Source organism: Tauraco erythrolophus, chromosome 11, assembly GCF_009769465.1.
Source record: "Tauraco erythrolophus isolate bTauEry1 chromosome 11, bTauEry1.pri, whole genome shotgun sequence".
Lineage (NCBI taxonomy): Eukaryota > Metazoa > Chordata > Aves > Musophagiformes > Musophagidae > Tauraco > Tauraco erythrolophus.
Window position 1 is genome coordinate 1,370,137 of NC_141475.1, and position 138,282 is coordinate 1,508,418.

Genomic DNA, 138,282 nt, shown 5'->3' on the forward strand with positions numbered 1-138,282 from the left:
TCAAGGTGTGAGTAAAAGCAGGTGATTCGGGGAGTGTGTGTGCGAGGGGGGATCAAAGAAAATCCTGGTTTTCAAATCCTGTCCCCCTTCTGAGTGCTCTGTGTGCAACTGAGATGGTTCTTACCAGCAGAATCGCCCTTTCATGGCTGTCCAGCTGTAGCTTCAGGATCCCTTGGGCATCTCTCTGCTGCTGCTGGAATTCAATGGAGAGCTCGCCTTGTGACATCGCCCACGACAGGTTGCAAGTGCTCTGACACTGGGCTCTTGTTTTCCCTGGCCTGTGCTGAATGATGGTGGCTGCGCCAGTGCTCCGGCCACCACCTCAGAGGCGTCACACGCTGCATCTGCTTGGGGGAAGGGAGGAATCGAAGAGAACAATCGCAGAGCCATTCGTTTAACCGCGTCAGCGGAGCAGGGCTGTGGAACCCGTAGCGTGACGCGCGTCTCCGAGTGGGATTTTTAATTCCCAGAGTTGAGTTGGCTCTTGTGCTCGCTGGCTCTCAGGTAGGTACGTAATTCTGCGTTGCAGTCTGACCCTTGGAACGGCAACATCCCGGGCTGCCTCTCAGCTCTGGCAGGTCTTTATTGCTCACGTTTATTTTTTTAACATGGGATAATACCAGTTGAAATGCTGGTGGATGAGAAGCTCACCATGAGCCGGCAATGTGCGCTGGCAGCCCAGAAAGCCAACCGTGTCCTGGGCTGCACCCAAAGCAGCGTGGGCAGCAGGGCGAGGGAGGGGATTCTGCCCCTCTGCTCTGCTCTCCTGAGACCCCCCCTGGAATACTGTGTTCAGCTCTGGGGCCCCCAACACAAGAAGGACATGGAGCTGCTGGAGTGGGTCCAGAGGAGGCCACAAAGATGATCCAAGGGCTGGAGCCCCTCTGCTCTGGAGACAGGCTGAGAGAGTTGGGGCTGTTCAGCCTGGAGAAGAGAAGGCTCCGGGGTGATCTTATTGCAGCCTTCCAGTACTTAAAGGGGCTACAAGAAAGCTGGAGAGGGGCTTTTTACAAGGGTGTGTAGTGACAGGACAAGGGGCAATGGCTTTAAACTGAAAGAGGGCAGATTTAGATTGGATCTAAGGAAGAAATTTTTCCCTCTGAGGGTGGTGAGGCACTGGCACAGGTTGCCCAGAGAAGTTGTAGATGCCCCATCCCTGGCAGTGTTCAAGGCCAAGTTGGATGAGGCTTTGGGCAACCTGGTGTAGTGGAAGGTGTCCCTGCCCATGGCAGGGGTGTTGGAACTGGATGATCTTTGAGGTCCCTTCCAACCCAAACCATTCTGTGATTCTATGATTCTATGAAAATCACCAGATGAATTCCTTAGCTAAAGCAAGCTGCCCGACATCATAACCTAGTGAAAGGAAATGGTCGTGTCCTTCGGGCAAACAAGAAAAAAGCATCAAAAATATGTAAGTGGATGATTTGGAAATCTGTACAAGTGAGGATGTGGGGATAGAAACCCACGTTGACGGTGAGATGCCGTAGGAGAAACTGAGGCAGGAGGACCTTAAATTACAGGGGACTTAGCACCAAACAAACAATTTAAATGTGCACTAATCAATCGGGTTGGCACGTGGCTCACTAAGTGTATCTCAATTCACCAAGATCTCACCAAAAAGCTTTTCAGCTGAACTCGAGTAGCGCTGATTCTGATTAACACCAAATATGAGACAAAACGCAGAACCTCTCAACGGATGTTTTTTGTTATGGCAAATAGCAAATACTTGCTGTTTCTTAAAGCCATAGCATTTGTATGGTAAATATAGTAGACAAGTTTTTCTTCAAAAGCTGTAAGTATGTCTAATAACTATCGTAATGTTAAGTACGAAGGAATTTGCCAGTTAAACTTCCTCTCCCATACCAGAAACTACTGTTGTTAGGCAAGCATTGCATTTAGCAGGCATGCCCTGACAGGGTGCCAGGCACAGCGGAACGCAGGTGCCAGCCCTACAGGGATCACTGGCGGATGCAGAGGATGAACCGTAAGGCAGTCTCTTTGGAAAAATTCTGGCAGCTTGGACGACAGAAACGAGGTGGCTATGAGCTCTTAGCAAGAGAACACGGATACAAGGGTCGGGCACAAACATATCCAGTATTAATGTGTGTGAGGACTGAATCAGAGCAATGAAAGAAAAGAGGGAGGGCAGGGGTGCTAAAGGCCGTGTTAGTTAGGAGTTAAGATTTTCTGAATCACAAATGAATGAGTGTAACTAAAAAAAAAAAAACCCAAACAAAACAAACCCTCCCAGTTTGTTTAAAAAGATGTGCCTGGGGAGGGGGGCAGAAGAATGTGAGGGGGTTAAGGATTCTGAAAAGGGTTTGGAGCAGGAGCTGAATGGTTTTAGGAGCACCAGGCTGAAGCAGCAAGGAGGTTACCTCATAAGGAAGGAAAGTAGAGCTGAGGGAAGCGTGAAATTCAGAAATCTGCTGTGGTTTCTTGAGAGGTACACACAGAGGTGAATGAAAAGCTTGATCCTGGGAAGATGAAACACAGAGTTGAGTCAGTGGGAGGGTGACAAAGTGACATGCAAAGAGAAGTGAAGACCATGGCCTTGCCCGCAGTAGGGACTAGACCAGAGCATTCCAGCAACCCCAGCAGGCTCACTTTGGAAGAACGGGGCTGAAATACGGCAGCTCTGTAGGGGCAAGTTTTCTGTGACCGGTGGCTCTGCTGTAAATCGACGGAGAGGAAGTGAGAAGATAGCCAGCAAGTGTTGGCTGAAAACAACAGAAGCTGGAATGTCTGATTTGCACTCTTTGTGCCCGGACCTGCGTGGAGGTTTGAGGCCATAGTGGGAGCCTGCTACTTTCCAAGACCAAGATATTTATGAAGAGGCGCTGCCTGATGTGTGTCCTTCTCCTTTGGAAGGAAAAATCAGATGTTGCTTCAAGACTGGACTGACAGAGGAGGTGAGGTCAAAGCTGCAGGGCAGGTGGATGTTTGGGGAAGTCACCTGGAAGATCAAATCACAGGAATGTGGGGGGAGAAGCCTTGAGGGCAAGTATGTTGCTTTCTCAGCTGTGTTACTAGTGTGTCTTTTGGAACCTGGGCGTCTGAGTAGTGGCTTAGGTCGCTCATGGTAGGAAAGGGCAACAGGAAAGCTTCTCTGTGTCCTGCTGCTGTAGCTAACACACACTGCTTCCACCAGTAACGCTGAACCTGGAGCTGCGTGGGCTCCTAGACCTGAGAAGGTGGTGAGAGAAGGGTTAATTTGTTGTCAGCTGTATTTATACCAATGAGCCCCTTCCAGCACCTTCTGGGCAAGAGGAAGAGTGAGCACAGCACAGAGGAGGAACATGAAGCATGGCCACCCTGATGCTCTCAAGACGCCCTTCCCAACCTCCTGGGATGGGTGCCCCCAGCCCCGTTACCTCGGTGAGCTGGGATGGACCGCTAAAACACCGCCTGAAGCCCCTGTGCTGTGCCAAACCCGTTTTCCTCACAAAATTCCAAAATTCCAATGCCAATAGACTGAAGTGAGGGGTCAAGAGTCAGTTTACAAGTAGTCTACCTCCGTCTTATTTTCCAGGGCGGTGGGCTTTCCCCCCCCGCAGCTGGCTGTAACCCACTGCCCTAGAAGATAATTATATATAAAAAATATGTATTTAAAAAATAACCAACAAAACCCTTCACCCTTCAGGGTGACGTGACCCGAAACCAGCGCTGCTGTGCCACAGGCGTGAGGGTGAAGAAGGAAGGAGGCCCCAAGCAGCGCTGCCCCAGAGCCTCTCCGCTCCCGCCGCAGCCAGGACCCTCCCCAGCCCTCGGGGATGAGGCGGGGCCGGTGCTTCCCGGCGCGGGGACGGGAAGAGGAACGGGAACGTCCCCGGTCCCGCCCCGGCACCGCGCTCCCCTCAGCGCAGCGCCGGGCGGACTACGCCTCCCATCATCCCCCGCGCGCCGCCGCCGCCGCTTCCCGCGCAGGCGCGGTGCCCGCCGGGAGTTGTAGTCGCTGGGGGCGGCGCCCCGCCCCCGCGGGCTGTGGCCACGCGCGGCGGTTCCGCTTCCCCCTCCGGCCGCCGCCGCCTCGGTGGGTCCCGCCGCCGCCATCGCAGAGGCGCCGTGTGGCGGTCGCGCCCCGCTCAGCCCGCCCGTCCCCTGCGGCGGCCCAGCCCGGTGAGTCCGTTCCCACCCCCCGTCCTTTGTGGGCTCCGCCGCGCCGCGCTAGGCCGGGCCTGCGGCGGGCGGCGAGCTCTCGGGGCGGCGGCGCCCCGCACGGCGCTTCCGGCAGCGCGGGGCCGGCAGGCACCGGGGGCCGCCGGGCCCAGAGCGCCTCGCCCGGGCTGGCCTCCGGGCGGCGGCGGAGCGGGACCGCAGCTCGGCCCCGGCTTCCTGCGGGCCTCGGTGGGCCCCGCCTCGGCCCCCGGCTCCCGGGAGCAGCCCCCCGAGGGGACATCGCCGCTCTGGGCGCCTTTTAATCCGCGCGGAATTGGGTAAAACCTCGTTAATCTCGCGGGGAGAACGTCGGTGCGGGTATTGCTGTTAGAAATCCGTAGGGAAAAATCGGTTTAAATACAGAAACGGAGCGCGGAGCCCTCCCCGGCCGGTGCAGGCGGCGCAGGAATCGAGGCAGGTTGTTAAATCCATCGGTTGTTATTAGATCCATCGGTTGTTATTAGATCCATCAGTTGTCTTTGCAGCCGCTGTCGTACCTGGATCGCCGTGAGCCCGCTGCTGCTCTTCGTGCGCCTCACCCGCTTGTTTTTTTCCTCCTCCCGGTGTTTTTTGCTTTATTTTTCTTCCCGCGTTTGGGATTTGTTCTGTCGGAGCCCCGCAGGACGACGGTTTGGTGGTTTGATGGTGAGCTGGTCGAGGAGCAAGGAGAATAAATAAAGTTGGGTTTAGCCCGGTGCGTGCGAGCGGCGGCCCAAAGGTTGGTTTGGGAGCGGAGAGCTCCTCAGGTGGCTTTCAAGGAGCAATATTGCACCTTGCTGGTGGCCACAGTGAACCGGTTCACATGCTGCTGTACGGTGAGTGAAGACGGTCCAGATACTAAAGTGTTTTAATCATCGTTATTTTGAAGGTCTTGCAATAATTATAGTGTTAGGTGCAGTTCGAACGTGGCATATTGTGGGTTTTTTTAACTTATTTCTTCCTTTCTCTGTTTTTATCTTTTTTCCGGAGTTTTTTATACTTAAAAAAGTGGACTACCTGATGTGAAAGTCTAGGATCTACTCTCCAGTACGGAGTGTCCTCACAATGTGAGCCCTGGAGTGGCACCTCCCTAAAAAACCGGGAACTAGCTACTTCGTAATTCCGTTTCTTTATTTGGGAGACAGAGGGAATTGAACTCGCAGAGATACTGTGGAGGCAGGTTAAGAAATATCCATGTGTAACCAAGTGAGCTGTTCCGGTTTTGTGTTGCCAGAGAACCGACAAATGAGTCATTTCATTATTACGGACTAAGAGACTGAAATTGAAGCAACATAGAAACGTAAAAACGCAAATCCGTTGTGTTAAAAGTTTTCGAGTAGAATCTTTAATAGCAACACTACAAAAAAAAATTCACTAGGTGATGTTTTAGAGGAAGGAAGTACCTTCCTGTAAAGTTCACTGGTTGGATCTTGCAGTTCTGGAGGCCGGAACAAAAACGCTTGGGAAGGCAGCACAGAAGATCTCGGTTACTCTAAGCTGCGCGTGGAATTTGACTCAGCTTTGTGCAGGTGTAGTTGTTAAAATAAAAATGTCAGGATGTTAAATGGGGACTAGGAATAGCGTGTCAGCCTCTGCTTGTGTCTCTGGAGCTTGTTAACACGGTGCAACGTGTTTCGGTGTATCAGAGGCGAGTGCAGCACCTTGTCAGAGACTGATTTACTGGAATGAAATTCGTACCAAGCAACAACTCGGACGTTTGGCCAGCTGGGGAAGTTTCCTTCCAGAGGCACCTGCTTGTGTTCCCGTTCTGGTGGGATGCTGGAGTGGATGGGTGAATGCTTTGACCGTGTATGGTGGGTCAAATCTTGGGCCTGTTTTAAAATGTAGCCTGTTAAAAAGTCGTGCATGCTTGCCTTTCGGTTATGTTCAGAAGAGAAAAATTGATTCAAGCACCTTTGGTTTCTGAATAACTTTAGGATAAGTGTCGGGGGTATTGATGCTGCAGATTTTGTTCTTGTGACCATATGAAAAGCCATAGAGACCTGAATCTACCTACATCTGTGTGTTTTACTGCTAAGAGATACTTCTGCTTTGGAGTTCTTGCATCAGTCTTGGTTTGGGTTTTTTTTTTGTTTTTTGTTTTTTTCCCCTTCTATCTGCTTTCTACATTAGGAGATTTCTGAGGCACTGAGAGCTTCCCCGCGAGTTTCGTGCCAGTATATTCCTGCTTCTTACAACACACGCGTTTATTGACACGTCTGTGCGGCAGCCACGACAAAGAAAAAGCTGTTTGTTCTGAAAACAGCCCCTAGTTACAGAGACACTGTTCTACATGGCAGAGCCCAGTGGCAACACGGGCAAAGATGCAAGTCCCGAGGTCAGGCACCGCGACGCAGGCAGAAGGCTTTGGGAACGAGTTGACTCACCGAAGCACCTGGGAGGAGAAGGTGGTGGAGACATGGTGATGGGAAGAGGAAGAGGATGGAGAGGTCTTCAGCAGACAGGCATCGTGCGTTGGCACGCATCCTAATGAGTGATATTTGTGCTGGTAGTAGGGAAAAGGCACAGCTGGGTTGCCAAAAGAAGGCAATTTTGGAGCTTTCCTTTCTTTTTCTAGAAATGCAGTTGCTGCGATCAGTTCTGCTCTGTTCTTGTCGCAGTGGAGGTGCTGTCTTGGACGAGGAGAGACGGTCAGAAAGGCTGCAGCAAGCTCAACATTGTAGTTTTCCAAGGAGGCACCTCCTTCCCAAATCTCAGTCAGACTTGACTGGCTGGCCTGAAACTTTGGGAGAGCTTTGTAATGGCACAATGTCGTTTTGGGGAGGTCTCTCTACCTGCTGTGGTAGTACTAGCAAGCGAACGGACCTTTTCCAGTCAAGCTGAACTTCCCAAACGACTTCCCCTGTTGAGTGCAGTGCTGCTAAAGATAACTAATCAGTCCAAGGGTGTGGGTGCCAGGCTGAGCTACCGGGTTGACCCTGAGGAAAAGGGCTTGGGAGTGCTCGATGATGAGAAGCTCACCATGAGCCAGCACCGTGCACTGGCAGCCCAGAAAGCCAACCGTGTCCTGGGCTGCATCCAAAGCAGCGTGGGCAGCAGGGCGAGGGAGGGGATTCTGCCCCTCTGCTCTGCTCTCCTGAGACCCCCCCTGCAGTGCTGTGTTCAGCTCTGGGGTCCCCAGCACAAGAAGGACATGGAGCTGTTGGAGCGAGTCCAGAGGAAGCCACCAAGATGATCCAAGGGCTGGAGCCCCTCTGCTCTGGAGACAGGCTGAGAGAGTTGGGGCTGTTCAGCCTGGAGAAGAGAAGGCTCCGGGGAGATCTTCCAGCACCTTCCAGTACTTAAAGGGGCTACAGGAAAGCTGGAGAGGGGCTTTGGACAAGGGTGTGTAGTGACAGGACACGGGGCAATGAATTTAAACTGAAAGAGGGGAGATTTCGATTAGATATGAGGAAGAAATTTTTCCCTCTGAGGGTGGTGAGGCACTGGAACAGGTTGCCCAGAGAAGCTGTGGCTGCCCCATCCCTGGAAGTGTTCAAGGCCAGGTTGGATGGGGCTTTGAGCAACACCAGGAGGGTGTCCCTGCCCATGGCAGGGGGGTCGGAACTGAATGATCTTTGAGGTCCCTTCCAACCCAAACCATTCCATGATTCTATGACTCTCAGGAATGACACGGTCCCCTTACAGCACCAGCCGAGCCCCCACCACGTTACTGATCCTGCATCTCGGCAAGGTCGGTTTGACCAGGGAAGTGCCGTGGAGCAGCTCTGGTCTCTGCTGCAGTGGGAGAGCAGCTGTGCTCGTGCAGGGGGGCAGTGGGCAGTAGGTGGGGAGGAGAAAAGGAGTCCAGGGCGCTCCTCTTGTGGCATTTGGCAAGAAACCCTTGGCAAGGCACCGGTTTTGAAGGCAGGATGATGTGGCTAATGATTTTTAGCAAGGAAATTGTTCCCTGAAGACCTAAGGATTCTTACTGTGCTTTGCTCTTTGGAATTAGAGTGTCTCGAGGTTGCTCTGTTGCAAGATTTATTTTTTTTTTTTAAAAAAAGCTCTTATTTACATTTAAATGCAGGTGGTAAGAGTTAGGGGATGTTTCCAGGTGAGGATGGGAGATCTAGTGACCTACCTAACCAGGGCCCAGGTCGTGAGGTGCAGATTAAGCTCACAGTTTATATTCAAGCCTTGCTTCACCGCTCAAGGTTTGTGAGGTCTCAGAGCATGATTTTGCCTAAAGTTGTGCCACATTTTCATTGGAAAATACACACTTTAGTGCTTGTGTTTTGACTGATGTAGTGGACAGTGTCTGTCACTGAGAGCTGGAGACGCTGATTTTGGTCCCAGTTCTGTATCTGACTTGACAGGTTTTTTTTAAATTGATCATTCTGTCTGTTTTCCCAGCTTCCTTCTGTTTTTCCCAGCTGGGAACAAGGATTAATCAGGCTTCGGAAATGCCTCACCTGGCAGGCAGGGATGTAAATGTTAGGAACATGCCTTAAAATTGTCAGGAGTTTCATTTCTGCTGTTAAGATGAATTTTGCTGATTAGACACACTATGTGTGAATTCAGGCTTCAGAAATCAGTGAGGCTTTTTTTCTTGAGGGAGGACGAGGGAATTTTGAAATTCTCAAACCAATGTAGCTAACTTCTGTTCATAAATTTCAAAATGCTTTTAAAAGTCTTTGCTTCAGCTGCTAATGAGGTACTGGTGCTTAAAGCGTTTTAATGAACCCACCTTATTAGGGAAACACAACATTTTTAAGATTCCTAGAAAGTATTAGGTGCTCTGTGCAAGAGGTTGTTGTTTCCCAAAATATCTAAGCCCAGCACTGGGCTGTTGTAGTAATGACAAGTTTGTTCAAAGCCGGATGCTCAAACAGGATGAGTTTGTTACTGGGATACTGGATGTTGCGTCCAGTTCTGGAGTCCCCAACATAAGAAGGACATGGACCAGTTGGAGAGGGTCCAGAGGAGGGCCACGAAGATGATAAGAGGGCTGGAGCACCTTTCCTATGAGGACAGGCTGAAAGAGTTGGGGCTGTTCAGCCTGGAGAAGAGGAGGCTCCGGGGTGACCTTATAGCGGTCTTCCAGTACCTCAAGGGGGCCTACAAGAAAGATGGGGAGAGGCTGTTCAGGAGGGCCAGTTGTGATAGGACAAGGGGTAATGGTTTTAAAATAGAGGGAGGTAGATTCAGGTTGGATATTAGGAAAAAATTTTTTACCATGAGAGTTGTAGAACACTGGAACAGGTTGCCCAGAGAGGTGGTGGATGCTCCATCCCTGGAGACGTTCAAGGCCCGGTTGGATGAGGCCCTGAGCAACCTGATCTAGTTGGAGATATCCCTGTTCCTTGCAGGGGGCTTGGACTAGATGACCTTTGAAGGTCCCTTCCAGCCCTAACGATTCTATGATTCTATGATTCTATGTTGTCCTGGAAGATACGTGGTTACTTGTGCCGACAACTGTGCTGTATTGGAATCTTTGACCAGGGTTGTTCTTTTTACCAATGAGCAAAACTTATTTCCTGTCTTAAAAGGAGTTATTTTGCTAAGATAAGTTCAATTCTTTTGCATTCTGTAGTTTCATTTCAGACAAACGCAGGGGTAGGAAGGAGCCAGTGTGTTAGGGCAAGAGAGAGTGGGGTTCAGAAGCGGTGTGCCGTGTTGAGAAAGGGATTTAGTGTAATGTGAACCGCAACGATGCAGCTGGCAGGTGTGTGAACGGATGGAAATACACTACAAAGTCTTTGCGATTCAACTGGTACTTTTTTTTTTTTTCTTTTTTCTGCTTCCTGTTGAGGTGCTGGGTGTTTGACTCGGTGTGTACCCACAGGAGTTTGTAATTGTCAGCTTTTCCCAGAGCTTCTTTAATGACCGAAGTTAAGAGTTTTGTCCAGTAGTGTGGTGTTTATTTTAGAATCATGGAATGGTTTGGGTTGGAAGGGACCTCAAAGATCATCTAGTTCCAAGCCCCCTGCCATGGGCAGGGACACCCTCCACTACACCAGGTTGCCCAAAGCCTCATCCAACCTGGCCTTGAACACTGCCAGGGATGGGGCAGCCACAGCTTCTCTGGGCAACCTGGTCCAGTGCCTCACTACCCTCAGGCGGAAGAATTTCTTCCTTCTGTCTAATCTAAATCTCCCCTCTTCCAGTTTAAAGCCATTGCCCCGTGTCCTGTCACTCCACACCCTTGTCCAAAGCCCCTCTCCAGCTTTCCTGTAGCCCCTTTAAGTACTGGAAGGCTGCAATAAGATCACGCTGGAGCCTTCTCTTCTCCAGGCTGAACAGCCCCAACTCTCCCAGCCTGTCTCCAGAGCAGAGGTGCTCCAGCCCTTGGATCATCTTTGTGGCCTCATCTGGACCCGCTTCAACAGCTCCATGTCCTTCTTGTGTTTGGGACCCCAGAGCTGAATGCAGTATTCCAGGTGGGGTCTCAGCAGAGCAGAGGGGCAGAATCCCCTCCCTCGCCCTGCTGCCCACACTGCTCTGGGTGCAGCCCAGGACACAGTTGGCTTTCTGGGCTGCTGAAACAGATGTAATACTTTCTACTCAAAGTTGTATCTGCTCTTCATTTACAATCTTTCTGGAACAGCTTTAACTAACATGGGTATCTCCTGGACAAGAGAGAGAAAAGGCTGTTTCTGGAAGATGCTTTTTAAAATCACCTTCGAATGTTTAAGCCCTTTCCTCTTGAAAAGGTCTCCGACAAAATGAGAACGTGGAGGAGTGAAAATTAAGACTTACCCCTAAGCCTGTCTAGTGCAAGAGGCCACCCTCTTGTAAAGAGGTCTTCTGGGGATTTGGGCTTCGCGTATCTGGAGGGCAGACAGAACGTGGCTGGGCAGTTTCTTGTGGAAGTAGCTCATGGTGAGAGGCTGGGTTGAAAGCACGCTTCATCGTGTTTATTACCTGCTTTAGGGTGTTAAAAAATCCCACCTGTTTAATGAGCTTTCTTAAAGTGAGCAACTTTTAAAATTCCAAAACGTTGCTTAAAAGAAGAAGAAACGTTGACAGCTTTTTCCTCTGTTTTAAACTGTTTGACCAATCAGGAATTCATAAGACAAGGAATTAAACATTCTTGACCTTTTCTCCAGGATTCAGGATACCAGAATTGAATAACAATTTTTCTGGCCCAGTTCCAGGTGCTGCTGCAAAGGGCCCCTTTGGAATTTCGGAGGTGACGGAAGGGGTCTCCTCCTGCTATGGGCAGGTCACATCTAGTCCCACAGCCCAAAGGCTGCCTAAAACACCAGCAGCAAACACTCCCTGAAGGTGCTGGAGGAGAAGGGACCAAAGGGTGCGAGCAGCCATCCGAACAGAGTCCCAGCCATGTAAGCATTTTTTTGCCGATTCACACGGAAACTGCTAAGGCTGTTTTCCCACTGCTGCTTCCTAGTTCAACAGCAGCTACTTGGTGGCATGAAAAGGGGGGTCCTGGTGGACAGCAGGATGACCATGAGCCAGCAATGTGCCCTTGTGGCCAAGCAGGCCAATGGCATCCTGGGGTGTATGAGAAGGGGTGTGCTGAGTAGGTCGAGAGAGGTTCTCCTCCCCCTCTACTCTGCCCTGGTGAGGCCACATCTGGAATATTGTGTCCAGTTCTGGGCCCCTCAGTTCAAGAAGGACAAGGAACTGCTGGAGAGAGTCCAGCACAGGGCCACAAAGATGATGAAGGGAGTGGAGCATCTCCCTGATGAGGAAAGGCTGAGGGAGCTGGGTCTCTTTAGCTTGGAGAAGAGGAGACTGAGGGGGGGGCCTCATTAATGTTTATAAGTATGGAAAAGGTGACTGTCATGAGGATGGAGCCAGGCTCTTCTCAGTGGCATCTAATGATAGGACAAAGGGAAATGGATATAAGCTGGAACATAGGAGGTTCCGCTTAAACCTGAGGAAGAACTTCTTCCCAGTAAGGGTACCAGAACGCTGGAACAGGCTGCCCAGAGAGGTTGTGGAGTCTCCTTCTCTGGAGATGTTCCAAACCCGCCTGGACGCGTTCTTGAGTGATCTGATCTAAGTGGTCCTGCTCCGGCAGGGGGATTGGACTAGATGATCCTTTGAGGTCTCTTCCGATCCCTAACATTCTGTGATTCTGTGAAAAGATGTGGTTTCAGTTTTGCAGCTCGTGTAGTTTGGGCATACGGAACGTAGCAACGAAGTTAGCAGTCAGCTTGGGCAGCTTCAGAGCCTCTGGATCTTCATTGAGTCTTTTTCTGAACCTGGCTGATTTCCGGCGTGTTCCCGGATGGCTGTTACCGTGTTTGCTTGCTTTGGGCCAACAGGGTGATTGCAGTTCGTTAAATACTCGATGTTCTGTATTGGTGGTAAATATGCCGAGCCTTGAGATTTTGACCAGGCTGTTAAGCCCACCTGCTGCGATTGTTTTAGACTGGGAATACGCCACTGTCAAGGTGCTGCTTGATTTTACACGTAAGGAAACATGACAGTGTTTACGGGGCAATCCCAATCCCAAGCACAGGCTGGGCGGAGAATGGATGGAGAGCAGCCCTGAGGAGAAGGACTTGGGGGTGCTGGTGGATGAGAAGCTCAACATGAGCCGGCACCGTGCGCTGGCAGCCCAGAAAGCCAACCGTGTCCTGGGCTGCATCCAAAGCAGCGTGGGCAGCAGGGCGAGGGAGGGGATTCTGCCCCCTGCTCTGCTCTCCTGAGACCCTACCTGGAATACTGCGTTCAGCTCTGGGGTCCCCAACATCAGAAGGACATGGAGCTGTTGGAGTGAGTCCAGAGGAGGCCACAAAGATGATCCGAGGGCTGGAGCACCTCTGCTCTGGAGACAGGCTGAGAGAGTCGGGGCTGTTCAGCCTGGAGAAGAGAAGACTCCAGGGAGACCTTCTAGCAGCCTCCCAGTACTTAAAGGGGGCCTACAGGAAAGCTGGAGAGGGGCTTCGGACAAGGGCATGTAGTGACAGGACAAGGGGCAATGGATTTAAACTGGAAGAGGGGAGATTTAGATTGGATCTAAGGAAGAAATTTTTCACTCTGAGGGTGGTGAGGCACTGGCACAGGTTGCCCAGAGAAGCTGTGGCTGCCCCATCCCTGGCAGTGTTCAAGGCCAGGTTGGATGAGGCTTTGGGCAACCTGGTGTAGTGGAGGGTGTCCCTGCCCATGGCAGGGGGGTTGGAACTAGATGGTCTTTGAGTTCTCTTCCAACCCAAACCATTCTAGGATTCTTCCCACTCTGACGAGCTGGTGCTGTGGCATCCCTGATTCGGCCGTGATCTGCGTCAGGGCACGGAGCTGATGGAAAAGGAATCACTGACATTAAACTTGTGAATTCTGCTCGGCGATCTGACACTGGTGGCCCAGTTTGCAGTAGCTGGAGAGCTGTGTGGCTGGCTTTCTGCTCCGCCTGCCTTTTCCACGTGTGTTTCTGAGCTTTTGGGAGTGTTACTTCAGATCAAGCACGGAATGAAGAAGTGGGTGTTTATTCACAAAATCCTAGCATCATGAATTGCGTGAAATGTTTAATTTTCAGAGTTGGGATGTTATCACCAAGTGTGGAATTCTTAGTAGAATCTTTCGTGCTCGTTTCCTTGCTTTTCCCCTCCAAAAATGTGTAGCAACCAGAACAGTGAATTCTCACCTGGTGCTGAGGCTCTCTGATACCAGTGGCCGAGCTTATGGAGTAATTTTTTGTGGAGAAGAGAGCCTGGACAGCCCCAGTCAGGAAATTCATGCAGGAACCTCCAGAGTTTTTTCTTTTTTTTTTTTTTTTTTTTTTCTGGCGTGTTGCGAAGTCCATGACGGAGCGGTGGGATGAGGACTACTTGGCAGTAATCAGAGCGTGTGTTGGCAGTGCTGGTGACTCATTGCTTTTGTCAATGCTGCTTTTTCTTTCCAGCTCTTCTGGACTTGTTTGCAGGGATTTTACATGTGGTATAGTACTGATTATTTTTTTTTTTGTTGAGGTTTGGGGTTCTTTTTCCTTTTTTTTTTGAGCTGTTGAGATTTTTTTACATGTAAGATGATTTTTTCCAGGTAGCTGGTGGAAAATAAAAAGTAAGAATAATTCATTACAGCTGATTTGGATGCTTCCTTCACAAACAGAGCTGTGAGTTTTAGTATGTGGTTGTCATGTCTTTTATTTATTGACTTATTTATTAATAATTATTCCATTGTAAAATATTTTACTTCTGAGAGGCATAATTCTCTTTCTCCTTGGCTTGTTGTGCGTACGCTGGAAAGTCTTACAGTCTTTTTGCAGCACAAGCAAAGGTACTCCTGCTTGGTAAAACTGGATTGACTATTGTTTGTGGAAGAAGTTGGGACTACTGGTAAACCTACGTGATAGCACATCCACAGCAATGTTACTAGAGCTTGAAGCATCTAACGTAAGTTTTAGCGTCTTAAAAAAAAAATAAATGAGAAAGAAGACTTGGGGAATAAACAAAAAGAATGAAGGATAAGTGAAAATACCAAGAGGACATGATTTTAAATTTGATTTAATCCATGGTAGTGATGATTTTGCTACTCCAGCAAAGCAAAATTCATATTAACACTACAGGACTTAAATGATTTTTTCCGTTCCCTTGTTGCTGCTAAGGGTCAGACACGTGGCTGGCACTGACTTTTATCTCATAACGTGTTAAGCATGACTCATTGGGGATTCTCCTCGCCCTGGTATTGAAAATCTTTGGGAGTTAGTCTTTGGCAGTACTTCCCTACCAGGTCCTACTCGACTAGGGGACTGGTGATGGTTGTCCTTTGCTTCCGTAGCCCTTCCAAAGCCCCCGGGCCAAAGTGAGGTGCCAGCTTTCTGAATCTAAAACTGTATCTCGACTGAAGAAATCTCTTTGTTTCAAGGATCTTGGTCAAGATTGAAAATAGATGTAAGTGTTGTTCCATGTCACTATGATTAACGAGAGGGATCGTGTTTCCTATGCTGTTGAAACAGCTTTCTCTCCATAACCTTTAACGTTTTTGTCATTTTGTCAAATAACTCGTCAGGAATCCTCAACGTTTAGGGCCTTAATTGTCCCTTTCTCTTGTTTAGGTTTTTGATTTCTTAACCGAGGTAGGAGTATCATCAGTGCTTTCTTTTGGGCTTCACATCTTCTGCCTATGTGCTCGTACATACCTGGTCAACGCTGGATGATGGGCTGTGTGCCAGTGAGCCGTGTCGTGATAGACTGATGGCAAGGGCCTGCTCAAACTGATATTTTGTGGGCTCTCTCTTTGTTGCCAAGTTTAATAAGAGACCTTTATCTCCGTTTTACTCATTTGAAACCACTTACTGAAATGCACTTCCTGTTTTCTTAGCAGAATTGAAAGGACCTTTAAAAATTTTCCTTTAGATGACAAGCTCTTGGGAAGTTGACCACTTCTAAAAGTATTATATTAGGGTTAACTTTTATTCCACAGTTACAATAAATATTATGAGAGGATAATAGTGGTGGGCTTTTTTTAATTAAAAAAGTGTGTGTTCGAATTTTCATAATCACGGAATTTGTAAGCCTTCAGTGCTCATTTGTTGCAACAAAAATATTTTATGCCCTCGTTCTTATGTTCAGATTCACTGGTAGCAGCTAAGAGTATTGTAAATTAAAAAGAGGAAGACTTGGAAGGCGTAAAGTTGTTGTGCTGGGTCAGGCCATCGATGTGTCTCGCCCAAGGTACTGACAGCAGCCTTTTCTTGATGGACATGGGCTTCAGTGTAAGGACTCTCTTAAATGGCTTTTTGGAGCTGGGATCTGGGATGTGGCCTGGGATTTGCTTCAGCTGCTGTCTGCAGTACTCTGCTTTTGCAGTACCTCCGGATGAATCATAGACAGGGGTGTTGGGGTCACTTGGAGCTTAGCTGCTGAGAAACATGGGACTCACAAGTTACACACTTTGCCAGACTTTGTTTTTGCAATATATCCTTACAGTTCCAGCACCACATAATCGTAGAATGGTTAGGGTTGGAAGGAACCTCAAAGATCATCTAGTTCCAACCCCCCTGCCATGGACAGGGAAATCCTCCACTACACCAGGTTGCCCAAAGTCTCATCCAGCCTGGCCTTGAGCACCTCCAGGGATGGGGCATCCAAAACTTCTCTGGGCAAGCTGTTCCAGTACCTCACCACCCTCAATGTAAAGAATTTCTTTCTTCTATCTAACCTAAATCTGCCCTCTTTCAGTTTAAAGCCATTGCCCCTTGTCCTATCACTACACACTCTTGTAAAAAGTCCCTCTCCAGCTTTCCTGTAGGCCCCCTTAAGTACTGGGAGGCTGCTACCCTTCTCTTCTCCAGGCTGAAGAGCCCCAGCTCTCAGCCTGTCTCCATAGCAGAGGTGCTCCAGCCCTCGGATCATCTCCGTGGCCTCCTCTGGACCCGCTCCAACAGCTCCATGTCCTTCTGATGTTGGGGACCCCAGAGCTGAACGCAGCACTGCAGGGGGGGTCTCAGGAGAGCAGAGCAGAGGGGCAGAATCCCCTCCCTCGCCCTGCTGCCCACGCTGCTTTGGATGCAACTCAGGCCACGGTTGGCTTTCTGGGCTGCCAGCGCACAGTGCCAGCTCATGTTGAGGTTCTCATCATCGAGCACTCCCAAGTCCTTCTCCTCAGGGCTGCTCTCAATCCATTCTCTGTCCAGCTTGTACTTGTGCTTGGGCTTGCCCCAACCCACGTGCAGGACCTTGCACTTGGCCTTGTTGAACTCCATGAGGTTCTCACAGGCCCACCTCTCCTGCCTGTCAAGGTCCCTCTGGATGGCATTCCTTCCCTCCAGCGTGTCCACAACACCACACAACTTGGTGTCATCTGCAAATTTGCTGAGGGTGCACTCGATCCCACTGTCCATGTCACCAACATGTTAAACAGCACTGGCCCCAGTACTGACCCCTGAGGAACACCACTCGTCACAGGCCTCCACTTGGACATTGAACCATTGACCACAACTCTTTGAGAGCGACCATCCAGCCAGTTCCTTATCCACTGAGTGGTCCATCCATCAAAACCATGTCTTTCCAGTTTAGAGACAAGGATGTCATGTGGGACAGTGTCAAATGCTTTGGATAAGTCCAGGTAGACGATGTCAGTCGCTCTTCCCGTATCCTTCATCTTCCTGTGACTTAGGGCTCAGCTCAAGATTAAGGTAATGCTGTAACACAAGTCTTCAGTTCTTGTGTTGATGGCACAGCATGAGCAATGTCTGTCGTCTTGTTTTTTCATAGATTATTAACTTGCATCCCTTGCAATGGAACTGGAGCCCCTCAGACAAGTGGGGCAGCTCTTATTTCTCTTAGACTCAGCAGCTTTGATTTTTTTATTGGAGTGGTATGGATGTATGAGAGGACCTCATGGATGGAAGCCTCCGTTTCATGGATGGTTTTTGTGTTTTGTGGGTGATGGTCTTCGAGGTCTGTTTGACGTGAGTTCAGCCTCATCCTCACAGACATCTTCAACTGCTTTGTAATTGCACAACTCTTCTCAGAGGCAAGATAACAAGGTAGAACTAGGTTCGAGAACTGCATCCTTTTCGTATGTAGATGCCTAAGCCTCACAAAAAGGCATTTTCTGAAGCTTTACTCTGTAATATTTTACTGAAACCTTATCATTCTGCCCGTAAGAATTTCACTTGCTCTTTATTGAACAGGTATATAGTTAGAGTGTGTGGAGCTGGAAGGGCTACTGAATTTTAAACTTCTCCAAGTGCTACTTAATTTTCCAAGTTCTGTCTTGCCTGGACAGCCCTTACAGCTTAGTCGTGATAGCTGCAATAGTTGTGATATTAAAAATACTAATAGTATAAAACCCCCTAAAGAAACACTTTGAATGATAAGTTCAGAAGGATCACAGTTAAAGTTGCTCAACATCTTGTGTAAATGAAGCAACCTGATAGAGGGATGCCCAAAAAGACAACCTGTCACCAGTGATAAGAGACTTTTCACGCGATGTTTGCTCTCTTACATATGCTTCTGTGTTAAACTCCTGCCATAATTTGTTTATAAGTAGGTTTTTAAAGTCTTTTGCAGCTTTCTAAGTTCAATATTATGTTTTGACAACTGTTTAAATATTATTTCAACTTGACAGCTTCCTTTGGAAACTTTTCTGCTTCACAGTGCTGGTTATCCTGTGTTGTAATTTTCACAGTCCTTTTCTCTGTTCAGTTGGTAACTGTGTTCTTCATTTTGTATTTTTATTTTTCAAAGAGTGTGTCATTCTTGAGCTGTAAAATCTGTTTTTTGCACTCCTGGTGCTGCAGCATCCTATATAAAGAGTCATAGAGGTAATTTGTGTCTAGTTCTCCATCACTAAAGCAGGGATAAAATAGAAAATTCCGTGAAGTGTGCTGCCATGAAATGGTTGGGTGTGTTACATCGCTTGGAAAATGTGCTAAATCTGTTTGACTACTCACAATTGGTATTTAAACCACTGCACGTTTACTTGCATACGTGTATGTTTAGGATATTTTTATCATGTATTTGATTTGTGAACTGCAAAAAGCCTATGTTGTAGTAATAATATACAGAAGAGGTGGGATTTTTAACCTTTTTTAAATTTTTTTTTCTCCCTCCTGCTTACTGGCTTCTATAGTTGTCTTATCAGCTTGCCAAAAATTAGTTTCCACATCAGTATTTGAGGAATAAAAATAAACTGGTTTTGAATTATGATATGATTTTAAGCTTTCTTGGGTTGCTTTTTAGAATATATTTTGATTTGTAGCTTGTGCACCCAGTTCCAGTTGGTTTGGATTGGTTTCTTCAGCGTTTTAGATAAAAACCTGTTTATGAGTAAGAGCAGTGAGAGGAGTAGTTTTACTAGCAACGACTTAAAAAAGAAAAAAGTTTAAAAAAGTCATTCTGCCATCCATTTTTTTCAATGTAGATTGTTATTTCCAGGTTCTAAACGAGCGCTTTGGCTCCCTGAAAGACATAGAAGGAATGTTTGCTGAAATTCCAAGGATTTGCTGCGTTAAACCATAGGTTAATACGTGCCTTGTATGTGTGTGAGTAATTTTTGAGTAGAAAACCTCTAACAGCATGTAAGGCAAACCGGGGCAGCGTCACAAAAAGAGTAGTGGAGTGGGAACATGCCTCACTCGCTTTTTCCTGGAATGTTTTAGGTATTAGTTGGCTGGTTTTCTGCTGATGAACGGAGGTCTTCACATCCAGAGTTTTATGCGCGTAGAGATCTTGGGAATTCGTGTCGATTTGAGTTGTGACAGCTACAGCTCGTGCTTTTTGTAACATTTATTGCCGGGGAAAGATCTGCCAAGAGTGCAGAATTGGGTTGCATGCCCCATCTAGGCATCTTTGTCTGTGCTAATTAGAGTTAACTGTGCCAGGGGAGAATAGGTTCACTGCTCATCACTTGTCTCTTTGTATAAAAAGTGTAAAACTTTAAACTTCAGCAAAGTAGTGAAGTTCTTTGAACATGGTGGTCTGAAACACTCGCACGAGCTCGCTGCAGGCAGAAGTAGCGTTAGCGAGGTTTCCTTGCTGAGCTCTGGGCAGTGTTTTATCAAGATCTGGTGCCATCCTACAGTCCTGAGCTGCTGCTGGTAGAGCAATATTGGGATGACCCTTCCTGGTGCCATCCTACAGTCCTGAGCTGCTGCTGGTAGAGCAATATTGGGATGACCCTTCCTGGTGCCATCCTACAGTCCTGAGCTGCTGCTGGTAGAGCAGTATTGGGGCAACCCTTCCTGGTGCCATCCTACAGTCCTGAGCTGCTGCTGGTAGAGCAGTATTGGGGCGACCCTTCCTGGTGCCATCCTACAGTCCTGAGCTGCTGCTGGTAGAGGAGTATTGGGATGATCCTTCCTGATGCCATCCTACAGTCCTGAGCTGCTGTTGATAGAGCAATATTGGGGTGATCCTTCCTGAGCATGTTACTTTCTCATTCATTTTTTGTTTTTTTGTTTGTTTTAATAAATTGACAGCTTTGTTCCCAAACTTACAGGATAGTCCACTTCCCCATCAAGATCCGTGGCAGACTGTTGCTCGCTGTTTGCAGGGAAACTGGTTTGCTGTTGTCTCCCTGTTCCCAGCTTTCCTTCAAGTCACTGCAGCAATAAACCCTGCATTGTACTTTCCCAGTTACCAAACACAGTCTGGCTGTGTGATTGGGGGGGTTACTGGTTTTGTTGCTGTGAGCAAGACCCTGGTTAGGGGCAGGAGCGCCGGACCTTGGCGAAATCCTTAGTGACAGCAGTGCTACCTTGGACACAACTGCGTTGACTCCCGTTTGTAGGTTATTCTGGTGACACTGGAAGCTACGTGCGTTTCTAAGAGGGCTGAGGCTTGTACAATTTGTGCATGGTAGCCAAGAATGGCTTTCCCAGCTAACGGCCTGGTGCAGAAGTGGGATGCTGCGGGGATCTCCTCTCGTGCAGAAGTTTGAGCGTTTGTAGAAGTCATTGTACTCGTCTGTCGTGGCACCGGTGGAATATAATTCTCCCAGAAGAAAACGATCTCTGGTTTTCTGTATGGTGCTGCTAGAATATCCTTGGAAAATGAGTTATGTCCACCCGAGGCATCTCTGTTTGTTTACTTATTTATTTTGAAAGGCCTGCTGCCACGCTCAAGTGCTTTTTGTGTTTACAGGTCCTACATTGGATTTCTTGTAGGCTTTGCTGGTTTTGGATTAATTTAATTCCATGTGGGGATGAAGAAGTAAATGGCCTCAAGTTACGCCAGGGGAAATTTAGGTTGGATATCAGGAGAAATTTCTTTCCAGAGAGGGTTGTGAAGTATTGGAGCAGGCTGCCCAGGGAGGTGGTGGAGTCCCCATCCCTGGAGGTGTTTAAAAACCGTGTGGATTTGGTGTTGAGGAACATGGTTTAGGGACCCTGACAGTGCAGGGTGAATGGTTGGACTTGATGATCTTGAGGGTCTCTTCCAACCAGATGGTTCTATGTTCTGGGCTTAATTCCCCCCACGCAGGGGTTTTGGCGAACCGTTCCAAGTGGTTTGGTTGTCTGGGTGGCAGGGCTGTGCTGGTGTCCACTGGTGCACACCGTGGCTGGGAAAACCAACTCGGAAGAGGCAGAACTTCCCACTGTGGCGCGTTGTGCCGGGCTGGCACCATTTTACAGCACCGCTAGAAGAGTCGAGGGTTTGGCCCTTGGGGCTGTTGGGCTGAGCTGAAGTTCCCAATATCCACCAGTAATAACCACAGTTGAAGCAAGCCCTGGGCAGGAACAGAGCTCTATCCCAAGTGTACAGGAGGACAGCTTTTCTGCGGGGAGCTATTTCTCTCTTCTTTACCCTTATTATCTCTTTTTTTCCATAGCTGATGTTTGACAGCTCTATCACCTAGCGTGATGAAGGAGTGGTGGATCCATATCCCTTAATCTTGAATTCTTCCTTGGTTTTTTTTTTTTTTTTTGCCATTCTGGTACACACTGTGTGTTTCCTTTTATCTCTCCAGTTAATCCTGGACCTCTAATATGGATGGGTAAGCCATGGCCTTGTCTTACTGTTGCCCAATAATATTTCCAGAGGTTAAAAAAAGCCTGTTAGAGCTACTGGTGATCTTTCTGCACAGTAGCTGGACATTTTTAGAGCTGTATCAGTGCTCTGTTTAGTGGTGATTGTGTAGGTCAAACATGTAAATGTTGGAAATGTAAAAGTGCACGGAGCCGTACAGGTACCTCGGGCAGGATACCCTTTAGTCAAATAACTTTTGCTCTGGAATGTGTGATCCCTCCCAGCTTTAATTAAGAGACAATCTCAACGCCGAGATGCAGACTTCAGGTTGGGTTTGTTTTTTTTTTTTCTTTCTTGTAAACTTTCCCTACTCGCCCTTTTCCCCATTCTCCTTTGATCTTTGGAAAACCTCAGCCCGTGAAAAGAACGGCTCGAAAGTGTCTTCCAGTTAGTGAAATGGGAGGAAGCACAACCACCTCGAATCCCGGATTTGCTCTGCGGAGCTGCCTCTCGGAGCGAGGTGGGAATGGGAACCCGCGGCCGCCCGCCTCGTTTCTCCGCGCTGCTGTCATCAATAACGACGTCGAGCGAGTTTTCCTGCCAAACTGAGGGGAAATGGGAAAGAAAAGGCGTTTGAGCTGTTTCGGAGGCGATAAAGCAGAGAAGAGGCTTCTGGCTGACCGAGGGTGAAGGATGCCCCCGTAGTTGAGCAGTGCCAAGTTTATTTTGTGCAGCAGAAGGGAGGATCCAGGCGGGAGTTGATTGCTATGCATGCTTTAATGGGAGAAAGTGGAGATTAATCACAACACTCACAGGTGGCTGCAGGTCAAGTATCATTAATTTGCTTAAATTTTCTCCGCACTAATGGAATTTACCAGGACTCTTGCACATCTCGTCTCTAGTCCATGCCACTTCTGATTTTTTTTTTTTTCCTATCGATACCTTTTTCAGTCCCAAGACATCGTTGACAATTAAGAAATTATCCCCCCTCTCCAATTCAAGGAAGCGAACATTTGGGAGAAAAATTTGGTTTTAATAATAACAGGTTTCTGTTATTGCTGTGTCATTATTTTTTATTTTTTTTTCTGTATATATGGATTTGGTGAACCTGATGTGCCAGTTTGGAAGGCTGCCAGGATCTTGAAGGGCATAATCTTTTTCACTTCTCTTTATCAATGATTAGATGAAAGTTGCACTTGATCGTGCCCGCACCGCGGGGTGAGGATGACTTAGCCATAAGCACTGCGTGACGAAGTACTGGCTGAAATATGCTCTCTGAGGGGTGAGAAGGTGATGTCTACCTCTGGTCTCTTCTTAGAAGACTGGGATCTGGTTTTATTTCTGAAATGACTCGTTTTCATGCAAGACTTTGCACATCTGCTAAGTGCCTTAAGGAGTAAATAGTTGAATAGCTTTAGATTGTGATGCACTTTGGCAATGGGTTTGAAAAATATTTTTCTTTAGGAAGCCTTAGTAACCCTTTCAGATACCCCGTGAAGAGGTTATTTGTCTTCTGGAACTTGGTGCGTGGAAAGCACATCTCATTACAGTTTTAGAGAGACTATTCCTTCTTCTGAACAAAAGGTAGTTTCCTTTTTTATTTCCTTTTTTTTTTATTTCTTCTGTTTGGCCGTGCTTTTTTTTCCTTCTTTTTTTCCCCCAACACTCTTCTTCACTTGGCAATTAAACAAGAGTGAATTTTCCTCTGTGACTCAGCAAAAATCATAAGGATATTGCGAGGCTGGAAAAAGACAAAATGGAAAGAATTTAGCTGGGTATGTTGTATGTCATCCAGTCCGATTTTTGCCAAAGACTGAGGTCCTCCTGTGCTATCGTTAGTCGAGTATTGTGCATTGCCACTGTCACACGTAGCAGGAAAGGGAAGATGGCAAGAAAGGACCTGTTGATAACACTTCATGGCTGTGGCCTTGCTGGTTGAAGGAGGCAAACGGTGCTTGTGGTGGTTAATTTTGCAAACGAGACGCTGGCAATTTATCGTCTCTGTTAGTGGGTCGGCCTTGCTGAGCAGTCTGGTTAACACGTGTCCTTCCGTAAATCTTAATGAAAAATTTAGGCTTGACGGGCTCCGATGTTTTTTATTTCTGTTTTTTTTTTTTTAGCTGTTTTGTCAACTGTATCGTTTGAAGGAGGTGTCTTGCTTGTTCGTGCTTGTAAGTTAGGGAGATCTGTGCTTGTTGGGAGTATGTTAGGTTAGCCTGGTTTCCTAAATAAAAATAACTGTTAGCTTTCACAGGTATGTTGTTTGGCATTGACCAAATACTTTTATCTGAGACCCCCCAGAGCTGGAAAGAGGTGTTTCAACAAGTCCCGTGGAGTTTGGTGCCTGCCTTTTTAGAGGTGGGAAGGCTTTGGGAGCTGCACATCGTTATTAGAGCATCTGCATGTGTTTTTAATAACCGTAGGTGGAACAGATTATCCTTGCTGGCTCTTACTGGTCATTATCAAGGTTCCTCTTTTGTCTTGCTTTTGCACCAGTCCTCTTTTGGCAGGCAGAAGATCTGAGACTGTGTTTGCCAAGTCTGTGAGAAAGTAATTCTTTGTCTGCCACTGCTGATTTTTTTGCACAACTTTTCTGACTCGAAATGAAGAGATAAGTATTTTCAGTCTCTGAAGGTAGTCTCATACTGTTCCAAAAACCTCCTTTTTAGATCTGATTAAATAAATCTTGTGGATCCAAATGCTTCAAGTTGGAAAGCAAAACATCCAAAATTATTTGTTTTACTTTTCGTCAAGGAGACAATCTGAGGTTTGCTGGTTCTGTGCTTTTTATTTTTCTTTTTTCTACAGTGGCAAAATAAATCAATCATTGAAATTGATGAGCTGCTGAACTCAGAGGCTGTTAGAGACTGGGCAGGAAGTGAGCTGTGGCTAGGTAGCAGCATCTGAATACAAACTTGTCAGAAAGCTGCTTTCAGCTAATCCCTGGGAGGAAGTGAGCTATAATCAGTACAAGTGAGCTAATCACAGGAAATCTATTGCTCAACAGGAGCCTTTGAAAAAAAAAAAAAAAGAAGAAAAGACGAGGGGGGTAGAGGAGGGGAGGAAAGAGGGAAAGAAAAATACCCATGTAGACATTTCATTCTCCAAAAATCTGTTTGGTCAAAGAAAAGGGAGTATCTGATGAAATGAGCAGCCCGTTGATCTCCACTTCAAAACTGCACGGAGTGTATGTCTGTTTGCCCTCTTTTCCAGAATAACGAAGCATCAAGTCTCATCTCCTCCAGTAAAGTGCTTTTTCAGGTATTAAAAGGTGGTGATGTGGGGATGCTGAAGATCAGCTGGCTCCCGAAACCGCTGGAGGCTTGGGGTTGGTGTCCTGGGAATGAGCCTCCTGACGTTTTCAACAAGGATTTCTGTAATATAAACCAGGAGTAGGACATGACTATCTTAACTCTGTCCTGTTACACCGGTCTTTTCTTGGAGCATCGCGCTCTAAGCTCCTTTATTGTGTTATTTTTAATTACTCTGTGCTTTTGTTTTGGTTTTCACTTGACATCTGCCTTGGAGCTTTGTTTGCGAGACATCTCTTTTGGTATTTTCCTCTGCTCGGGACCTGGCTGTCCCGGATGCCGCGCTCTGTGCGTGACAAAACGTTGCCAGCAGCACCCTATAAGGCTCTACAGGAAGACAGCAAAGGACAACCACCGCCGCCGCGCAGATTGCTGTAAGGATAACTTTCTTTTCTCAACCCTCGTGCCCTCTGCTAGGGCAGGGACAGAAAGTTCACTTTTGGATCTCTTTTCTCCTTCCATTCCTTCTCTCGGACAACGGATGCTTTGGCTGTGGTGCTTTCAGGCCGTCTGTGTCCGTGGCCCAAACGCTCCATGGTTCTCCTTGCAGCAGTTCAGGTGGTGTCCCAGTAAGGTCCTGCAGCCGCAGTGGCACGTCGAGGATTGTGATTTCAAAAGCGAAGTGGTTATGTTTCTTAACGCGTTGTTAGCCTGAAATCCGTCACTTCTGCTTTTTGGTCAGCCCTGCAAAATGGGCTGAAGTTTGACATTTGTGCTGCTCCTTCTGTGTTATGTTGCCGATAGTAAACGAGTTGAGTAGTTTTTGCCTGCAGCAAACGGAACTGGTTTCAGTTTGCAGCTCCGTGAGCCTCTGTCGTGGGTTATGTTGAACCACCCCACACACAGCCGGTCACTCCCCCTCCCCCACCCCCAGGAATGAGGGAGAGAATTAAAGGATAAACGTGAAACCCGTGGGTTGAGATAAGAATGATTTAATACAGATGATTTAATACAATGTAGGTGCTCACCACCCCTCGTATGCGAAGCCCGTCTCGTCCCGAAAACTGCAAATCCCGGACGAACGCGAGGCCCCGAAATAGAGAGGGGCAGAGAGGGAGAGAGAGAGAGAGAGAGAGAAAGAAAAAAAAACAGCAGAGCAACAGCGCAGCAAGCGCAAAAGAGCAAAAGTGCAAAAAAAGAGCAAAAGCGCAAAAGCCCTTCTTCCCGGCTGACCCTCGCTTTTATACTGGGCATGACGCTGCATGATATGGAATACTAATTGGCCAGTTTGGCCCTCAGTCTTAAGTTCCACACAAATGACAAGGGGAATCGTGTCCCCCTTGTCCCAGCTATGCTCCCCCCTTATCCTGCCGTGTTTCTGTACTCCGCACACTGAAAAGTCCTTGGAGTTTCACTTCCAACCACAAACATCAGCTTGCTATCAACATTCTTCTCAGAGTGAGCCTCTGAGTGAAACCAAAACAGGGAGCTCTTCTGGCTGTTAAAAAAAACTCTGTCCCAGCTAAAACTGGGACAGCCTCCTGTCGAGGTGTGTACATACAGAAGATTGGATTTACGTCACCCATTTAGTTCTGGCTCTCTGGAGATCTGTCACTTAAGTGGCAGTGTAAAGCAAGGGTGTTGTGTGCCAGGAGTAGGAATCTGTGTACGTGTTATCAAACAGCTCTGAGCTTGATGTGTTTTGTGTTTGGTTTTGTTTGGTTTTTTTTTCTTTTGACACTTTTGCGTCGAATCCCAGGCAGTGAAGTACAGAGGCAGCCAAGACTCCTCAAATACATTAATCTGAACATCTTCAGGAGACAAATTCAACTCATGACTTGAAAACTTTCTACACCAGCTGTTTTGTTTGATGCCTGGTACCATCTCCTTACCCTTGCCTGGGGCCATAAAATCCTACACTGTAGGACCGAGGTGTATACACACATAATGCATATTTAAAACTTAATCTGCTCAAGTCCAAGTGCAGCAGGAAAAACGTGACTGTGCGCTGTAGCAGGTAGGAAAAGGCTTGTCTTCGATTTCATTTTATTCCCCTTTGGTCATTCTGCAAAAAAGTTTGAGAGGGAAAAAATATTTGTCCTTTTTTTAGCAGTTAGAGGAGGTAAACAGCAGCCCCGTGGTGGAGTGGGGTCTCCGTGGTGGAGCCTGCTCCGGACAAGCTCGCCGCTTCGGCTGGGCGTGCGTGTCAGCCTCGACACCCATCACGAGGGAGGCCAAGGGAGCCGGCACCGGCACAAGAGCTGTACTTAGGAAGTTCTTCAGGAAGCAGCCCTGCTTTACACTCACACAAGGGGGAATTGAGGAGGAAAAAAAAAAAAAACCACAACACAACACCAAAAAAAAAATTCAAAGCCAGAGCGTTCAGCCTGATGTGCTGCAGCAGTGCGTGTTCATCAGCTTTCTGAAAACACCGTGCGATTCTCGCTTTACTTTCCGGCTTTTACTGGCTGTCGGGGTTGTTTCTGGGTGTTTTCCCATCAGTGGCAGGAACTGCTGTCTCTCTGCTGTGACCTGGATATGTTGTAGGTTTTTGGGCTTTTTTTTCTTCCCCAAAAGGAATAAAGCTGCTGAGCAGCAGAACTGACTCCTGTACCATCGCCGTAAAAATGAAACCCTGAACGCACATGCAGACTGGTCACTGCAGGTCTCTTCAGGGGCTGGGAGGAAGAGGATGGCTTAAGCTACCCGAGGAGCTTCCCTGTGCTTGCCTTGCTTCGGCCTCACCTGGCAGAGGTGGAAAGAGAGGAGTTGTGCTTCTGGCTGCGGGTCTCCCACTGTTGGTGGGATGGCACAGACCGAGATGCCAGAGCAGAGAGCACGTTGGCTCTTCAGCTGCTGCACGTGGTCTTCTGGTGGTGTCTGAGGCTGCCGAGGATGAAGAGTGCTGCGTTTTTGCTGCTTCAGTGCAGGACAAGAAACCTTTGTCAAAAGGAGGGGGTAGCTCTTGGGTGTAGAGTCTGGAGATAAGGACTGAGAATCGGAGCCTTGTGATCACCAGCGCTGATCCCTGTGAGTATGTTTTGTGGAGTAAAGCAGAACTGTTGGGAGCAAAGCTTTTAGCTCCTTTTGTGTCTCCTTTTTTTCTTTTTTTTTTGTGGAGAGTGTAATGGGTTGCAGCACTGTGCCATGGTGGGAATGAATCCATCCAAAGTCTGTAGTTAAGTATCTTTTGCAGCTTCACAGCTCGTCTCTGTGGTTCTTTCCATTGCTTTCTAGTTCTTGTAACTAAACTAGTGTGAGTAGTGATGGTCGGGGAGTCACCCATGTGCTTGAATACGTTGTTATTACTGGTGTTATCTTCACTGGCAAAGATGAAAGTGAATCCTTTCCCCCTGACTATATCCTCTTCCCTATGTTCTTCCATCATCTTTCTCCCAGATTCAGCATACTTTCACCAGGTTGCTCAAACTTTTAGTTAACCATTTTAGTAAACATCTTTCAACTAAGCTAAAAAACCCCACCATTAATTGTGTTGTCAAAAAACCATGAACCTGACGGCCCCTCTGCTGATATACAGACTTCTGGCAGGCACTGGAGGAAAAAAAAAAAGGAGGAAAATTCCCCTGGTCCTCACAATTCCCTGCGCAAGCCATGATTCAGCAAGGCGGCCACGTGGGTGATGGTGCAAGAGCTGCTGTGAAACCAACAGGCTCCTTTTCCTCTTGGAGGGAGTGAGAGAGCAGAAAAGGAGCTTCAGTGTGTTTTTGCACAACTCTTATTTTTTTAATTTTTTTTTTTAAATCCCTCCTCCAGTCATTGCTTGTAATGCCAAACCTCCGCAGCAATTTCAAAAGTACTTCCTGACGCCGTGGAAACTTTCCCTGCGTGATGAAGACAGGGTGAGGATAAAGGAGAAGGGAACTGCTCTTTTCTTCTGCACTCGGCTGTCAGAAAGGGACTTACTGTTTGCATTTCAACCTGAACCAAGTGACTGATTTTTTTTTTCACTTCCGATGATGACTGGTGGATCAGACTTCTGCTCCCTGAAGCCATCTGTTGTGAGTGGAGCCGTTGTAATTTCTTTAAACTATGAATTCAAAGCTGCTGTGCATTGAAATGGTCCTTTGTGCAAAATACTTTTAGTTCATTTAATGAAGTTATGCTACTTTGTGTCGTTAAATAAATCACATCTCTCAGTTTTTTTCCAAAAGCTGAGCTTCTACTAAACCACAGATTTAACAAGCTTGAAGGATTTAGTTTAACTGCAAATGACGGAGCCAGATCCTCAGGTGGGAAGCCGATGCCTGAGATTTTTCTGCCACTCCAGCCTGCTCTGCCAGCCCTGCAGCTTGTTTTCCCCTGCAGCTCCTCCTGGGCCCGACTTCGAGCAAGGTCAAGGCTGTTTCTGAACACTTTGAACATGAAACACTGATCAGAGCCGCAGCTCTGAGCCTTCTGCACAGATGCTGTTACGCCAGTTTCTTGAAGCGCCTCATTTTCTTATCGAGTAGGTGGGTTTTGGATGTCCATGTACTTCCTTTCCAACTTGCTGCTGGAGAGTTTCTTCTCTTGAACACACAAGGCACTAAGGGATAATTCGTTTCAGATCAAGAAGCTGTGAAATAAATATGTGCTGAGCTGACTTGCACTGAAAATTGAGAATTTCACTGAAAATTGAGAATTACTACTATAGTGAGAATTTTATTTTAAAATATGCAAACAAAAGCGCAGTAATTTTTTTTTTTTTTTTTTTAATTTGCAACCTGGATGCCACATTACAGCATTGTTAATTCGGTGGCTGGGCTCTCCGAGGGAGCGTGCAGGGAATTAGTATGGGCTTGGAGGGCCAAGTCTGTTCTTGTCCAGTTTCAGATGCAGGTTAGTTGTTTATCCTTACATCCCGCTCTTGCTAATACCAGACAGCTCAGAGAAGTGCACAGATGGAGGGAATAAAAGGGTTTACTTGAGAAAAATACTTTCTCCACATTGTGTATAGTGTTGGTGTTAAAGTTATGTGATATGCTTCTTTATCTACTGTGATTTATTTAGCTGTTTCTTTGTTCAAAAGAAGGAGTGCTTTCTTTTAAATGTCAATAGGTGAGGACCCTATATCCTACTCTTTTCCAAGCTTTGATTATCATAAGGGAAATGGATTATGGTCCCCTGTACGGCCGTCATTCCAAGCCCAACTTCAGTAGGACTCTGGAATACCCTGTGTCTGGTTTGGTGGTTCAGACCAGAAATCTGATGGTACTTTGTGCAAACAATATGTATTGTTAGGGAAGCGTTTGGAATTAAAATCCCTGTGGGCAGGTTGCTCAGACCTGCTGTTAGATTGCAGGGTTCTTAATTTTTTCCCCATATTGCAGTGTAGGTACTGGAAAACGCAGAAGATCCTGCAGATAACTTGCACCATCTGAAAGAGCAATCAGTAAAGGAGCCTGGAGGGCTGTTGGAGGATGGGAATGGCAGTCTGAGTCACAGCTGCATCCCTGCAGACATGCTCAGGTGTTGCAGGTCTATTTATCACTCCTCCATCAGGCAAAGGGCTCCAAGGTTTGTCTAGGTGGATGTCATGGAGCTTTGACCCCTGTTCCCCATCAGTGTCCAAGGAGATGGGGCAACCAGCACGTGTCCAGTTTTGACTTGCACTGCCTGAACTTTGCTTTTACTGCTGCTTGTGCCTCTGAAGGGTGTTTGTGCAGAAATGATATGCTTTCCTGGGCGTTTATGGTGAGAATTCATTTTCATCTCTCTTGAGCTTCACGACATAAACCAGTATGTGCTTGTGCTGCATGAATTCAGGCTGTTAGCCTGCTTTGTTTTCCTTTGTTTGGATCTGGCAGTGTTCACCCAGGACAATGACAGGGAACAGCAGTTCACCTGTTTTCACTTCTTCTGCCAAGATCATGTTGCACAAGGTGTGTGTGTTGTACAGTGACGTCGTAGGGCACGATATTTATACCTTGGAAATAAGGTGTGATAATTGAGGGTGGACTGCACTGTCTTATCCTGACGTTTTGGAATGATGCTGCTAATGTTTGCCCCAGTGGTGTGGCTGGGACCGAGCCACGCTTTGGGACTGTGATGGGCAGCTGGTGGACACCGGTAGGCCATGCATTTCCCAAACTGTCATGAGAGGAGGAGGAGGAGGAGGAAGTCAACACGGGGATGTGTTTGCTCCTGTTCCAAAGAGTCAGCTCATTATTTGAGCATATGAAGGAATGAGGGGCATATTTGTTATTCAGCTGTCATCGAGAGGTAATTTCTGTAAATCTTTTTTTGTGCTATTCACTCTGTAGCAGAGAGGCTGCCTGTTTCTTGGTGATCAGAGAAAAATCTCCAGGATATTATGGGGAGGGAGTAAAGACTAGTGCAGATTTTCCTGAATGTGGGATGTGTCATGCAGATGCTTTATTGTGCCGTGTTTTTAGCTTTAGCAGCTATTTGTTCGTGATCTCACTCACGTTTTTGTTAAGGACTCGAGGAGGATTGAGGTGGTAGCATGTTTTCTTTTTTACAAATGGAGAAAGTGTGGCACAAAGTGCTGAAGCAATGCAAGGCCTCATTCGGAAGCGGAATGCATCCAGTGAATCTTAGTCCCATGCTCTTTAATGCAGGCTGCGTAATTTGGGTAGAGATATTCTTAATGCAACGTAATGTGGACAGTGTCCTGAATTATGACTTGTAAGCTATTCTTTTCTCCCCGAGATCTTGTCTGATAAATGACAAGAAGGAAAGCATCTAAGGCTTTTAAAGGTGTTTGACTCTGGAGGATGGACTAGAGCTGCCCCTGAAAGAAGCTGTAGTTACGCCCCTGCGAGTACCGTGCCTTTTCACGTACGCAACCTTTACGTGAACAGATAGTGAACCAGATCTGGGAATTGGTTCACTGTTCTTTTGACTGGGTTGGTTTTATCCCTGGAAAAATTCCTCACTCCATCCCACAAATGCTGCTCCTGGCCCAAATGAACGGGTGGCCCAGAAACGGGAGCGAGGAAGGGATCCGCTTCCCTTGGCAGAGACATGGGTGTCTGCCAGCGCGGTGCCTACCGAGCTCCTCAGCATTGAATTCACACCTCCGTTCCCTGTTGGCCAACAGGAGAGATGCTACAGTTGTGTATTCTAGGCTCTGCTTCCTGTGTTAAACCAAATATTTCTATTTCAGTGCTTTCACTAGCTGTTGAGAACCATGTCTGACAACGGAGAACTGGAAGACAAGCCACCAGCTCCTCCCGTCCGGATGAGCAGTGCTATCTTCAGTTCAGGGGGCAAAGACCAGTTGTCTGCCAACCACAGCTTGAAACCCCTGCCCTCTGTACCAGAAGAGAGAAAACCTAGGAATAAAATCATCTCCATATTCTCTAGCACTGAAAAAGGTAAGGTGCCTCTATTTCCTGAGGTTACTACGTTTATGCCTTTACTCTTCCTGTAAGTTTTTGTAGTGCTTTCTGTTTGTGCTGGGATGTTTAAAGATGAAATGCTAAGTAAGAAAAATTCAATATCTCACTGAGGAAAACCACCACCTATTGCTTCTAATCTTTGCTGCCCAGTTTGTAGTAATGCTTTTCCAAGCAATCCTAATAAATGTTTGTGATTCCTGGGCATCGTATTACTTACCATTTTGCTGTGCTAAATGCAGGTTTCTAGTTTAAACGGAGCTTCCAGCTGTTTGGGAAGGTACTGCATGTTGATGCCCGTTTATGCGGTACCTTGAGGAGAGAAAAAGGTGGTAAAGAAGTAGTGGGGAGGGTGCAGTGTGCATGAAGGAGAACTGAGAAAAATAATTTCCTTCTGTCTGCGTAACTGCACCGTTAGGATTAATTACTAGTGAGGGAAAAATCCAGATTGCTGTTATTGCAGCCTTCCAGTACTTAAAGGGGCTACAGGAAAGCTGGAAAGGGGCTTTTTACAAGGGTGTGTAGTGACAGGACAAGGGGCAATGGCTTTAAACTGAAAGAGGGGAGATTTCCATTAGATCTAAGGAAGAAATTCTTCCCTCTGAGGATGGTGAGGCGCTGGAGCAGGTTGCCCAGAGAAGTTGTAGATGCCTGTTGTGGTTTTATAATAAAAGGAACTGAGGGTCGAGACAAGAACTGAGAGGGAGCACCCACCAACCATGGTCCCGGGGAAAACTTGACTCAGGCTTTTTCTTAAAACAAAACAATTTATTAACAGTTGCTTAAACAAAGACAAAAGGAAACAAAACCAGTTACTTGAGAGGATAAAGAGTAAACAAGGCCAGATCTTAAAACAACACCTCCCCACCCCGTTTCCTTTCGTTCCCGCCTCTGCCTCCTCCCGCCAGCGGCACAGGGGGACAAGGAATGGGGGGGGTGCAGGTCAGTTCATCCATGCTGTTACTGCCGCTCCTTTCTTAAAGGAGGAGGAGTCTTTACACCATTTTTCCTTGCTCCAGTGGATCCCCTACTCACTAGAAAAATCCACAAACTTCTCTCAGGCTGAGTCCTACCCGCAGGATACAATCCTTCCCCATTGGATTACTTCAATGTGGGCTTCACCAGTCTTGGATTCTTAGGGAGCTGCTGCCACTCGCGTCGGCGTGGATCGTCCCACGGACTCTAGATGCTTCATGACCTTGTTGTGCATCCCATGCCTCATTGTTAACAGTACCTGGTCGTGCATCCCCTGCTCCACGACCTCTCCTGGGCTCAGGCATCTCTTTCCCCGATGTGGCTTCTCCACGGGCTGCAAGTGGGTCTCTGCTCCGCTGAGTCTATCTTGGTTGCAGGGGGGCCGCCTGCCAGCTCACCACCGACTGCAAGGGAAACCTCAGCTCCAGCACTGACCTGGTGTCGGTGTGGCTGTTTCTCTCAGATCTCAGTCCTCTCTGGGTGAGCTCGGCCCGGCGGGCACCCCGGGAGCGGAGTGTTTCCCGAGTCCCCCATGCGGCCCTGCCGGCGCCATCTTGAGCACATGGTGCCAGCCCGGCCCAGGCAGCCATCTAGCCGGGAGCGGGGGCAGCGCCCTCCGCCCCTCTCCTCCCTCCTGGGCAAAAGACCTTTTCCCGTCCCTTTGTCTCAACTTAAATAGGGCCATTCGCAGAGGTGCTGATTTGGCTCAACCCCCCGAGGGGGATGGGACTCAGATCTGGTGGCACAGGGAGCAAATCCCCTCTCCTGCCACCAGAACACCCCCCCACACATCAAACTATCACAATGCCCCATCCCTGGAAGTGTTCAAGGCCAGGCTGGATGAGGCTTTGGGCAACCTGGTGTAGTGGAGGGTGTCCCTGCCCATGGCAGGGGAGTTGGAACTGGATGATCTTTGAGGTCCCTTCCAACCCAAACCATTCTGTGATTCTGTGATTTCTGAGCAAAAAATGGCTGTAATGAAACCAGACTGCATTTGTGCTTTGTTTCTGTCCTCTCTTCTTAATGAGGAATGTTCGTGCAGCACTGGAGCCCTGACCTGGTTCTCCAGGGTGTCTGTATCCGTGTAGGACAAACAGTGCAGGGAACCGCGCAGGGATTTACAAGCCTGACCTGACACTGCTATGCATTTTGTTAATCTCGACCTGTTAGCATTTTTGTGATTGCACATTTTGTTAAGATGCACAAGGGGAAGACCCTGCTGCTCTGAACGTCTTCCAGTTCTGCTCTTGGCCTCCTGCGCCTCGTTGCTGGTGTGCCGGGCAGGACTGGTTCAGTCATGCCCACACTGGTTTGATTGTTTCGAGAGACTTTGCTCCTCCAGTTATTTATTCACTGGGCTAAGTATTTACCCCAGGGCTGGTTTTTACTCGTGCTCAGCTGTGTGAGCAGTCCTTCTGCAGCCGTTCCTCACCCTGGAGACAAACACTAGAGGCAGACTTCCCTGGATTCAGAAGATCTGGCTTTCCACGATCTGGCAGAGGTTCTGCTCTGATCGGTGGGTGTGTTTTCCTTTTTGGAGGATGGAAAGATTTGGCCAGTGTAGCTTTTGGAAGCAGAATAGTTCTTTCACAGGGTCACTTATTGTGAAATGTCTGTGGCTGGATTGCAGCAACAGAAGTGGTGGTCTTTTTTACTGACATTGGTAAAGAGGTAAGTCTAGAAGACTGTCAGTCTTTTTTTTTATTGACATGCCTTAAAGAGGTAAGTCTAGAAGGAGAGTGTGAGCAGCTACTACAGGTTGGTGGCAGCACCCTAAGAGGGGCTCCAGGCCCCTGAGGTTGGTGAAGGTGGTGAATCTGGGTGCTGCCAGAGTAGTTGTGGTGCCACGTGTCTGGAGCAGGTTCTGCCTTGGCCCTTCAATACTGCAGAAACTGGTGTGTTACCATTATATCGTTGGTCATGGGAGGAAATGCTTAGAAATTGTTGCGGTGAGTGCTGCAAAAAAATCTGGTGGAAGGATCACATCTGTCCATCTTCAGCTTGGGAGAACGGTTTAAGAGCTGGGATGGCACTTGTCATTCTGCTGTTGCATTGATTGTTCCGCAGAGCGTTTGTGGCCCTCTTTTGCAGACAGGGGTGTAGTGAAGTGGGACGTAAACCCTGTGCAAAGGAAGGTTTTTCCTTGCTCTGAGTTTATTATTACTGTGTAAGACTTGCTCGTGTTGTGAAACGAATTGTGAGCGCGGGGCGGCTGGAGAGCTCCGTGACCTTTTACAGCGCCTTCACTTCTCCTTGGATGTTTCCTCTTTCCATCTTGACGGTGGGTTTGCTCGTTCCTGAAATGGCTGGGGAGGTGGTTGAAGACTTGTCTAAAGTTGTATTGGCTCAGCTGAAATCGCTTTGGAATCCCATTCCTTAGGCTCATTCAGACCGCTCCGTAAATCCTGATGTGTACCAAAATTAGGGAAATTAATCTGCATACTTGTTTAGCGTGTGTCTGTATACCCACTGGCTTGTAGTGATGCAAACGGGAAATGGAAGAAAGAGTTTCTGCTGAGAAAAGTACATTTTGGAGAACACAGTGTTAGTTTATCTTTTCTAGATGTTAAAAAGTAATGTCCTTCTGAAAAAAAGCAGAAGGTTTTACTGCTTGGCAAGATAATGTGGTTAGGAAAAATGGTAATTGAATTACCTAGCTTAAAGAAACTGTCTGGAAGTTTTATTTTTTTTAAATTTGGAAAAAAACTTACCGATTGGATGACCTGCAGCAAGGACGATGTAAACATCCAAAGAAATGTTTTCAGCCCTCAGGACTGCAAAACTGACTGTCAAATGTAAGCAGAACAGAAATGGACACGGTGACTTTCTGGCACTAAAACACTGGTCAGATGTTAGCTCTTTTGTTCATTAGCACGGTTAAGGTGCACCCTCACCAGAAATGTCCATTTAAATATATATATATATTTTAAATTCTACTGCTGAGAAGCTTTACCGAAATATTAACTTCCTGCTTGAATTTTAAAAATATATTGGTACTATATGCAAAATAATCTCTCAACCTGTGGTAGAAATTTTTTCATGGGAAAATTTTCTCCAGCCAATGCCAGAGTTCGTATGATTTTGCAAGGTCCCTCCTGGCCAGCTTTATGGTATCTGTTGCCACAGCTCTGCCCCCCTCCCCGAATTCTCTCTAGGGGGGTTCCTCTGGCTTAGGAGATGGCGTTGGGGAGGTGCTGTGCTTTGGGGGACCCACTGCAGATGGTGAGGTTTGGCAAATGCAGAGTTTCTGCCCCAAGTCTGAGCTAGTTCTGTGCTGAAATAATCGTAAGAGTTTGAAGGGGTTATTTAATGACCTAGTCATGGAGATTTTTTTCCCTAGTTTAGGATAAATGAAGTGCTAGTCGTCTTTGTACTAGAGTACTTAATTGCCATCAATTCCCTGGGACAGACTTCTGAAGTCAAGTGAACCTGCGTGGTTTTGGAAAGCTTTAAAATAGTCCCCTAAACCAAGAAGTGTTTGTCTTGGAGCAGAACAGGTTTTGGTGTGGTGTCAGCTGCGGCTCGGTAGCTCAACACGTATCATCTGGAGTCATCTACCTGCCACGACCAGGATGTTGGGGAAGAGAAGAGCCCAGCTATTTGAGGCACTTTCTTGAGCGATTCTCCAGTTCACCGAATCCTGAAGGACCTGCGTCTTAACCATCTAAGGAACCTGAAGGTGCCCAAGTCCCTGGGACCTGATGAGGTGCATCCTGAGGGAAGCGCCGGATGAAGTTGCTAAACCATTAGTCATCATGTTTGAGAAGTGGTGGCAGTCCGGTGAAGTTCCCGCTAACTGGAAAAGGGGAAACATAGCCCTCATCTTTAAAAAGGGAAAAAAAGAAGACCTGGGGAATGACGGGCCAGTCAGTCTCACCTCTGTACCTGGCAAGATCATGGAGCAGATCCTCCTGGCGACTATGCTAAGGCACATGGGAAATAAGGAGGTGATTGGTGACAGCCAGCATGGCTTCACTAAGGGCAAATCCTGCCTGACTAATTTTGTGGCCTTCTATAATGGGGTTACAGTGTTGGTGGATAAGGGAAGAGCAACTGACATCATCTGCCTGGACTTGTCCAGAGCATTTGACACTGTACCGCACTACATCCTTGTCTCTAAACTGAAGAGCCACGGATTTGATGGATGGACCACTCAGTGGATAAGGAATTTGGCTGGACGGTCGCACTCAGAGTTGCAGTCTCTCCGGGGAGACCTTCCAGCAGCCTCCCAGTACCTAAAGGGGCTACAAGAAAGCTGGAGAGGGGCTTTGGACAAGGCTGTGTAGTGACAGGACAAGGGGCAATGGCTTTAAACTGGAAGAGGGAAGATTTCCATTAGATCTAAGGAAGAAATTCTTCCCTCTGAGGATGGTGAGGCACTGGAGCAGGTTGCCCAGAGAAGCTGTGGCTGCCCTATCCCTGGAAGTGTTCCAGGCCAGGTTGGATGAGGCTTTGGGCAACCTGGTGTAGTGGAGGGTGTCCCTGCCCATGGCAGGGGGGTTGGAACTAGGTGATCTCTGAAGTCTCTTCCAACCCAAACCATTCCATGATTCTGTGGTTCTATGATGTCCTGCCAGCGCCTGACTCCCAGCTCTCGCCTCTCCGCTGCAGCCCTTTGTTGGAAGTGCTGCTCCGATCTGCTGTTCCTGTGGGCAGAGGAGTGATTTATTTTATTTTTTTTTCAGTCTCCTTGCCCAGCCTGCTTAATAAAATGTGTGCATTTTTTGGAAGGAACGGATTTATTTGCACAGCACGTGCTGGAGGGTTTGAACACCAGCTCCCGTTCCCGAGACGTCAAGTGCTCCTGAACAGGCGCCTTCCTGAGAAACAGAATTGACTTTTTTCTTCCTCCCCCTCCACCTGGCTTTCACACAAACAACTGCAAGAGATTGGGAAGAAACGGTACTTTCCTTAAATTCTTTCACGTAAGCAAGTTTCTCCTGTCCTGCACGTGAACGATGTTAATGAGAACGTTTGACAGTCCGTTTGCTTTTTGGCTCCGACCTCTGCAGCCATATTCAAGATATCCTGTTTATAACAGCCGTGTCTTTCCACTGCATTGTTCAGCTGGAGGCGGCCCACATGGCTTTTCGTTTGGAAGTATTGTCCTCGGCTCCCCGTCCTTCCTCTCCCGCCGGCGTGCGGGGATTTCGGACGGATTCTCTGGCTCTGAGCAGCACAATCCACGCTCGCCCCGCGTTCCGTAACTTTCTGCCACGTAGCAATGAAGAGGGTGCTGGTTTGGTCACTCTTTTTCTGTACCGAAACGGCACGATTTTGATTTTTAAGGTGAATTTACTTTTTTTTTGTTTGATACACAGGCATAAAATGGTAATCAAGTCAGATTGCAACATGGGGTGCTGCTTTCCTTGGTGGTTATGGCGTATGGGATGGGCAGGGAGGAAAAACAGGGCTTGGGCTTTTTTGGCAAGGACAAGAAAACAGGTTCCTGAAACCTTCCAACTTAACTCTTTTTCTGAGTAAAGGGAACAGAATGGTGTATTTTATATTTAGAGGTAACTACAAATGGTCTTCCATTTTTATTTATTTTCTCTTCATCGGAAAAAAAAAAAAAACAAACCAAGTCTTAGGTGTTATAAATTTAATTGAATCTAGATTGGATTGGGCACAGGTCCTTCTCATTATCTGTTTCTACCTCTGGTACTTATTATGCTTGCTTTCCGTTTTGTATTTTTTTTCCCCTTTTAATGTAAATTAGGTAATTGCTCTGAGGCTATAAACTCTTATCTTCATCCCAGGAAGTCCTAATTTGCATTAATTACCTTGAATTGAAGCGGTGAGGCAACTGAGTTTTAACTGTCCTTAGGGTGAACCTGAGGTTGAGCTGAAGCTGTCTTCGGGGTTGTTCTTAATCCACATTAAAATGTCCTTTTTTTTTGCGTTGTAAACATTTCAGATGTTTAAATTCTGCGTGCTCAGCAGAGCTCCTTGCACTCTGGTGCTCTTAATCTCTTATTTGATTGCTACCATAGTATGAATGATTTGAGCAGAACGAGTTGTTGATTCCTACGGGAAGTTTACGCCAACTTGAAAATATCAAATCACTTTGCTGCGTACGCAAACACCTCCATCCAGCAAGCAGACTGATGGTTACATTCATCCTATGTAACAACATTTGGATTGGTTGTATTAAATTCAGGAGTCCCCAACATAAGAAGGACATGGACCAGTTGGAGAGGGTCCAGAGGAGGGCCACGAAGATGATAAGAGGGCTGGAGCACCTTTCCTATGAGGACAGGCTGAAAGAGTTGGGGCTGTTCAGCCTGGAGAAGAGGAGGCTCCGGGGTGACCTTATAGCGGTCTTCCAGTACCTGAAGGGGGCCTACAGGAAAGATGGGGAGAGGCTGTTCAGGAGGGCCAGTTATGATAGGACAAGGGGTAATGGTTTTAAAATAGAGGGAGGTAGGTTCAGGTTGGATATTAGGAAAAAATTTTTTACTATGAGAGTGGTAGAACACTGGAACAGGTTGCCCAGAGAGGTGGTGGATGCTCCATCCCTGGAGACGTTCAAGGCCAGGTTGGACGAGGCCCTGAGCAACCTGATCTAGTTGGAGATATCCCTGTTCCTTGCAGGGGGGTTGGACTAGATGACCTTTGAAGGTCCCTTCCAGCCCTAACCATTCTATGATTCTATGATTCTAAATGGAGACAATAGGACTTTAAATCTTTGCTCAGTAGATCTTTGAATGTCCTTTTTTCAGGAAGCAAGAAGAAGGAGAAGGAAAGGCCAGAAATCTCCCCACCGTCAGATTTTGAGCACACCATCCACGTTGGCTTCGATGCTGTTACCGGAGAGTTCACTGTAAGTACACCTGCCTTGAAGCTGCTCAGCAAACAGCCGTGGGTCTGCTGGAGTGAAGCTGTTGGGGTGTTTTGGAATAAAGCACGAGTTAGTCTGTGCGTTTTGATGGAAGAAATAATTTTACTGTGTGTTTGTACAGCATGGTGAGGCTGTGACCTGTTTGTACTTCTGCAGTGTAAACGTCAGATCTGATGCTTTGTGTCACTTGGGAGAGCCTTCCCTGGGAAACCCTCTTCAGTTTACTTTCGTTAGTGGGTAACACTGGTTCTGTTGGGCGCTGTCGTATTCCCATTCCTCACATCTGGCTTAAGACACCTGCAAGAGGTGGTGTCATGTTGGCACAGTGATTTATGTTGTGTCACCTATGGACGTACAGCTCCCCGTTAAAACCCCATCCTGCTTGTTCGTGTGTTCAAGGCTGTACGTGTTATGCTTTTTATAGAGGAAAGAAACTTGTTCTGCTTTTAAAAAACCTTTAAAATAGAATCATAGAATCGTCTGGTTGGAAGAGACCTTCAAGATCATCGAGTCCAACCGTTCATCCTGCACTGTCAGGGTCCCTAAACCATGTTCCTCAACACCAAATCCACATGGTTTTTCAACACCTCCAGGGATGGGGGCTCCACCACCTCCCTGGGCAGCCTGTTCCAATACTTCACAACCCTCTCTGGAAAGAATTTCTAGAAGGATGCTTAAAATAGCCTGGTTTTCTTTTCAGGGAATGCCAGAGCAATGGGCTCGGTTGCTTCAGACCTCAAATATCACGAAGCTAGAACAGAAGAAGAACCCCCAGGCGGTACTAGATGTGCTGAAATTCTATGACTCCAAAGACACAGCAAAACAGAAGTATCTGAGTTTTTCTGCTCCAGGTGAGATCCAAGTGTGTGCAAGACATATCGAGGAGGAGTTGGGTATTTGGAACAGTCTCTTCCTCTCTTTCAAAATAATAAATCCCGTTCAAACACGGAAAGAGCAAGCTGCTTTTCAATGAGGAACAAATATTTCGAAGGTGGATTTAAAACTTACTGGAAACTGGCGTTGTCCAGTTAATTTCCTGTTTGAAGTGGAGAGGGGAAGAAATGGAACTGGATAATTCAAAATAGCAGCCAAAATTAACTTTGACGGGCTGTGTTTATGAAGCTGGGGCTCTGAGACTGTGATGAATTGGTTTCGTGCTGGAGACCTGGCTTCTCCTGTCCGTGGCCAAAACAGCGATTTGTGAACTCGATGTCACCATGTGGTGACTGAATCAAAGATGCAAAGTACGTTGTGGCTCCCAGGTCAGGAGTGGGGTGCTGAGAGAATGACTGTGCTACAAACACATGCAGTTTTACCTAATTTTCTTCCAAATTATTTATGAAAACAGCTTAGCAATCGGACTTTGTAATAATCTCGATTCACGACACCACTAAGGGAACAGAAATATCCACTAGATCTTGAGTCCACATCTCAGCAAGAACACGAAAGTGTGACGAGCAGTGCCCAGTTTGGAAAACTGTGCGTGGGGACGGAAGTGAGGTGGAGACCAAGTTGGGAAATGAGTGGGTTTGCCTACCCTTAGGGGAGGATTTTAGAAACTTGCAGCTTCCTTCTGCGTGGTCTTACAGCGCAATGCTCGTTTCTCTCATTCGTGACCATGAAATTTTGCTTTCTGAGAGATGAAAAAAACAATAATCTCCAAAGCAGCTGTGTTCTTTGCTCTGTAAAGTTCACTTTTTATTATTTTTCTGATGATTTTATGTATTCTGCTATTTGTCCTATTTAGAAAAAGATGGTTTCCCTTCAGGAACACCAACGGTGAGTGTGTTTACTATTCTTTGTATCTTCTTAGGCACATACAAGTTCAAGTCTTCTGTGTTTGTTATATACTGAATCTTGAAATATAAAACAGAATGAGAGTTTTTTGTGGAGTAAAAATGTAAATTGGGAGGGTCAACAGAGCGTATTTCACCAAAGCAATAATATTTTAGTCTTGTAATGAAATGTAATAGGGTACTTAAACCACTTAACCTATTTTTTCTTTTGACATCAGTGAGAATTCTTTTATCTTAATGTGGGAAAAAAAATTAGAAAATGTCTTTAACACTGTGGGGAAAACAATTTTGTTTATTTTGTTTGTTTGTTTTTTAACCTGGGTAAAAATGTAGACCAATGCCAAAGGTTCAGAGCCATCAACGGCTGTGGCAGATGATGATGAGGATGATGAAGAAGCTCCTCCTCCTGCTGTTGCTCCACGGCCGGATCACACAAAATCGGTGAGCAGGTGTAAAATTTACAGCGCAGACCTGCATTTCACAGTATTGCAGAACGTTTTCTACTTCTGTTTTCTAGCAAATTGTTTTAGTTATGAAATGAGCGGTTGTAAATTTTTAGGGAAAAGTTCTGTTTCTTCAAGCTTGCTAAGAAAATGCCTGATTTCTGGAGATCAGTTGCATCAGAAATCCTGAAGTTAATGTGCATTTGTGTCTTGGCTTGTGTTAAAGATACCCAGCGATGCTTATCCTTCAACCCAGCATGCGAGGAGGATGCTTGCTAATCCTGAAAAAATACAGCTATTTTCTATAACTTTACACACTATGGTGGTACAAGTGTAGTGCATTTGATTTTTCTCTACTTTATTTGATGGCAGTGTGATAGTCTCACCAAATATACTGCCTAAACCCAAACCAATTCACATTTAAAAGTTGAAAGCTTATTTCACTCACAAAGTCGTCAGCATTGCGTGGAAAGTTAAGTGCTTTGCTACACACCTCATTAATAACATGCCAGGGATCCCACTTATTCCAGCTCCTTCTTTTGACCGTGGAAGGTGTCTGTTTTGCTGCTCTGCCCACTTATTTTTGCTTCAGGAGCAGGGAACAGAAATATCCATTAGATCAACTGTGAATTGTGTGTTTTGTCAAATGATACTGCTTTATAATTGTCCTCTCTGGGTGCGTGAATGTATAAAACGTGACAGGTTTGATATTTGTAGGGTGACTGTGTGTGTTTGTGAACTGCTCAGGAGGAAATTAAATAAAGCTCCAAGCAAATCTCCAAAACTGGGGGCAGCTGGGAAATTCCGGGAGTCTCACACTTCCTTTCATGGGGAAGCATGACTCTTTTTTTCCTTTTGATCGTAGTTGACCTTGTTATTAAATAGTGATTTCTGGTCTGTGAAACTGGGAAGTTGCAGAAATGAAGTAAATAAATGAAACCTGTTAACCTAGCATGGGGTATAAAGAATAAACAGGTAGAAAACCCACAAAAAAGCTGTCTGTGGGAGTTAGAGTTAATCTCCTGGCATCTGCTCTGTTCAGGAAGCGCCAGGGTCTTTGTTTCAGGGGTCATTAAGGTTGCCAGTGTCTTGACTTACCAGACTTTAATGTTTCTTTAATGTTTCTGCCTCCAACCTGTTGTGTAAAATGGTGCTTAGGGATCTTTGAAAACTGTGATGGTTTTCAGCTGAAGGTCAGTGGTTGCCAAGAAGGCGCTCAGGTGAATGGTATCTCTTAACAGATTTATACCCGGTCTGTAATTGACCCCATCCCTGCACCAGCCAGCGACACGTCTGTGGACAGCGCGACGAAGTCGGGTGATAAGCAGAAAAAGAAGGCTAAAATGTCGGATGAAGAGATCATGGAAAAACTACGTAGGTGTTTTTTAGTTCAGATAAACAAAGGCCTTAGGGCTGGGGGGAGGAGTATTAAGCTTTTGCCCTCATCCTTACTTTTGTGCAAGGGTTGTATGAAGACAGCCTTTGCTGAAGTTGAGAACTGACTAGTTTCTGGACTAGGCTAAGCTAGTGGATTTGTCATAACCTCACACGGGGTTTTGCTACACTGAAGAGTATCATTAAATGGAGATAACTGGGGGAAATAGCATGTTCTGTCTCATTAAGAGTAGAACCAAGCATAATGGTTGTCTGAAGTTGGGCCATTTGCAACTGGAACTGCATCAGGAAGCTTTGGCTGTTCATGCATCAGCCTTTACTACTTGAGCAGACCCACTCGTGGAGGTATCTTCACCAGGCCAGCCCTACTAAAGGGAGACAACAGGACTGACTTTTTTTGTTGGTTTTTTTTTTAGGCACTATTGTGAGCATAGGAGATCCCAAGAAAAAATACACCAGATATGAAAAAATCGGGCAGGGGTAAGTGTTGACCCCAACTTTTATTCCTAGTGAGGCAGTGCTAAAAGTGGTGTACTGTTCTCTGTCTGATGCTGTCATGTAGCCACCACTTACTGAAGCAGGCAGAAACGTTGGCTGTATTAAGCAGTGATGAACAAATGGGAAAGGCTTTACGCGCTGGTGGAAATTTTGAATTGTGTCTTTTAATGCGAAAGCGCCACTCTGGTGTATCTAGTCCTTTCCACTGTCGGTAAGATGCGTTTATCTGTTTTGGAATATGACTGCTGAGTAGCCGTGAGGGCACGTCAGAAGGCTTTCTGAGTGCTAAGGTAACAGTACTGCCTTGACTAAGCTGTTCTTCTTGTGGTCCTCTGAATTCTTCCAAGAAAAAAGTATATACAAGTTCTAGCTTTTCCAGCTTTGATTATATCCTAGAATCATGGAATGGTTTGGGTTGGAAGGGACCTCAAAGATCACCTAGTTCCAACCCCCCTGCCATGGGCAGGGACACCTTCCACAACACCAGGTTGCTGAAAGCCTCATCCAGCCTGGCCTTGAACAGTTCCAGGGATGGGGCAGCCACAGCTTCTCTGGGCAACCTGTTCCAGTGCCTCACCACCCTCAGCGTGAAGAATTTCTTCCTTAGATCTAATGGAAATCTCCCCTCTTTCAGTTTAAATCCATCACCCCTTGTCCTGTCACTCCACGCCCTTGTAAAAAGCCCCTTTCCAGCTTTCTTGTAGCCCCTTTAGGTACTGGAAGGCTGCTGTAAGATCTGCCTATATATACCTAACTCCTACTGCATACTTCCCAAATAGGTCTGTGTGTGTTTGTGGGTGGGCATCCCCCAAGGGAAAGTGAAAAGTCACACCTTCTACAGAAAGGGCTGCCCAGCTTATCTGAACTTAGGAAGCAGCAGAAGCTCTGGGGGCTTAGACATCCTGAATGTAGGAGGCACAGCTGGTGTCAGAAGAGAGAACAGTTGCGATGAGTTTGTTTTGTGTGAACTGACTGGCATTTCTGTGATACCACTTGCTTTTAATAGCCTCCTTTTTCATAAAGCTCTTGCAACAGCGAAAGCTGGCACAATGTTGTGTTTGTGGTTTGTCTGTTCGTGTGCATGTTTGTGGCACAGAGAGATGCAACTGGCTGTAACGTTTCTCATTTTCTTCACAGGGCTTCAGGTACAGTTTTCACAGCTATCGATGTGGCAACGGGGCAGGAGGTAAGATTTCTGTGCTCGTTGCAATGAAAATACCGTTTCTGTATAAACGTTCTTCCGTAGGTGGCCGAAATGATTTGACTGGATTTCTTTCTGTGGCTCCCGTCTCGGCCATCACCTCTCAGAAGAATGTTTGTCATAGTCATTTGTAACAGTGCATGCCTTGTTCTGTAGTAATCAGATGATGAAAGCTAAAAATAGAGTTTTGTCTCTCCAGTGAAAAGCAGAGGGAGTGAGGTGTTCCAGAAATGGGTTTTGAAAACAGTTTTATCTTTCAAGAATCGTGGGCAACGGTGTCCTGCATTTTTAGAAATAAAACTTTGTTTAGTCTTTGCACACTTCTTCTCTAGTCCCGTCACAGTAGAGGTGATGGATGCACCGATCTGTATGGAAACAGCTCGCCCTGTATGATTCTTTGTTGTAGTCAGAATGCCTTCTCTTCATCCTGCTCTTTGCTTTTACTCCTTGGGGTCTCCAAACCCACCTGGTGAACCCTAGAATCACAGAATGGTTTGGGTTGGAAGGGACCTCAAAGATTATCTAGTTCCAACCCCCCTGCCATGGGCAGGGACACCCTCCACTACACCAGGTTGCTCAAAGCCCCATCCAACCTGGCCTTGAACACTTCCAGGGATGGGGCAGCCACAGCTTCTCTGGGCAGCCTGTGCCAGTGCCTCACCACCCTCTGAGTGAAAAATTTCTTCCTTATATCCAATCTAAATCTCCCCTCTTTCAGTTTAAAGCCATTGCCCCTTGTCCTGTCACTCCACACCCTTGTCCAAAGCCCCTCTCCAGCTTTCCTGTAGCCCCTCTAGGTACTGGAAGGTGCTGGAAGGTCTCCCCGGAGCCTTCTCTTCTCCAGGCTGAACAGCCCCAACTCTCTCAGCCTGTCTCCATAGCAGAGGTGCTCCAGCACTTGGATCATCTTTGTGGCCTGCTCTGGACTCGTTCCAGTAGCTCCATGTCCTTCTTGTGTTGGGGACCCCAGAGCTGAAGGCAGCACTGCAGGGGGGTCTCAGGAGAGCAGAGCAGAGGGGCAGAATCCCCTCCCTCGCCCTGCTGCCCACACTGCTCTGGATGCAGCCCAGGACACTGTTGACTTTCTGGGCTGCCAGCGCACGGTGCCCGCTCATGTTGAGTTTCTCATTGACCAGCAAGCCCAAGTCCTTCTCCTCAGGGCTACTCTCGGTTAAATCTGAATCCAATGCTGAAGCTGACAACATCAGCAATATTCTGCATGCATGTCATCCAGTGGTCGCCTCTAATTCCAAGGACTAAAATTTTAGGAATTATTTGCTTCTCTTTAAATTCAGATTTCCTTACTTTTCCTTTAAATATCCGCAAGGAGCCTTTCCTTAGGTCACTGATAAGTAATCGCCCTTTCAGCAGTAACCACCTTTACTGGTACAGTAGTGGAGCACCGCATCTTGAGAAAATGCAAGCCTTGCAATCATCTCGATGTGTGGTCTCTTATTTTGCTTTCTGCGTGCTGCAGTACTTCGTGTCCTCTTCCTGACTGCCGAGTAAATTTTGTAGTCCAACTCCTTCCTTAAAATCTCCTCTGTGTGGTGTCAGGGCTACGAGCTGATTGCTTGCGTTCATGCGTTAAATGGATGCAGTGCTCTGGCTTCTTCAGAGCTTCATGTCTGAGCATAGAGTCAGGTCTGTTCAGCAGGGAGAAGGCCAAAGAAGGATTTTACTGCTAATTCCAACTCCCTAATGGGAAGGTGTAGATAATATGGAGCTAGACTCCTCTTACACCTACACAATGACAGCACGAGAGGTGACAAACAAAAATTGCCATCAGGGAAATTCTGGTTAGATTTTAGAAATTTTTTTCCCTCACATTCGGGATGATCAAACATGGAACAGGAGCCCAGAGAGATTGTGGAATATCTGCTCCTTGAGATCTCCATTCAAAACTCAGTTGCACAAGACCCTCAGCAACCTGCTCCACGTTGGCTGTACTTTGAGCAAGGGATTGGGCCGGATGGCTTCCAGAAGTCCTCTCCAGTCTTAGTTATTTTGTGATTCTGTGCCACGAGTTCTCTTCTTTTAATGTCCTTGGCAATATGATAATGATAATTTCTACAAGATTATATTGGTTCTGGTGTTTGGGTTTGGACTCATGGGTAGGTTATCTTGTCAAACTCCGAACTGCCTCCTCGAAGTGGTGTAGCTAACATAAATTCCGCGTCCTCGGCTGCATCAAGAGGAGCGTGGCCAGCAGGTCGAGGGAGGTTATTCTCCCCCTCTACTCTGCCCTCGTGAGACCTCACTTGGAGTACTGCGTCCAGTTCTGGAGTCCCCAACATAAGAAGGACATGGACCAGTTGGAGAGGGTCCAGAGGAGGGCCACGAAGATGATAAGAGGGCTGGAGCACCTTTCCTATGAGGACAGGCTGAAAGAGTTGGGGCTGTTCAGCCTGGAGAAGAGGAGGCTCCGGGGTGACCTTATAGCGGTCTTCCAGTACCTCAAGGGGGCCTACAGGAAAGATGGGGAGAGGCTGTTCAGGAGGGCCAGTTATGATAGGACAAGGGGTAATGGTTTTAAAATAGAGGGAGGTAGGTTCAGGTTGGATATTAGGAAAAAATTTTTTACCATGAGAGTGGTAGAACACTGGAACAGGTTGCCCAGAGAGGTGGTGGATGCTCCATCCCTGGAGACGTTCAAGGCCAGGTTGGACAAGGCCCTGAGCAACCTGATCTAGTTGGAGATATCCCTGTTCCTTGCAGGGGGGTTGGACTAGATGACCTTTGAAGGTCCCTTCCAGCCCTAACCATTCTATGATTCTATGATTCTAAATGGGACAATTCTTCTCCATTTTAAAGTCTGGAATACTTATCCTGATTAGCCTATTTCCTGGAGAAAATATAGGTCTTTATCTTCCCTTCTGTCTCTGAGATAGTTCATTGGCTTAATTGCTTTGAGAGTAATTCCTCCTGCCTCCCAGAATTCCTTATACCCAAACACTAATTTGGCTGGAACGTAGAAAACCGAATTACCTTGCCTTGCTTACGCTCTCTCTTAGCTGCTACACGATTCTCTTCTGCTTTAGGCCTGTTGATACGAAATTGGGCGAGTGTCTTTTCATCTCCTGAATGTTTCCTTTACTGTCTGTCCTGGCCTTTGTTATTGTTTGTGGATCTTTACAGCAGCCAGAAGATGATGTTGGCTCTGAGCACGGGTTGTATGCTCATCAGGTTGCACTCTTTTAAGTTGTGTGCTAAGAAATGAATAACTTGCCAGCTGCAAGTTGTGCTAAACTCCTTTAATCCTGTTGCAGAATTTCTTCTGGCTTTTCACTGTGTTAAGAATGACCGAACAGTTTTGATACTCAAGTTTGAGTGATTACTGGTTTATTTTGTTTTATTCAGGTTGCTATTAAACAGATAAACCTGCAGAAGCAGCCCAAGAAGGAGCTGATTATTAATGAGATCTTGGTAATGAAGGAGCTGAAGAACCCCAACATAGTCAACTTCCTGGACAGGTAAATGCAAACAGCTCGCTGATTCTTTCATCCCCAAGGATTTTGAGAGGTTTTAACTTGATACTCTTACCATTTTTCAGTTCTTGTTCTCTTGAAGGCAAACGAGCATGTTTTTCATTTTCTGTTTGTAGTTACCTCGTAGGAGATGAGTTGTTTGTGGTGATGGAGTACCTAGCTGGAGGCTCGCTAACAGATGTGGTCACAGAAACATGTATGGATGAAGCACAGATTGCTGCTGTTTGCAGAGAGGTGAGTCTTGCAGCTGATCGATAGAGGAATGAAGGTTGAGGAATGAAGGAATGAATTCCTTGAGGAATGAAGGTGCATTCTATTCCCTTAGGTTTTACGGTACGCTAATTGCAACAATTGCTGTTGGAACCCTTGAGTTACGAAGAATGGATGGCACTGAGAGCAGAAATCAATATGAAAATTACAGAAAATAACAAAATGAGTTTAACTTGGAAAATTGGGGATTTGCAATGAGAGCTGTGGCAGTTTGGAGCTGGATGTTTGGGAACGTTAGGCGATGGAGCAAATAAAGATTTCGTTTCTGGTACTTGGGTTACCTAGTTCTGGTGACAGTGTTAACAGAAAGATGATAATAATGCGGACTCAAGTTCAAGGAAGAGCAATGAATCATAGAATCATGGAATGGTTTGGGTTGGAAGGGACCTCAAAGATCATCTAGTTCCAACCCCCCTGCCATGGGCAGGGAAATCCTCCACTACACCAGGTTGCCCAAAGCCCCATCCAACCTGGCCTTGAACACTGCCAGGGATGAGGCAGCCACAGCTTCTCTGGGCAACCTGTGCCAGTGCCTCACCACCCTCTATGTAAAGAATTTCTTTCTTATATCTGATCTAAATCTGCCCTCTTCCAGTTTAAATCCATTGCCCCTTGTCCTATCACTACACACCCTTGTCCAAAGTCCCTCTCCAGCTTTCCTGTAGCCCCTTTAGGTACTGGAAGGCTGCTATAAGATCACCCCGGAGCCTTCTCTTCTCCAGGCTGAACAGCCCCAACTCTCTCAGCCTGTCTTCATATCAGAGTTGCTCCAGCCCTCGGATCATCTTCGTGGCCTCCTCTGGAAGTTTAGCAGCTGGAAAGAACATCTAACTTTGGCTAGTGGAGAATATTCAAAGGCACCAAAAAGAAAACTGAGTGTATATAGGTAACGTAGAAAGCAGAGATGTGAACATATTTTTAAAAAAAAATAAGCCTGGAGGCTTCTGAGCGTTTTCCAGAAGGAAGAAGGGTGACTGTGTTTCCTTAGAGTGTGAAAGTGGATCTGATGAAACAGGAAGAGTTTAAGAAACGTAATACTAAAATGAAGATGAACTTAATGCAGACTATCTCATTTTAATAGTTTTTGTGGTGTGTGAAATCCGTAGTTCTGTGACAATTAAGTTTCTTGATGGATTGCTCACAGGAGTAATTCTCCAGAAGATCGTGAGTGAAATAACTTTGATTGCAGTTAAGATTTCAAATGGAAGAGTTAAAAATAGCTGATGTCACAACTTATCAGTGGTTTCTGCCCTGAGTCAGAGTGCTGGTGTCCAGCTGAGGCTTGATTTATTATGGCAGAAGGAGAGATAATTGTATTATCTGCTGTACAGCAGAGCCTTTTAAAAACCCTGTTGACTACATCAACGTGACATCTGCTTTTGATGACTCACCCTAAGGGGAGGGGATGGAAAACAAACTTGTACATCAACGTGTATGGACAGGTAATGGTTTCCTGAGAAACCAGAGCTGGAAGCAGAGAACTGAAAGTAACGATGTACTGTAACAATAATTAACTTTCCTGAGGGAAAATCTAATACTGAACTATGATACTTCTTCAAAGTTCTGCTGCTCAGTATGTTGGATATGCTTCATTCTGCAAATCAGTGTCACTTTTTGCTAAAGCATGTGAAAAAAAAAGACACAAAAAACTCAACTAGGAATTACATCCATGCCAACTTGCAAACGGTAAATGTTCTGTTTGTATTAAAAGAGAAGAATCTTACCTTTTTTTGCCTTTTATTCTCAAATAGCAAAAGTAAATTTCATTATGGTTTTGGGCAGAAACTTAGCGTGGAAGGTTTTAATCTAAAACCAGTGCAACTACCAGTATTAGTGACTTTCATAATGGAGGTGTTTTACAGCCCTCACTGGAGGAGAAGTTGCATGCGTATAAGAATGAAGTCTCACCAATTCCTGTTGGTGAGACTTCAGGCTAAAAAGCTGTCACCTAATCCCTTAAGGTTCCTCTAGAATTTGTGGGATGTACCAGAGCTAACATGGGATTTTTGGAAGCATCTCAGGTGGTGACTGGGTGATGAGGAGTTTAATTTATGGATTTTATGAATATTGAAGGCTCCAGGGTGATCTTATAGCAGCCTTCCAGTACCTAAAGGGGGCCTACAGGAAAGCTGGAGATGGGCTTTGGACAAGGGTGTGTAGTGATAAGACAAGGGGCAATGGCTTTAAACTGAAAGAGGGGAGATTTAGATTGAATATAAGGAAGAAATTTTTTCACTCAGAGGGTGGTGAGGCACTGGCACAGGTTGCCCAGAGAAGTTGTAGATGCCCCATCCCTGGAAGTGCTCAAGGCCAGGCTGGATGAGGCTTTGGGCAACCTGGTGTAGTGGAGGGTGTCCCTGCCCATGGCAGGGGGGTTGGAACTGGATGATCTTTGAGGTCCCTTCCAACCCAAACCATTTTGATTCCATGATTTGTTAAGATAGCAGAGCAACTCCATGGTTAAATGATTTTTGACCTCATGAGATCCAGAGGGTATTTTTTTAGCACAAGAGCTTCCTCTACTGGTTATTTTAAATAATACCTGTTATGTTTGTGCGCTCAGCACTGGCTGAGGGTGTAAACATTGCTTTTGAGAATTATGTTTCCATATGCTGAATATTTTGTTTTCCCTCCCATCCAGTGCTTGCAAGCCCTTGAATTCCTACATGCCAACCAGGTCATCCACAGGGACATTAAGAGTGACAACGTGCTGTTAGGAATGGATGGATCAGTTAAACTAAGTGAGTACCAGATATTTGTTTCAACGTTGTGTTTTCTCTTTCCCAGTAAACTTTGACTTGGAGAGTGTAAATTGCTAGAAGGTGAGTTGGCAGGGAATTTTGAGGTGAATTTTTATGGGATATGAGTAATCGAAATTCGCTCTGTGTTATAAAATGTATAACTCACAGGTAGCAGGTATTGAAATTGTGAGGGCCTAAGACTAAAGCTGTGAACCTGTCAGATGGGCAGGATGTTGAAGCAAATCTGTTGCCACATGAAGACGTTGGTAAAGATGAAGTAACCAGCGCCATACAGCGAAGCAAAGATGGGAATGATTGCAAGAGGAAGGTTGCAGCTAGCTGCAGTTGCTTCATTGGTCTCTTCAGGTTATCATGCCTTGCTTTTAATGTTTTGTGTAACACCCTTTCAGTAACATAATGATCGGGAAATGACAAAAGAAACTACTTGCTTTTCAGGCAGTTGTCGTGCATGCATGGGCTGGTGTCCAGTAAGTTAGTTTCTGGTGTATGCAATAAAAAAATGTGAAACCACTTGAAGAAGCTGTCAGGCCTATTGAGAGAGAGATGAATTATCTGACTTGGTATGTAGGAATGTGCAAAGCGTGAAGCGACCAAAGAGTTAAGGGATGGTGTTTTTACAGTCAGGTAGGAATTTGAAATGTCATGAGAACAGATCTCAGCAATATTGCTCAGTCTAGATGGTTTGCAGTCTCATTTGGTTGTGAGATGGAGTGTGAAGAAGGATCACGAGCAACCTGCTTTGCTCACCAGCGTTGTTGGATGCACTGCTTGCTTGCATTGCTTGAAGTGTTTGTGCACAAACTGTGTGGATTCAGAGGCTGAAAATAAGTGAATAGTTACAGTAGAGGATGTGTCCGAGGAGAGGAGGCTCAAAAATGTAAGAGCTGTTAAAGCAAAGCAGAGTGGCAAAAGGACAGGGACATAGGACATACAGCCTGTGTAAAGAAGCATTGGCCTCAGGAGGTTGGAGGAAGATGAGGAGGAAGGAGAGAGAGGAGAAAACAGGAGTCAGCTGTAAAAATGTCGTATATGAAAGGGACATACTGTCATCAGCGTCGAGCCCTTACTTGGCTGTGTCATTACAGAGCTTCTAGCAGTTGTTTAGGGTGGAGGATGGAAGAAGTTGCACCTTCCTTTCAGGCTCTTCCCCTTCTCTGGGGGAGTCTGTGCTTTTGGGAGACTGGTAACAGGAGAAGTAAGAGATACCAGTCTGCCTGTCACCACTACATACCTACACACACTCCTGAGTGGTGTGTACATCTTGCCTGTCTTTCCTTGCTATGGGCATGGTGCTGAAGGCCTCCTTGGTAGGTCAGGAGACATACCCCCCTGCTGCTTCTCTGGTGTGTTCATTGAAATAAGCTGTGCTTATTGCTCAACTCAATAAGTTGAGTGTGACACGTTGATAAAGGCCAGGAAGGGCTGGTGAGGAACTCACTGGTTGCTATAGGCTTGATTCTTTTTTTTTTTTCCTTTTCTTTTTGTTTTTTCTTCCCTTGACAATGGGGCTGGGGGCAGTTCTTTGTTCACTTGTCCTCTTGGTAAAACTTAGCACTTTTCATGACTGTAGCTCTTTTGTCCGCACTGCGTGGCATAACACTTTCACAATTGACTTGAAATTTTAAATTCTCTCTTTCTCTCTCTTTCTCTTTCTCTCTCTCAAACTTAGTGTCAATGATAAGGTAAAAATCTGTCTCCTGCCTTAGCTGTGTTCTTATTGATGCTTTACATGCCTGGGAAGTGGGAGTGCTGCAGCTGGATAAAGTAACATGATGGAACATGCATTGCTGCTGCACCCGAAGGCTATAGGAATAGGTGACTTTTCTCGTTTTCTTGAGTGTGGTTGTTCTCTTTGGTAGTTACCTTGTGGAAAGGTTTGTTTGTCCAGGTTCCTTCTGCTGAGTGGGGTAGCACTTCGCTTACCTGAAGCCTTGTTTCCATGTCTCTATCAGCTGCAGAACCTCTATTTGATGGCCAAATTGCTGTGAAGCGTTGAACTCGATAGGTGCACAAATTAAAATCTGTTTAGCAGGGCAGAAGCTGTGGTTTGTGGATTCGTGTTTTCTAGATCGGATAACATGCCATGCACAGAACACTTGCCTTCTGTGTTCTGCTTGATTACTTGGTTTTGGCTCTTACCAGTCTAGGAATCTTGAAGACTGGGCAAAATACCATTCTCCTACAGGGTAATACTTGTGTCACTTTTCCAGAGGACAAAAAGCCTTATCTTCATTCCACGGAAGTCTGTCCTGCTTAAACACCTTCAGGTTTTGTATCTGTCTTGCACGTTGGATTTTGTAGTATGGTGAATACCGTGGGGGAAAGAAAAAAAAAAAAAAAGGAGACACCCCCCAAGCCCCTCAAGTGTGGAGGGGTAAAATACACATGTAGTAATAGAGAAGTCTTCTAGGAAACCCACTTACTTGGGGTGCACCAGTTTAACTTTTGAAAATTCTGTTATCCTACAGCCGACTTTGGTTTCTGTGCTCAGATCACCCCCGAGCAGAGCAAGCGCAGCACTATGGTTGGAACTCCTTACTGGATGGCTCCTGAAGTGGTCACGCGGAAAGCTTACGGCCCGAAAGTGGATATCTGGTCTCTGGGCATCATGGCCATTGAGATGGTGGAAGGAGAACCCCCGTACCTCAACGAAAACCCCCTGAGGGTAAGAAGCCCAGATGTGGCTTGAACTGTTTGCGGGCGTTTACCATGTGAACGTTTTTAGTAATTGTTCATTCATAGTTTCTACATTAAAAAGAAAATTAAATGAAAAAAAAAAAACAACAAGCTTCAGCAGCACAAGAAAATTCCTCCAAAAGGAAAACGGCTCTCTTGAACTTGCTGTCAGCCCTTCCCTGAATTTTTCTGTTTAGAAGATGAGTACCTGCTTGCAACTAAAGCACTTTGAATTCAGTCTTCTGTGCTAGTTTAGGGAAAGTAAATCCATTAGGTTATGAAAAATGCTGCTTGTGTCAAAATCTGATATTTTCTTTGCCAAGGTGAGTAGGTGTTTGGATATTATTTTACCACTAGCAAGAATAGGTCATGACTGCCTGTAATTGTGGAGTTTTTACAGTTTTTCATCTCATCAGGGGGAGGAGAAGTAGCCTGCGGAGCCCTTTCTCGTCGAGACTCAGGGATCGCCGCTAGGCTGGTCAGTTTGACATCTTTTAAAGATTTGGCTTGATTATACGATATCCCTCGATTTACAGGCGTTATATTTGATAGCAACTAATGGCACACCAGAGCTGCAGAACCCCGAGAAACTGTCCCCGATATTCCGGGATTTCTTGAACCGATGTTTGGAGATGGATGTAGAGAAAAGAGGATCAGCCAAAGAATTGCTACAGGTAAGAACCAGCTGCTTTTTGCAGTCTGAGGGACAGAAGCCGTGAGCAAGGTCAGCCTGATAAACTGCACCGTAGGCTGGCACCCTCTTCTGTCCTGCTTTTTCTCCTGAGGACTCGAGTGGAGAGTAGTTGGTAGGAACCACAGTCATCAAAGATTGTAGTAGGCACTCCGAAATCTTTCCATCAGTGATCCGTGCCTTCGTTCTGACACTGCTAAAGCATCCAAGGATTTACAAACTTACTGTGACAGAGCCTTGAAGTCAGCAGAATGGGACTGAGAGAAGATGTTTGAGCAGGAAACCTCTTTGTAGTGAGTTGTTGCGAAAGGAAAAGCCTCGGCTCTTCTGGGATGAGTAGGAATGATCATCAGGCTTGAGGTGCTCTGGATGTGTCCCTTCAGGAGCTGGGTGTCGATAGCGTTTGCATTGCTTTTCAAACGTCGGGGTGAAAAGGGCTGTAGATACATGGGTTTTACTGGCTTGTTTAATCCATGCCTTTCCCTAATTTACTGTTTCTCTCTTCCTGGCAGCATCCCTTCTTGAAACTGGCCAAACCTCTGTCTAGCTTGACGCCACTGATCTTGGCAGCCAAAGAAGCAATGAAGAGTAACCGCTAACATTACTGCCACAGCCTTCATCCTTTTTTTTTTTTTTTTGTTTGTATTTTACAAATCTTTATAATATATGGAATTGTTACACTTTTAGGGGGAGGGGAGGGATTTTGTGGGGACGGGGAAAACGTCTGCAAAAGGGAAGAAACTCTCATCCAGAAGACACCCAAAGTAAATAGTGGTGACTCTAGCGATCCCTGTCTGGGGTCCAGAAGGAATTGAGGACTGAATTACTGGCCTTTTTTTTAAATTTTTTTTTTTTTTTAAATTTTTTGCAGACAGCCCAGAAATGCCACTTACTGTGCCCGGGGTTTTAAGGGTTTTTAACGACTTTGCTGTAACAGCTCCCATTCATTGTACCCTTCTGGGTACTTTCAATACTTGAATGACAGATTCAAGCTTTCGGAGAGCAGTACTAATGTTACCTGCTGATCTCTTTCACTCTCCTCTTCCTCCCCTCTACCAGTTTACTTTTAAATCACTCTAGTAAGCTCCCATATGACTAGGTCACAGCACGTGGGACAAATGTGAAGGTACATCTTGCCCCTTGTTTCTTTTATGGTTTAGCTCTTACTGTACTGTAGAATTGACAACTTGGCTACTTAAGAAATCGTAATGTATTGAGTTGTTTTTTGCTTTTGAAGATGAATATGGAGAGAGGGGGAAGAGAAGTATTCAGCTGTTTCTCATATGCTCTGTGGACTTTTAATCAAAGATGTGGCCTCTTTGTAGAAACTTAATGATAGGCCAAGTCTTTGGATGTCAGTTTAGGGATATGTCGGTAGGGGTCAGATACTTTATTTATGATCAAGTGATCAGCTATAGTCAGGGCAAGAAAAAAAACTTCCAGCTGTCTTCCTGTCTGCTCTGTTTTTTCCCCATTAGACTTGCTGGCCAGAAGCTTAAGGGGTTAATGTGCTTGGTGAGGTGGGTGGGTCAAAAACATGTATTGTATCTGTGCTCTGACTTGGGCTTTGGAAGTTATGCTGGTGCCTTTGACTTTTTTTATGTTACGTTTTCCCTTCTTTGTATCAAATACATTTTTGTATATGTTGTAATTTTTTTTCCCCGAGCAAATAATGCATCAGCCTATGGAGTTGTCAGAGTTTAAGCATCAAAGCTATTTTTTTCCTATTTTGTATGTGCTCCATTTGTACTAACGAAATCAGAAGAGCAAATAATCAGATCTGAGGACACTGAAGATACAAGCTTTTTAAAAATACGATTCAGACAGAAGATTATGAACACCTGGAAATGCCAAAGCACTGTTCTGAGAAGACAGAAGCTGAGAGGGGAGAACAGTGCCTTCAGATGTCCGTGGGGCCTATTTGACCAGCTAACTTGAGGCTGAGGAGATGTGATGTGTCACACCAATCCCTTCCTCGCTAAAGACGTTGTGCCAGCTAGAGTGCCTGACATCAAACATTCGGTGCAAGAAAAAGTGCCTCCCTCTGAAGGACAGTGAGCAACTTGAATTCTTGGGGTGTTACCAGGGGCAAGTGTAGAAGAGCCTGTGCCCCGGCTTCTTCTAGTGCTACAGTCTATGCATTTCAACCTCCCCAGCAGTTTAACGACGAGCCAACTCTAGTTACGATGTGCCAAACGATTCTGTTCATTTAGTGGGATTTCATTGCATTCCCAGCGGGGCAGGACCTGGGACGGGTAGGGTTATGCTTGGGTATGGACGGAGGACCCTGAATAAAAATTGTTTTGCACACTTTTACAAAGATTGCTGGCAGAAGATAGAAGTCATTTTCAGATAATTTTGGTGTTTGCGTAGCGATAGAGATAACGATGTTTTGGGGACTGGTAGCCGAGGTATGACAAAACCCAACTTCCAGCTGAGAGCAGCCGGCCGGAACAGCGGAGGCTGTTTGTGTTGGCGATGGAGGGGAAGCAGGGTGAGGGTCTCGCAGCGTCTACTGTGACCCACTAGCTTCGAGGAGACAGCGTGGTGCCAACAAGGTGCCTTGTTGTGCAGGGCGCTGCGGCGTCGCGGCGCAGCTCGCGTTCTGCTCTTCCGTGGCAGGAAAAATTTACATCGGATAACTTAACGTTAACTGCTCCATCGAAGGAATAAATCCCTCGAGCTGTAAGTGGAAGGATAGTGATGGTTTGAAATTCGAGGAGGTGTCTCATTCCGGGCAAGTGAATGGAGGTGCGTTTCCCAGGCAAAACGTGTCATGAGCCGTGGACGCCGTAATTAACGGCGATGCCCCCGGTTGGAGTGCGTCTGGCTCCCTGGTGGAATGAAGTAGCGAGGAGGCTTGGCTGAGAATAAAACCACCTGTTGTCCCGATGATTCCCTCTTTGTCCGTTGCTGGCAATGGACTTTGTGAAACTCCTTGTGCCAAGGTTAAACCGGGAGCTCTTATTTCCTTCTTTCTTCTTTATTTTCTTTTTTTTTTTTTTTTGATGGCACAATCTAGACAGTAAGATAACTTGTGATAAATTTAGGTTTCTTTAAATAGAAAAAAGCAAGAAATCATAAGGAATTTTAACTTATTAGTTCACTTTTATTGATGAATGAGGATTGTTTAAAACATACATCACAAAATTTATCCGATTTAGTCTACTTAGGAGATGATTTCCAAACTTCCAGCCATCTCGGCGCACAAAACTTGGCCCAATCCAGAAGTTACCAAAACATATCTCCGCGCTGTGTGACCTGCAGCGGTGTTTAGCTCTGAAGCTGAGACGTGCCCACATCTCCCCTTCCCCACGCAGCAGCTTTATTGTTGCATGATGAGGTTTCTTACCTCCTGCTGCCAGAAATCGGGGCCAGAGACGGAGCTGGCGGAAGAGAAGAGCCACGAGAAGGTCGCTGTGTCTTAGTTGGTTGGACATCCCTTATCTAATGATGTCAGCTGGATGTGTCTGCAAGATTAAAAAATGAGAGCTGTGTTTTTTCCCCCTAAGGAGAGCAGATTAGTGTCCTTAAGCCGTGCTGTGGGGCTCTTCCACTCTGCTGTATCGCCAGGGCGGGCAGAGGCCAGGCAGAGTTTGGGCAGGTGATGATAAGGGAAGGAATGTGTCTGGAAGCGCTGAAATTCCTGCTCCTCTCCGGGATGCCAGCGTAAGATCCCGAGTCGGATTCTCATCAGATCCGCGTGTGATGCCTACGGAGTGGAACGTACAGCGGTGCGGTTCATCGGGTGCGTGGAGCTGGGCAGCTCATGGCTGAGACGCAAGTGTGCAGGGAATGGGTGACTCCTGGGATTTGTCTCGTTAGCGTAGAATAAACCAGAGTTTTCATTAAAAGCAGCCGCGGTGCCGGGAATGTGCACTTTGACCTGCCTTAGGTGTTAAGAGGGCTAATTGTGGGCTCCCCCCAGCTCTCCGGTGCGGGGAGGTGCAAAAGGTGCGGCTAGAGAGATGGGTCCCCTCCTCAGGGGATGGTGGGTGGGCTGGGGAGGGAGCGAGGAGGTCGTTGAGGGTCTCTCCAGCTGCAGTTGAATGAATAAATGTCCCTGGTCCAGTTTTTCCCTCTGTTCCTCACGCTGTCGATGGAAATGGAAGGAGGTGCAAGCTTTCTTTTTATTTTTTGAACTGTCTTCAGATTTTAATGTTGCCTTGTGTGTAATTTAATCCCATTATGTTATTTAATTGTTACTGCAATATTAACTACTGTATTTGTTGACTTTGTTTAATAACTGTTCTTTCAGGGCTAGAAATAAACTTTTAAAAAACATTTGGGTTTTTCCCCCCCCCCCTTCCCTTATACCTTCCAAGACAAGAGTAGCTGAAAAGAGGACATGTTTGGATGTCTTAATGAGATTAACGGAATGTATTTGTTTGCAATTAAGCTTCTTACGAGTGCTTCAATTACGGTGGGTATCATTATATGCTATACCAGCCTGTCCTGTTTCTTTCAAAATTTTATTACTCACCAGTGCCTGTACCAACCTCGTGACAACTGCAAGCTCTCCTTGCCGCCACGCAAGACTGTTTTGCCTCCCGCAAAACGCTCCGGATCGCTGCTGGGCGGAGAGCAGCTCGGAAACACCCTTACACCCGCCGTGGAAGAGAGATCCTTTGCTCTTCTTGCGAAGGAAGCAAAGCAAAGACCAGCCTAATCCATCACAGCCACATCTTCCACCGTTCGTTTGCTGTAAGGTAGCCTTCTGGTAGTGACTGGTGTGGCACTGGTGGGCCAGTAAACTGCCATCGTGGCGATACGATGATGTCTCAGTAACTATTCCGACCAAAACTGCTTTATTTTGCACCGTGAACATCATCCAGTATCCTGCATATAAATATTATGGCACAGGAGCCACGGAGGAACGAGCTGACCCAATTCCTGCTTGGCAGACGCAGCTCCTGGTTCTGCGCCGTCCCCGCTGATCCGTGTTTCACCGATGGAGCCGGGTGGCGCCAGCTCGCCGAGGACTCGGGATGAGGTCGATGGTGCCTGTCGGTAGGAGACTCGCTCGTGGTTTTCATCCAAACTACAGAAACGCTGCGGCGTGCTGGTGTGGCTGCCCAGCTGAAGAAAAGGACATCTAAACGGGATCTGCTTTGGGGTTGAGAACGGTTCAGTTGCAATCCGGGTGAAGTTTCTGTCTCGGTTGTGAATGTCAAGGACTCATCGTGTCGTGCGTTTCCCGTGTGTCGTTGGGGAAATCGTCTCTTCCCCTTTCGTGCATGTTGTACGAGCTTTGCTCATACCACTGACAAAGGGAAATGAAGAAACCGCTCGTCTTCAGAAGCCTTTTCAACCAGACATGAGAATGTTGTTTTGCACAAAGCACTGTCTCTTCAGGTTAATTAATTTGTTGTAGTCTCTTTGTCTTTATATATAATTGACCCTTTATGCATTTAAACTGTTGTTCTCTAACTCTGCATTTAAGTGATTTGGCATTTAATTTATGGGGGGAAACGTTGACAGGAGGAGAGAGAAGGTCCTTAGTGGAACTTGCTCGTATATTGGTGCTTGTGCTGGTTGAAGGAGAGCAGGGTTTTGGCTGAATGTGGCTTGCACAAGTTAAAAGTTACTAGTCCTTGCTTGATAAATGCTATTAAGTCTTGTGTGAAGTTGCTCATCCCATGCCTAGACTAAAAGCAAGAGCAGCCCCATCTTTTTGGATCCCTTTTTTTCAAAGTTGGGTGTTTAAAACATTGTTCTTCAAGACAGTAAAGTTGGGGGCAACCATTTCTCTCTTTCAGGGCTGCTCTTTGGTTGCAGCATCACGTCGCAAAGCTGAGCACAATTATTCGGACTGCACCAGCGACACACTGGTTAACACCAGGATGACTGGAAACTGAAAATCAGCATCTTCATTTCTAGGTGGCGTTTTTGCAGTGGTGCCTGGAGAAAAGCGTCGGGTTTTGGTGCAATTCATGTGGCTCGTGTGTGAGCCTGCTCCCAGGGATGCAAGTTTGTCCTGTTTTCATAACTTGCATTTTGCTCTGAAGATTGTTTTTGATAAAAATAGCCATCCTCAGTCGTGTGACAAAGGGACGTGATGCTGCTGAGCTCAGCTAAATTCTGCATCTTGCTCTCCAGTTGTGTGGGGGAAGCAGGTTCTCCCAAGACCTTTTTTCCCTACTTTGAACTCCAGCCTAAGGAAGGATTTTTAAAATTTTTTTTTCTCTTGAGGCGGGGGGAAAAACCCAAACACAAGTGAGAACAGTGACTTTCTGACTGTAATTTCTCCGTGTACAGTCTGTTAGGGTAGTGCTGATGCAGCTTCTCATGCTGTTGTTCCCTCACTGCAGTAGGGATACTGCTTATTCCCGTTCCTGTCCACCAGCCAGTATCTGCAGGGGGAATATCTTCCAGCACATCGTAACTTCATTTCAAATCCTCTTTACCTGTTGACCTGATTATTGACATTTGAAGGGATTTGCCCACTGGGAAGTTAATGGTTGCTCCTTCTCTTTAGGACTCTAAAAGGCCACCAAGACTTCTGCTTTGGAGAAGATGTTTTGGGTCAGTAGAGAGGAGGATGGGACCGGAATAGCAGCCAGCGTATCTCAATGCACAGATACGTCTCAGTGCAGAGACTCGAGCTTCTGGTGTTCTCTGAAGGGCTTGTGAATAAGGAACCTGACTCACTGTGACTGCAGATGGACGGGGAGGACGCTGGTGTGCTCAGGCCATCACCACGGGATGTTCTGGAGGGGGAACAGTCAGATGCTCTTTTCCCATACTGGGTACAAGGGTGACCTTCCTAGGGACAGATGTCTCCCTTGAATTTGAGGTTTCTAGAGCCAAGGACGATCCCTCTTTGTTGTTTCTTCCTCCCAGCAAATGCTTGTTCTAAGGATGTGGATCTTTTCACGCCGCCCAATTAACTCGTGACTCTATTTGAGCCTTTTTCATCTGTCTGCCTGTGGGAGGAAACCGGCTGGCAGGTTTCTGCAACCAGCTGATAACAGGTGGCTGCTCTTGGAAAGCCCTTACCCAACCCCCTGCCCAGTCAAACTCTCCTCAAATAACCTTGCAGCTGCCTTCAGCTGTAGCTGTTACCTCTTTGTGGGCACAAATAGCGTGGTGGGGGATGGCTTGTTGGGTCATAACAGCTTTTGCTGCCCTGCAGTGTTTTTGGAGAGTGTTCATGTCACTTAACTGTGGAAATGCCAGCTTGTTCCCATCCCACGGCTGAAAAAAAAACCCAAACATTGAAAATATCTGCGTTTGGAGCTGTTGTAGTTCTTGACAGCCCTGAAAGCAAATTTGGTTTAGAAAAGGCACTGATGGTCCAGCCGCAGAAAAGCGGTTTTCAGTGGGAGTATCTGGATTTTTAGATTTGGAAACAGCCTCGTTTCTAGAAGAGCAGCTGTGCAAAACCACATGGACTCTTGAAGGAGCTTTGCCTTTGCAGTGACCTGAAGATGTTCTCCGGTGTGGAGCTTGCAGCGTGTCCCCTTCCGCTCTCGGCACTGACGGGAGTTAGGAAACGAGCCGCTGGCACCTGTCACTGGCCTTATTTCATCCCATAATTATCCTCACAACCAACAGCTTCCAGCTCCTCTCTCCGGCCTGGGTTCAGTGTCCCACAATTACAGGATGTGCCGTGGGCACATGGACGGGAAATAGGTTTTTAAAGGCTTCTGAACGCGCTTTTAAAACACTGGCAAAGGCGAAGGGGAAGATCGGTTCCAGTGGGAGGGAAGAGATGTTGGGATTTTATTATTTTTTCCCCAGTTTTACCATGGGTGTCACAGTGTTTTCCATGTCACAGCTGTGTTTGGAGGAAGGGAACGAGAACGCGCTTGCCTTGTAGGCATTAGAACGTACGCGGCAGCTTTCTCTCGTGAGAGGAGGTAGAAAAATTAGCGTAAGGGGGATGCGTTGACCTCCTTTTTTGTGTTGATCTGGATGGGTTCTGTTCAACGGCTGAGATGGTCTCCAGAGGGCACCTGTCCCAAAGCTCTCACCTGCTCTATCAAAACCCTCTGTTGAAACCAAGGTTCAAATGCTGGTAGGAGGGATTGAGACGAGGGACGGGAGGATCTGTGATGTTCCTGCGTCCCGTGAGCCACCGGTGCTCTCCCAGGGGCTTGGTTTGGGCCGGTGTCGCTGGGTCCTCGTGAAGTTTTGGGTTGGAAGATGCGAGTTTGAGAAAGGCCAAAGTAGGGTGAGATGGAAGGAAACTGGTTGGGTCGTGATGTTGGTTTTGTGGTGGTCCAGGTGATGAGCAGCTTCGTCTGACCGACGCGTTGCCACTGCCAGAAGTGAGTTTTCATGAGGTCAAAAATACTATTTTTCTGAGTCTTCTAAAGTGTGTTTCATCTTCCGTTATCCACGGAAGGTCGTTTGCTCATTTGAGGCAGAAGATGCACGCTCCTCTTGCCTTCTGGAGAGAGAAACGGGTTAAAAATGGTAAAATTGTGGTAGGTTTTGAGGCAGGCCAGCCAAAACAGGGCAGTTCTGGTGGGGAGGAGGAGAGGGCTTGGGCGATGGGCTGTTGGCAGCGTGATCCCTCTCCCTGTTCGGGCTGGGCAAGGTTTCTAAAGCAAGTGCTGTGGTCACCGACGACCAGGTACATTCCCAAAACCACCCTCGGGTGGGCACTTGGTGATGGCAACGACTGCAGGAACGAAGCTGAAAGGAAGGAGAGTGTTAGAGGAGGAGATGGTGAGGCTGGCCGTGACCTTCACAAACATCTCCAGAATGCCCTACCAAAATATCGCGTTTCTTTTCCACTGTGCCAAGGGCTATAGGGAGAGAGGCCGAGTGGCTCCGACCCCTTCCAAGCGTACGCTCCTGGTTTCCATGGGTTGGTCTGTGTTGCTGTAGCCAGCTTGAACTCTAAGTGCCTCATCCCCAGCTCAAGCATGCTCCAAACCCGTGTCTCCTGGCAATTTCTGTTATAAATGACTGGGGGGGGGGAGGAGGGAATAAAATGGCATTAATAAAAGCTGTTGGCTCCTCACAGGTGCCTGAAGCTGCTGACGGGGCGGTGAGAGGAGCCCGTGTTGCCCACCGGCACTGCCTGCGCAAGGGTGTGGGACCGGGCTTTGCCCTGGGCATGGAGAACCAGGCAGGGCAGCCCTGATGCCCAGCGGCTGTTTCATGTTACGTCCCACTGCTTGTTCCCATGATAGCAGGGCACGGTCTGGGCACGTGTGTTGTTGCAGCATGCTGGTGATGAAGGAGATGCTGTTCCAACTCCAGTGATGGGAAGTGTGGGTTCAAGGTGGTGTAATTGCTGCTACAGAGCAGGGAAGTGACCTAGAAGACATAAAATCATGGAATGGTTTGGGTTGGAAGGGACCTCAAAGATCATCTAGTTCCAACCCCCCTGCCATGGGCAGGGACACCTTCCACTACACCAGGTTGCCCAAAGCCTCATCCAACCTGGCCTTGAACACTACCAGGGATGGGGCAGCCACAGCTTCTCTGGGCAACCTGTGCCAGTGCCTCACCACCCTCTGAGTGAAAAATTTCTTCCTTAGATCTAGTGGGAATCTCCCCTCTTTCAGTTTAAAGCCATTGCCCCATGTCCTGTCACTACAGGCCCTTGCCCAAAGCCCCTCTCCAGCTTTCCTGTAGCCCCTTTAGGTACTGGGAGGTGCTGGAAGGTCTCCCCGGAGCCTTCTCTTCTCCAGGCTGAACAGCCCCAACTCTCTCAGCCTGTCTCCAGAGCAGAGGTGCTCCAGCCCTTGGATCATCTTTGTGGCCTCCTCTGGACCTGCTCCAGCAGCTCCATGTCCTGATGTTGGGGACCCCAGAGCTGAACGCAGCACTGCAGGGGGGTCTCAGGAGAGCAGAGCAGAGGGGCAGAATCCCCTCCCTCGCCCTGCTGCCCACGCTGCTTTGGATGCAGCCCAGGACACAGTTGGCTTTCTGGGCTGCCAGCGCACGGTGCCGGCTCATGTTGAACTTCTCATCCACCAGCACCCCCAAGTCCTTCTCCTCAGGGCTGCTCTCCATCCATTCTCCGCCCAGCCTGTGCTTGGGATTGCCCCAACCCATCCGGAGGGTGAATTTTTTATGCTCTCTTAACCATGAGTCCCTGGTAGCAGGACATTATCCACCCCAATCCACCCTTCCTGCCATGGCCTGCACTCCTCCTGCGCTTTCCATTGCTCACCATCCCCTTTATTCCTGCAGGCCCTCAGTGGTGGGAGGCCGAGGGTCCCCAGTGACCTGGAGGGGCTGGGGCAGAGGATGCAATTGATGGAGCTGACGAGGCTGTTGACTTCATCGTGTATTCAAAGGTGTAACCTGAATGCATTTAGATGGTGTGGCTTTCACAAGTCAGGTGATGACAACACCATGGGGTGGTTTTGGGGGAACTGGGAAAGATCCTGTCCCTGATACATGTGTTACCAGCAGGAGCTGAAATGTCACTGATGCTAAAATGCCACCTGCAGACCAATGGCACGTGCAATTGGTGCCACCAACAAACGAGGTGAGGTCTTACTCAAGCCAAGGTTAGGAAGCAGTGAGCAAGCTGGGCTTTCAAATTGGCCAAAGATGGACTTTGCTGTGGCTTAGAGTGGCTCTGCCCTGGAGGAACGTGAACGCCCTGCGTGGGTTGCTGGCTTTCTGAGTCCCCTCATGTCCCAGGCTTTGGGGTTGGGGGAGTGAGTTACATTTTATGGGGCCAAGTAGAAACAAAATGAAGGTGTCCTGGTTTCAGCTGGGACAGAAGAAGGTTTTTGCTCCTCTGGGAGACCTGAGCAGCTGCGGGAAGCTGCTGCAGGCTCTCAGATGTGAATGCTGGGGGTTGAGCCGTGGAGATAACAGCGGGACCTGCTTGCTGGGAAAACCAACTTGTCGGCTGATGCAGCTGCAGGTGAGTCCATCGGCTCCCCGTGGCAGCAGGCGTCGCTCCGCAGAGGAGAGGGCAACACGTGCGGCGTTTCCCAAGCCTGTCGGGCTGTGCCACGTCTGCTTACCTGTGGCTTCATAAAGAGGAGGTGCAGAAGCTCTCCCTGCTCCTTCCCAGGGTTCACTCTCGTCTTTCCTGACAGCACAGCCTTTGCTATGGCTGGCCTGAACGTCTCCATTGCTTTCTTTTTCCTGGTTATTGGGGTGTGCCAGGCCCTCAGGTGGCTTTCCAAGAGGCTTCTGTCTCCTGGAGCATACGTCTGCCTTGCCAGAGAACTTGCTGGCTCGCTGCAGTTGTGCACGAGCTGCCTTGAGCTGAGGATGCTGGCGGAGATCGGCATGTGGGGCGGTGGCTTTGGCCCAGACGTGGTCCTGACTCTGCTCTTCCTCCTCTTCGTGCTTCACGGCGCTTCTTTCGATGGAGCATCCGCCAACCCGACCGTCTCTCTCCAGGAGTTCCTGCTCCTCGAGTCCAACCTCGCAGCCACTGCTGCCAAGCTGCTGGCCCAGGGTGCGGGCACAGGGATGGGCTGGGCTGTCACCAAGCTCTACTGGTCCTGGGAGCTGACTCATTTCCACCTCATCCAGAACCTGATAGCGTCAGAGTGCAGCTCCTCCATCCACACGTCTCTGCACCACGCCACCTTTGTGGAAGGCACCTGCTCTTTTCTTCTCCACCTTGTCCTTCTCAAGTTGCGACAGAGTTGCCCAATGTACCAGGTCCCTGCCCTGGCTGCGACTGTCACCTTCCTGACCTACACAGGTGAGCAACACCTGCCCTTTTCTAAGTCATTTAGAAAAAAAACTGATTTGGGAGGAGAAACGGTCCCTTATTCATCATCCAGGACTTGAGAGATGATTACCAAAATGTTTGTTTTCCACTTGTTTTTGGGGGAATGTTCATTTTGGGATGAAGATGGCAGTTTAGGATACTTAGGCAGCAGGTGAAATGTCAGTATGTGAGAAGCTATAGCTTGCCCCAAGACTGGGAGCCCTGTCGTTGAACGTCCCCTCGGTCCTGCACTGAGCTCTTCTGCTTCCCGTAAAGCTCAGGGCAACAAGGGTGGGATTTCCCCATGGGCTACTATTACACAGTCCAAAGATGTAGCTGCTGGAGCTGGGCAGCAGAGATGCTCCCAGATCCTCCTGGCAGGCAGGAGGGATCGTGGGTCTCCTGGTCCAGCTCTTTGTTGGTCTTCCAAAGGAGCCAAGCAAGACTGATGGCCATGCTTCTCTTCCCACACAGCCGAACAGTTCACGGGGGCCTTCTTCAACCCTGCTCTGGCCATGGCCACCACCTTCCGCTGCTCGGGGAACAGCTTTTGGGATTACATCCAGGTTTACTGGCTGGGGCCCCTCGCAGGTGAGATCTGCCCGGGAGGTACCGAGGGGCAGGAGTTGGGATGGGGGAGATGGGCGAGGCAGAAACGCTGGGGATAACACCAGCTGCTCCTGGAAAAGGGCTGAACTTGGGTCTGGCCGGTGACAAGTGTCCTGTTCTGTCCCCTTTCCCTGTCACTCAAGTCATTCCTTTGCTCTTCATTGTTTTTAACCCAATTTCTACATGAGATAGAGGTAAAACTCTCCCCCAAGCCAAAGTTTGGGGGAGATGAGACATAAATGTTCTAAGGCAATGATGGGCTGAGCTACTATTGAGGTTGTCCACAGCTTCAGGATGACCATGGAGAACTGGATATGTGCCACCTGGAATGCAGAGAGCGGGAAAAGGACATTGCTGGTGTGATTTATGGCCCTTTTGGGTCAAAACAAGCCGCACTACTATACTAAGGACACAATGGTTAAATTTGCTTTAAAGTAATTCAGCGAGGGGCTTTTGGATGCTGTCAGTGGGGACTTCAGTGGTGCTGAGCTGCGGTTTGGTCGTGGTCGTGGCAAGGGCCTGAAGATCACGGCTCAGCCGTGGAGATGCCCGCTGCAGCACATGGAAGGGGTCCGTGCTCTCATTTCAGGGATGCTCGCTGCCCTCCTGCTGTACCAAGGCAACATCCCACGGCTCTTCTGCAAAAACCTCCTCTACAGCCAGAAGAGCAAATACAAGATACCCAAGGCAAGGGTGGTGGCACACGTGGAGGGCGAGGAACCGCGGCGGAAGAGGAAAGGGGAGAAGAACGACTCTGAGCCTCATGCCTGAGCCACGGGTGGGGGCCAAGGGGGTCCCTGCAGCCCCTCTCCTGGGAGCGGGTTTCCGACGCGGAGGATCCCGCTGCTCATCCCGTTCGGTCCCTACCACAGGGTGAGATTTTATTGGAAAGCGTTGCAAAGGCATCGGCCAAGCTGGCCTTGCAGGACACCTGAATCCCTGAGCTCCTTTGGGAATTAGCTTTGAAAATCTCCCTGGAGAGCCTGAGATGTTTCAAGCCTGCATCGCTCGCTCGGTGGCGGGGGGCAAAAAACTTACACTTTTGCATGAATTGCTGGTTGTTTTGTACTGCCAGGAAGCTTACAGAAAGTCAGGACCATTCCGTGGGTGGGCTTGAGCAACTCCAAGGTTATTGCACCGTGCAACGCTTGAAATAACGGGACTGGGTCTCTTGCAGCCGTAAAAACAAAGCATAAAGCGGTAACAGCCTTGGAAACTTGGGATGAGGAGGAAGCAAGCTTTGATCTTTTGAGTTACTAAATGGGTACTGGTCCAAAATTGGTGGTTTTTGAGTTAAACTGAGGTCCTTGAATTGCACAGGCTGAACTTGGCAGTTCTTGGAGAGGAATTAAAAATGCTCCAGGGCGAGGGAGGTCGCTGGCCACGGGAGCCCCTGCTCCTCTGTGGTCACGGTGCTTGACCTGGGTTCCATGTGCTTGTAAAGCATCAAGAAATGGTGCACAAAGTGTCTGTGGCTAAAAAACGAGACCCAGGCAGCTGGCACGCAGCCGGTGCGGGCGAGCGAGTGCATCCCTGGGCTCATACCCGTGTCTACGTGAAATATTTCTAAAGATAAAATTGCTGTTTGCAGAAATAATAATAAAAACAAATGGTGTGATTGGTGTTTAGGCGAGTGATGTCATTCCTGTGAGCTCTGCGGGAGGAGGTCGGCTCATCTGATTCCCTAAAAATGGGAGGCACCATGGAGATCATAGAATCATAGAATGGTCATGGCTGGAAGGGACCTTCAAAGGCCATCTAGTCCAACCCCCCTGCAAGGAACAGGGATATCTCCAACTAGATCAGGTTGCTCAGGGCCTCGTCCAACCTGGCCTTGAACGTCTCCAGGGATGGAGCATCCACCACCTCTCTAGGCAACCTGTTCCGGTGTTCTACAACTCTCATGGTAAAAAATTTTTTCCTAATATCCAACCTGAATCTACCTCCCTCTATTTTAAAACCATTACCCCTTGTCCTATCACAACAGGCCCTCCTGAACAGCCTCTCCCCATCTTTCTTGTAGGCCCCCTTGAGGTACTGGAAGACCGCTATAAGGTCACCCCGGAGCCTCCTCTTCTCCAGGCTGAACAGCCCCAACTCTTTCAGCCTGTCCTCATAGGAAAGGTGCTCCAGCCCTCTTATCATATTCGTGGCCCTCCTCTGGACCCTCTCCAACTGGTCCATGTCCTTCTTATGTTGGGGACTCCAGAACTGGATGCAATACTCCAGGTGAGGTCTCACGAGGGCAGAGTAGAGGGAGAGAATCACCTCCCTCGACCTGCTGGCCACGCTCCTCTTGATGCAGCCCAGGATGTGGTTGGCCTTCTGGGCCGCAAGAGCACATTGCCGGCTCATATTGAGCTTCTCGTCCACCAAGATGTCCAAACTGACTCTGCCCTGCCTGCCGCTTGCTCTGGAAGGGGGATAATTTGGGTGGAAACGCCTGCTTAGGAAAACGGGGTTCCCTCCAGGCAATGGTGGGGCCAGGGCACCCCACGGGTGCTGTACTGTGGGGGTATCTCCATGGGGAAGAGCAGGGGCTGGGGCAATCCCATGAGCAGCATCCCTGGAGCAGGACCGCTGGGCACGGCTGGAGTCTGAGACCCAGAGGTCTCTCCTGCCCCTGCCAAAAATGGCATTTTGCAGAAAATAGTCAGTTTTTCAGGACCTCTCTGGGCAGAAAAATCCTGAGTTGACTATATTCTTGGTGCACCACGGCTTTTTGGAGCAATCAACGGTGCGTGCCCTGGGATGGGCTGGGCTTTTTGTGCGAGTGGGCGCGGGGGCACGCGGTGCTTTGGTTGTACCAGTGTCCCCTACCCCAGGCCACCATGGGAAGAGCTCGAGCAGGGAAGATCTGCTCCCATTTACTGAGCTGCAAACAGTGAGTAAGTGGCACCTGATGAAAATCGGGAGCGAAGGTGTCAGATGCAGGTTTGGTACCCGGATACGCAGTGTTCCCTGCCCCGGGTGCCACCCCTGCTCCTCCCTGCACCCCCAGCTGTGTCCCCTGTGGGTTTTTTGGGGGTGACGGTGGCTATGCTGCCCATGGGCTGCCCAGCACCCTTGGTCCCATGTGGGATTGTCCTCTGGGGTGAGCTGGAGACCACCCAGGAACCCAGAGTGGAGCTGGACCTCTGCAAACCGTGAGCCTGCAGCACATCCCAAGAGGAGAAACGAGGGAAGGGACCGACGCAGCGATACACGAACGTGCCTCGGAGATGAAACTTTATGGAACAAACAATACCCCAAAAACTGTGCAGCAAATGCCCCAAAAACGATGCCCCCATATCATGCCTGGCCAGATGCTCAGCACTGCCCAGTCCCTTCCAGGGAATGCACTCTGGTTTTCATCCCAGTTAAACTGGCTGCTCTCGGACACGCGGGTATTTAACGCGGGGTATGACACCGCGGTATCGGTGCCCGCTCCGGGGTAGGATGCCAATCCTGTACACGCAGCATACGAGTGCAGCAGCTGAAGGCAACACCTAACTGCAGAGTTAGGGAAAAAAAAACAGTTTTTTTTAAAAATTTTTCCCTTTTTTTTTTTTTCTTTCCCCCAGGACATTTTCAAATGTTCGAGGTTTGGGTCTTGGGCTGCTGGGGAGATTGTCTATGGGCAGACCGGTGTAATTACGGGGGACTTAATGGGAGTGACGGCGAATATTGCTGGTTTTAATGAACAGGCTGCTTTTCCAGCACCCTGGCACGAGGGTGGAGTGGAGGAGAGCCCCAGCTGGACAGACTCCCTCCTTCCCAAGCTGTAAATCAAGCCCCACCGCTCTGATTTACACCTTGGCCCCGCGCCGTCGTGGTCTCCGGCTGGTGGGAGCCCCGGGTGGAGGGCAGCAATGCTGTTCCCAGCTGGAACCATCCCCTGTGCCCCCGCGCTCCCCAGCGCGGTGCTGAGGACTCGGGCTGTCCTCCTGGTTCTGCTCCTCGCTGCTGCAGTCGGTGCTACGCAGCGCAAAGCCCTGGATCGCCTCCCCCGAGGCTTTGCCCTGTTTGCTCCTCAGGACCTCCCCTGGAAGGGTCGTGTCTTGTTGAGCCCCCAGGACCCTCCGTTGCAGCCCGTCCTGCTCCGCAGCGACAGCAGCGTGTAGCACCAAAGAGCTCGTGTGCGGTCCTGCACGGAGGTGGCCCGGGGCTTTGGTGGGCACGAGCAGCCCCCAAGCCCAGGAGCTGGGCACCTCGCTGTCCTCAGTAAAGGCAGCTGGAGAAGGATGGCTGGAGGTGGTCAGTTTTGGGTGCCCTCCAGCCTGTGCCGCAGGACGTTGCCCTTCCAAGAGGGAGAGGGCTGGTGGGTCTTGGGGGGCTTCGGGGGAAACTGCTTCTTGTAGAGAGTGCTGCTGTACTGCAGCTCCGGGGTCACCAGCCGCCGGCACATGCGTTCCGTCTCCTTATCCAAGCCCTGCTTGATGTTATAGCCCAAGATCTTGGCGTTGCCATGCTGCAGTGGCCGCAGGGAAGAGTCCTTGATGTCCTTCGGGGCCACGCTGCCCATGCCTTGCAGGCAGGTCCTCGCCAGCTCTGCCCGCCTCTCCCGAAGCGCCTGTACTTCCCGCCGCATGCGCTCCCTGCCAATGTCTCGGTTGATCCTTTCCCAGAAGGTCCTGTTGAAGTGGGTGTATATTTCCCAGTCCAGCCTGTTCCAGTCCTTGATCTTCTTCACGATGGAGTCGGAGAGGTGGGACTTGGTGCTGCTGTCCCTGATGTTGAGCGGGAAGGAGACGATGCTGTCCAGGTCCCAGCACAGCATCTCCTTCAGCAGCACCATGGACTCATCGAAGTACTCAGAGATGAGGAGCAGGTCGAAGGACGCTTCGATGGCCTTCAGCATGAGTTGCACCCGCTCGGCTGAGAACTCTCCGTCGGGATTGAAGCCAAAGTCAAACGTCATGAGGTTCCTGGCATAGTGGCTGTCGCCGGCGGCAGGGTTGTAGTAATGGTAGGGCTGGCTGAGGAACTCCTCCAGGCTGCGGGCGTGGGAGAAAGCTGACGTGCCCTTGTAGTATGAGAAGGAGGACTCCATGAGCTGCACGGGGTTCCTCAGGATGGAGAAGTAGACAGCTGAGCTGGACACCACTTTCTCCACCTGCGGAGGAGAAAAAGGAGGTTCTAAAAGTGGGGTAGGGAGAAGGGACCTGCCTGCTTGCAATCCTGCGCTCTGCTGGACAGCAGAAATGCTCCCTGGGGTTGGAGTTGGTGGGTGCTGGGGAGGGTTTCAGGGTGCAGCTCATCAAAGGAGCATTTGTGTCAGCTGTGGGGAGCCCCAGAAGAGGTACGTGGGGAGAGCAGTGACCAAAGCTCCCTGCCCCATGCTGCTACAGCTGGGTGGCCTGACTGGGCTTGAGATACATCCTGTCTCCTTGCCGTTGACTGACCTGAGCTGACACACTTAAGACGTTCTCCTCTTGCAGCTGGTACTCTCTAGGCCTGTCCAGGGAGCAAGACGTCTCCACGGGCCCACCAGACAAGAACGAGATGATAGTTCCTGACTGCTGCAGATGCTGTCCCCTGGCTTGTCTCAGGTCACAGCACAATGATTCATTAAACCTGTTTACAGAAGCTCTCAGGAGATGCCCGTAACACGCAAGGCACCTGGGGGCAAACCTGTCACTCTTCAGCTTCATCCCTGAAGAGTTTATGTGCACTATGGGTGTCCCACCTTGCTCCCCACAAGCCCCTCTCCCCCTCCCAAGGCGTCGCGGCTTTGCCCGTACCTCCGGCTGCAGGAACCGCATGTGGTGGCAGAGGATGTTGAACCGCCGAGGGTTCCTGGAGGAAAAGCCCTGCACGAACCTCGCCAAGAAGTGGTGCGGGTAGAAGAGCTGGTTGCCACCCCCGATGGGGAAGGCGAAGGTGAGGTTGTGCATCTCGCCGAAGCGGAAGAGGATGTTCATGACGGTGCTGCTGGCGCTCTTGTGGACTTTGAGAAAAACAATGTCAGTCTTGGGCTCGCACGTCTCCCCTGGAGAGGAGACCCCTCTGGCCTGCTGGCCTTCTCCAGGAGTCCCCTCCTCAGCCTTAGAGACTTCTGTCCAGCTTGGGAAAAATCCTCTCTCCAGGTTTGTCTGGTAAAAGCCCTCTGCTTGCGGAGGTTGAGCTGAATTTGGCAAGGGGTGTTCAAGCAAGCTGCCCCACCGATGGTGCGGGGAACTCGTGGCTTGAGGCTGAGACTGGCTCTGTACCACCACCTGTCTCGTTCCTGGTGGTGATGTTCTCCCGTGCTCCTCTGTGGTCATCCTGTTTGCAAAGGTTATGAGCTTGCTGGTGACAGCATCAGCTTCTCCCAAAACTGCGGAGATCCTCCCAGGAAAACTTGGAGAAGGACCTTCTCTGGTTGTTTTTCTCAGGCTGGGAAGCTGGGATGTCAGCCTCATGGATGAAGGATGGGCTTTCACCATCTTGCTGTCCTCCACAGGTAGCTGCGTCCAGGGCTCCTCCTGGCTGCCTGGGCTGCTTTCCAGTGGGGTCTCCTGGCTGAAGTACAGATGCATCGGAAAAATGTCCTGCAGGCTCTCAGTCGAAGCGAGGTCCAGCATGGCTTCTCCCTGCCAGTGCAGGGAGTCTTCCTGCCGCAGCGGGTCAGGGGTCTGGAGGGCATAGCTGAGCCTCTTCTGGCCGTGGTCCACGGTCGGCTGCAGGGCACGCTCCAGCTCGCACCGGCAGCTTCTGCAACAGGGAGGACGTGAGGCTCAGCTGCAATCGGGCAGAGGACAGAAGGAGCATGCAAAGAGGGCAGCTCCTCTGCAGCTCAACCAACCCCCCCCTGCGGACACCCCAAAGCGCGTTCCCCCAGCTTCCTTGGGGTGGGTGGGCGTTACTGGTGCGTGTAGCACTTGGCCACTGCCCTGGGAGGTTGGGGTGGGTGTGAGAAGAGAAGGATGGGTCAGCAGTGATGCACTAATGCCCCTGTCCCCCTGGAGCACCGTGGGCTGGTGGAAAGGGGCAAAGCAAGAGAAGGCAAGGAGAGAGAAGAGCAGGTGGCCTGGAGAAGCTGGAGGAAAGCTTGCAGATGATCCCAGACTGGGAGGACTGGGAGGATGCCCAAGGGCTGTACAGTTTTGAGGCCAGCCAGGAAGAAGCCCAGAGCAGCTTGGTCTGGACCCAGAGCGGGCTCAGCTCTGGCCAGGGTGATGTGAGAGCCCCAGAGGGGTCCTCTCCCACCTGACCCTTCCTCCCTGTCTAAAGAAGACGCTGTTGGGTGGTTTTCAGGAGGATGGTTTCGAGCCCACCTGGGCGGGCGGTGGAAGGCTGGAGGATGAGGAGCAGGATTTGCAATCCTGCTTGGGACCTACCTGGGAGGCTGCAGCTTCTCCACGACTTGAAGCGTGACCAAGAGGAAGATGAGGAGGCTGAAGAAGACCCAGAGCCGACCTGGCTGGCACCTGTATATTGCTTTCAACTTCCTACAAGGAAAGCAGACGTTTCAGACCATTAGTAGGTAGAAGAAACGCGTGTGTGAGGCAGGGGGGAAAGAGGCCTTGAGACCTTTTTTTTTATGTTTTTTTAGGTTTTTTTGAAGATAAGGTCATGTTTTCGCATGCGGAAGAGGCGCAGAGGCAGCGATAACCGACGAAGCTCAGAGGGCTGTCCTCCAGCACTGTAGCCCGGTGGAAATTTCCACCTGGGACACACGTATATCGCACCGAAAGGTAAACAGCGATAACCACGAAAGTCCCTCGGCTGCTCAGGAACGCCGTACAGGCACAGCCCGAGCTCCCACCTCGGCAGCTGGAGCTGGCACCGCTTGCGTTTGCCCTGCCCTGCCTGGCCTAGGAATATCGGGAATATCCCGTCTTTATAAACAAATTCCATAAGACTTTGTTTTCCCCGCTCTCCCCTTCTCCCGATGCTGCCGTTGGAGGCGGTTGCCACCCGCGCGGGCTCCGGCAAACCCTCATGGAGCTTGATCATAGTCTTAATCTTAGTCTTAATCTTAAGCAGAGCAGCTGGGGGACTAAGCTTCCTGGAAAAAAAGGATTAGCCTGCATTTCATTTCTGTTGGTTTCTACCCAGGGAACTTGTTGCCTGGCAGGAGATGATTTGTACCAAGAACCTGGTCAAATCCTCTGTCGTGGGCTCCTCCTTGGGTGGGAGACCAGCCCAGGAGCCCCAGGTGTCTGCTCTCCCCCCCCAGAGGGAGGGAGCAGGCACAGGCTGCTTGGCTGAGCACGGAACGGAGGGATCTAAATAGGAGGAATGAATGAGAGCAGAAGTTTGGGCAGAGCCTGCTTGGAAGCCACATCCCAACAGCTACTCTGTGTTCGTTGGTTTGGCCGCTTCCTTCAGTGGTCAGTTTTGGACCAAGAGCGTGGGCCTGGGACCACACCGACCTTCTTGTCCCAGAGTTTCTTTATCTCCATGGTGCTTTATCTCCTACTCTGGGTAGTCCTGTGACACGTGGGAGAAGTACTAGCTTGATGAGCTAGCAATGAGGCAAACACGGGCTGTCAGAAGCAGTCACATGGATCCTGTTGGTACCGGTGAGGAATTTGGGTTTGCTATTGAAAAAAATTTTGGATTTGCTCCAGAAAAACCGTTGACCGAGCATTACAACCAACTGTAGTTTGCTTTCTACAGCACTGCTTCCAGTGGTTGCGTGTCGGTTGGGACACTCGTGGGTACGGTTCTGCCCTGCTCTCGGTAACGTCACTCGATGAGTCGAAACACTAAGCTCCTCCTGCGAGACTTTCCATGTCTACAGTACTTGGGACTGGGAGGCTGGGAGGTCTTTAGGTCATGCTGATGCTGCTGAGAATTCAAAAGGCACGTAACTCCTAGCAGGGTGAACACCCCAGTGGTCAGCAGCACAGCATCCCCAGAACCTGACGGCAACCTGGAGGTACCCGTGCTCGTTTTCCGCTGGAGGAGCAGACTGCCAAGCTTGGTCGGGAGACAGGCAGCTGGTGAACGTGCGCATGGCTCGCTGCCTGGCCACGCAAGCGGCACAAGGAGAGCCTCGTGCTGTCGAAGATGAACGGGTGTGACAAGCAACGGATCAGAAAAACTCCAAATGCTTAAACAGTGCTTAAAATGATGAGAGATGTTCTAGGGAGAAGGTTGCCGCAGAGACTCAAGGCTGCCCCAGAGCTGCTGCAAGGTGAGGCTTGCTGTGATGTGGAAGGTCACCGATGGACAGAGAGACCAAAGAGGGAGAAGGCAGTGAAGGAGGAGTTGCTCCAGGATGAAGCGATGCTGCTGGACACGTCTTGCTGGAGGCTTAATCCAACTCTCCGATCACTCGAGGTGCAGCTGATACCGAGTTTGTCTGCCTGGCCAGTCTCAGAAAAGCGGCAAGGAGGGGATGAAGAGCTAACTGACCGTGGTATTTAGCGATATGCCCAAACTCCCTCTTTGGGGAGACCTGCACGAGCAACCAGTACCAAAGGCAGAATGATGCAACGCTTCCCCGGCAAGCGGTGCTGAGGTAGGCGGCACCCTCTGCTACTCTGGTATCTGTATTTTGTGGAGATATAATTCTAGACTCGCTTCCACAGAAGTCCCTGGTCAGTACTGAGCTTTCAACCTGTAGAGAATCGGTGAAAGATCCAGGTCCTTTTGCCGCTCGCCTGCTGCCTCTTTTGAGATGACCATTGCGCTGCTTGAACAACCAGTTGAGAACATGCAACGTGTTGCTGGCTGTTTGGGTCTGATCCAGCCAGCATAAAGCCAGAGCCCTTCCTCCAGGCTGGCTCTGGTGGGACGCACATGTGCCGAGAAAGGAAGAGCTTTGGCAGCACCGAAGTTTGCACCAAAGATGCCAAGAAGCTGCACTGAAGGCAGCAAAACCAGGATAAAACGACACGTGTGGCATAGAGAAGCCTTTATCTCGGAGGCTGGAGCAGCTGGATGATTTGCAGCTGGACAACGAGGCTCAACTGCTTTCCATGGGTAACTCCTTCACAGCCTTCTCTCCGTGGAAATGCCTCCGGCTGCGGGCAGGCTATAGCTGCAGAACCCCCGCGGATCAGAGCCCGTGTGCTGTCACCTCCAGCTGTGACAAAGCGGGGTGCAGAGATGGATGCAGCACCCCAAAGATGCCTTTGGCTGCCGGAGCCACAGCATCTGACTCCTCCTACGCTGGCTCAATGGATTTAATCCAAACCCAATCTGTTGGCCATTTATTTCCGAGGGATGATGGCCCCCAGCCATGCCTCACTGCCTGCTCCTGGCAGAGGAGGGGGTCCCAAGGTGCTGCTTGGAAGTGGGCACTGCAGATCTCCCCTCCCTTTTTCCCCTCTCTGCTTGAAGCAGAGAAGAGGACCTGCCTCCCTCCGACCTGTGCCCCTTCCTTGTCCAACATAAAAATATGTCGGGATGGGTCCGTGGTCGGACGGTGCTCGCTGAGCTTTGCAGGGTCTCAGCCGACCACCGGGCGCTGCGGGAGGTGGCCGAGGCCGAGTTCACCAGGCAGAGAGGTGGCAGAAAATGACTTTTTTTGATTTTCTGTGGCTAGAGACCCTCCAGGCAGCGAGCGACGTTGCACGGGGAATGAACGCACACGGCAGGTACACCGGCAGCAGCCCGCTTCCTTCCTTACGTCCCAATAAATGGGAAAACGGGGACAGCGGTCCGTCGGGACGCGCAGGAGAAGATAAGGTAGCACAGCGAGGGCACGGAGGCACCTCCTGCCTGCGTCGGTGCCCAACCTCTCCCTGAAAAACCTGGATTTGGAAAGTCCCCAGGTCCCCTGCACCATGGCGTGGGGGGCAACACCCCAGATGCTGCAGGTGCATGGGGAAAGGCTGTCCTGCCCTGAAATGCCCTGCCCCGGCAAGAAGGCACTGCCATGAAGTCAAGCCTTGCTCTTCCCTGCTCCTCTCCGAAACAGAGGCTGTGGAAGAGGGCACCTCACCCTAGATGCATTCATTGGGTTGGCCATGCCAGCCTTGCGCGGGGCCACCTTTCTGCACGCGGAGCTGGGAGCGGTGTGCCCTCACCCAGGACCCTACTCGCCCCACCAAGGTCTTTGCCGTTCTTCTTCCTTACAAAAGATGCTGTTTTCCTGCCTAGCACGCCAGGAAGAGGTGCTGCCCTTGGAACTTTGCTAGAAGAGGAAGCTCCACCAACTCAGACCTCCCTGCATTTATGCGGAGCAGAAGCGCTCCTCTGCCCGTTCCCATCACCTCTTCGATCTCCAGCCATTTCTCAACGCGGAGGGACCTACAAGGGCACGACCTCTGGGTAGGATGGAAATAGGATTTTTACTTAAGGAAACGGTATTTTACTTAAATAAATAAAAAAAAAATCCACTTACGTGATCAAATACCTTCTGAATTTTAGCATGGTGAGCTGGAGCCTTGGCCGGGGAGCGAGTGGTTATCGTCGGACTGGGAGAATGGAAAGCAAACACCCGGAGCCTGACTTGTGTGCCTGCGGCCGGTGGCCCCTCCCCAGGGGGGTGCGCCTGGGACGGGGAGCCCGCCGGCGGACCTTCCCACCGGTGTCCTGCTCTCCAGTGCCTGCCCCAGGGAGTGACTCCGGTGAGCGGCACGCTTAGGTGGCCACGGCCTCCAGGGCTGCTGGCAGCAGGCTGCCTTCTGCAAGCTGCTGCCACGTCATGCAGAGGGATGGGCAGGCTGTCCAGGCGCTCACGGATGCTACGGGGGTGGCCGTGCCACCCATGCTTGTGTCCCTGCTTTACTGCTTGGTTTCACCCATGGCTGTTGATGTTCTGCTTTGACCCGTCGTGTCCTCCTGCTCTGCGATTTGTGATTGATCTTCGTCCCTTCTTTTCCCTTCTTGTGTCCTGCTTTTATTTCTTGACAAAGCTGGGGACAGAGATGGTTTGGTCATGCGTGTTTAGCTCTTGGTAATCGTTGTGTTGATAAAGACTTGGGGTCTGTGCTGCTGAGTCCCTGTGCAGGCTGGGTTGTACCTGCATGGCATGGAGCTGATCCTCTCCAACACCCACTGGTTCCATCCGCCCTGGGCTGGGGTTATGGCAATTCCCAGCTCCCTCCTTTGCTTCCCCTTGCCATAGTCGCCATTCCAGGGAGAGCGTTTAACCACCTGCTGCTCCAGACACATTGAAATCTTGCATCTGCCATCTTCAGACTGGCCTCCCATGTTCCTCCAAGCCAGCAATGTCCTCAGCCCCCCATGCTGGGACTGTGCTCTGCCAGGATGACCAGCAACAGCACAGCCCTGCTAGGAAGCCAACTGTTGCCCAGTAGAAAATGGTCACTGGGTCTGCTTCTTGCTGGCTGGTGGGCAACGTAAGACAACTCAAAGGAGGACTGGGAGGCTGCCCTCCGTGATGGAGGTCCACAGCCGCTTCTTTGCTAGGGGTCTCCTCCCTCTTCATTAGCTTTTCCTCCACACCCTTCCCCTTCCAGGCTCATCCCAGCATCCTGCACAGCATCAGCAAGACACAGCCCAGCCGTGTGTGACCAGGGGCCCTAAGCCCAGGTAGTGGGACCACGTGCTTCGCATATCTGGGTGCCAGACACCTGGGGCGGTGCTGGAGATGGAGGATACGTGTCTGCGACATGTGCCACGAGGACCGGCTGCTCAGGCTGTGCAACATCTGTTCTGCAGGACCCGGCTCCCCACGTGCCTCCTGGCACCAGCGGAGAGGACCCTGGCCGTGCCCTGTTTCCCTTCACCAGTGTCCGTGGGTCTCAGGAAACGCATACCAGACAGATGAGCCACTTCCAGCCCAGACCTTGGCTTTCTGGAGGAACAAAAGGGCCCAGCTTCCTCCCTCCCCCTGGCAGGTGGGAGGGCAGCCGTTCCCCTCGCCCTGGCACAGGCAGGCGCTGCCTTTCCCCTTCCACCTCATCGAAACCGCAAGTTTACTGTGGGGCTGTTGCGTTTCTCCACCCATCCTGCTCTCCTGCTATCTACCCAGGCTGGCAGCTTATCTTGGAGCCTGGGGCTGGGTGAGAGCCACAGGCCAGCTCACTGTTTGCAGGGATCAAACCCCTTTCTGCTGTTGGGAGGCTTGGACGGAAGAGTTGGTGCTTCTCCCCTCTCCTTCCCTCTGCACAACCATGCCCCGTGCAACCTGAGATGGATAAGCCCACTTGGGGGGCCACGGTGATGTGGGGTAGGTGGCTGAGGGGGTCCATGAGCATCCCCCAGGCAGGACCTTGGGAGACATCCTACTGCTGAAGGGCATGGAGCACCCTTTCCTGGGAGCATCCAGAGGCTCATCAACATTGAGGGTGCCCAGATTGGCTTGATCCTGCTCCTCTTTGGTTACTTCCTCTTGCTGAGTTGCCACTTGTGAGATTTGCAGCTGCTCAGCTCACTTGCTTCCCTAAGGACAAGCCTATCTGTCCATGGGGACCTCATGGGAGGTCCAGTTTCGGTACGTAATCCTGGACAGCATCTCCTGTATTCCTGTTTGCTGCCTGGCAGCCTCCTTCTTGGGCATGAGTTGATGAATCTGTAGAAGAGAAACTGAAAAGGCAAAGTTGTCTGCTCCTGCTGGAGTCTGGTGACACGAAGCACAGCATATACTCTCATCTGCCTGCATGCTGCTTCTGTTGGAGGCCACATCTGCAGGACCTCAATAGCTCTTCTCTTGGGCTGCTTCTGTTACCTCTGCATCCCAGAGAGGCTGTTTTGGAGCGTGTCCTGGTCGGAATGTGGCTCTGCTTGTGGGTCTTGGTGGAGACAGCAGTCCTGTGACGTTGCAGCCGGTGGTCTCTTCTTTCCCGTAGATGCTGGAGCAGGGATCAGGATACGGGCCGGCAAACGCGTCTTTTGCAGCTGCGTCTCTTGACGAGCGAAAGGTGCCCTTGTAGGAGGGATTGGGCCCCATCTCTGCTCACCAGGCAGCTGGGTCCAGCTGGGGTGGCCTAACGGGCTCATAACTTTTCTGTAGGTGTGAAGACTGTCCTGCTGGTGCAGAACTGCCCCGAGTGCCCATTGTTGAGTATGACCCTCATGGGGTCATTCCATGAGGGTATGTTCACCCTCCCAGGCGGTGTGCTCAGTCACTGCCTGGGAATGGGCTGATCTCAGCAGAAGGCAGATGAGGAGCCCCGAAGACAGATAACAGCAGAAGCCTCCAATCCCTTCCTGTCTCACATCCCAGTATTCCCATCTGTGCTCAAGATGATGAGCAAGACCTCAGCTTGCCTCAAGATACCCCGGACCTTGCCACTCTCATGCAATGGCTTTCCTGCTCGGCCTGTCCATGGCCTGGTGGGTTTCTCCCAGGGTAGTTGGGCAAGCTGCACCTGGAAAGCAGGCATCTCTGGTCCATTTGCAGGCCTGCACCTGGGTTGAGGTGAGTATGCGGGAAGGGGACTGTCTCTCTGGTGAAGAGGAGAGGAGTCTCATGACCCAAATTTCCAACTGCAGGGGCTGGACCACCAGCAAGGACTGCAGAACCGACAGAGAGGGCATCCCACAAGCATCTGCTTGCGTCACACCTCCTGCCATTGCATAAAGGTCTGCGGTGTCTCGTTAATACCTCATGAGTCCAGGTGAGTCCCAAAGCACTACCCCATTAGAAGAGGACCGCTATCTTCATCAAACAAACAGCCAGACTCTGAAAGGACCTTTTTATTTTCTTCTTTTTATCAAGTCCTGCTTTTTATCAAGTCTTTTTATCAAGTCCTGCTTTTTATCGAGTGCTGATGACCAGTTTTGTTCTCCTTCCACTTCACAATGAGGCCAACCTGTTGGGAAGGGTGCAGTTTCATGAGCCGGCCCTGCTCCTTTCGCAGCAGCCTCCTTCCCTCCTCGCTCCATCTCCCTTGAGCCTGAGCTGGTGCTTGCTTGGCCTCAGCAATCCTCATCATGGACTAAACTGAAGGAAAACCTTTGCAGGAGGAGGGGACGGATGTCCTTGCATGGGTTGGCAAGAGGGAGGCAGCTGTAGACTGGAGGGCACATGCAGGCAGGGAGGTGTCTTTGTAGAGGGGAGAGACTAGGGTCCTGAAGCAAGTGAGGAAACTGCTTCTGGGGCTTTGCCAACGGAGGTTGGGGCAACCTCTGGAGGTCTTCTGGGGTGGGAGTGGCCTGCAGAGGTTTTCTTAGCAGGGAATGGAGAGTGATGGAGCTCCTGCTGGTGATGTCTCCTTACTTTTAAAGTCAAAGTGGAAGAGCTATAAAAGAAATGAAAACCTCTTTGTGTCTAAAAGAAGCAGTCAATGCTCCTTAGACTCCTAGAGAAGCCGTTTGCTGGAGAGGGAAAACCAGAGTGCTACAGAAAAGCCATACCCAAGGTTAAAATTCTCCTGGGAAGGCCAGGAGTAAAAAAACTACTGATCTCATACTGGAGGAGCCTGGAGACCTCTTGGCAGTGCCATGATGGTAGAGCAGACCTCCAAAGAAGCCCAGCTGGTGTGAGAGGCTGAGGAGCCCTCCCACAAGGAAGGAGTGGTGGTGCTGGCTGCATCTGTGGTGGGAGTCCTGGCACACAGAGCTGGAATCACCTGGCTTGAGGCTGTTGTCCCTTTGCCTCATGCAGGCAGCTAGACTGTGAGAACCTGGTGGGAGGTTGTTCCCACTGGGATAAGTCAGGGGAAGCAGGTCCAACGTTGGACTGAGTCCCATTCCTCTCCCGGCATGACCACCAGGTCCTGTTCCCCACCATTGCTCCTCACTGTCCTTGTGCCACCTGCCCAGGCTCTGCTGGCACATCTCTCATCACACGTCCACCACATCCCATCAGGGAACCCACCTCCGCCCCTCGGTTCGGGTCCTCAGCCCTAAGGTGTCCGGTCGCCCGGTGCTGCTGCCTCCTCCCACCCGGTGAGAAATGGCTGAGCCGAGGTTGGGGATCTGCCTTTCACGGGCACGAAAGTACAACCAGAAGAAACGCATCAAACTGTACCCTCGAGCGGTGCCACAACTCATCATCCTGACTCCAGGAAGGGAGAGGGGCACAGCTGAGTCCTACACGCCGCCGAGGCTGGCAGGGTTGTCCCCACTCACATCGCTTCAGTGGTTTTCCCCCCCCCCCCCAGTCTTTATTCTTTGTTGGTTTTGTGTTGGTTGGTGCATTGGTTGGGTTTTTTGAGGGTTTTTTTGTGTGTGCTTCGCTTAAGCAAGGACTTATCTTCATCGTTTTCTGCCTACACGTGGTCAGTTTGGCCATGTCCATTTGTATCCCAGCAGCCTGGAGCTTGCTGGATCTCAGAGGGGCTGAAAAGTCCAGAGCTTTGTGCGTGTCTCCCCAGCAGCGAGTCAGCCCAGAGGCAGCTGGGCAATCAGGACCTGGGACATCCCGATTTCCAAGGTCTGCACTCCTTCCCTCAAAACCCCCGACGGAGAGAAACTTCAGAGCAGGATGGGCTTCCCCACCGCCACCTCCAGCAAACTCTTTGCGCAGCTTTTCTGTTTGCCTTTCAGACCCGTTTGCGGACAGCCGTGCTCACGAAACGAGCCCCGATAACTTAGAATCATAGAATCATAGAACAGCCAGGGCTGGAAGGGACCTTCAAAGGTCATCTAGTCCAACCCCCCTGCAAGGAACAGGGATATCTCCAACTAGATCAGGTTGCTCAGGGCCTCATCCAACCTGGCCTTGAACGTCTCCAGGGATGGAGCATCCACCACCTCTCTGGGCAACCTGTTCCAGTGTTCTACAACTGGTTGTAGAACTACAACTTCTAGACGACTTTCCTGGGGCGGCGGGGGGGGGAAACCCAGGGCGCTGCGTTATCAAACAACGTGCCAGTTTGCTTTCCGAGTCATTCCGAAATCTATCACCCGCGGGGCCTCCCCTTCCGCCGCCGGGCAGCCGCCCGTCCATTAGCGCCTACCTAAATCCATATTTATTCAATTTCACGCTTCGCAGAGCCAATTTAATTAGTTCCTATCAGCTTCAATAGCTCTCCTGGGACGTTGGAGCCAGTGACGTGCTCGTTGATACCAACTTGCTCCAAGACAATGCTCAGGGCCAACGGGAGCAAACGCATCCGGCTGGGAAGTCAGGAGCGAAGCGTGGAGAGAGCTGAGCGCAGGACCGGTGCTGACACGCTGTGGCTGCTGGGTTGGATGGGATCCCGCCGGCACAGGGAGCTTGTGCCAGAGAGGACAAGGCAGAGCCTGTGCCAGCACTGGGCAGAGCTCCTGTTGGGCGTGAAGGCTGAAGAACAGCTGGATGCGCTCGGGTTGAGGCGAGAAGCACGTCGTCGCTTCTGATCGTACGCTTTTTGGCTTGCGTGGGGACTTTGGCCCTAACCATACACTTATTTGTTCTTTAATCTCGGTCACCTTATCAGGAGCCTTTGAAGGACCAAATACATCACCGCTCACCTTGGGAACAGGCTTTGCCATTTCTTTTCAGATGGTCTCGTTTCCTTGTCCGAGACCTCTGAGAGATTAGGGTGATCCCTTGCAAACCTGGGCTTTGTCTTGAAGCCTCTGAAGCCTGCGGCGCTGGCAGCTCTCGACCTGTGTGTTTTAGGGTGGCTTTGACGTTAGACCAGATCCTTCATGGCCTTGTAGGATCTAGGACCTTCTGAAGTTAGACCAGATCCTTCATGGCCTTGTAGGATCTAGGACCTTCTGAACAATTCCCAATGACTGTCCACGTCATCATCTCCAAGCGAAGACACTGGGTTACATGTTACTGGGAGCACTTGCTGGTTGGTCTGTAGGTGTCTGGAAGCAGAAAAGTAAGTGGACTTCCCTACTGCGAGGTGCCATGGGCTCTCCTCAGCAGAGGTGGAGAGAGGCAGCTCCTGTGAGTGCATTGCATGTGTTCTAGTTTACTCCCATTGCCTCTTGTCCTGTCACTGGACGCCACTGAGCAGAGCCTGGCTCCCTTGTCTTCGTTCCCTCCCATCAGATGTTTGTACATATCTATGAGGTCCTCCTGTGCCTACTCTTCTTTGGGCTGAGCAGCCCCAGCTGTCCCAGCCTCTCCTTGTATGAAGGATGCTTCAGACCCTTCACCATCTTCATGGCCTTGCGCTGGACTTGCTCCAGTAAGTGCATCTGCTTTTGTACCAGGGACCCCAGAGCTGGACCCACTACTGCAGATGTGTCCTCACCAGTGCTGGGCAGAGAGTGGGAAGGGAGGCTGCTGCCGAGCTTGGGAAGATGTGCTTGACCTGGAGATGGCCAAAGACGTCTTTAGGACTCTCCATGGTCAGCGGGAGCCCTGCGCAGCTGCGTCTGACCTGGAGGAGCGGGTAAGTGTTGGGTGCGTCCTTGGCTCTGCCCCGGTCAGCGCTTGGTGCCCACAACAAAATAGTGGGAACGTTTTTCAGATGAAGCCTGGCTAGAAAAGCCGTGTTGTCCGAGGGGAACCAGGTGGAGCCCGGTGTTTACAAAGCAAATGCCTTTAGAAACAAATCAGCAGGCAAACAGGGTGGGGACCTCATGGTCTGATGTCACCTCCTATTTATGAAAAGCATGACATGGCACCCATATAAACGTTTCACGCCTCGCCTGGTGAAAAGAAAAAACCAAAACGGAGCGAAATCTAGGAAAGATTTTATGGTTTCTAGGAAAGCTACAGCATTAACGTGTGAATACTAAACAGCTGCCCCAAAGGAGGTCCAGCACACAGAGGAGCGGTGGGGACGTGGTCCCTCCTCGCTCTGCTCCCTGGAGCTCTTCCTCCTGACCACACTGTCCCAGGGGAGCAGTAAGGCACAAACTGGGAATACAGGTCTCAAAAATGTCACGGGAGAGGTTTCTTGCAGCTGATTTTGTGTCAGTAATTGCAAGCAACTGGACTCTGTCCCCCCAAGGTGGCAAGGGGAGGAGGCAGCAGAGTTATTCCTGCATCTTGAAGAAAACTGTTTTTAAATTTTTTTTTTTGCATAATGAAATCCCTGATACTTGAATAATGCTGCCCAGGTCCCTGGCAGGGGAGATGTGTGAGTTGCCCTGGCCTCACCTCTCACCAAGGGATATTCCCTGGTTGTGGAGGGAAGCTGAGGGTCATCATCTGAAGATGATGGCCCAGACGAGCTGCTCTGCTGGGTCTCCAAGGGGAGCGAGCATCCCTTGCATACCTGAGATGTCTTCACAGGGTCCTGCCACAACCACTGCCTGGTCTTCTGCCTCTGACACTGAGATCATAGAATCATAGAATCATAGAATCGTTAGGGCTGGAAGGGGCCTTCAAAGGCCATCTAGTCCAACCCCCCTGCAAGGAACAGGGATATCTCCAACTAGATCAGGTTGCTCAGGGCCTCATCCAACCGGGCCTTGAACGTCTCCAGGGATGGAGCATCCACCACCTCTCTGGCCAACCTGTTCCAGTGTTCTACAACTCTCATGGTAAAAAATTTTTTCCTAATATCCAACCTGAATCTACCTCCCTCTATTTTAAAACCATTACCCCTTGTCCTATCACAACTGGCCCTCCTGAACAGCCTCTCTCCATCTTTCTTGTAGGCCCCCTTGAGGTACTGGAAGACCGCTATAAGGTCACCCTGGAGCCTCCTCTTCTCCAGGCTGAACAGCCCCAACTCTTTCAGCCTGTCCTCATAGGAAAGGTGCTCCAGCCCTCTTATCATCTTCGTGGCCCTCCTCTGGACCCTCTCCAACTGGTCCATGTCCTTCTTATGTTGGGGACTTCCCCAGAGATGGGAAGAAGGAAAATGTTGGCAGCGGTGGAGGGTGCGTGGAGAAATTCTGTAGAGCACTCCTGTCAGCACCTGGCAAGGAGGGCATCACAGAAGGGTGTGCACTGTTTGACACTCATTTAACATCCTGCTGTCCTCTGAAAACATCGGTTCAGTTCATATCAGGGGTACTTCCAGCCATGATGAAATGTAATTAGCATGTGGGTCATGGTCGGCTAGTGTTGGAGGAGGTGTCCACAGTTAAATCAGATCTTTCTGCCTTCTCTTCAGAAGTTCTGGGAGGTGGGACACGTGAGTTTGCTCTGCTCTCTCCAAGCCCCGGCTGCGCACAAGCGAGCCTCAGTTCAGAGGAAGGATGCTGAAATCATGGGTTTGCAGTTGCATTCTCCTGCAGATCATGACAGCAGAGATGCCTCCTCCTCGTATACCGAGAGCGTTAGTCCTTGTGTGAGGCTATGTCGGATCTGTTGGGAATCTGATCATGGAGTCCCATCAGCAAGGAGAACATGAGGACTGGTGCTAGTGTCCTTGGAGGACTTGGAGAAGAAAGAGTGCCCACCAGGGAGAGGAAAAAAGCGGTGGCTATGTGGCTATGTAGAAGGATGAGCTAGAAAACAACTACCCAGAGATCTGGGAGTTTTGGGAGGGATGGAGGACCTCTGCATGTCAAAGGCAACGGAAAGATGGGAAGCATCAGGAGATGTCCTTGGACATGGCCAGCACTACTCCGTGCTGTCAGCAATGAGCATGCACTCATAGTTTGGCTCTTCCGCAGCGATTTCCATGCAGCAGATGCTGTATCTGGTTCCCCCGTTCATACCCAGTCTCAGCTGGGTGCTACCCAGAGCAGACACCCTACAAGGACCTCGAACTCCAGGAGCTTCCTGCAAGTGTTAAATCTTCGCTTCCCTCAGGGTGAAGAGGCTGGCCGGCCTTGATAGCTCCGTCCTACAAAATCTGTGGTGCCTGTGTCCACACCACAGCTCTTCTAGGTGAGGGAGGGATTAAAAACTCAGGACTTTTTACTGCTTGTCCCTGCAGGGGTCATCAAAGCGGCGCGGAAATTGCAGGTAGCTGCCCAGAGAACAGCCACGCTAAAGCATTTCCTGATCAGAGCTACTTTTTTTTTTTTGGTAGGTAAAAAGCCCCTGAGGTTCACGTTTTCTGTCCCTGGTTGTGATGGAGGAACCTGTTGACGTGTCCAAAATGTTTTCAGGGCAAGGAGGGTGATTTGCAGCCCTTGGAAGCCTGTGAAGGAGCTGAAGAAGTTCGCAGGAAGCCTCACTTCGCCCCTCTGCTTTTCCACCAGCACATGATGATCTGTTCTGGTCTGGCTCCTTCACTACTGACCCCTTCACCCCAAGAAGGAAGACCTTTTGAAGTCAAATCCCCACAGAAAGAGAGGTATTCAGGTCTGAGTTCTGCTGGTTCCTGGTTCTGCTGGACCAGCCTCTTGGTCTGGTCCCTGGAGCTTTCATGAGTGAGTGTGTGACGCCTTCGACTACGGATAAAAAGCTGACACTCTGTTCCTACAACCTACCCCATTCCACGCGTAAATGTATAGAAAAGGTCCACCACTTCTCCCTTTGGCCAGAAAGACTCTGAACTTGAAGCTCTCCTATGAGGGCAGCTGCTCCTTTTGGAGACCCAGTGCCCGCTGATAGATTGATTTATTTATTTGTGAATTTACTTATTTTTGCTGCTTTTGCATGCAATGGTGCTGCTTTGGGGGGTTCATGGCTCAGGGTCTTCAAACGGAGAGCGTTTCTTAGAGTAGCAGCTGTAGGTCAGGCTTCTGCTGGGGCTCCCAAGCTCTCTGCTTGGTTCTGCTGCAGCTCAGCTGGCGTTGAGGCTGTAGATAAGCCACATTCCCATCACTGGTCACCTTCAGGACGGTGTTGACACAGGAGGTATCTAGGGCTTGAACATTGGCCAAGTCACTGTTGTCTCCTCCAAGACCAACAAAGCCCCACCGCACAACGCTGTCTGAGGTTTCTGCTTGATTACCATACCCAACCGCAATAATTTAACTAATTCGGATGTCAGCGCCCGCTGAAACACCGTGGATTAGCTGAAGAGCAACGAGGAGAACCTTCACCCTCCGCAGCTGAACTGTGGACACCCGCCCACAAGCTCCCACAGGAGCTGAAGCCAAAATGGAGGTGCACAATGTGGCATTGTAATCCTGCCAGAGCAGCAGGTCAGGGTGGGAGGGAGGTCGTGGCACTGCTGGTGGGGAGCTGTGCCCCATGCGGGGCCAGCTCCAGCCATTGTGTTTGAGCAAGGGCTGTGCAAACAGCTCTACGTGCCGGGCCAAGGCTGCTGCTGCCCTTTCTTGTTGGCAGCGGGGGGTCGGGGGTTCAGAGGGACCGATTTGGGTCCAGAGTCTATGTGTGAGGAGAGCTATGGCTCATCAGAGACATGACAGGGTCTGGGGGCTGAGGGCACCATGCCGTGATCTCAAAGAGCCAGAGTGGGTGCTCAGTGTAGACCGGTGGGGCAGGAGGAGAAGAGAGGATTGAGGTGGGTGCAGTAGCCCTGGGGATGTGGTGAGGAAGAGGAGCACAACCAGCTCGTGTCCTTCTTGCACACTTGAGCACAGCCACTCTGCCCTTGCACCACCTCCTTGGCTGCCTTCGTCCCTTCCCCTTGTCTCTGATGTCCTTTCTCATCTCGGTCCTGGGCCTGAAGAGCTCTCTTTCTTCCCATGAGTTCTGTGGGCACATTTGTCCCGGAGGGACCAAGTCCACAATTGCTGCACAAACATAGTTCTACAGAAAGCCAAGGAGCTCAAGAAGGTGGGGATGGAGTCCCTTGTGTGTTGTGGGTTTGTACGTGGGCGTTTTACCAAGTCCCACTGGTGGACTCTCCTGCATCCAGCAGAACAAGGGCACTCCTGGTTGCACCTCCAAAGACTGATGGTGCCAGTTGAATAGGGTCCACCGTGGCTACATGCGAAGCTACACTCCCTCCCAAGCAACGGTTGCATAAGTCATCCAAAACCCAGTTCTTCCCAGATGTTAAAACATCCCCCCCTCCAAAAACGCCGGCCGAGGCTGCGGCAGCTGGGGCAGGTGTGTTTGTTGAGCAAGCAGCTGCTGTTTGCACAGAGGAGATTCATCAGGCTACGCTTCGGCTGGACTTTGTTCTGGGGATCACGTGTTACAACTTGTGCCCCTCTCACCTCCACTGCCTTGGCTTTGGATCCCTCTCTCTGCCGTGGGCCAAGGGAATGACCTTCCTCTGGGCCGTTTATTTCCATCGTTGCTGCTTTACGGTTCTTCCTCACGCTAAGTCTGGGCTTTTCTCCTGAATCTTCCACAATATGCTGCCCCAGGGCAGCTGGCAGGACACCTTGGAGGGGCTCCTGTCCCACCGGACACGAAGTTGCGTAGGGTCAACTCATTCTTTGGTGCGTCTCCCTGCGATGCTGTAAGGAGGCAAGAGCTGATATTTCGAAAAACAACTATTTCTCTGCGAAACAGGACCGAGGGAAATGGAGATGCCGTGGGGCGTCGATTGAAGCAAGAAATGTGCGGGTGTAGGGAGTGCGTATCAACACCAGCGGTGCCGGTTGTGCAGCAAAGTGGGCTCTAGACAACTTTGGCCTCTCGGAGAGGTTACTGCATCCCAGGAGGAGCCTTGCCCTGTTGACATCTGTTGACTTCATCTTCGAAAAGGCAATTTCTGAAAAAGGAGAATGCAGGTCCAGGTTGGGAAGAAGTTAAGAGATGAGGATTTGAGCTCCAGAAGAGATGAGACCAGAGCACTTCAGGCTGTTTGGCACTGAAAGGAGAAAAGGGGGAAGCCACAGATGTACGTATGGCTTAAAGTGGCCTAGGACAAGTTACAGACAGGAGGTCGGAGCACGAGGAATGGAAAAGCTGTGCTGGTGTCTGCGTAGCTGCAGTGGTTTCCACCAGCCTTGGAGACCATCACTGGAGGGTGGTCTACGTGTTCCCATGAGTGGTAGCTCCAGGGAGAGGTTGGCGTGATGCCCCTCTACAGCAGCCCCTGTGCCCCAGGGAATGGGTATTAGTGTTCAGAGACCTTTGGGCCAGTGTCCTTCTGTTGGTGCAGCATGTGTCTCTTTCCGGATGTTCCTCAGCCAGTCTGGGAGCATTATTTTCCTTTGAACAGACTCACATCAGGAGATAGTGCATGAGACCTTTCTGCATCCTTACATTACTCCTTAACATTGGCTACTCTTACAGGTCATGATCTTTTAGATCTCCCCTGCTCTCCCGTTCACCATCAAAGTCTCTGAGTAAGAGACACACAAACATGAGAGTTTGACAACTGTGAACAGGGTAAGGGCTGAGTTAAAGGAAAAAAAAGTGGGTCTTTCCTCTAACTGGGAACCCATCTTGCCATGTGTTAGAGCTCTCAAAGTGGTCCTGGGTCAAGCTGCGTGAGCAGAAAGAGCTGGTGTTCCTGGAGAGGAAGGACGTGTCTTTTGCCCAAGATGCTGGTTTGCTTCTTGGCTTAGCACCCTGCTGCTGAAGGTTGCAGATCACAGAATCGTTTGGGTTGGAAGGGATCTCAAAGATCATCTAGTTCCAAGCCCCCTGCCATGGCCAGGGACACCCTCCACTATGCCAGGTTGCCCAAAGTCCCCATCCAACCTGGCCTTGAACACTTCCAGGGATGGGGCAGCCACAGCTTCTCTGGGCAACCTGTGCCAGTGCCTCACCACCCTCAGAGGGAAGAATTTCTTCCTTATATCCAATCTAAATCTCCCCTCTTTCAGTTTAAAGCCGTTGCCCCGTGTCCTGTCACTACAGGCCCTTGTCCAAAGCTCCTCTCCAGCTTTTTTTTTGTCCTACCCCTTTAGGTACTGGAAGGACAGAAGATCACTCCAGAGCCTTCTCTTCTCCAGGTGAAACAACCCCAACTCTCTCAGCCTTCCTCAGATGCAGGAAAGTGAGTTTAGCAGCCTCAGCACCCCACTGCAAACCTTCAGGTGACAATTATGTCCAAGGTTTGGGTTGGGATACTGCTCCCTGGCTTACTCCCTCCAGCCAAGACCCTGCAGTGCATGAGCTGGGACAGGAGCTGGCCACAGCCCCGAGCTCTCCATCACGGTGTCCCAGCTGGGGAGAATGTCCCTGCCATGGCAGTCCGGCCGCGGCACATCCTCTGCGTTTCCCTCCCCTGCCTCTTTTATTTTTAAGCGGTCACCTGTGACCAGAAGGAATTGCACCGTGGCTGCTGGGCAAACGAGCAACCTGTACTTTGGCATTTGCAAGTACAGTAGATCTACCCCTGAACTGCTCCAGGTGCCAACGTCTCTCCTTAAAATCAGGAGAGCTTGACTTGCAATCAATTACTCCTTGAATTCAAGTTTGACTGCTGAAGGTGGGAATAGCATCCCCTGGCCACTGGGCAAGTGGATGCCCCGTCTAAGCCACCATCTGCATCCTCTACCACGTCCGTGGGATACTTGGTGCTACCTCTGCTATAGTGGGGTGCATTGGCCTCTGAAGATGTCCACCCCCTGGGATGATAGAGGCAGCCCACATTTCACTTTAAGAGGGCTAAAACAGAGTGAGGTGATCCCTTCTTTTGGCTTCTCCACTTCATTAAGTCCTCCATCACAGACAGAGCCTGCAAGCACTACCAATATTACGCTAACGAGCAAAAAGCCGATTGCTCTTCTGGTGTAGAACGCTCCCCTGAGAAGCTGTTTGCTGCTGTGCTCTTAAAAATCCGCACCAGCATCCCTCGTGGCAGACAAGAAAGGAGACATGGGTTGGTGGTTCCACCTTCCCTGGAGCCCGCCGTCATTACACAAGTCTCAAGTCCTTGACTAAAGGCCAGCCTGGTCTTTTCACGGGGATTTCCCACTTCAAGGGGAATGAGCGAGAGGAACAAATGCCGTGTTTGTAATGGGATCTCCGTAAAGCCTTTCCTGCTGTTTGCTCGTGTTATTTCTTCATGGCATGTTTATAGAAGACGGTGTCGATGTCAGCCCAGGGCTGTGGGACTCCTCCGAGAGCCAGCACTCGGTAAAAACGTTTGGCTCCGTAGGAAAATCTTTACTGCTGCACACAAAAAATAATTGCCCAGGATGAAGTGGGCTGTAAATGGACTGAAACACCGGCTCACTGTCCTACAAGAGAGTCGAGGTCTCATTTTCCATTCCCTGGTCTAACCAGGAGATAGCTTTGTGTTGTTCTCTCCTACGTGCCGGGTACCGCAGTGGCTGACCGCATCCCGAGGGATGGAGACCCCAGCGTGATGGCACAGCCAGGCGGGCAGGAGACTCATCTGTCACTGTCTCCATGCAAGGTGAGCAGGATGGGCCCTGGGATGGCAGCTGGGGTCAGCCCAGAGTCCAGATCCCCTGCGAAGCTGGTGGTGATGAGGCAGATCTGAGGCTGGGATCAGGTCTGGGGACAGTAGCAGGGTCAAACACAGCCCGAGACCACCAGGCAGGTCTGCAGTGACCAGGCAGCTCCAAGATCTGGCCTGGAACTCTGTCTGTGGGTTGGAGTCCAGATCAACAGGGTCATGACCAGGCAGGGACAGAGCTGTGGAGCAGTGTTCCTCCAGCATTGCTTGGGCAAGGACTGATGGGCTGAGCATGGACGGGCTCCTGGAAGCTTGTCACTGGAGGCCCCTGGTGAGGCTGAAAATGAGGGAGGATGGAGTTGTAAGAGCTGGTGATGCCTTTCAGTGAGAGATGTCTCTTGCAGCGCTGCACAGGTGATCAGCGTTTCTCCAAGTCTGGTTCTCTCTCTGTCTGCCCTTGGTGCGTGGTCCTGGTGCACTCTGGCTCTGGTGTCCGTCCGGGTTTCACGTGGCAGAAGAGCAGGAGGGCTTTCTTTCTGCAGCGGACATCACCGGTAGACAGAGATGATAGAGAAGGGTGTTGGTGGTCAGAGGAGTGCGTGTTGAGGGGCAAGACCTCTGGTGGGCAGGAGAACTGCAGATCCCAGCTTGGGTCTTGCAAGGCTACGGACAAGGCCATGTTGAGATCCTCATTCACTGTCAGGACAAGACTCCCCAAAAGGAGTTAATTTTCCTCTTCCACTGAAATTAGAAGGTTAGTGGCACGAAGCCGTTTCTCCCCATGCAGTCCATCTCCCTTTGCCCATCTCATCACTGATCGTCACGTCTACAGGGCGCAGCCACGTTCCCCCCACCTTATGCAACTTTCAGCAAAGTGTCTGAAGCAAGAAACATGTCTGGTTCCTTCCTTATTCTTGCAACAGTTTTCAGGAGCTGTTAGGGCCACGTCACTCCAGGCTTGGCCATCGCTTTCCCCGTGCCCACATCAGCCGAGTGTGCGTGCAAGGGGCCGACAGATGATGCCATGGGGGGTCTGGGAGAGGGTCCAGCTGACCACTTCACTCCAGACTTCCCTCCCTGAGGCCAGCCCCATCCAGACACGTGTCCTGAAGCCCCCACACCTCTGCCTAGGAATTCTGCTCCTTCATCCCCACAGCTGGAAACGCAGAGAGGATTAAAATGCCAACAAAGGAGACCTCAAAGCCCTCAGGAGGGGGTTTAAAATCAGCTCAGCTTGGCCTTTTGCTCCCTCCTCTCTGCTCCTCCCAGGACTCTGAATAGTCCCTAAGACTTTTATTATTTTCAACATTGCAAAACAATAATTACTGGAAGGGACGAGGTGGTTTGAGAGCCAGGGTCCAGCGGTGATTTCGGGGCTGTGCCAGCCCCAGGCGACTAGGGAGTGGAGCTGTTCCCCTCAGATTTTATCTTGATGAGAACATCTTGACTGACGACCAGGAAACAAATTCCTCCGCCGCTTGGGAGGGAGAAGGGGAACAGAAAGGTCAAGACTGCCCGTGGGCTCCTCGGAGATCCCTGGGCAGGGGAGGTCTTTCTCTGATGGTATGGTGGTCACCAAGGCTTGCAGGGATTGGAAGGTCAAGCCTGCCCATGGGCTCCGTAGGGATCCTGAAGGTAGGGGAGATCTTTCCCTGATGGTCACCAACGCTGGCAGGGAGGAGATGCCCTCCCAAGTCCTGGGTCCAGCATTTGGTCATTGTTGTACCCAGCTATGGGCCCCCAAAGGGTGAGATGTTTGCATGGCTCCTGGCTGTTCCACTGCCAGCTCTGTGTTTGAAAATCTCAAGAGCAGAAGGAAAATTAATTTAACTAGAGTTCAAAGGGTCTCAAATAAAGGCTAAGCCCTGCTGTTATTCCGAAGCCTTGTTTCCATTAATTCCCTTTAATGCTGCTTTAAAATTGTGAAGTGGAAGGGAATGCTGGCCAACAAATTTTTTGGTGGTTCCAAAACAACCACTATTAATCAGTGAGGAAATGTATTGGCCCTCAGAGTGCTTAAAGGGGAGGGTGGCTTCAACCAGGACACGCGTAACAGCGTGTAGCTGCGGTGACAGTTTTAAAAATTAGCTATTGTGAGGCTCTGCGTACGGACAGGGGCTCGGTATTAATGATTACCACGAATTTACTAACTGGGAAGGGGTGGAACAGCAAGTACTGGAGTTCAGCTTGACCCACTGGTGAGCTGACCCTTTTCCCGCTCATTTAATGCCCAAATCTCATTTCTGGCCAGAGCGGCTATCCAACAGCCCAACACAATGCCTGGGCGCAGCGGTGGGTGGCCGTGCCAGCCCAGCCGAGCTGCCCATGGGCTACAGAAGATGATAAGAGGTTCAGTCCCTGCTCCTTGGGTGGAAGCCAGCAGCTCAGGGCACTGCCAGCCCCAAGGCTCGTGCTGCTGGCGCTGCTCCGTGAAGCCGGTTTGCAAGTCTTCCTTCCTTGGTGTCTCCTCTTGCTTTCTCCTTTTGTGTCCTTCTGGCCGCTGGCTCCCACCGGCAGCTCCTGCGAAGTCACTCTTGGTCCACCTGAATCTTCTGCACCCCTCAGCAGCCCGTGCAGGGCTGCTTCCCCAGCAATGCATCTTCCAGGAGCTTCCTCCTCCTCGCATCAACAATGTCCCCTTGCTCCTTTGGCAGCCAAAGATGTAGGACTCAGCTGGGTGTCCCCTTGCGGTGGTGGGGTGGGTTGGCCATGGCTCACCTCCAGGTGAGTCTTGTTCTTCTCCCCTCTCACCATGGTGTCCTCTTGACCAGCTCTGCCGCCGTCTTGCCTCTGTCCTCATCCTTGGTGACCTGGGCTCTGTGACTGCAGGGGAATGTCCCCGCTCACCCCCGTGCTCCCTCGTCCCTGGATGTGTGCGCAGGGGCTTACGTGAGCCACAGCTCCCCCCTCCCCTGGAAAGAAGCCACCCTTTCTCCTGTTCTCACCCAGCCACATCCTCTGGGATGGCTCAGCGTCTCCTCGTGGGTACATGCCCCCATGGAAACTGGCTGGCATGTCCCAGTGTGATGGACACAACCATTCTGTGGATGAAGCAGTTGTGCAACCACCTGGTCGGTGCCCCAGTGTGGGACCTGGGGGTCCTGTGGGAGAGGAGCTGAGGGTGCTGCGGCCACCCAGGGCAGCTGGCACTCCTGCCCTTCCTTTCCCGGCTATCAGTATTTACTGGTTTGTTCCCACAGATCTTTGGAAAACACAGGGCAGGAATGATTAACCCACTGCGTTTTTTTCTGCCTTCCTTTCCAAAAGCCCTTCGAGAACATCACAGCTCCTGAGGTTGCACAGAGTTGCTGGTAATCCTCTTAACTTTTGGGTTAATTAAGCAAACTGGAATCCTTCATTAGGAGGAAGGGTGCTAATTGCATAGCCAAGGGGGTGAGTTTTGCATGGATGGCCGGTTGGCAGAGCAGAACGCAGAGCAAGGGGGTTGGGGCGTTAGTGGTGACTCGCTTGAGACGGGAGGTCAACAAAACCAGTTTCCTCATCAATACTGGGCCAGTTGGTGTTTACTGGATGCGGGGAACATGCCCGGAGAGGACGTGGGACGGTGGCACCGCCCTGCAACGCTGCCGTGCAAGGCAGAAAGGGTCGAATCACTGGTGCAGGGCTGTCGAGCCGACATTGGTTTCCAACCTAAAAATCCATGGCATGGTAAGTAGGTCCGGACAAAAAGCTACAGTCTGCAGCTGGCTTAGTGCTCTGAGCCGGGAAGAGCCGCTTAAAATCGACAGAGAGCTCTTTGTTTGCCGAGCGCGGTTTAGAAATTGAGCAATACTGCGGAGCAACACTTAGAAGCAAATATTGGTTCAAACAACACCAGCTCCCACTCTCCAGTGGCCAGTTCGGCTCATCCCAGGTGGAAAACAGCGTATTGCAACACAGTCAAAACCTGACACCGAGGATTTCTTCCAACCAGCGGGGAAACGGGTTTGTGGCATTTCCTGAAAAATAAACTAACCACGGTGACTCTGGAGCTCGAGCGCAGCCTCAAAATTGACCCGTTGGTCCAAACAGGGGCTGAAAGCATGTTTCTGGAAAGACTGACACAGCTCTCCAGGTATCTGCCAGGCCTTGGGAGCCACGGGGAATGCCCAGCTGGTCCCAGGCCACCATCAACCACGGACACGCTGGCGGAGCTGGTGCTCCCGCGGCGCGGCTTTGCTGCAGTTTAAAGCGGATGGCAGCTGGAACACCAGGCAGCTGCTCGCTCACCCTGCCCAGCCCTCGGAGGATGGGGAAGAGAATCGAAGGGGAAAAGAGAAAGGGAAGGAGACTCATGGGTTGAGATAAGAACAATTTAATAATTGAAATAAAATTAAAACTAATAGTGATAAAAATATATACAAACGAGTGATGCGCAGTGCAAATGCTCTCCTCCTGCTAACCAACACCCGTCCCGTCCCCAGATAGCAATCCCAAAGCAGAGAGATCCTGCAACCACAATCCTGGGGTTGAGGAGGGGAGAGAGAGGGAGAGTGTGAGTGATCTTCTTGGCCAGCCCTCATCTATATACTGTGCATGACGTTGCATGATATGGAATATTCCATTGGCCAATTTGGGCCTCAATGATAAACCTAAGCTCAAACCCTAAGCTGGGAGTTGTGGGTCCGTTGCTCCAGCCATGCTCCTTCCCAGCTTGTTGTGCTCCTGCACACTGGCAAAACATGGGAAGCTGAGAAGTTTTTGATGTCTTAGCAACAACTATAAACATCAGTGTGTTATCAACATTCTTCTCATACCGAATCCCATTCTAAATCCAAAACACAGCTCTCTTCTAGCTGCTAAGAAGAAAACAAACTCTATTCCAGCCGAAACCAGGCTTACAGCTCCTGCAAGCCCCACGTGGACCCGGGCTCCAAGGGACGAATGACTCCCTCTTCCAGGAGAGACCCAGCATTGGGCAGGAGGGCTGGGATTCCCCCAGATGCTTGCACTGACCAGGCAAGCCAGCCCTGCAGAAGCCTCTTGACTTCTCCCTGCCCTCCCGGGTACCTGAACATGGAATCACAGAATGATTTGGGTTGGAAAGGACCTTCAAAGAACATATAGTCCAACCCCCTTGCCATGGGCAGGGACATCGTTCACTAGGTCAGGTTGCTCAAAGCCCTGTCCAACCTGACCTTGAACACTTCCAATGGTGGGGCATCCACAGCTTCTCTGGGCAACCTGTTCCAGTTGGTAAACAGGAACCACAACAGTTCTTTACTCTTGTTACCAACTCCTATTCCACCACCTCCATCGTAAAAAATTTCTTCCTTATATCCAATCTAAATCTCCCTCTTTCAGTTTAAAGTTATTGCCCCGTGTCCTGTCACTGCAGACCCTGGCAAAAGGTCACTTTCCATCTTTCCTTTTTTTATATTTTGAAAGGACACATTACAATCTCCCTGGAGCCTTCTCTTCTCCAGGCTGAGCAACCCCAGCTCTCTCAGCCTGTCTCCATAGCAGAGGTGCTCCAGCCCTTGCATCATCTTTGTGGCCTCCTCTGGACCCGCTCCAGCAGCTCCATGTCCTTCTTGTTCTGGGGACTCCGGAGCTGAACACAGTATTCCAGGTGGGGTCTCATGAGAGCAGAGCAGAGGGCCAGAATCCCCTCCCTCGCCCTGCTGCCCACGCTGCTTTGGATGCAGCCCAGGACACGGTTGGCTTTCTGGGCTGCCAGCGCACGGTGCCGGCTCATGTTGAGCTTCCCATCAACCAGCACCTCCAAGTCCTTCTCCTCAGGGCTGCTCTCCATCCATTCACCACCAAGCATCATCGTCTCTCATCTCTTAAGATGGGCAGAGTTGCCAGTTCAGTGTCAGTCTCAGTCTTGCATCCCTCCCTGGGCTATCGACAGAGGAGCAAGGAAGATGGTCTGGGAAAATGAGTTCCCATCAGGCTGCTCTTCTTGCCTTCATCAGCTGCGACGTGACCTGTGGGAACAGGACAGGACAGGAACTTGAGCCCAGCTTTCGTGGTTGACCACACTGATGTCCTTGCCATGGGCAGGCACCAGCCTTCTCCGAGCCACAAACTAGAAATTCCCATTTCTACAGGGAAACAAGCCAACTCTATAGATGAGCTCAAAGTCTTGGCAGGTGGATATTGCCCTCTGCCCTCAGCCCATCCCACCTCAAGGTTCAATTGATTCCTTTTTTTTTTCCTTCCATTTTCAGGGCTTTTTCTCCTTAATATCTCAAGGTGAACTGGGTCTTCATCACACAACCACCAGCCTGGTGACCCCTGGGAACTGCAGCGTTAGCTCTAAAGGCCTCCACTGCTGGACAGGAGCACCTCTATGGAAATAACTGCTCCAAAGAGTCGGGCGAGATGCCTGTGTTGATGTGGTACCTTGATCACAGCTTTCCCTCTTCCCAGTTAATGTTTTCCCCACATGCACGTGTCTCCAGAGCTTGGCTCCAGCCTCCGTTCAGCTGTGTTGGCTCCGGGATGAGCTCTGCCGTGGGGAGCAGCCAGCACCGTGATAAAGCCGAGTCCTCTCCCAGACAGTCGTGCCAGCTCTAACTTTATCCCAGCCCAATTACAACAAATGTCCTTTCCTTAGGACACAACCAAAACTCCGGTCCAGCCTCGTCTCAACCACAAACCACAGCGTGGTTTGCAGTAATAAGGGGGATGTAGAAATAAGCAGTATTATTTTACCTACAATTTTCCTTAGCGAGGGGCCGAGCCCTGTTCTTTTCTTAGGGTTCGGATGTGTTTATGCACCACCAGTGACCCGTGGTTGGTCAGAGGGTGTGTTAACTGGTATTGCTTCATCACTCGTGTCATTTTTAGCAGCATCCTCTTTCTGAAAACAGAACGGCCAGGATCTGCAGTGTTGCAATACAACGAACTTGCGATGTGTAATAATAATAATTCCGCTCGTTTCACGACCGTGCACACTACAGAAGACTTGATGCTTTCTGGATAATGAGGACAAAGTCTGAGAAGCACTGGCTTGGCTCTGTCCTTTCTGGTAAAGCTGCTCCTGCTTGCACGAGCCAGAGCGTTGACCACTTACCTTGAAAGACACCAAGAATTTCTGTCGTTAGTAAGAATTGGCCCTTGCTGTTCAATCTCAGCTTAGTCAGCCAGATACAAGCATTTGGGCATGGAAAGAGCTCTCTTTTTGCACGAAACCATGCACCCAGGCAGTGAGGTACGGATCTATCCAGAACATGTGGAGCCATGTGTGTGTGTTTAGTGAGAGAGAGGACCTGTTGTGAGAAAAAGCATGTGGTTTCTAACACAAAATTCAGAAAAGCCATTTTTTGATAGATGTCCAGGGGAAGAAGTTAGTTGCACCAAGAGGTTTGTACCTCCTGGACTCCAAAAGGAAGTCATTTCGCAGCTGGAGGCCACCTTTACCTTTGCCTTTTCCATCCAAGGCTTCCTTTGGTGGGATGTGTTCCTCAGAAAGGAGCATCTTGGAGGCCTGTTGGGTCTTTTGGAGATCAAGGTCTGAGCCTTCAAGCCCACGTGGCCTAGAGGGCATCTCTGCTGTGCTTCTGCCATAGAGTACCTTCAAGGCAAGCTACATGTTGGAAGAATTTCTTCTCCTCGGAGCAGCAGATCTTGGCCACAGGAGGCAAAGCCACTGAAGAAGCAGCCACAAGATGGGTGTACACCAGGAGGTGAATGGAAATTCATCGTGGAGAAAGGTAGGATTTGATAGCATCAAGAGGAGGTATAGAAGCTGCTCTGTATGTGGCTGGTGACTTTCCAGATGACTAGTGGTTGGACATCTGGAAATCCAGGAGGTTACTGGTAAAGGCTGGAGGCCAAGAGGTAAGCAGTAAAATCTACTGCAATCTAAGCCTCTTCCTTCACCCCTGGATTTGCCCTGATGCCATCTGGGAGGGCAAGGGAAAGAGGTGTGGAGTGAGAACCCCACATCCCATCCCATCCCATCCCATCCCATCCCATCCCACCATCACATCATCACATTACAGCCATCCCCTCAGCAGATGCAGAGAGTGCACTGGGGATGGAGGTGCAATTTGAGAGGAGACAGAGGAGCACTGGGTGGTCCATGTGAAAAGGTTGGGAACTATGTGCAGAGGGTGAGATAGTACGGGCTCTTCCAGCAACAGCTCTTCTGTTGCTTGAACTGATCCTTTACAGTTTCCGAACTTTCTTCTGCACCTTTCCCCTTCAACTGTTATGTGGCAAAACCACCTCTGTCTGCTCTGGATAGTGTTGTGACTACTTAGTTTGTGGAGTCAAGGTGTCCAATACTTTCACTATGATTTATGTGCTCAGATATCTTTGCTCTTTTGGTGGCACTGCCATTTCTAGGCTCTCTCACGGTATCTGTTAGAAGAGGCATTTTGGAACAAATTGAGAAAAGCTGTGGAAGAACTGTGGGACAGCCTCCTGTGAGCCCCTGTGCCTCTTCTCCCCATGGGTGGGGACATTGCTAAGGCTGCCCTGAGTGAGGCAGGGATTGATCAGACCCATGGGGAGCTGGGGATGGATTTCAGTGGCATCTGTGTGTATCAGTGGAGGAAGACCTTGGAGGGCCACAGCTTGCAGGAGTAAATACCAGCAAGATGGGAGATCTTTTAAAAGGAAAGGAAGGCTTGCAGTGGGAGCAAGTCATTTCTCCTCCTAGTTGTGGTGTGTTTGGAGATGCTCTGGACCCAAGAAAATGCTGCTCTTCTGGGAAAGGAGGGGATGAAGGGATGAGAAAGAGGAACTAGCCATGCTGAAGGAACTGCTAAAGATGATGTTGAACTAACCAGCCTGGCCATGAGCGCCTCTTGCTCAGCCTGTAGAGACCTCCAGCAGCCAGAGGCATAGGTAGGGCAGGCTCACGGTGCCACGGTGGAGGTGGTCATTGCCTGAAGGTCTCCAGCAGCCCCCTTCCCTGATAAACTTTGTAGAGCCATATCCTTGACCTGACACTGGGCTCCCACCTGTGCTGAAGCCACTCTGGCCACCACCACCTGCCTGTAGGTCGCTTTGCCCTGAGCCTGCTGGTAGGTGGGAGAAGAACCAACCTAGGGTGCTTCCAGCCAGCCTCAGCCATGAGCCTGCTGTGGGCAAGCCCACGCGCTGCAGCCTGGAGGGTGCAGGCAATGGGAGAGGAAGGACCCATGCAGGGGATCCAGAAGATCACAAAGGGAGGCTGGTGGTCTTGAGAGCAAGCCTGGGAGCTGGTCTTCCCTGCTGGGCTTCCTACAGCACTCCTGTGGCTTGTAGTGGGTGGACCTGCCCTAGCAGCTGCTGTCTAAGGATGCTGCCAGGGCTTGTGGGCTAGCTGATGTGGTCCAGGGACTCTCAGTCAGTGTGCACGTGCCAAAGTCAACCTGAGGTTGGGCTTGTAGCTTGCAGCAAAGATGTGGACATGGAGCCGGGGACAGCACCACGAAGGCGGACCTTCGTAAACCTAGCCATGCCCCACTGGTCCTGGCTGCATGGAGATGAAGCAGGAGCGATACAGCCAGGCGGAGAGGTTTTGTGGAGGAAAGGGGAGGAGGGTGACTGCTCATCTCGGCGTTTCTTCCCAAGTTCATCCCAAGAACTTGACAAAGGTGCAGCGGGATGTTTACTTCTGGCTGCAGGACACCATCAAGCTGTCCGGTGGCTGCCGTTGACTTCCTCTGCCTGCACGAGGAGCTCGCCAGATCCCGTGTAAGGAACATTTAGTGCCTTTCAACCCCGTTGCCATGGCCCGGAGAGCGCGGGCAGGCGCTCGGGGCGCTGCGAGCCAAAGGGCGGCGGGCGCAACAGCGGCAGTTACTGGAAAACATGCAAAATTCAGGGCCGGACCCAGCAGGGACTTTCTGAGATTAGGCTTGGCAAGGCAGGGGGTGGCTGGCACAAAGAAAATAGCCCCTCCCGCGGCGCTCCAGCCCGCCGGGGAATTCGAATGTCACAAGTTGGGATTTTTCCATCCGAAGCCCCTTGTAAAACGAGGAACACCTTGCCCTGCTCCGACTCCTGCCTGCCCAGGGGTTCAGTGCCAAAGTGAATGGCTTCCTAAAAATGGGCTGATCCAGGGAGGGGGAGGGGAGGGGGAGGGCGGGGGGTTGCGATTTAGGAGCTATTGAGAAACAAGGAAGGACAAACAGTGTTAGGTCATCGCTTCTGCAAACAGAGCCAGGGCTGTTCCTCTATAAAAGGGGGAGAAAGCGGTTTTGGAGCCATCACAGACTTGGAGGGGAGAGTCTGTGACCAAGGCTGCTGCACCCCCTCCTCGGCACCCGACTCCCCGCTCAAGTATGAAACTCCTACTCTGTACCGTGCTGTCCCTCGGGATAGTGGGTAAGTGTCTGCTGAAAGCTGTCTGGAGGGAAAGGAAGAGTCAGACCCCCCCCAGGACCCCACACTTGTCCCCCTAGACGAGGCTGTTTTAGAGCTGCGGCACGTGCCAGACCCAGGCGGCTGTTAAATAAAAGCCGGGATGTAAAAGCAAAGGAGCTCCTGCCAGATGCTTTCTTTGGCAGCTGTGGATCTCTGTCGGCGAGGACGGTGCGTTGAGCGTTAATGACAGCAGCTTTTTCCTCGGGCATGGGCTGGAGGGAGGTCCGCAGCTCCCCACAAGCTGCCGAGCAACCCGGCTGGCAAGGAGGAGGGATGCTCGAGCAACCCGGCTGGCAAGGAGGTCGGATGCTCGAGCAACCCGGCTGGCAAGGAGGTCAGATGCTCGAGCAACCTGGCTGGCAAGGAGAAGGGATGCTCGAGCAACCTGGCTGGCAAGGAGAAGGGATGCTCGAGCAACCTGGCTGGCAAGGAGGAGGGATGCTCGAGCAACCTGGCTGGCAAGGAGGAGGGATGCTCGAGCAACCTGGCTGGCAAGGAGAAGGGATGCTCGAGCAACCCGGCTGGCAAGGAGGAGGGATGCTCGAGCAACCCGGCTGGCAAGGAGAAGGGATGCTTGGCACCCACCGCTGGCGAGGGGACTGCTTGGGAGAGGCTCTGCCTGAACCAGGATGCTCCCGCTGCCGCAGGGTGATGGAAAAAGTCACCCTCCGGGCAGCTGCTGTGCTGGGAGAGGAGCGGGAGTTCAGCTGGGGAGGGGGGAGAAACTCAAGGAAGACCTACCTGCCAAGCCTGCGTGCGTGTTGGGTTAACCCTGAAGGCAGTGATGGTGAAACAGAGCTTAAATAAGGAAGGACTCCGCGTGCTCCCTGCTCTGCTCCGGCGCCGCTCCGTCCTGCTGCGCTTTGCTCGGGCTCCCGTGTATTTCGTGCCTAAATTGTGCCGCTGGAGAGCCGGCTCTGCTTGGAGCGATTATTCCTCTCCTCCCTCTTTCCGCTCACAGTTTTAGCAGGCAACGGGCAGGTTGCTGCTGTCTACACCCGACCTGGAAAGGGAAAGAGGGGTCCCCTTCTTGGGTCTCTTCTGATCCCCCATAAAACGTGGTGGTGATTAATGTCCTCTGGTGGGAAGCGCTCCCTGTGCCGCTGACATCGGAAAGCCCTCGAGCACCTTTGCTGAGTATTAGCATGCAGTGATGTCTCATTAGTGGTGAAGAGTCCTTCCTCCACCCCTGCATGGAAGGAGCCCAGAGGTTGCCCAAAAGCTCTGCAGCAGAGGCTGTGGCACTCGAGCTCCCGTTGCCTTCTCAATGTTCACCAGTGTAGCTGGGCTGACTCCCTCAGGAGGTCCCCGTCCAGCCTCTGTCCCGGGGCGGGATGGTTGCCAGCACTAGATTGAGGTGACCATGGCTTCGTGCAGCCAAGATTTGGAAAACGTAGGTGATGGTGCAGGAATTAAGGCTGAGGATTCTGCCCGTGGCCAAATTCAGCATCTCCACTGGGAAGAGGGGAGGTGTCTGCTGGCAGGGTCATGGCTCAAAAATCAAGTAAGAGAGAGTATTTTAGAGCTGAAAGAGAAAACGGCAACAGCACAGGTTCATCTGGAGATGTTTGAAGGGAATGTGCCATCGAGGGTTTGGAGGGAGCGAGCTGTGCATACAGCCTCTTGGTCTGCATGATCCTGCCAGGAAGGGTCAGAGTTAAGGTGAAGTGTGGAGCACAGGCTGGACACAGACTTTAGCTGCAAGTTTCCAGCGTTGCTGGTGTTTAGGTTGCTGGAGGAGACATGAGTCTGTGTCCACCTGAGGTCTTTGCTTTGCTCTGGTCTCCCAGAGCAGCCAGTCAGCTGCCTTTACTGGTTGGGGGACTCTTAGGAGAGAGGACTGTGGAGGTGGTACGGCATCTCTATTACTGGGTATAGTGGGGAAGGTGAGATATCATTAGACAATCAAATATATCAGATCATCTAGCTGCCAAGGAGGTCATGTGTGGCAACCTACTGAATAGAGTCTGGCCAGGTCAGAGTCGCCTTCCCACTGGGGTTATTTGCAAAGACACTGCTTCTGTGGACAGACTTTTTTCTCCATTTTTGCAAAGTCTTGGGTCTGATTTCTATTGAAGTGAGTGGATTTGTTCTCCTGCTCCTGTGGACGTTGCCGTGAGCTCAGGCTGCTCCGATCACGATGCTGTGCAGGATATCCATTACCCAGGGACAGGAATGATCCTCCCAGATGTTCCTGAAGGTGCACACGTCAGGCAAGGAAGAAAGAAAGGACTTTCCTGCATGACTTACGAGATGTGCAAGGGAGATCCTGCACCCAGCCGTCACCCGAGACCATGACTGCAGGGAACCAGAGACCGTGTATTCACAGAGATGCTCTTTCTCTCCACTTGGTGCCTTTCTACCTCTCTGACACTTATTTATTTCTGGTTCTTTCTACAGCTCTGTGTGTTGCTGCTCCCCCCAAGGCAAGCATCAGATGGTGCACAATATCCTCGCCAGAAGAGAGCAAATGCCACAGCCTACGGGACCACATGCAACAAGAGAGCGTTGCGTTGAATTGCCTGCAGAAAGCAACGTACCTCGACTGCATAAAAGCCATCTCGGTGAGTGGGCAGCAAGTACCTGTGCTGGGCACTGAGGACGTTTCAGCAGCCTGTTACACCTGGAGAAGGTCAGGGTTTCCTTTGAGTCACTGATTTTACCTGTGACCCTCCCATAGAGAAGGACTCACCCACGAGGATCCAGGAGAGATTCTGGGGAAGCGTTTTTCCCTCGTGCATCCCTGCTCTTTGTTTATTGACCAAAATCTTTTTGTTGTTTAGAATAACGAAGCAGATGCCATTAGCTTGGACGGCGGTCAAGTCTTTGAGGCAGGCCTTGCCCCCTACAAGCTGAAGCCCATTGCTGCTGAGGTCTACCAACACAGCGGAGGTACATTTTCATGTGATATTTTTAAGCCAAGTGGTGGTAACAAACTGACAGTGCAAAGGCCATCCTTTCCACGCAGAGGTCCCATGTGACTTCTGTTGGGTGTCTGAGATATCACCCCTGGCTTCCAGATCCCAGAGGTGAAGGGGTGGGGGGCAGTTGCACCAAAATGTGAATCATCACCCATGGCCATAGAGTCACCGCAATGGAAAGGGGCAGAGCCATGCCCAATGTCTGACGTTAGCTGCGATGGTAGTCACTGGTCACGTGGTGATGCAGTGGCCATGGAAGGAGAGCACTGTGAGCAGATATCATGGTCCTCCTGAAGCATGGCATAAAAATTGTGCCGGTCGGTCCCAGAGATCTTCTACTTTCAGTGACCTCGAACTACACGGGTAAAAGACTGAGCTAGATGGCACAGACAACCTGTCTATCTTCCTGCACAGTCATCGAGACAAAAAAAAAGAGATTGAAGAGGCAACAGCATTGCCATTAGTGGTTGTGGAGAAACACCCAGTTGAGATCACTGAGGCAAGAGGTGCAGGCAAGGCACAGAAAAAAGGAGAAAAGCATAAAAAGTGCTCTGCAGCAATCCCTTCTGATAAGAGAGAGCTCTGTTGCTCCATCCCTGCTCACTTTCTGCACTGTCCTTCTTCTCCCCCATCTTTCTCTTGGCAGCTAAACAGACGCTATTTCTCCATTTTTGTGCTTCTTGCCTCATTCAATCCCACCACATCCAAAGCTCCCAATCTCTTTTTGGCCTCTGCCCTGGAGTTCAGCTTGTTCGTACACAATATTCGGGATCAAAGCAACATGGCAGAGTCATTCCCAACACGGTAGCTAAGAAAATACAGATATTAAATGGAAGGCTGTGGTCTCTACCACCCCTAAAACTAAGTCACTTTATTCATACATAGCCTGTGATGGACTAGGTATAATTTTAAAGACTAAATGTGGAATTCCATTCTCACAAGGCTTACGTGTGTGCTTCAGCGGGCAATGGCATTTGAGAAAAGACTTGCCAAAGGAGATTGGCCAAAAAGACCTCGTGAAGCATCCTCATAAAACTATGGGCACGTCTAATGCCTGTTCAGTGGCAAAGCATTTTGCGTGTGAGAGTATTTTCAGGTCACTTACCACTACAAGTTGTAATGCACAGCGTTGGTTAGATATTGGCTGAGTAGCTCAGTCCTAAGAAAACAGGAAAACCATGAGTGCTCGAGCAAATTATTGCTAATTATTTGGAAGTGCAGCACTTTATTCCCTGAAATTGGGAGTTTGGCAGGATCTGAAATGTTCTCAAGTGCTGCTTTTTCATTGCTTTCCTGCTTTTTCCTGCACTGCAGGCTCCACAAACTACTACGCCGTGGCCGTCGTGAAGAAAGGAACAGACATCACGATAAATAACTTGCAGGGCAAGACCTCCTGCCACACGGGCCTGGGCAGGTCCGCTGGCTGGAACATCCCGATTGGCACACTCATCCACCGAGAATACATCCAGTGGGATGGCAAAGAGTCAGCCTCCATCGAGCAAGGTGAGGTGGGAACCGGCAGGATAAACGGGCTGATGTTAAGCCAGGGCGGGTGGTACGGAGAAAACGACGTCGCTCGATTTTCTGCGGAGGTCCAGTCGAGACCTTGACATTCTTTGTGCATCCCCTTCCCTTTCAGCTCCTTGTGAAAGGGAATTTTAAACCAACTGTTGCTTCTTTCTCATCCACAGCGGTGGCCAATTTCTTCTCCGCCAGCTGCGTGCCTGGTGCCACCACTGAACCAAAACTGTGCCGTCAGTGCAAGGGGGACTCCAAAACCAAATGCTCCCGCACGGGACCTTATTCTGGATATTCTGGAGCTTTTCAGTGAGTCAAAGTTCTATTTTGGGAATAGAAAGCCCTGACACATGCAAGTTTTCATTACATGTGTAATGTAATGGTGCTCCACAGTGGCAGTTTGGGCCAAAGTGATTTGCTGAAACAGGAGGGAGGGAGGGGAGCCACAGCGTCTGGGGTTTTTTTTAACGTCTCTTCTGTTCCTCCCACCTGCAGGTGTCTGAAAGACGGAAAAGGAGACGTGGCTTTTGTGAAGCACACAACTGTTGAAGGTAGGCCTGCGAGATCACTTGTTTCTCTCCTTTCTAGTCCGACCTCTCACTGCCACTCCATCCTCAATTAGTCTACAACTCTGCAGGCTTTCATCCCTCTGCAGGTTTGCCCTAAACCTCTTCTCCTTTCACCTCTAGAAACATCTTTTCATGCTGTGGACTGACTCATCCTTGTTACTGAGAACTATGATTACGGTGGGGTCCGCTTTTTCTCCTTTGAGGTTCTTCTTTGAAGAAGGAAAACCTGCTTGATTTAAGTCCAATGGTGTTATCATTGGTGCCATATCTCAGAGCCAGCTGTAACGTTATCACAGCAAACACGGGGTTAGCAATTGTGTAGGTAATTACACTCACCTGTCCCTCTGGGAAGGATTTCGAAGGGAATTCAGCCCACAGCAAGAGTTCACTAGGAGACAGAAGATGGCCGGGAACACCCAGGACCTGCAGTGAGCTCAGTGGAGTGCCACGAAGATGGTCATGGAGCAGGAACACTTGTCCTGCAAGGAGATGCTCAGCAGGGTGGGCTTGATCAGCCTAGGGAAGGGGAGCCCTCAGAGCAGCCTGCCTGTACCTACAAGGAGGCTAGCAAGAAGGTGGAGCCAAGATCTTTATGGAGGTGGACAGTGGAAAGATGAGAAACAATAATCATAAACTGAAACGAGAGGTTTGGACCAGATATAAGGGGAAAATTTTCCCCTTGAGGACAGTCAAGTAGCGGGACAGGTTGCCCAGGACAGCTGTGCACTCTCCGTCTTTGAAGGTTTTCAAGATCTGCCTGGAGCAACCTGGTCTGCAACCAGAGATTGTCAGAGATCCCTTCCCACCTGAATTCTCCTGTCACCCTGTGACCTCGGACCAGGGTTCTGTTTTCAGCCTTGACTTTGGCTACCTCCTGGCCTTCACGGACCATGCACAGCTCCTGCCCTGTTCAATCCATCTACGGCCTTTGTATATCTGTTTGTACTTGTACCCATCTGTACGTGTCTGGATGTCCAGGCACTACTGCCACGTAAATCCTCTTCCTGTTGGGTTAGTTATGACAGAGGCAGAGAGAATCTCTCCTTCATGGGCACGTGTTCTCCTTTCTGCATTGCCTTCATATGACCATGATGACTCCATTACCATTGCAAAGGGGATGCGTGCAACCTGTCTTCTGCAAAGAATTCTCCCCTGAGCTTCAGCAGAAATAAATTCATTACAAAGCTGTCCCAGATGGGCTTTTTCCTCTATTTTCCTAGTGATGCAACTCATGGTTTCTCCCTTCCTCCAGAAAACGCCCCAGAGGAGAAGCATGAATATGAGCTTCTGTGTCTGGATGGCAGCCGTCAGCCCGTGGACAACTACAAAGACTGTCACTGGGCCAGGGTGCCTGCTCATGCCGTTGTGGCTCGAGATGATAGCAAGGTTGAGGACATCTGGAGCTTTCTCTCAAAAGCACAGGTATCGTCAAGCTCTCCTTTCCTTCCTCTAGCATCTCCTCTTCTGTCCTCTGGCTTTGCTTGCTCTCTCCAGCTTCCCAAGAGCTTTGGTATAGACATTTGCTGATTATTTTTCCCTCGTGACAGGAAAAATTTGGAGTGGGCGCAAGCAGCACCTTCCAGCTCTTTGGGCCACCTGGCAAGAAGGACCCAGCCCTCAAAGACTTGCTTTTCAAAGACTCTGCTATACAGCTGAAGCGCATCCCATCACTGATGGATTCCCAGCTCTACCTGGGTTTTAAGTATTACAGTGCCATCCAGAGCCTTCAGAAAGGTAGGCAAGACATGAAACACTAATGTTGTGTCAGTGGGAGCTGCGTGGGAGAGATGGGATCAGCAAATCCATCTGGGCAAAAGGAACACGATTTTTTGAAAACCAGACAGTGTTCTCTGCAAAATATTTCCAGTGAAAGGTCATTAAAATCACACAATCTTCACAAACTTCACCTACATCAACAAAAGGAATTTATTGATTCCAAAGTCATAATAACATCATCACCACACTGACAGTGGTGGAAAATTTACACCCACTCCACACCTCATCCCTTCACCACGATTACAACAACAAAAATTGCCCACAGCTGGTTGTTCAGCTGGTGGTAGAGATTGGGCATGGTCAAAACTGCTGCTTAGAAAAGCCATTTTCTGGGATGCAAGAGGAAGGAACATCCTGGGACACCAGGTCCAGTGTTGGCCACTTGAGGGGAAACAGTGTCTTTTATTTCCATCAAGCATTTACTGATGTCCTAGCTGGATTTCTGAGAGCCAAACATCCCACAAATGACCTCCAAAACCCACTTGGTTGCTCAGGGATCTCCATGGTAGGCTGAGCCACGATGGCATTTGTGGTAGGGGGTGCGCAGACTTCACGTAGCATCAAAACAGATGATTCAGATGCCACTTCACAGAAACTTAACTAGGTTGTATTTTTGCAGCTCAGTCTGGTTGTCTGGGTTGTGAGGTCTGGAGAAACAGCAGGTTGGTGCCTACAGATGGTTTCACGGACGAGTCCCACGCACCCAGAAAGTAGCCTGTCCGTAGCCTTATTGTTCAGCAGGGCTCTAGGCTTATCCTTGCTCTTCTTCCACTGGTTTTGCAGACCAGATGAGCTCCAGCCGCAGAGAAAACAAGACACGGTGGTGTGCTGTAGGCAAGGATGAGAAGAGCAAGTGTGATGTCTGGAGCGTAGTGAGCAACGGGGAGGTGGAGTGCACCGTGGCAGAAAACACCAGGGACTGCATTATTAAGATCATGGTATGGCTTTTTTATCCTTTTCTCCTCCCCGTGAACTTTTCAGAGAGCAGCGTTGGGAATAGATGGGGTGGAGCGGGCAGGTAGATTTTAAAATAAAATATCAGGAGCTTTGCGAGAAATACCAGTAGGGAGAAAACAACCTCATCAGGGAAAAGGCTCAACTGTTTTTTCATGGATTAATATTTAAAAAAAAAAAAAAAAAAAAAATTGGACAGTGTTCTTTTTTGAGGATTCCTCAATAAAAAGCAATTTTCTGGCGTGAAGTAACTTTTTATTTGGAAAAGGAAGGCAAAACTACAAATTTCGTGAAATGCAGAGAAAAACAGTTGCCTGCCTAGAAGAGGAGCGGTTCCATAGCATAGATGAGGACGGTGGTGGCAGCTCAGAGGGTTGGGTCAGTGCTGTGAAAAGAGCACAAAACACAACCTTGAAAGGACAGGCGAGATCAGGACATCTGTTTGGCAGGGAAGCGGGCGAGAGGATGGTGGTTACAAACGCACGGGAGCGATAATTTCGGAACTCCCTGTTTGCATCGGCAAGACCTCGTCTGTCGGTGTGCCGAGGGGTGGCCACTCACGTCCCCTGAGCCCCAAGCCCTTCTCCCTCACGCCGAGTGCTTCTTTTACAACCTGAATTCCGAAAAACGTTGATCTGGGGACATACAGCATCGTCACATCTCCGCGTCGTTTTTGTTGCAGAAAGGTGAAGCAGATGCCATCAGCTTAGACGGAGGTTTCGTCTACACCGCTGGCGTGTGTGGCTTGGTGCCAGTGATGGGAGAAAGCTATGAGGGTAAGCGCAGCCCCGGCTGTCCCTCTGGGTCCGGGTGGTAGGGGACGGGCTGGAGCAAAAGCACTGGTTTTAGTCTGAAATCTAGAAAGCAGCCTCAGTGCCGCATCCCGCAGAAAACACACGGTGCTCGGAGGTGGATCCGCTCACCGCCGCATGCTTCGTCTTTCCATGAAGGTGGAAAGCCCTGGGAGAGTGGGCATCGACAGGAACACAATGATGACCTCCAGCTCCTCTCTTCCTCGTTTTAATCACGGTGTCCCTGTCCTTTAGCACTGGCCTCGGTTGGTTTAGCTCAGGGGAGCAGACGGAGGCTGTGCTTTGCTCCGTTGATGCGCGGGGTGTTACCTGAAATAGCCACTTCTAGAGCAAAGTTCCTCCAGAAATTAGCGAGCTTGATCCTTTTTTGGATTTGCCATATCTTTTATCTAATATCTTCTCCTTTTTCCCTCCCTCAGATGACAGCCAATGCAGCAAAGAAGGAGGACAGCCAGGTAATTACTGCCAACAGACGGACAGAAAACAGTCCTGATGGACACAAGTGGAAAAATATATATGCAGCCATGAGTGGAGAACAAACGGCCAGCCTCCACACAAACAGCCACCGTGTCCAATGTAGATATTGAAAATTTGGGAGAGAAATTTAGTAGTCAGATGGAAAGCCTGGGTCTGCAAGCAGATACCAAGGCAAAGCATACGGTAACGGCAGAGATTTGTGCTTAGTTGCTGCTACCTGGGGCAACTTCATGCCATAACGGTGCCAAGGGCTGAGAGTCTGGGCTGTAGCATCAGGAAACTGTTCCTTATGGAAATGGGAAGAGAGAGAGAAGGGAAGGTTTTTGTCCTTTGCTAAAGAGGGGACAAGAAATCAGGAGGGGATAAGAAATCATCACGTATGTCTTGCTACATCCTTCTCGCATACCCAAGTGTCAGAGCTCTGCGGGTGGGGGAGGAAATGTCAGGGATAATAATTTCCCAGGAAGGTGGTGGGAGTAGATGCATCACACCTGCAAATTCTTCTGTTGTCGCTGCGTGGCGAATCTTTTATAAGTGCCCTCTCCCACGTGGAGCCAACGATCTCCTAAGGGAGCGCGGTGGGATCCTCGGGTCAGGCCTTAATTCTCCTCCATTTTATCTCCTGCAAGCATCCTACTTTGCCGTGGCCGTCGTGAAGAAATCTAACAGCGATATCACATGGAACAACCTGCAAGGCAAGAAGTCGTGCCACACCGCCGTCGGGAGAACCGCCGGCTGGAACATCCCCATGGGCTTGATTCACAACAGGACGGGGAACTGCAACTTCGGTGAGTCGAGCTTTGCATCCATTTCTTCCAGCTGGGAACCCGCTTGCAAAAATGTTTTCCCGTCCTTCGTCTGGTCTTCAAAGCTTCTTCTGCTTCCAAGATTCTCACCTGCAGGTGGGAAATGGAGAAGACCCTTGTTGAAGGTTTCACTGAGCAAAATTTTAGGCTGTCAGTGACTGCTTCAGAGCAAGATGTGGTGTGTCAGCTGCTTTGGGGGGGCTTTGCTTGCTTTCCATCTCTCTCCCCTTCCCTTCGCAGCAGCCCGAAAGGTATTCCCAAAAAGGGGATACAGGCTGCCCCAGGTATGGGGGGCCTGGTGCTTGTGCAGGGTGTGGGGTAGGGGTGAAGATGAGTTTGTGAATCTCAGAAGGGAGCTGAAGGTCTGGGAACAGGGGACAGAGGCTGATCTTCGTCCAAGAAACTTAAAGGGACTGATCTGACTGCCTGAGAAGAAGGGGGCAAAAGAGATTGTTCAGAAGATCAATTCATACATCCAACTTTCCATCAGTGGGAATTATCGTACAACAAAAATAATTCGGAAATATTGTCGACCACGGCAAATTAAGCATATAATTATTGAAAGGAAACCTCTAACTACAAGAAGATACTACTGTTAGTACATTCCAGGCTCAGCCTCTCCATCCTCCTGCCTGCCTTTCCCACCATCCCTTCTTCCCCCAGAGCTCTGGCATTGCTGCCAAAGGCAACTGCACCCACCGAGAAGGCTGAGGGGGCTCGGGCTGGCTCTGCATGAGCTGGGAAGGGTTTACAGCAAAAACATTCTTCTTTTGATGCCCAGACAGTGCCTGCTGCGACTGAGCCTTAGGCACCACTCCACTACCAATAACAACAAGACTGTGCAAACTGGACGCGTGCCATCTCCTGCTGCTCCTTCTCACATCCTCTTTCCGGCTCCCGGTGACCGCTAATACAAATTCGGCACGAGAACGTACTATTAAAAGAAAACCTAAGTTTTCAGTGCAGGAAAAGTGATTTTTTTAATTTTTTTTTTTTTTTTTTTACCTATTCCTGCCTTCAGATGAATACTTCAGCGAGGGCTGTGCTCCCGGGTCTCCTCCTAACTCCCGCCTCTGCAAGCTCTGCAAGGGCTCGGAGCGGGTCCCGCCGGAGAAGTGCGTCGCCAACAGCCACGAGAAATACTATGGATATACTGGGGCTTTCCGGTAGGTGGTAGAAACACTCTGGCTGCTCTGAAGTACCCTGGGGCTTATCACAGCGTAGGTAGATCACGTATGGGGTACAGCCTCATGCGGATGCCAGTTTGCTGACCTTCTCTTTTTCTCCCTTACACTGCTGAAAATACATTTGTCTGTAAGATTACACATCCTCTATACGTTTTTTATTTATGTAGCTTCCTGCGAAACGACGCAAAACGCTCCCGTTCTGTCAAATTAACATCCTGGTGCTTCCAGGCAAACTTGGAGAGACACAAGCGTTTTGGCCAGATCTCCTTTGGCAGCAGCACTACGTTTTTAGCACGAATAAAGACTGTTAAAAGATGGGGACCCACAAACAATGCTGCCACTAGATGCTCCCTGCTAAAAACGCTGCTTGCCTTAGTTAAATGAGATGCCCTCTAAAAAGTGCAGAGGCCAGAGGTCCGCCCCGGTGCCATCTCCTCCACACCTGTGCGGTATCAGCCCACGTCTAAGCAAAAAAATATTCATAGCAGGGCTGCGAGACCTGGCTGCTCTCAGAGATTAATTTTACAAAATTAGGCATAGGTCAGAGTCAAACCTGCGGGCAAGGGCCAGGATTCGGGCACCCGCATCACTTGCTTTTCTTTGCACTTCCCAGGTGCCTGGTGGAGCAGGGGGATGTGGCCTTTATTAAACATTCAATCGTGGAGGAAAACACTGACGGTAGGTGGTTATTCTGTCATTCTGCAGGGCTGCCTTCCCTTAGCTGTGTCATTTTTGTTCCCAGCGCAGAAGGGAACCGCAGCCTCCTCCGCCGGAGGAGCAGAATTCAAGCGTCAGCACGTGCCATCTGCCCAGGGTGGCTCTTCCCAGGCGTTTCTCCACTAGCTAGGATTTAATTTCAGCTGCACAATTATTCAGGCGGTCCCCTAACCCCAGACTCCTGCCCCAGCACTTCTGTGCACCACCCTAGCTCCCTGCTTGCCTGGAAATTAAAAGTTCAGTTCACGTTTCTCAAGTTTTCCAAGCATTTGGGCAAAAATGCAATTAGGAGATGTAACTAAATTTCCCAGCCTGCTCTGAGAGTCTGGCTCATCCCATTGACTTTTCCTGAGTTTTACTTACAGCCTCTTTTGTACGTGTCAAGTCTCCACGTGCCGGCGCACATGCAGGCAGGGACAAATGCTTTGCTCAGGCGGTGCGAGGCTGACGTTCTTCTGCTACGCAGGATCTCTGAATCCCCAACCCAATTCTCTTTAAAGGCAAAAATAAAGAAGAATGGGCCAAAAATCTGAAAATGGACCAATTCGAGTTGCTGTGCACTAACGGGCAGCGGCAAAACATCATGGCTTACAAGGACTGCCACCTGGCTAAAGTTCCCACCCACGCTGTGGTCACGCGTCCCGACAAAGCGAGGAAAGTCCGCGAGCTGCTGAAGAGGCAGGAGGTTGGTAGTACTGGCGGCAGAAGACATGTCCTGGGGCTGTTTTCACGCGGCATGTTTGCGTTTTTAGAGCAGTGATGCTCTGAGTTTCCCCCTGTGGAAGATTTTAACTTATGGATGTGGGGTGACAGCCTTGTCCTTTAGCTTCCCCCTTCCTCCATCCCTTCCGAACCGCTCTTTCTCCTCTGCCACCTTAGCAAATACCCCTTTAGGCAACAGCCAGATAGCAGTGGGTACTCTATTCTCACTCTATACCTGCGTGACACGAGATTATCACCTCCTTCTTGGGCTACACCTGCTCTTCCAAGTGTGTTGGACAAACTCCTCCAAGCTGCCTGGTCTCTAACCCAGCTGGGTCAGGCACGAGGTAGGCACCGGGAAGGCAGCAGCCTCCCTGCACACACACGGTCTGACAGCTACTGGTGTAAATGTAACCAGGTTAAACCCCTCTGCTTGGTTTTACACTGAACACATCAGTATTTGCTCCACCGTTGGGGTCTGCTGAGAGGCACTCGGGAAATCAGCTCCTTTTGCTTTCAACTCACAACCAAGGCGTAGGACCTGCTGGCAGCACCTGCCGATGGGCTCTCCATGTTAAAACAGAAAAAAATTGTTTTGACAGTCGTGCCCCAGCAGTGCTTACCACTGACAGACCCCTCATCTAACCACAGGGAGAGAAGATTCAGTCCCAAATTTCTGGAGCTGGGCTGGGGGCTCCCCAGGATGCCGGTGAAGAACGAGGACTAAGAGCTGGGCTTCTGCCAGCTGAATCTTGCCAGCTTTCCACTTTTTACACACACTTACCTCTCGGTGCCTTTATTTCAGAAACTGTTTGGAACAAAAGGAATCGATAAAGACAGGTTCAAGATGTTTGAGTCTCAAACCAAGGACCTCCTGTTTAAAGACTTGACCAAGTGTCTGGTCAAACTCCGCGATGGAATAACGTACAAGGAATTCCTTGGAGATCAATACTACGCTTCAGTTAGCAGCCTCAATACCTGCAATCCATCAGGTAACTGTCACAGCCCCAAGAAGAAGTCCATAAATTGCAGTTCTTAACCCTGCAGGCATGGACAGTTTCTTCTGTAGCTGTCCACTTAATTTTCTAAAGCCAAATGAGGAAAACTCATGAAAATGCCAGTATACTTTTGTCAAAGTTCCTCAGATGAAACAGAAAACGGACTTGAAGTCTGCTGCTCTGGCATCAGCAGGCATCAAAAGATTTCTACTCACCATTAGAAAACAGGCATTTTGAGAAACGGGGCCATCTGTGGTCAATATACATTTTCTTGTGGCACACTGAATATATTTTCCAGGCGATGACATTGCTGGCACGGCTGGGTGTGTGCTGGTGGGACGGGGGTGTTTGAAGGCAGGATCTGAACTTCTCCCTGTCCTTTCCCTTTTCAGATCTCCTCCAGGTGTGCAGCTTCCTTGGGGAGCCGTAGCGAGACGGGAGGAAACTTCAAGCCATGACTCCTCTCGTGCCCTCAGCACCGACCACCGACCCGCCGAGGGCCCTCTGCCTTCACTGCTTCCTCTGCCCTTCCTCATCACTCTGAAAGTGGCTGTCGGAGACTCTGCCATTCTCTGCTGCCATCACAGCAAGAAATAAAATCTCAAATCTAAAGGGGTGTCCTGAGATTCTTCCAAACGGTCCTTAAGCCCGTTCCTTCCTCAGTACCTCTCGCTGTAGGACACGTGCCAGTTACCCATGGGGCTATTGCCATTTAAGGCTATTGCCGCCCATTAGAGAAATTTGTTTCAACATCTGCTAAAGCAAAAGGGATTAAATCCGCCCTAGAGCCTAATAACTGATGTTTTGTACTCTCTGTGCTTTGGCTTCACCCAGGTTATCCCACTATTTCCCCAGCAGATGACAGTTACCCAGTGTGGTTGGGACACAGGAAGAGGGAGAGTGTTTATCTGAGGGAAGCTGAGAGGTGGAAAAGGTTAAAAAAAATCCCAACCCAAACCAAAAAAATATAGTGGTTGTAAGATGGAAGGTACAAGCAGAAATTATTCCATCTCATATCTCAGCTGGTTGGAGCTGAAGAGTGCAGACAGCAGAGTCATTTCCACCAGGCAGCACTCTTAAAACACAGAAGTATATTGATGGGGAGACACCAGGCTTAGGCTTCCTTCTTGAAAAAATCTAGGCTTTATTTAGAAACACGTGTTTTAGTAGCCTGCCCTGCGTGCTGCTGATCTGAAAACAAACACGTAGGTGGGCAGCCTGACTCTGATCCAGGGTGAAAATAAAAAGGCAACACAAGAAGGTCTGCTGAGGTTCTCCGCTTCGGAGGAACAGATTTTGGGATAGTCCAGCAGGTCCCAGCCCGGTTGGCAAGGCAGGCGTGCAAGAGCTGCTGAGGGCGGAAACATTCTAAGAGCTTCTGGAGTTGAGGGAATGGATATTTTGATGGGCTCGCAGTGATGATTTTTGGATGCGTATGGTATGCTGAGACCCCCCTGCAGTGCTGCCTTCAGCTCTGGGGTCCCCAACACAAGAAGGACATGGAGCTGTTGGAGCGGGGCCAGAGGAGGCCACGAAGATGATCCGAGGGCTGGAGCACCTCTGCTATGGAGACAGGCTGAGAGAGTTGGGGCTGTTCAGCCTGGAGAAGAGAAGGCTCCAGGGAGACCTTCCGGCACCTTCCAGTACCTAAAGGGGCTACAGGAAAGCTGGAGAGGGGCTTTGGACAAGGGTGTGCAGTGACAGGATATGGGGTGATGGCTTTACACTGGAAGAGGCGAGATTTCCATTAGATTTAAGGAAGAAATTTGTCTTCCTTAAAGTCCCCCCCGCCGCGACGCCCCCCCCGCGCCCCGGAGGAACTACAATTCCCGGCATCCCTCGCGCGCGCAGCCCGCCCTCCCCTTCCCGCCGGAAGCAGACGTGGGGGGTGGGAGGCGGGCGGGGTCCGGCGACGTGTGCGCGCTCGGCAGCCATGGCGGGCGGGCTGGAGCCGCACCTGGAGGCGCTGCGGCGGGAGCTGCTGGCGCCCGACCCCGCCGTGCTCTCCGTCCTGCTGGCGCTGCTCGCCGTCGCCGTGACGCTCCGTGAGTGGCGGCTCCGCGGGGCAACCCCCCACCCACACCCCCCCCCCCCCCCCCCCCGGGGGAGCAGCGGCCGCGGGGCCGCGCTCGCTGAGGGGGCGCCGGTCCCGCCCTCAGGCGCTCCCTCGGGCGCTCCCTCAGGCGCTCCCCCCTCTCTCCCGCAGTGATCTGGCGCTTCGTGCAGGGCAGGAGGAGCGGCCGGAGCGCCGTGCTGCTGCTGGGCCTCTGCGACGCCGGGAAGACGCTGCTTTTCGCGCGGGTGAGCGGGGAGCGGGGCCCCGGGGGGCTCGGGGCGGCCGCCACGGGAGCCCCGGGCCCGGGGGGTGCGCGGCTCCGCCGTCTGGAGCGCGCTCCTGTGGGGGTGGAGGTGCTCCGAAGGGTTTGCAGGCACGCTGTGCTCCTTCTTGTGCGAGCAATGCGGACGTTCGCTATAGAAATTGATATTTTTTTTTCTTAACGAGTGTTTTTCTTTTAATTATTTGTTGTTTTGAAAAAACTTTAAATTCAGATATCTGAAGTCTTTAGAGATCTGTTTAGTTTCTGAGTGGGTGAAACGTGGTGCCAGTGTCCCTCCACCCTCCTTTTCCTGAAAATGACTCTTTTTTTTTTTTTTTTTTCCCCCGCAGCTGTTGACAGGGAAGTATCGGGACACGCAGACCTCGATAACCGACAGCTCGGCAGTTTACAGAGTCAGCAGCGACAAGGTGGGCAGGTTTTCGGTTCCAACTTGTGCGTGGTTACTCCGGCCACCTGGTGCCTTGGTTTTTCTGCTCCCTGGGCTAAACTTGATGCTTTTTGTGCTGCTCCGTCTCCCGAGCCTGAAATCCGTCCCCAGTGTCATCCAAGAGTAGGACTGGATTTTTCTAGGCAATGCAGGCTGAGAAAGTGGGATAATACTGGGAGGTATTAGGGAGTCCTCCTCTGTGCAGGTTTTATTTCTTTGCTTCTCAAATTGCGAAACCTTTTTGACTGAAAACCACATCCGTGTGTGGGGTTTTGACAGGCAGGTAACGTGTGGTGTTTTTTTTTATAGACAATTCTTTTTTTTAGGAGCTGCTTTTACAAGTGGAGTAAAACACACGGCACTGGGGACAGCGGTGCGGTTCGGAGCGGGAGGGAGATTTGTTCTGTCGTGTTTAGTTTATTTGCTTGGCGATAATTTCTGTTTCTCCCAATAAAATCTGAATTTAAAAGCTTGGGCAGGCTTATTAAAAGAGCCTCCAGCTGAACTTCGCGTGGTCTCAAAAAGGGTTTGGTTACTTTCAGGTCCCAGGCTGCCATGGACCCAGTTATTTGTAGTTTAGAGCGATCTCTTCGGTTTCAGAAGAGTTTCTTTCTCGTGGTGGGTGCCCACGTGGCAGGGAAAGCAGTGAGCTGGCAGCACGTTACGTGCTGGTGAATTCTGAAAGGAGAGGCTGGTTTTGTGACTTCTCTATGTCGGTCTTCAGTAACAGTGGTGACCATAAGAGGTTAAAAGCTTACTAAACGGAAGTGCAAGCCTTTTTTTTTTTAATACATTTGTGTCTCTCTAGGTTTGAGCAGACAAGTACTGGGGGGGAGAGATGCTAGAATGCTGCAATGTGGACTGCTGCTTTTCTTTTTTTAAATTTTAGTTAAGATTTCCATTAAAATCCAGGAGCAGTGAGTAGATAGGGTCTTTGTGGTGCAGAGATCTACTTGCTGTCAGGGTTGGTGTAAATCTGGTGTACCAGGAGAGGTGACTGGTGAAGCTTGGTCACTCGCACTGTGCAGGTGGTGGCTGTAGGGAGGAGGTACTGTGGATGAGAAATGGGTTGAACAATGTCTTGTCTCTGCGGTCATGCTCTTTCCTCTCAGCTGTGGTGGGTGGTTTGCTGGTGTTGGTGCCCTCCTTGGTGAATCCTGGCCATGAATTGTTCCTCAGCATTTCTTTTGCCTGTCAGAATTGTTTGGGCTGGTAGACAGACTGAACCTCAGGGAGAGTTACATGCTTCTGCCCGGTCTGGGGATTCAGTCACCCACTGCTGCCACAACACCAGGCTAACTGGAAACCATTCTCAGGCTGTTTTTTCCCAGTCCATGATCACAGATACCCCTAGATTAGGTGTTGCTAATAACCTTCTGGCTTCCATTCCCAGAGCGCAAACGTGACCTTAATCGACCTTCCAGGCCACGAGAGTTTGCGGCTTCAGTTCTTGGAGAGGTTCAAGGCTGCAGCCAGGTAACTTGGAGGAGATTGGCAGGGGAGGAGGAGGAGGCAGGCGATGTTTTGGAAAGGGATGAACTAGATGATGGTGCTGGGGATGCTGTGAACTGAGCTGGATTCACTCTGCGTGGTGGTGCCTGGAGAATCAGAGCTCTCCCGTGGGGTAGTGGGGGTTAGTTATTGTTCTGCTTTCCTGCTTACCTGTGTTTGTAGTGCATCAGGAGGCAAAACAGCTGCAGCGGGGATGGTTTAGGGGATGTGGTGTGTCCATGGGGCACGGAGGGAAATAATTCCTACTGGAGCTGAATGTGGGGTGTATTCCAGCCAGCACATGCTAACCTGCTCTTGGGTTGGATGAGATCAGTTGTGGAAACAAATGTATTAGCCCAGGCTGGAATACTTGCAGAGCTTCAGACCCAACACATGTTCTTTCCTCCAGAGCCATCGTGTTTGTGGTGGACAGCGTGGCCTTCCAGCGGGAGGTGAAGGATGTGGCAGAGTTCCTGTACCAGGTCCTGGTCGATAGCACTGTGCTCAAAAACGCGCCCGCGCTGCTCATCGCTTGCAATAAGCAAGGTATCGTGTGCTGCCTTGGGGGCTGGACGTTGGGTTCACATAGGGGTTCGTGCCGTGGATGCTGGATTTCTCAGCAGTTGCGATTTCAGCAAAATGAAGGCTGGAACCTAGTTGTAAACTTGGACTACTCAGCAGGAACGTTTCCAGCAGCCACTGGGAGAATTCTTAGGTCGGGTATGTCTCATAGCTTTGCAGAGAAGCACCGCTTGGGAGAGCTACAGCTCTTCAGACAGGCTTAAACAGAGCAAGTGGCATTCTGCTTGTGCAGAACTGTCTTCCCGAGTCTGCAGGCAGCAGAAAATAGGATCAGCTTGAGCGTCATGAACTATCTGTACACACGTGGTGGCTTCAGTGTTAAAATCAGCCGTTTAGCTGCCAGGATTATATGTGTTCTCTTGATTGGACTAGCAGGAACATCCAGTTACTGGAAAGAACTAGATTTTCAGGTCCCTACAACTTCTGCGGCGTTATACAGGGATCCACACCTTCAGTCGGAAGCTTTTGGGCAGTATGGGATTGGGTTGTCTCAGTTATTTCGTGCACTGCTTCAGGAGCTGCCCGAGACCTTCGTGGCTCCATGTGCCACAAGTCCAGAAGTGCAGTGTTGAGCTCCGTAATGCCAGGACAGGCTGGAGTGCTGGGCCTTGTGGGTGGGACATCAAACCCCGTCCTCTCTTTGAAGCAGCTTAACTGCCCAGCAAGAAGCAAGGAATTCCGTACGTAACATCAGGCTTTTGGGTTCTTGCCTGCGAACCCGAAGCTCCAGCATCCCTCATCCTAGTGCAGACACAGCCGGTTTGTCCCGGTAACTCTTGGGACTGCACAGTGTGAGCAGGCCTTGCTGTACCTTTAGGGGGAGGAACCCGGTTCTGAATTCTGACATAAAACCAAAGAGCTGATTTCCTTTTCTTTTTCTCTCTAGATGTCACAATGGCAAAATCAGCAAAACTTATTCAACAGCAGCTGGAGAAAGAGCTGTAAGTATGAAATTGGATCTTAAACCCTCGGAGCTTCGCTCTTCTTTCCTAAAAGCTGCCATCCCCAGGCTAAGCCATACCTCCTGCCATACCTCCCGTGGCCCAGGGCACCGTCCTCTCGGGTACAGGGAGGGTTGGCTTCCAAATGTCAGACTTTCTGCGAGTGGTGGGAAGGTCTCACTAGCTCTGCTCAGTTGTAGTGTCACAGGTGTTTTTCTGGGGAGAGAGCCTCTGGTTTTCCTGCTCTGCTAACAGGCACTGCAGGAGCCTGTTTGGGACCCCGTGTTGGCTCTGGATTCCCCCCTCGGAGGGACGTGGGCCTGGGAAGACAAACGATGTGTGATCTGTTGCTAATTTTAAGTTGTAAGAGGAAGTGGAAGGAGGAGAAGGTGGCTTATGGACTGTGCTGTGAGCTGCCCCCTGAACGAGCTGCAGTGTCAACCGCTGGCAAGTCCATCTGGGGAGGGGGCAAGCAAAAGATGTTTTGGGTTTTTTGTAAGTTAGATTTAATCTCTGTGCATGACGATTCTGTCTGTGAGTCCCATAACTGTAGTTGGGTCAAATCTGCTCTGGGAGAGACCTGTGCAGCTCTTGTGCCATGGTGGGCTTCTCCACCAGTATCTAGTAGAGATTTTCCTTCCCCACACACACTCAGAACTGAGTATTTTGCCTTCCTGTTGCCTGTGGCTCCTGTTGGCTGGTTTCCAGTTAGCACCAAGGTGGCCTTGGGGGGAGGAGGAGGATTGTAGCTCTTTGGTCTCCAAACAAACACGTGTCCGTGCGATATGGCCATCTTGTTGCCAAGTGGTGGACTTGGCAGTGTTAGGTTTACAGTTGGGCTCGGTGATCTTAAGGGTCTTTTCCAACCTAAGTGATGCTGTGATTCCATCATCTCTTTGGCCAGTAGATGGCAGCAGGGTTGTTTGTGCTGCTGCCTCTTCCAGGCTGAATACCTGACCTTCCCGTTTTTCAGGGAGCACCTACTCAAGCTCTGCGGGAAAATAAGCATTCCTTGGTTCTGATGTTGAGCATTTGCCGACGATCTGCGTGTAGAGGTTGGATTTTTAGGTAGCTTATATGTGCCCTGTTAAAATCATAGAATCATGGGATGGTTTGGGTTGGAAGGGACCTCAAAGATCATCCAGTCCAACCCCCCTGCCGTGAGCAGGGACACCCTCCACTACACCAGATCTGCATCTCTTGGGTTGTTCCAGCTCCCTGTTCCAGGGAGCTGAAGGGCAGGAAGAGCAGTGACATTGGAGCCTGGTCCTTGGGCAGGCGTTGCTCACGGGGGCAGTGGGGAGACTTGATCCCCCTCTCAATTCCCAGAGGTGTTTGGCACTCTCAGGTGGCAGTGGGGTGAGCCCAGCACAATCCCTGATACCATGGGTGCCTCCCTCTTCCCAGTTTGCTGTTAAACTGGCGCAGGTCTTGAGCTCTGTGGGCTAAACCGTGCGTAATTCCTGGTGACTGGTGTCTGCCGTGGGAATATTGGGGAAAGTGAGATGAGGACATGGTCGCCTGACTCTTGCTGTTATTTATTACGGAACAAAACCTTGTTTCAGCACTCCTGCTCTCTTGACCCTCTCCGTGGTTGTGCCTTCCAGTGGGTTTTTAGGAGAAATGGCCCAAGTGCCTGTCCCTGCCTGGGCCTTAAAAGGCAGAGGCATTCCTGTGCCTCTGAGACCTTCCATCCTTGGAGGCTGGTGTCCTGCTGACAGAGCTGGATCCCAAACATCTCAGCAGCCGTGGTGTGGGTGACGTTCCCCAGCTTCCCAGTTCTTGACTCTTTCCCTTCTCTGTCCGCAGCAACACCTTACGAGTGACCCGCTCTGCAGCCCCCACCAGCCTGGATGGCTCAGCCACTGGGGGCCCTGCCCAGCTGGGCAAGAAGGGCAAGGACTTCGACTTCTCCCAGCTGCCCATGAAGGTGGAATTCGTGGAGTGCAGTGCTCGGGGCAGCAAGGGAGAGGAGGGAGATGCTGACTTCGAGAGCCTCGAGAAATGGCTGGCCAAAATCGCCTGAACAGCGCCAGAGGGGGAGACGTGGGGAGGCTGGAGGGCAGGACCCTTGGGGTCTGGAAGGAGAAAGATGGTGTGAAGCACTCAAATCTCATCTTGCTGTAGAAAGAAGAAACCTAAGCTGGAAATCAGCTTCCTGGTGTCTTCCTCTGCTGCTCGTGGCCTTGGGAGCAGCATGACACAATGGCTGGTGTCATTTCCCCTTGGCTCTCTCTTCATACTGCAACGTTTTTTTTTCCCTCTCCCCTCTTCTTTTGTCTTCCTCTGGGCTGCTGACCCTCTGGGCTTCCGAATTCCCTTCATCTTCAGGCTTTTCATTTGGTAGCTGCCAGGCACGTTAGGACGCAGTGACCTGCCAGGGTGAGTTCCAGAGATTGGAGCCTGCGTGTTGCCTTCTGCCTGGGTTTAGCATTCCAACTCTGTTACCTCTCGGAGCTTCTGATCCCCTCCTGACTTGGACTTCTTTCCCCAGCCTCTCACTGCTCAGGAGCAATGAGCACGTCACCTGTGCTGCCCCAGCAAAGAGCACAGACTCTCTCTGTTGGCAATCATGGAGGAGAGCATCAAAAGCTGTTTATGTCTCCCACCTTTCTGTTCTCCCAAACGGGTCCAGTCCCGTTTCTGTGGGAGTGGAGTGGTCTATTAAATGCCGAAAGCGGGCCGGTTGCTCTGCCTGTGTCCTTTGCTGTGTCTTTGGGTGATTTCCACTGTTGGATGGTTCTTGGGAATTTTTTTTTAACTGAGGGCTGTGTCCCAAAAGCTCGTTTCACTCTGCTTCTCCTTCCCATACTTCAGGCTCTTCTCCCACAGACACATGCACATGCTCTCCGAGTGGCAGAGTTAGAGTGGGGTCTTTGAAGCCATGAGGAAGTCATGTTTTGAGGTTCACACCTACCTGACGTGTGAGATCTGTCGTGACAGGCGTTTGCTGTGCTGCTTCCTGCTCCAGTAACATTTTTTGGGAATGTGTAATTAGTCGGCAATTGTGGCAGTGAGAGGCAAAGTCAAGGGGCTGCTAACGCATCAGTGTGATTCCTCGTCCTGAGGATGATTCTCAAGAGGGGAAAGATGTGTGAGATCTTCCCAGTTGGTTCTTGTTTGGTGTTTAAAGCCAAAGTTGCTGCTGTGGGTGCGATGCCAACCGTTTGTTCATCCTGCAGGGAGGGTTCCGTGGCTCAGGAGGCTGCTCGGAGGGCTCCGATTCAGGACGCTTCTAAACTTTCCAAGGGACGTTTGCTCTCCTCCTTCCAAGGTTATCCAAGGGCAGATCTTCCAGCAGCGTTGGCGTCAGTCAGGTGGGAGCCAAGACCCTGGTGCTGTGCTGGGCGTTGGGCTTCCCCTTCCTGACCAGCCTTAGGTCACAGTCGCCCTGCCCAGCAGCTTCCTGGGGCTTGGTGCTCTGGTGGGTCCCGTTGCTGCGCAGCACCTACGTGAGGATGATTGCTCTCCACTCTGCTTATCGGGAGGTCCTACGGCATTGACATTTTTCCTTTGGTTTTATTGTTTCCCCTTTTGTTTTGGGCTAGGAGGGAGCGACTGGCTCCTGGTAGATCTTTTCTGTCCTTTGTAGGCTCCTCTCCTCTCTGGTGTGATGCTTCCTTCATCACTCAGCTGATCTGTTCTGTTCTTTTCCTTCCTGCCCGGGGCATCCTCTGCCTCCTCGTAGCGTTGCCGAGTTTTAGTAGTGTTGGGAAGAGCAAGAACTGTCTTCAGCAAAGACCTGTGCTCGTGATGGAGCCGGGCCTTGCGTTTCTAGAGAACCCAGTGGCTCTTCTACTGTCCATGCAGAAGGTGGGGAAGGTTCTATTTACAAAGTATGTTATATCTTTATATTTCCTGCAGCCAGAGTATTGTTGGAACGTGGTTGTTGTGCTTTGGCCTCCTGCTTTGAATCCGGAATGCTGAAGTGAAAATATTGCTGTTTCTTTGGGTGGTTATCCTCCTTGCAAAGACCTCTCTGCTGAAAAGCAGAGGCTGGGGACGGGTAGCACGAAGCCGTGATTGGGTTTAAGTTGTTCTTATTAAAAGTATTCTTTAAATAAAAGATTTTTTTTTTTTTTGCTTAAATGGTTGTTCTCAAGTCTTGCTTCAGTCTGCCTGGATTTGCCTTGACTCTTCTCAGCCCTAAATCCACATGGATTGGGGCTTTGCTTCTGCTCACCGTGACGTTGAAGATCAACCTTCCTGTCGGTGACCAGGTCTGTCTTGTGAAAAAAAACACAATATTTTCTCCACACGCAGAGTTTTGGGTTTGTGGTTTTTTTATTATTTTTCGTGTGTGTGTTTACTTCTTTGTCTGAACATTAGAGACTTGATAATCACGTAGCAAAAAAAAAAACCAACTACAAACCACCAACCAAAAAACTCAAAAAAAAAAAAAAAAGGCACTTTGCTCCAACGTGCAGGAAAATAAACCTGGGTCAGGGTTAGGGTTGTGCTTTGCCTGCGGATTGTTCCCCTGGAAAAGGAAGGGTGGTTTTGGAGGAGGTCAGTGAGCACGGTGAGATCCAGGATCACAGAAACCACGTGAAAGTGGAGGAGAGATCGCTGAAAAGCAAAGAACAGCAAAAATACTACGATGCCTGAACGTTGGCATCCCAGCAGTGGTGGGTTCCTTGGAAAAAGGAAAACCTGCAAAACCAGGTTTTGCAACTGTCACCTTTCCTGGGGGCAGGACCGTTGGCCAGCCCCAGCCACCTTGACACCTGTGGGGCCAGAAGGTCCTGTGGGCCCTTTTTGGGCCACCTCATGTGCTTCTGCTGGCCAGCACCTCCTGGGGCTTGTCCATCCTGATGGGATGAAGGTGGAGGAAGTGGAGTTAAGGAAGGTTGTGTGGTTGTTAAGGGGAAACCTGCTGGGTGAAGGGGGAACGGGGACAGGAATAACACGGGCAGACCTCGTTTTTGTGAAGACTTGCTGCTCCAGAGCAAATCCAAGGCATCTGCTCCTCTCCTTTCCCTCTGCTCCCTCCGTGGGCATGGATGCAGCAGGGCTGTTGGCCGGGCATGCCGTGAAGAGTCATGCTTTGCCCTGCATGGTGCTGGGGTAACCCAAGAAAATTCCTCTGCTCTCCTGCTGTCCCTCTCCATCCCATCCAGGTCACCCGTGATGCTGCCGGAACAGAAAGGAAGAGGAGAGTGTGGTGGTTCGGAGTGACCCATGCTCCATGCCCGCGGGCCCAGAAGGCCCATCTCAGCTCAGCCCTGGCCCTTCAGTCCCTTCCTGAGCTACGTTGTGGGTGTAACGGTGTCCAGCTGGGCCACGGCCGGGTCTGGGCTCCTTTGGGTCTCCGCTCCAGTGTGTTTCCATCAAACCCTTTGCTCTTGGCTTCACCTTTCAGCAGCGTCAGCTCGGTGAGACGGGTGGTGTGTCCTTCGCGTGGTGCCAGGCTCTCCGGATCAGCTCGTGGAGCGATTCCTGTGCTCCCGTGCCACCCTCTGCAGATGACAGCAGGCAGCTGGCAGCAGCGGGTGCATCCCTGCATCCCACCAGCCGTGGCTTCTCTCCCCATTCTAGCAGGCTGCCTTCGCCCTGCCAGGACAGGGGAAGGCCTGGGTAGTGCCAGGGGCAGAAGAAGCTCTGCTGGAGCAGAGCAGGGAGGACCAGGACCTGCTGTGCTCACCTTGGAGATGCCTCAGGCAGGGATACATCCTGCACACTCCTGCCTACAGCCCCTGCCTGCTGCCCCCAGACCCTGCCACCAGTCCCATGTGTGCGTCTCCATGCCCAAAGCCCCTTGTACCCTCCCTGCAGCCCCCTGCCCTTGCGTAGAGCCCCGTGCCCACAGCCACATGCCTGAAACCCTCTGCTCCTGCCTGCAGCCCTGTGCCTTCAGCTGCCTCCACGCTGGCTAGATGTGGCCTACACCCTGCCTTCAACCCCCTGCCCACACCCCATGCCTGCACCCTCCTGCACTGTGCCTGCAGACCCCTGCCCACAGACCCTTCCTGCATCCAGCCTGGACCCCCCCACCCCGCACTACGACTGCTTCCGCAGGCCAACAGACCCCTGCTCCACCCCACTGTCAGCTCATACCCTGGCTCCAGCCCCCTGCCCACACCTCATGCCTGTGCCCCCTGCTCCCTGCCTGCAGCCCCCTGCCAAGAGCTCCGTGCCCAAGCCCTGTGCCCAGAGCCCCATAACTGCAGCCCCCTACTCCCTGCCCACAGCCCCTTGCCTGCAGCCTCATGCCCCATGCCCACGCTACCCTACCCACAGAAACGGGCCATTTCTGTGGTTCTCTGCCCACAGCCCCTTCCCCCTGCCCCAGGAACCTGCCTGAAGCCCCCTGCCCACACCCCTATGCGGGCAGAGCTCTGCACTCTGCCTGCAGCCCCTTTCAGCAGGGGGGAAGGTGAGCTCAGCATCTGCCAGGATGGGACCCACAGCCATGCCCCTGCCTTGCCTCGTCGGTGGAGACCAGCAAAGCACCGCAATTGAAAAAGTGACCTTTATTTATTTTTTTTTTCATTAAAAAAAAAAAAAAGCAACAACCCCCCCCCAAAGTTCTGCAATAAACCCCCAGTGATAACGTCTCACAACATGTGCGGTGTCCATGCCGATCTCTGCAAGGGGTGGGGGCAGTAGGGGGGCACATGGGGCAGCCCCCCCCCAGGGTTGGCAGCTGTCTTCCCTGCTCCTGTCCCAGCTGGGAGGGCATCACCCAGCTGGAAACGTCATACCGGAGCGGGGACCGTCACCCACAGCAGGTGCTTCTCCAGATACGTGGGATGGGGCTGTGCTCCAGCCCCCCTGTCCGCCTCCTGCTCCAGGTGGTGGGGCGATGGGCAAGGTGTGGCTGGAGAACCTTGGGAAGAGCTGGTCCCAGGCTGGGGCTGGCATGGAGCATCCCTCACTGGTGCCGTGGGCTGCAGAAGAGCTCAGAGCTGCTAAGGTGAAGTCACTTCCTTTTAGGCGGAAAAACAAACCCCAAAAAGAGAAAGTACTGGCAGTGGGTAATGGGGGCAGGGGGAGTCAGTCCTCAGGTGGGCTACACCAGCCCCGCCGCCTTCTCCTGCACGTTGTACTCCTTGTTCCTCTTCATCTTCCAGCTGATGAGGGCGAGGAGGATGGTGCCCACCACCTTGTAGCCCACCTGCAGCCCCAGGTATCTGTCGGGAGAAGCCCAAGGAGACGCCGTGGCTGGAGGTGGCACCGCCAACCGGCACCAGGCTGAGCTGGGGACCGTCCCCATGGCCATCCCCGCGGGAAGGGGGAACGGGGTGGGACACAGGGCAGGGGTACCTGTTGCGGAGGAAGTCGTTGTTGTAGTAGGCGCAGAACTGGCGCCGGGTGCACTGCTTCTGCCAGTAGATGCAGGAGGAGTCGATGAGGGCACCGAACATGGCCGGAGCGGGCAGCCAGGCTTTGGAGAAGAAGGGGACGGAGTCAGGCTGCCCGCCCTGCCATGGCAACATGCTTTGCCTGCTGTCCCTAAGGAGATCCAATACCTCCTGGGCTCTAGGATGGCCCTGGGCACTCTGCCTCATTAAGAGATGGACACTCACCCAGCAGCCTCATTAGCAAGAACTGGACTCCGATGGCAAACGACTTCTCATCCTGGTTCACCACCCTGTAGGGAAGAAGCCACAGGAGGTCAGAGGTGCCAGCATCGGCACTGCCTTTGGCCAAGCATCTCGGTCTGGTTGGCCCCATTGATCCCACCATGGAGAACCCATCGCATCACGCTTCTCCCAATGCCTTGCGCCATCCCCTGCCCATTGCTCACCGTAAAACCATCATGTAGAGGGGGTTGTGGGACAGGCAGGCTACCAGGGCAGCAAAGGAGATGAGGAATATGGCAGGAAGGAGCATGTGGGAGCAGCTGAGCGGACAGGAGCCTGTCTTGGCAGAGGAGAGCCCGTTCCGAGCAGGGATCAGGGAACAGTTCTTGTAGATCTGTTGGAAAAGTTTGGTAAAGAAAAAAAACACAACACAAATGTAAAACTCTGGAAGCGAAGAACTTTGGTTTTTAGAGATGCACCAGACTGCGTTGCTTTGTGGAAGACTGACAAGAGCATCAGTTCCAATTTTAAGGCACAGCCATGGCATCCCGCAACGGGATGCGCCACCATCCCCGTTCCTCCACGCAGACTCCCGGGCCGTTACCGCGATTCTCCGTTGCATCTTCCCAGCTTCTCCAGTAGACCCTCCCTCCTCCCCACGCCGGAAAGGCCCCACCACCTTACGACTTTTGTCAGGTGCCCTCTGCTTTGCCACCCACTCACCGCTTGTTTGGGAGCGGCAGCGTCGGCGGTGCCGTCGGCGCAGCCGGCGAAGCAGGGGGAGATGTACTCCACGTTGTTCTCCCCGCACACCGGGTGGAAGGCGTGCTCGGAGCAGCGGCACCCGCTCGGCGGCTTAACCTGCTGCTGGGAACTCTGTGTACTGCCAAGAAGGAGGAGGGGAGGGGAAAAAAAAAAAAATAATAAATTAAAGAAAAAAGTAAAGAAATAGGACAGGAAGAATGAAAAATCCCCGTCCCTGTGTTTACTGGGATGGTGCCAGCAGCGGGCTGGTTGGCTGCCAGACCCCGACCGCCTGCAGGTACCGCTGCACGGGCACCGTGAGCGCAGCAGGAATTGTGTGATGTCTGCAGACAAGTCCTCACACACCGACTTTTCTCCCCCTCCTCCGCACCCCGAGCTCAAAACTCGTCAGCCAAACGCCTGGAGAAACATCTCTGGGCTCCATCCAGACCGGCGCGAACAGATGTGCGCACAGCCCCAGCTGGAAACACCGTTCCGGCAGAAACTGGAAGCGGGTTCGCTTCCAGACAAGCCTGACGACAGCGTGGAAGTCAAGAGGACGAACTGAACTGTCTGTCCTGTCTTGCCTTACTACTCCTGCGGGGTCATGGTACCAAGGACCTGCTCTTGGGTGCGGTGGGATGAGGCAGAGCTCATGTTCACCCGTCCACGTAGCCCACAGCTGCCTGGAGATCCAGGCAGAAGGCGTTTATGCACTGTTGTCATTGCATGGGGGGGACACGTTTCCAAAATAATATAAGGCAATGGCCTCTTTTTCCATGAAAGTCCCTCCAGCAGCTCCCAGTTACATCAGAGTGGGTTACATCAGTTACTCTGGGGTGGGGTCAGATGAGGCCACGAAGATGATCCGAGGGCTGGAGCAGCTCTGCTATGGAGACAGGCTGAGAGAGTTGGGGCTGTTCAGCCTGGAGAAGAGAAGGCTCTGGGGAGACCTTCCAGCACCTAAAGGGGCTCCAAGAAAGCTGGAGAGGGGCTTTGGACAAGGGTGTGTAGTGACAGGACACGGGGCAATGGCTTTGAACTGAAAAAGGGGAGATTTAGACTAGATCTAAGGAAGAAATTCTTCACTCTGAGGATGGTGAGGCACTGGCACAGGTTGCCCAGAGAAGTTGTAGATGCCCCATCCCTGGCAGTGTTCAAGGCCAGGTTGGATGGGGCTTTGAGCAACCTGGTGTAGTGGAGGGTGTCCCTGCCCATGGCAGGGGGGTTGGAACTAGTTGATCTTGAAGGTCCCTCCCAACCCAAACCATTCTGTGATTCTGTGATCAGCAAAGCCCATCAAGACCGGTATGTCCCAGAGGAGCCAAGACAGGCAGTTGACCTGACGCTGGTGGCAAGAGGTGAACGCTGCGAGGCCAAGGTGCCTCCCAAAATTTAGCATTTGCAGCACCTGCACTTGAGCTGAGGGATCTCCTGCCATTTGAAGCCTTGCTCTCGGGCAGAAAGCTCGAGATGCCGGCGCCTCAGCGGATCTTCCGTACGCCCCTGAATGCGCGGCGCAGATCGGAGCATAAACGCGTCGCCCACTCGTGAATTTGCAGAGGGCTGTTGCTTTCCTTCCCCGTGGTTATTTAAGAGGCTTTTAAGTGGGAGAAGCCCATGGACCGCCATGTCCCTCACCCTTCTACCAGCCCTGGGACAGGAGGGCTTATTGCTGGTGAAGGGAAACGTTTGTACCAAAGGTCAACGTTTGTGCCTAAATGTCATTTTTCTCTTAAAAAGACACAGTGAGAGCCAAAAGCTTCCACCCACGTGAAGAGAAAGGTGATGTCCAGCTGAAACAAAGGCAGGATGCAAGGTGGTCGTTGGTGAGGTTGATGTGGACACGGGTGCTAATGCTGCTGATTTCCCCCTAGAAATCCAGAGTGGAAAACACTCCCTGCTTGTTTGGTACAGAAAATAGGGAATAAATGTCCCCCCAAGCATTCTGTGCTAAGATCTCCTCCAGGCAGCGGGAGCAAGGAGTAACGTGGCCATGTCTACTGCCTCTTCCCCTCCACCTGCATGTATCCTACTCCATGGATGATCAAGGCAAGAGCTGGAGGAACAAGTTGCTGGAAACGACCCAAGAACCTGTGTTACCTGGGGGGGTAGATCCCATCGATGCGCCCCGTGGAGCAGCCCATGAAGAAAATGGGCAGGCAGATGAGGATGGAGAAAACGAGCACCACCACAGCAAAGCGGGGGATGGCCCGGAGGGAGAAGGCAAAGCGTTTCATGATGATTCCTCCTAAGAGCATCCCGAGCGCTGCCGCTGGCAGGTTCACAGCTCCTGCAGAGGAACGAAGGGATTAGGTGGGGCAGAGGGTGGAGGTAGAGGCTTTGTGGACCTTGTGGTGGTTGGAGAACCCACAGACCCCACCGTTACCCACGACAGATCAAAACCCAAGGCACCTATGAGAAACCTCAGCCTCAGGAACGTGGCTTAGAGAGGCGAGATCAAGCTCGGTGCGTCATCGCTTGCTCTTGCCAACTTCTCGAAGCGTCCCAGTGATCCAGCCCTGCTTCGCCCATCTGGTGGGGCTGCACGTTTTCAACGAGAGCCGTTGCGAGAGCCAACAAATGTAGACAGTCTTTGAGAGGCTGCAAGACAGCCTGGCCTTCTACAGCCATCTCAGATCAGGAAAGTCATCAACCATCTCGAGGTGATCCCTAGGTCTCATCTGAAAACGCGTTGCCAATGACTTTCTCCCACGGGATTAAAAAGTCTGGGGAATACAGGCAGGTGCCTCCCCGCCGATGGGTATTTTTCACCCTGTGGAAGCCGCTGCCCGGTTGTCCTCACCTATGAGAAAGTTGGCGTAGGAGGAGGAGGTACCATACTGCTTCTCCAGGAACTTGTTGAGGAACGTGGACAGACCCGCAATGACTGAAGAGAAGCTGCACTGAGCCAGCACCAGGAGGATGAAGAGAGGGTTGAGGAGCAGCCTGAGGAAGATCTTTGGGAATTCTACAGGGAAACAGCAGGAAAAAAACCCACGTTATTTCAGCCACGTGATCCTCACATCAGCAATTCGTACTGTGAAAAAAAACCCAACCCACCATTAGACTGTTCCCAGGGAGCTGATACAGGGGATGTCTAAGGCCATGGGAAAATGGAAGAGGAGACACCCTGATTTGGCCAGGCAGCTGCCAGGACCATGGCCAAAGCACCCCGAAGAGCGAGGCGGAGGGCCAGCTCTGCCCACCACCCTCCCTCTCCCATGTTTTCCAAACTCACGAGCCTCCGGAGCACGTAGCAGCCAGGGAACAACAACAAAAAAAAATCTGTTTTTCTGGAGCAGGGCCCATCCCCTTGGGTGGTGCAAACTGACAAAGACGCTCGGGTTTTGGCACAGCCCCACCGGCCGCGCGCGGGCAGGGTCCAGCTCCCGCACGCAGCGTGTTTTCCTGGTGGGACACTATGTCTCCTGCCCTTTCAGTAGAGGCAGACCGACTCCAGGCTCCTCAGGAGCAGCTCCGTTTGTTTGGTGGCTCATTAGCTTTCCCCTAATAGCAGGGAGTGCCGCGGAGAGCTGGTGTGGTTCATCAGACCCAACGAGATAGAGAAGAAGGAGCTGACTGCTCCAGGATACGACTGTGGAGGATGGAGAGGGAAGGAGGGAGGGGCTTTAGCTGGAAAGAAGTCATCGTGGAGCTGCAAAAAGTCATCAAACTGGTCTCTCTCAGCAGTGACATCCCGACTCGAGTCCGTTTCAGCTCCACATAAGCAAACCAGCGTAAGAAGCAGCGCGGTGACCTTCTCGAAGCGGTGGCTGGTGGGGCCGGCAGCCCCATGCCCTCTCCTGGAGCCGTGGGTTAAACCACCCAGCTAGCGTTTTCCAGCACGCTCGTGCCATTTTAAGACCAAACCAATCTTCAGGAACCATTTCAGGCCCCACAGACCTCAGCACCACTGTCTCACGGCAAGAGGGAGGCTGTGTCCATCTTCCCGCGCTCCTTGGGGAAGGGCACGCTAGAGTTCTTGAGGTGCCTGAGCTGGCCCTGGCATCTCCACGCAACGCGGTGGAGACACTCAAAGGCCCCCAACAAGCACCCTCAGCTTGGAAACGCCGGCGTGGTGGCCTCCACCCACCCGGCATGGCCCGGCACCCCCGATCGCCCTCGCCTTTAAGTGCCAGCCCTTTACTTTTTATAAACTCCAGCAGGGAGGTTTCTTCAGCCGCCCCCTTCTCCATCTTCCTGAGCATGCCAGCCTCCACCTTCAGGTCCTGGGGAGGGACAGAAGAGCAGGCTGCGGTGAGAGGAGCAGGGTCCGTCCCAGACGCCTTCGACCCCCTCCCACGCCTGATGGTTCTCCTCACCATCACAGCAAAGGGGCAAATTTATCCCCAAAATCGCCGCAGCCCTCGAGTGGAGCAGCAGGACAAAAGCTTGTCCTGCTCGGAGAGGTTTTAAGAGCTTGGAAAGCTTCCCTCTCCTGAACCCTGACAATGCACCTCTTTTTTTAAGGCTGCAAAAAGTCTGAAAATGAAAGTTGGACACAGGTCAGCTGAAGTTTGGTGAGTCCCGTAGCTATAACCACGAAATATTTTGGGCTTGAGTTTGACTCAAAGAATCGACGATTTAAAAGAATTTTAAATCAAGAATTTTGAATCGACGATTTTAAAAGAATCGACGATTAAAACAATCTCAAAGCAAAATTATTTTTTAAACTAAACCGGGGGGGGGGGGGGGGGGGGCTTGGTTTTGAAAACACTGAAACGAAATGTTTTGATGGTTTTGCATCTCTTAAACTTGTTTCAATGGGAAACTTGTCTCTCTTCTGCAATTTTTCTCCCCAAAGGAAAAGCCCATTTATCAAAGCTTTATCTCTCGTGTGTGCCACACTTGAGGATGCTCTGCCCCGAGATGGTGAGTCACTCATGATGATGATGATGCTGGTGTCAGGGGAGCGTCACCTTCCAGAGGGTGTTGCAGTGGGGAATTAAGATACAGTTGTCACCAGCAGAACCAGGTCACACACCCGGAGGGTCGGGCCCCCACGGGCAGACCCCTACCAAGGAGGACCTCATGCAGGAACCCCAAGAAGCCGCCCAGCCATCACCCTGCCCCAGGGAAGGCGCAGGTCTACCCAAAACCTTCTTCCCAATGGATGCTGTCGATGCAGCTAGTGGGAAGGGCATGAGGTCTGGTTTTTTGGTCTGCTGAGCTGTGGTGGTTCTGGCTTTCCAGCTAATGATGAGGAAGTGAAAGGTTTGGTCCTTCACGTGTTAGAGGCACAGAGCTTGTCTGGAAGACTTGAGAAGCTGTAACCCCATCTGAGAAGGGTTGCTGGGCTCCCTTCCTCCCTCCCACCCCTCTCCTCCGGGGACAGGTATTCCCTCCCCCAGCGCATCCCTGGAACCAGGATGTTCTGGCCCCCCGAAGGTGAGGTCTCACCTCTCCTTTCACCATGTACCGAGGGAAAAAGAAATAAGGAATGGACGTGAGCACCAAGCAGCCCGAGGAGATCAGCAGTCCCAGCCACCAGGCTCCGATCCACCGCTGGTCCCTCGGTGTCAGGGCCACTGTAGCTGCAAGACACAAAGATCCATCGTAAGAGCTCTGCTCCTGCACGTCTAAGGGTGAAGGGGGCAAACGTCCACGCAAACGTGGATCGGTGGAACACAAAGGCTCCATGTGGGCAAAGTCCAAGGCTCTCTCCACTGCCATGGAAGAGCGAATGGGTGGAGGTGGGAGCTCCCACTGGCATTGGTAGCAAGACCAGCTTTGGTTGTGATTGACTTCCTTTCCCCATGCCAGGATCCTGCACCGCCACTCCCCATCCAAACCATGCCGAGCCTCCCAAATGGATTTAGTCATCACCGAAGAATGCTGATGGCACGGGTTCAGCTCTTCCCAGCCGAGCCAGCCAGCGAGGCGGCGATTACGGGGGCCCGACTCCATCCTCCTCTGCCTGGGGCGCGCAGTGGCTTTGGACCACGCTGCCTGCCGGGGATGCCGAGCCGAGGCAGAGACCGGGAAAGGGCACAGCCGCTTTCCTGGAAAAGATTGCTCTCCCATTGTTCCAACCGTGGTCACTCTCTGCTTGCGGAGACCAAGGGAAGGACCCGCGCCGGCAGAAGAGCGCTGTTAACGAGCACAGTTTCCGAGTGGATGAAACTCCGGGCGCCTTCTCCGGAAAAAGGAGGAGAAGGTGAGAGCCGGTCCGTCTCCAGCGCAGACATCCTTTGGCTGGGCCAAGCCATGCTCACGGGAGGTTGACAGATTGCTTGGCTTGGCATGGGGACCCCACCTCCCCATCGCCGGGACGGAAAGGAACCGGCAGCAGCCTCCGGTTGGGAGCCCCGTGCCAGGGTGCGGCTGGAGAGGAGCCCACGCCCCACCGAAACAATCGCCCCGCTTCCCCAAACAGGACCACTCCACTCTGGAGCTCGGACGTCATCACGGAGCGACCGGGCAGAGGTTTGCCAAATCCGTCTGCCGCCGCCGGGAGCGAGCCAAGGCTTTTTGCCGTTTCCTGCCCCAGGTTCATTTATTATTCTTATCAGGCACCGGACAAAAATGTCAGGCGAGCTCTGATCTCTCTATGGAAACACAGGAAAAGCCACATTAATGATGGAGCTGGAGAAATTCTTTAGTGATTAAGTTACCAGAAATAATAAGTGTGTACCGCAGATAAAGAAAAATCAGCCCTGCGGTGGTGTTGGCTCGGTCCCTCTCTCTGAAGATGCTGGTGAAGGGTGGCGGGGAGGAGGACGAGTAGACACGAGCCTTCCCGTGCACCCAGAGGGCAGCGGTTGCCGTGTTGTTGTCTTCTCCATCCCTGGATGCTTCAGATGTCCCTGCTCCTCTCCACTACCGTGCTGGGGTAGTGCGATATTTCCTCAGCGTCGTGGCAGTGGGCACACCCCAGGAATGACCACCAGCATGACTAGAACATTGAAATGTCCCTACTGCAGGGCTCTCTGCTTCAGTGGTGGCTTCAGGACCATCTGTCGCCTTCCTCATGGGGAGATGGAGCGGAGAAGTGCGCTTGAGGTTGCTGTTCCAGGTCAGGTCTTTCCAGGGGAGTCACAGGAACTGGTGGCTTCTGCCACCAGTCATCTTGGAGCGATCTTCTGACTCACTAAAAGAAAGCTTTTAGGAGGACCATCACTACCTGAGAAATACTCACCAACGTCAACTCTTCCAATATCCACGAAGAGCCGCAGCACCACGGATCCCAGCAGGTATCCAAACGCAGGGCCGAACACGGCGATGGCGAAGAGGATGGCTGAAAAAAAGGGAGCAGAGAGCACCAGTGTGAGCAGGGAACAGGAGCTTGGATGCAGG

General features: G+C 50.5%; 6 protein-coding genes across 6 annotated transcripts in view; 4 read left to right on the top strand and 2 right to left on the bottom strand.

Moving 5' to 3' along the window:
• Positions 1–4,079: 4,079 nt before the first annotated feature.
• Positions 4,080–55,828, top strand: PAK2 (p21 (RAC1) activated kinase 2). The gene is made up of 15 exons (XM_086618097.1): positions 4,080–4,119; positions 31,848–32,058; positions 39,777–39,877; positions 40,596–40,746; positions 41,643–41,674; positions 42,025–42,132; positions 43,376–43,508; positions 43,946–44,009; positions 45,165–45,213; positions 48,589–48,701; positions 48,833–48,950; positions 51,628–51,727; positions 54,217–54,413; positions 54,961–55,098; positions 55,628–55,828. Exons 2-15 carry the CDS (start codon positions 31,872–31,874, stop codon positions 55,712–55,714), a joined length of 1,578 nt encoding a protein of 525 aa, XP_086474223.1. The 5' UTR covers positions 4,080–4,119; positions 31,848–31,871; the 3' UTR covers positions 55,715–55,828.
• A 10,321-nt stretch (positions 55,829–66,149) lies between these two features.
• On the top strand, positions 66,150–68,172 carry LOC104377467 (aquaporin-12). The gene is made up of 3 exons (XM_009984263.2): positions 66,150–66,756; positions 67,240–67,356; positions 67,964–68,172. Exons 1-3 carry the CDS (start codon positions 66,150–66,152, stop codon positions 68,143–68,145), a joined length of 906 nt encoding a protein of 301 aa, XP_009982565.2. The 3' UTR covers positions 68,146–68,172.
• An 827-nt stretch (positions 68,173–68,999) lies between these two features.
• LOC104377456 (galactose-3-O-sulfotransferase 2-like) lies at positions 69,000–78,666 on the bottom strand. The gene is made up of 5 exons (XM_086618595.1): positions 78,638–78,666; positions 74,676–74,786; positions 73,098–74,049; positions 71,680–72,469; positions 69,000–69,073 (listed from the first exon to the last, which is right to left on the bottom strand). The coding sequence occupies exons 1-5, from the start codon at positions 78,664–78,666 to the stop codon at positions 69,000–69,002; spliced, it is 1,956 nt and encodes a 651-aa protein (XP_086474721.1).
• A 24,693-nt stretch (positions 78,667–103,359) lies between these two features.
• TF (transferrin) lies at positions 103,360–117,415 on the top strand. The gene is made up of 17 exons (XM_086618707.1): positions 103,360–103,457; positions 105,897–106,060; positions 106,280–106,388; positions 107,732–107,920; positions 108,109–108,244; positions 108,431–108,486; positions 109,757–109,926; positions 110,052–110,238; positions 111,064–111,218; positions 111,917–112,010; positions 112,466–112,501; positions 113,153–113,311; positions 114,351–114,495; positions 115,130–115,194; positions 115,734–115,918; positions 116,741–116,927; positions 117,326–117,415. Exons 1-17 carry the CDS (start codon positions 103,415–103,417, stop codon positions 117,361–117,363), a joined length of 2,118 nt encoding a protein of 705 aa, XP_086474833.1. The 5' UTR covers positions 103,360–103,414; the 3' UTR covers positions 117,364–117,415.
• A 1,451-nt stretch (positions 117,416–118,866) lies between these two features.
• Positions 118,867–126,766, top strand: SRPRB (SRP receptor subunit beta). The gene is made up of 7 exons (XM_086618712.1): positions 118,867–118,978; positions 119,140–119,234; positions 119,602–119,679; positions 121,093–121,175; positions 121,600–121,736; positions 122,659–122,713; positions 124,523–126,766. The coding sequence occupies exons 1-7, from the start codon at positions 118,867–118,869 to the stop codon at positions 124,737–124,739; spliced, it is 777 nt and encodes a 258-aa protein (XP_086474838.1). The 3' UTR covers positions 124,740–126,766.
• Positions 126,767–129,725: 2,959 nt separating this feature from the next.
• SLCO2A1 (solute carrier organic anion transporter family member 2A1) overlaps positions 129,726–138,282 on the bottom strand; it is a 28,503-nt gene continuing 19,946 nt past the window's right edge. Inside the window, exons 5-14 of the mRNA XM_086618436.1 lie at positions 138,125–138,223; positions 136,387–136,520; positions 135,134–135,215; positions 133,790–133,954; positions 133,087–133,276; positions 130,963–131,122; positions 130,464–130,633; positions 130,243–130,307; positions 129,980–130,100; positions 129,726–129,846 (exon numbers count right to left, since the gene is read on the bottom strand). Coding sequence (XP_086474562.1) covers positions 129,726–129,846; positions 129,980–130,100; positions 130,243–130,307; positions 130,464–130,633; positions 130,963–131,122; positions 133,087–133,276; positions 133,790–133,954; positions 135,134–135,215; positions 136,387–136,520; positions 138,125–138,223 — 1,307 coding nt within the window. The remainder of the gene's footprint in view (positions 129,847–129,979; positions 130,101–130,242; positions 130,308–130,463; positions 130,634–130,962; positions 131,123–133,086; positions 133,277–133,789; positions 133,955–135,133; positions 135,216–136,386; positions 136,521–138,124; positions 138,224–138,282) is intronic.

What these genes read in the sequence shown, in the direction of transcription:
- SRPRB (XM_086618712.1), top strand. Translation starts at nt 118,867, where the DNA reads ATGGCGGGCGGGCTGGAGCCGCACCTGGAGGCGCTGCGGCGGGAGCTG. An exon ending in CGCCGTCGCCGTGACGCTCC is followed by an intron (nt 118,979 to 119,139) that starts GTGAGTGGCGGC and finishes TCTCTCCCGCAG; the next exon opens with TGATCTGGCGCTTCGTGCAG. An exon ending in AGACGCTGCTTTTCGCGCGG is followed by an intron (nt 119,235 to 119,601) that starts GTGAGCGGGGAG and finishes TTTCCCCCGCAG; the next exon opens with CTGTTGACAGGGAAGTATCG.
- PAK2 (XM_086618097.1), top strand. Translation starts at nt 31,872, where the DNA reads ATGTCTGACAACGGAGAACTGGAAGACAAGCCACCAGCTCCTCCCGTC. An exon ending in TCTGAGTTTTTCTGCTCCAG is followed by an intron (nt 40,747 to 41,642) that starts GTGAGATCCAAG and finishes TGTCCTATTTAG; the next exon opens with AAAAAGATGGTTTCCCTTCA. An exon ending in TCAACGAAAACCCCCTGAGG is followed by an intron (nt 54,414 to 54,960) that starts GTAAGAAGCCCA and finishes CTCGATTTACAG; the next exon opens with GCGTTATATTTGATAGCAAC.
- TF (XM_086618707.1), top strand. Translation starts at nt 103,415, where the DNA reads ATGAAACTCCTACTCTGTACCGTGCTGTCCCTCGGGATAGTGG. An exon ending in GCTGTCCCTCGGGATAGTGG is followed by an intron (nt 103,458 to 105,896) that starts GTAAGTGTCTGC and finishes TTCTTTCTACAG; the next exon opens with CTCTGTGTGTTGCTGCTCCC. An exon ending in CAATACCTGCAATCCATCAG is followed by an intron (nt 116,928 to 117,325) that starts GTAACTGTCACA and finishes TTCCCTTTTCAG; the next exon opens with ATCTCCTCCAGGTGTGCAGC.
- LOC104377456 (XM_086618595.1), bottom strand. Translation starts at nt 78,666, where the DNA reads ATGCTAAAATTCAGAAGGTATTTGATCAC. An exon ending in GAGAAGCTGCAGCCTCCCAG is followed by an intron (nt 74,050 to 74,675) that starts GTAGGTCCCAAG and finishes TCCCTGTTGCAG; the next exon opens with AAGCTGCCGGTGCGAGCTGG. An exon ending in TGCGGTTCCTGCAGCCGGAG is followed by an intron (nt 72,470 to 73,097) that starts GTACGGGCAAAG and finishes TCTCCTCCGCAG; the next exon opens with GTGGAGAAAGTGGTGTCCAG.
- LOC104377467 (XM_009984263.2), top strand. Translation starts at nt 66,150, where the DNA reads ATGGCTGGCCTGAACGTCTCCATTGCTTTCTTTTTCCTGGTTATTGGG. An exon ending in CACCTTCCTGACCTACACAG is followed by an intron (nt 66,757 to 67,239) that starts GTGAGCAACACC and finishes CTTCCCACACAG; the next exon opens with CCGAACAGTTCACGGGGGCC. An exon ending in CTGGCTGGGGCCCCTCGCAG is followed by an intron (nt 67,357 to 67,963) that starts GTGAGATCTGCC and finishes CTCTCATTTCAG; the next exon opens with GGATGCTCGCTGCCCTCCTG.